We start from the raw sequence: 123,332 nt of genomic DNA, 5'->3' as shown, positions 1-123,332 counted from the left end.
CTACCACCAAAAATATCTCACCCTAACAACTCAAAATCAAAAAGAACAATATCTTAAATACAACAGAAAAAATATAAAGATTGCTACACAAATAAAAACAAATTATTATATTTATGTAGAGCTTTAAAAGCTATAACAAAAAAATCTTAAAACAATAAGGGAAGCAAAGAACTGTACTGTGAGTAATTACAAAAATAAAACTGAGGGCAACAGGAAACCAAAACCAAACCAAACGTGAAAACGGCAGCAAAATCCAAAAAATTAGATAAATTCAATACATTAAGAATAAAATTTAAATTCTAAAAACATAAGCAAATTATAATACGAAAAAGCACAAAATTTTATATAAAAAAGAAAAATCTTGGAACAATAGAAAAAAATATAAATAAAAAACTATGAAGTCCATAATATACAAAACTTAATTAAATTTTTTTTATAGGGGCTACCGTCAAAACCAATAAAACAAAATTTTTTTCGCGATTTCAATTATAAATAAGAGCTTTTTCAAACACAAAAATTTTATTTTTTCAATTGAACAAAAATTAACTTAAATAACAAACAAAACAACTCAAGTAAAGTTTACTTACTTACACAAGTTTGCTTAACAAGAACGGCAACAATAGAATCTAGCAATAATTGACTATTCCTAATGCTTCTAAGTAAACCTAACCTAACAAATTTGTAAGAATTTAAAGACAGCACAACATACATATACGTACGTCCTCTATTATGCATATTGTTTTTGTTTATAATAAAACTATAAAAAAACAACAATAATACTTTTGTGAAACACTACCACAAATATAAAGAAGAAAACATTTAGAAAATTTTTAGAAGAACAATAAATGCAAGTCTTAATATGATAACAATTGTAAGACGAGCTAACAAAAATTAATAAAAATTAAAATTCATGTTATATAGCTATGTATGAAAAACAAATTAATAAATCATGTTGTGAACTGAAAGAATTGTAAAAAGTTGAATTAAAAATAAATCTTGCTGAAATGACTTCGACAACTACAGCTTTGAAATTTTAAATAAGGAACAATAATAAAACGAATGAAAATGTTATGAAGCATCAAGCAAGTACATAATAAAATTTTAAGAAAAAACACTGATGTCGAAAAACAAAACAGGAACAAAAAACACTCAAAGATACACAAAAGAATATAAAATAATAAAATATTAAATTTAATGGAAGCAAAGAAAAGTATGTTTTATTTCTCGGAAGCACGCACGTTTTTGTTCTCGTTATTTAGAGATAAATTTTGAGGGAGATGCAGTCCCTAACTTGACACTAAGGGACTTGCTTTATAATATATGATTTTCTTTGAGGCAATGTAGTGTTCCAACGGCAGAACTAAGGTTATTTCGCCAAACTCTGCGGTACCCACTTCCCTGTTACCGTCAGTGTAATACTAGGCCTTTCAAGGTAAGGAAGGAAGGTAGTCTTCTTCAGCCATTGTAACTGCTGTAAACAGTTGGGTGGCTGATTATTCCATTTGTTAGTTATAAGGAAGCGTTGGCGTACTTCTCGATAAAGGGAAAGACTTTGAATCAATTATATAAGTGGTCAACAAATTTAAACCGAGTGCCAGATCATTACTTGTATTTCTATATCATGTTCATAACCTCAATTAATTCTAAACTGGTTTGTTAAAGCAAGCCGCGATTTCCTTACCTTTACTAATATCGAATAGGTGCTCAGGTAAGTAGCTGACAATGTGACAGCTGGTAATTGGATAAGAATGATTAACGTACAAGCAGGATTTTGATGTGCGTATATGCCGCTTGGTCTCAAATAAAAAGAAATGTGGGCTCAACCAAGGTCACAGTACCAACACTCACAATTTGATGATGTGATCTTAGACCAAATAGAAATTACCTCGGTTCTACAGTTTATATTTCTTTACTTGGGATCTTTTACATTTAATGGTATTAAACTTTTTTTAAATATGCCCGATCAAGGATGCCCACCTAACGGCTGTCTTGGATCTCTGTAGTTTTCAAATATATTGTTTTCGATACATATATGGGCAGTAATAACAGCATGCTTTGAATTGCGTTGGCAACCCTTAGGGGCACACACAAAGCAAACGGTACAACAATCGATGGACGTTTATTCACTGCTGGTCGAGGAATTACTGTCAATGCGTAGTTTTTTTAAGGAGGTAAGCCGATGGGCATTTGAAAGATTGTTTAGATATGTATGTCAGTGATGCTCTGTTCTTTAGAAGCAGAATACTGTTTGGGGTGAAAAATTGCGTTTTAATTCCAGGAAGACAGTTTTGGTAATTTTTATCACCCTTGAGTAGTAACCCCTGTACTTTAAAAATAAGTATCGTAAATTAAAAATGCCGGCTCCATATATTTTATGCAATTTTTCTTATTTAATATTTCTTTGATTTCTTTTCTAGATTATTAACATTTTTCACATTATTTAATCTATAATTGTGTGTTAATTTTGTATTATTTGTTACATTCTTGTATCATAAAATTTTTTGTTATATAAAATAAAAATACACATGTCATATACACTAAAAAAAATAAAAAAGCTGCCTAAAATGCATTTTTTTTTCTTGAACTGCTGTTTTTAAACAGGCGCTTTTTTATTATACAACAATTTTGTTAAAAAGAATTTTTTTTGTTATTAAAAAATTTCAGAGAAATATCAGCAGAAATTTCAATGGTTAAAAATCAAACCTTATTTTCTTTTGAAAGTTTCAATCTATTTTAAAACAAATGTGCTTGAGTTTAAACATTACACAAAAAAGCGGATATTTTTTTGTAAGAAATTTTAGAATTAGTTTATTTTAATTTTTATTATATATCATGTTTAAATCTTTGCTTTCTATTAATTTTTTTTAGTTAATTAACGGTTGTTCTACAATTTTATTTTTAAATTTTTTTTTCAAATTATTGCCCTTTTAAACGTTTAGGTGGAATTTTTTTTGTTGTTGTTCTCTACTGCAACACTATATTAATTTCATCAATAATAATCATTTCTTAAATACAATAATTTAAAATATTTCTAGCAACGAGTTTTCTTCTGTTTACGACAACTAAATACTTTAATTCGATCTTCAAGAATTTATTGTTTTTTAAATTTATAAATTCTTTTTTATTTTTATTTTCCATGTGCAACGCAGCTTCTTTAGAGCACACACAGTTATATTATTAGATTATTTTTGCTTGATTTTTTATTTTTGAATTTTTTTCTTTCTATGTTTTTTTTTTTGCCAATTAACACATCACTTTTTTTATTCTACATTAAAACATTTTTTAAATGAGCACTATCTGTAGCTTTCTTTTCTTGTATAATTTTTGGTGTAATTTCGGCTAGTTTATTTGCCGAATGTTGTTGTTGTTCTGTTTTAAACTATGTATAAACATAAACCTGGGTCGATTTGTATGGACGAAAGTCAACCGATATCGCGCCATCGTGTTTTCGATAGGATTTGGGCTCAGAAAAAAAAGTTCCACTACGCATACCCAAAAAAATAATTTTCGAGCCTGCAAAAAAAAAATGGGGAAAGGGTAAATTTTTCGACCAAAACACTCCCCAAAACCCAAAAAATATTTTTTTTTTTTCAAAAAACTGTTGTAAAAACGCGCCGATAACAGTTAAAAAAATATTTTTTGGTTTTGGGGAATGCTTTTGCCGAAAAATTTACCCTTTCCCCATTTTTTTCCAGGCTCGAAAATTATTTTTTTGGTCGAAAAATTTACCCTTTCGCCATTTTTTTTTTTTCGCAGGCTAGAAGATTATTTTTTTGGGTATGCGTAGTGGAACTTTTTTTCCTGAGCCCAAATCCTATCGAAAAATCGATGGCGGATATCGGTTAATAAACCCAGTCTAATAAACATAGTTGGGGTGTCTAATGTGAAACTTTTTGCCTGATCTATTGAATAGCGAGAAGATATGTACATATGTATGCATTTTTTTTTAATTTTGCCAGAATTGTATTCATTCGATTCTCCAACAAAATATATATGTATATAATGTAAGAAACTCTATTTTATAACAGCAGCATGTTTATTATAACATTTCAACCGATTAATTCTTAAAAATAGCGCCAATTGCAAGCTTTAAGAGAGTACTGAATATGCGGTGAAATATGGTTGGTGCGGCCTAACGGGATAATCCAGTTTTGAAGTGAACTTTGAGAACAGTATAGTTCCCAGCGTTAGTAGAATGAAAAATTTAGTTACTACAGTTTGTATTTTTTTACTCAGCGTGCTTTGCACACAGAGTATATTAACTTTGATTGGATAACGGTTGGTTGTACAGGTATAAAGGAATCGAGATAGATATAGACTTCCATATGTCAAAATCATCAGTATCGAAAAAAAATTTGATTGAGCCATGTCCGTAACCTTAAATTGAAAAACACTAAAATTTTTGAAAATAGATGTGGCACAGCCCCTTTTATTGCTAAGCAATTTTCTTTGTTTCGGGAGTCATAACTCGAAGAAAAATTAACGGTTCATAATAAAATTGGGTAGACAAATGTAATCTATAGCAGGAAATATTTCTAGAAAAATGGACGAGATCGGTTAAAGACCACGCCCACTTCTATATAAAAGATTTTTAAAAGGGTCGCGGACGAAAATAATAAGCTATATCTTAGAGAAAAAGAGCTTTGTATCAATAGAATTTTACTTTCTAAATTGAACTATAACATTAAATTGGAAAACACTAAAATTTTTAAAAATGGGTGTGGCACGGCCACTTTTATGACTAAGCAATTTTTTATGTTTCGGTAGCCATAACTCGAAGAAAAATTAACGGATCGTAATGAAATTGTGTACACGTATTTTCCTTATAGCAGAAAATATTTCAAGTAAAAATGGACGGGATCGGATTAATACCACGGCAACTTATATAGAAAACAAGTTTAAAAGGGTCGTAACTAGATTGATAAGTTATAACTTAGCAAAGCGTAGTTTTGAATCAATAATATTTCACTTATCAAGTTTTAATGTAAGAGGAAATGGGAAGACATTTTACTTTTAAACGGGTGGTGCCACGTGTTATGTAGAAAAGTAATTTTTCTGAAATGAAATGTACAATTAAAGCTCACGCTGAGTAATAATGATTGGTTACACCCGGACTTAGACACCTTTACTTGTTTATTATAGCTTGACTATCATTTGGTTTGTTAGTGTTACATTTAAATTGTTTTTTTCCGTTCTCAGTTGAATTTATTTAGTTGTGCAATACCTAACTTGTTTTCGTTTTTTTGCTAATCTAACAACATTAGATTTGTACGAACATAGTGAGTTATATTTACTTAAGTTTCTAATTCTGTGGATGTTATATAGCTAAAGTTATAGAGTCGTTTTCTAGAATTATGAGGCCGCAGTTTAAAACTTTAGAGACCAAATTTATTGTTTGTATTTTTAATGTTACTTTTTCTTTGAATAGGTTTGGTTGTGCTCTAAACAGGTAAACTTTACCTTAATTACAATTTTTATATTTTTTTATTCCCATTATTTTTGCTAGAAAAGTATTTTATTATTTTTAAGATTTACTTAAAATAGATAACCAATTTTATTTTTGATGAATATGGGGTTTAGTTTCTACTGTCAGTGTGGTAATTGGGCGGGTGAAGGCTAAGAGATTATCTGTCTGAAAGGCACCGTGACCTTGCCAAAGGAGAAAGATTAATTTTGAAATCAAGTTTTTGGAACACAAGTGATGCATTTACGTAAAAAATTCCCCGAAGATGGCTCAACGCCGAAATCGATTTGTTTCGAAAATAAATTTGAGCAAGGATGACAAAAATTTCTTTCAATGTACATCATCTATCCGCAATTTTGGACAATGAACAAAAGAAAACTCATATACTAATAAGGGTACGTTCATACTTACCACAAAATAAATGAAATGAAAAACGGTTAGCTCGTTTACGCTCTCTATGCTAGAGTCTTGGCTATTGCATCAAGCATGATATCGAATCAAAGAAAGATGCTGTTCAATCAGTAAACCCTGGTTTGCTCTGCCTTCTAATTATTACATAAATTTTTATATGAAATTGCAGATGAAGTATTCGGGTAATCCGACAGCTGAGTAAAATACTTTTGGAAAATGCTGAAAACAAATTGAATTTATGCTGAGATGAGACCTTTTCAAACGAATTCTGAAATAGGGTGGTTGAAAATACAATTCTAGGCTAGAGCATATCCGCAAAAATTTTGAGATAGTGTTTTCTTACCAATTAGGCGTATGTGAACTGGCATCCGAGATATTCCATTCACCGAACGATTTTTAATAGCTCCAATCAGGAAAAATACGCAAAAGTTATTTCTAAGTTTAACCAAAAAAGAAGTCCATCAAGTGTCCTGCATTAATTTTCATAATATTCTGGTGTTCCATGGAGTAAATATTGCAATTAACGTTTACACTTCCTTCGATGGCTCTTTTTCCAAATTGTTACGTTGGTCACGTAATAGGCTGTCAAACTGCAATATAGTATTTATATGCCTAATCATTTAACGGAAACACTCAATATCGGCGAGTCCGTCCTAGATGAATTACTATCGACTTAAAAAAATTAGTTGCATTTTTAAAAGTTTGCATCACAGTGAGGTTATTATAAGAAAATCCAGCTTCGCAGAACAGGTCAGCGGCATATTTAGGTTATATGGCAGCACTCCACACGCAGGCAATATACTGGATATCGTCGGTCCAATGCCAAAGTCACGAATGTGCATATTTGATGTTTTGAGGAAAACGCGTAAGACATTGTTAAAAATAGAGATTTAATTAATAAAGATTTAATTTTGTATTCTTCAACCACAATTGGAAGGTTTACTTTTGTAAACCACTAAGTAATGTTAATTGAAAAATTATTTTTTATTTTTTTTTTAACAAAAATGCATATTTGTTGTTTTGGCTTTGCAAAATTTGACATATATATTTCGCTAAAAAATGGCACATTCGTTACTTTGGCATTGTACCGACGATATGTCAAAGTGGCCGGCGTGGAGTGCGGTAGCATTCTCGCCTACTACACCCAAAGCTTTGAGAACAAGGCCTGGAAAACCCAACATCAAAATCTTTATAAACAAGTTTTTCAATTAGAAAAAAGTTTTTCCAGCCGGGGTCGCCCTTTGGCAGTGATTTGGCAAACACTACGAGTGTACCTCTGCTGTGAAACTCCTCTGTGAAAATTCATCCGCCTTGCAGGTGCCGTTCGGAATCGGAATTATATGTTCCACCAATTCCGTGTTTTTGTATATTGTTTTATTTTTTTATACTTAAAAAATTGAACAGCAGCAACCCTTGGGATGTTTGTCGTCATCGCCCGGCGGCGACGATAGAAATAAATCTATCGTCGCAAAATGATTTTGCGTAAATTTCGCTCTTGGCGTTCATTGTGTTCAACTTCATGTAATTATGGGGATTCGTCGCGTGTATTTCGCGGCGTCAGGGCATTGTGTTTCAAACTTAACACCACGAAAATAAATCGATAACTTTTCGAGGGCGATTCCTAACATATTGATAACTTTTCGATAAACAATAGACAAATTTTCAATAGTAACTTGATAACTTTTCTTTAACAAACCCATAACTCGTCGATAAAAACTCTGCAGTTTACTTTTGCTATCTATAGCAAGCTTACAACACTGCTCAGAGATAACAAATTGATAATATACCGATAACAAACCGACAGCTCGTCAATACGAAATGGATAACAAGTCCAGAATCCGTCGTTTACAAACCGCTAACACTATGATAACATGCCGGAAAAAATAAAAGTGTGTATGAAGCAAATTTGAAGTGGAAGGCGGCTCAAATATTTTTTAAGGCTAATCGCGCTAAGCATTTTTTAAAGTCAAGGTATATTCTGTTGAGGTACGATTTCAACCTATTACACACGTGTGTTAGGTAGTAGCGTTCTTTCCTGCTGTAAAAGGTACTTCAGCTTTGATAACGTACGATAATTGGTAAAAAATTTAACGATCAATGCGATGTATTAACTTTGGCCATACGAGGACTATTGAAAGGAATTGAATAGGTTGTGTAGCGAAATCTTTTCAAATTGATGCCGGCGCAAGCTTCCCACGGGGGGAGTTGGATGACATGGGACTTTCAGCGTAGTCTTATTATGAATTCGTTACCGCGATGGAGAGGCCTTAGTGGTGCTATTTTCCGGAACGTGCCAGATTAATATCCAGCAAAGCACCATCAACATCGATAAAACTCCCCCCAATCCTCGAAGTCTTCTTATCGCTTCAAAAAGAGGACGACGAAGCACTTTTGGAGCTATTTTCAAATGTTGGCGAATGCAGCACGAACGAAAATTTGTTAGGCAATGTGCTTGTTAAAAATCCTACACACGCTCATCCAACTGTTTAGAAAATCATATCATATTTATTTTTACTATATTATTCTACATACTCTACAGTTTATTGAGTATGTCCCTGTACCCTATTTCCACTTCTGAATTTGGTCTCAATTTCCATTCCCATAAATCAATCCTGTAGCGGCAAACTCACTTCCGTAACAGTATATCTTCTTAATGATGATGAGGAGGTATTCTTAGTTAAGCTAAGGCATGCTTTACGCCAGAACCGTTGACTAGTAAATTTCCCGCCTTTCAGGGATTGCAGAAACCTTAGAAAATGCTCTCATTTTGTTGCTTGCCACCTATGGATTCCGATGCTTTCTAGAAATTGATAAGTAAAGGATGCCCAGATTCATCCAGTGGTTCCACAACTCAAGCCAAATATTGTTAGTCTTCAATGGGGATTGAAACGTATTAGTCGTCCATGGGACCGACGAAATTATCCGTATCGAGTGACAGAAATAAAGAAATCTCAGCGCTAAGGAACTTAAAATGCAATCCAACAATTAACTGAGCGAATAGGAAAATAAAATAAAAACAAAACAATTCATGATTTTTTGTTTATTTTCTCTTTAAAGGAAATAGTGAAACGTTAGAATTTATTTACACACATAACTAATCTCGTACACACTTTTTGTTGTTTATTTATTCATTTGTTTGTATTTTTTTTTTCTAAATTAAATCAATTTTTCATTTAATACTAATAAAAATTGCATATATATTTAGAGCTCTTTTTCCATTAAAAGTTTAAATTTGTTTCATTTCTTTGTTGTTTGTTGTTTTTGCATAAGTATTAACACTACTAACTAATGCATAATTGTCATTAAATTAAATTATATAATTAAATAATAGAACTTCATTATAGTGCTATAGTTACATAAATATATATGTACGTACATAAATGGGGCGGTGAGGTTTTTGTATAATTTTTGTTTTTTTGTTGTATGATTGCAGAGATAGTTTCATCATTGACATTTCAATATAATAATTTTGTTTTTGTTTTCTTTGACTCTTTTAACTATACAAAAAAAAATTTGTTCCAATAAATTTTAGATTTGTATATATATAAATAAATTTAACTTTTGTGAAACTTTTAACGAAGAGCACAGCGCGCGCAAAATAAAACGATTTTTTGTTTTTAAGTGCAGTTAATAACATAATTTTTAAAAAAATTTTTTGTTCAAAGAATAGTAAATTAAAAATAATAATTGTTGAAGGAAATAAGCAAAAAAAAAAAATGAAAAAATAAGGAACTTTTTATTCTTTGTATTACTTTAGTTTATTATTTTAAAACTAAATAAACTAATTCAAGTCTAAAAAAAGAGGAAGAACATAACTACATACATAAATAATAGCATAATTTGTGAGAGCAGGTGAACAATTTTTTTGTTTTGTTTTATTTTATCTTTTCCTATTTCTTTTGTCAGCTATTTTAAAGCATTCTTCTTGTTTTCGAACATCTAAATTATTTAAATACACATATTATTATTTATTTTTCACATAAACATACATACATATGTATGTATTTACGTATGTATGTATCTAAACATTTAAAGAATTAGTATTTAGCACTAAGGGTGGTGTGAGGATTGAGGCTACTTTGAGTGAAGTGTTCGATTTGGTGCTACATTTCATACATGCACCTGCGAGTAAACAAATAGCAGCAAAAATTATTTACTAATTATTTACTAATATTCGTTAGTTTAATTTAAAAAAATCTTGTTTGAAACTTTCGAACTTTTTCAAAATCCTTTTAGACAGTTTTCGTTATACAATACATTCAACCAAAAAAAGGAAAAATTTAATAACTTAAACAATAGTTTTCTTGCAGTTTTCTTACTCGCAGGTGTATATACATGCATAATATGAAAAGGTGGCTTATGACTAAAAAAAAGAAGAGCACAAACGTCCTGAAGAAATACATTGTCTATCTTTAACAGCTGTTTCTCGCAATTTCTTTTTGAGTCATTAGCCACATTTTCATAGACCGGATCACATATATTAACATACAACAGCGTGCACAAAAATAGCACTTTTTTACAACATCGCAACAAGCAACTAAATCCTTCTTTTTTTCGATAATTTAAGAAAAAACTTCTATGAGTTCTGTAACTTAAGATATAAAAGTCAATCTGAAACCCGTTTTTGAAAAAACTTGAAAATTTGAGAAAATGCTACGAAAATTTCAAACTTTTTACTTAAAGTTTTCAAAGTTTTTTTAATTTGCAGGATTCTAGCCATATCATGTTTAGCCTAACAAATTATAAGTTATAAAAAATAAATAAATGTAAGGCGCGATAATCTCCGAAGAGATCTAAGGCCGAGCTTCTCTTCCAATTTGCGTCGTGCTCCTCTTGATTTTCCCTACAAATTGGCCGGACGGGACCTACATGTTTTATGCCGACTCCGAACGGCGTCTGCAAGGCAGATGAGTTTTCACTGAGAGCTTTTCATGGCAGAAATACACCCGGAGCGCTTGCCAAATACTGCCGAGGGGCGACCCCGCTTAGAAAAATTTTCTTCTAATTGAAAAATCTTATTTCTAAAATTTTGTTGTTGCTTTGCCCGGGGTGCGAACCCAGGGTATACGGTGTGATAGGCGGAGCACGCTACCATCACACCACGGTGGCCGCTATAAGTTATAGGTCTCTCAAAATTAAAACTGGGTTATTCACAATATTTTTTCCGAAGAGTGTTTTTTTATATGATCCTCCATACGAAGGCACACCTTTATTTTTTATATAAAAGACAATGGCAGAAAAAAACTGGTTAAAAATCAATGCAACTTTGAGAGATCTTCAACTTGCACTTTGTTAGGCTTACATTTTTAACAGACTAAAAAAGTGGATACTCACAAAATTCCAAAAACTATAATAAAAAGTTCGAAAATTTCGTAAATTTTTTTCGAATTTAAGAAAGTTTTTAAAAAGTTTTGGAGATATGCAATTTCAGTTATCAAATTCGTCGAAATTTTTTCTTAAATTATCGAAAATTAAAAAGGATTTATTTGACAAATTTTATAAAAATTGTAAGTGCTATTTTCGTGTTCGTTGCTGTACATATGTGAAACCTGAGTTTGTGAGTTTGTGGCAACGTTCAGGGCAGAAAAGTGAAATAGTGTAGTAAATATGAATGAGCGAGAAAATATGAAGAAGTTAGATGAGAAAAATATAACATGATTTGTAACTGAATCTCTTTTTTGAAGAGATCCCAATTTACTGTTGTATAAAAGGTATTTAAATTGTTACTTTAGTACATACAGACTTTCAGCTTGCAAAAGTAAACTGAGGTCTTATCAAAAAAAAACAAAATATTTATTATACTTTTCTTTTAGATATTTCCTTTTTTGTTTTTAGTTTAAGTTACCACCAATTTTTAATATAAACTTATAAAAAATTCACAGCGCTATTTCGGAAAGATATAAATACATACAAAAAAGTAAGCTTCAATTTAAAGTTAAAAGTTAGTTGTCACTTATGCAATCAGTTACACTTGATAAGCACTAACTGCAATCGGGTTTGTCATTCTATTAGAAAAAATTCACCACACTATGATAGCTTTAACGGTTTCAATACCAATCAAGCGTGGGACAAGATATACTCATGGCTCACAGAATAATCGAATATGTTTTAAATTTGTTTGTGATATAGATAATAGAACCCAACTAGCTTTAAGATTTTCGTGCCCATGCTTCATATGAAGCCCTAACTGCGATTTTGGTGAAACCAACAAAAGTAAAATTCCGATTCGGTGTACCAAAAAGACTTTTAGAAAAGTCGATCGTTGAAAGGCGCCATTTTACGACTTCCATCTTTCATGTCAGTTCCGAATAAAGCGTTTCAAAAATGTCAAAAATAAAAAAATATATAACAAAATTTCGAATCGAACTACAGAGTTATGGATCCCTATAAAAGGTCGGAATTGTGAAGTTATCGTAAGTCAGCCGAAAGGTGAAAAATCGAGATGATGGTTCAGTACTGATCGAAAATGTCGCATGGCCAAACCTTGACGAGAACATGCATGGTCGGGTAGAAGAAACCCACCATACTAACGGTGCTTATATGCACTAGAGGCCGTCACAATTCCCCAAATAACAAACGACAGATGACAAAAAAAAAATCAAAATTTTGCAACGCTCTGAGTTTTTTTTTTTTTTCTGAAAAACACGTCAGCTCGTTATCAACTTATCTGCCTAAAAACTATTTCTCTAAAATGTATTTTGTAATTGGAAACTATTAGAAACATAAGCACATATGCAGACAAGCTGGTAGCCAGGGTCACGTGAATACCCCATTTGAATATCACTTTTAAGTTGTGGATATAAGATTTCAAAACTTATTGAATTTTTCTCACACATTTTTCATAGCTCACTGGATCTCTCTCATACCAAATAAATAGTACATCTTTGTGTCTAAAATAGCTTTCAAATTAAAATAATTTTAAAAATTAAAACAACTTCGAGTACTACATGATTTAAAAAGAAAACCAAAATTTTGCGGTTTCGACAGAATTTTTTCAAATCGCCCAAAATGAAAAACTATCCAAATCTGAGTTGAATAATTTTGAAAAAGTGTTCTGCAAACACTTTCACATAAACCGCAAACCAAGGTAAGCAAAATACCAGAAAATAAGATAGTTTAGATTCGTATTTCTAAAAATATTTATAACTTTTGGTATTTCTAATTTTTAATTTAATATAAATCTATGAATAATTGGTTGCCAATTAACCAAATGATCCCAACAAATACACTTATTTTTGTATCAAAATAACAAAAAAGTCACTTGGCCAATTCGAAAGCGATACCGCCCACAACAATATAAACGATAATTCAATTTTACATGATGATTCACAAAAATTTATTAAAGGGAGTTTGGCTAATTTAAAGGTGTGTGAATGGGTGTAAGAGTGTATGTGAAAGTGGCTGGTGAAATTTTAATATATTTCCATTTTTTACTTGTATTTTTGTGATTTGTATCTGATTTGCTTGCACAGTGCATAATTTTAGCTTATTGTTTACCTCTTTTTTTTATAAATATTTTTTTTTGTTTTACTTGCTGTGTATTCCTTTTCGCTTTCAAACATGTTTTTGAGTTTTATTTATTTATTTAAATAAGATGTTTTTGTTTTATTTGCATTTTGTTTGTTGGTGTCACACCAGATACAGACTCAATTACAATCATATACTTTCTTTCTTTTCCAATTTTATTTGCATTTTATACGTTTGTTATAATTACTTTCATCTTTTAGCTTTTTGTTACAATTTTTTTTCTTTTGTTGTTGTAATCTTAATTTCAATTAACACTACTCTATATATTGTAAATATAAAGCAATAAGCGTCATACATCCTTTGCGGCCGCAACGGCAACACTTTTAACATCATTTACATTATCATAATCATCTTTTTTTTGTAGTATTTAGCTTTGTTTTCAATTTCTACCTCATCATCAACATCTCCTTTCTCTTTCTTCATATTTAAGCAAGCACTTTCATACTCAACATCGTTATGAATTGATTCTACATAGGCAACAGCAACGGCAATGGATGCGGCAACAACGGCGTCGACGGTGGTGGAATTGGCAGCAGCGGCGGCGGCGTTTTCATTAACAACAGCACTTGCTTTAGCACTAACAACTACAGCAACTACGGCGTCAAAAACAGCAACAGCTGTCACTTGTCTAAGATAATCAACCACGTCCACCTCAGAACTCTTACATGCAACATTTGTTGTTATGGTTTTTGGCAACTATGCTGTGGTTGTAGTTGTTGCTGCTGTGTTGGCATTCGTTGCTGATGCGCCTGCTATGCTATTCACATTCGGCGCATTATTCGCATTGCACTGTATGAGGCCACTGTGCTGTTGGTGTTGTTGCTGTGTATGATGGTGCGCATGCGCATGCTGGTGATGATGATGGTGGTGATGATGATGATTATTATTGAAATTCAAGTGCAAAGCGCCCGCGCCGCCATTATTACAATTTACCGCAACAGCTCCCGCACCTCCTACACCTGCCTCAGAATTATGTTGTTGTGGTAGCGCTGAGGTGCAGTAGCGTGTTGCCGTATCGCCAAATTCACCGCTACTCAAATCACCTAGTATACCACCAATAAGGCCACCACCACCGCCAAATACTGCCGCAGCTGTAGACGCATGCGCGTTATTCGTATGTTTCGCTTGCTTCGCCTCTGGCTGCGTACAAATAGGCGGCGCTGCAGCATCACCATCGATGAGTATTGTGCCACCCGTCGTTGATGACGCAGACTGCTGATGCTGCATTAAATTGACATCTTCTAATCCAACATGTTGCTGCTGCTGCAAGTGACCATGTATTGTCGTGCCACCGCTGCTGCTGCCGCTACTATTCGCTATACCACTATCAGTTGTTGAATTACTATTGCCACCACAGCCACCGCCGCCGCTACTGCTGCCACCATCCGTCGTTGCAGTTATTGTGGAGGATGCGAGCGAGCTTTGTCCATCATCGGTTAGACGTAACGCCACCTCTAAATCACGTAGCACATCCGTCTCCTTTTCGTCAATCAGCGTGAAACGTCGATGTAAAGCGGTTAGGTGTGCAAAGGTCAAATTTAAGTGGGTGTGCAATCCTAATAGCGCAATTTCTCGGAAATGCGCCGCATAGAGATGAGCTATCACATGAAATTGCAAGCGTAGTATTTTGCGGGCAATCGATTCAAACGAACTAGGGAATTCGTTGGCATATTTGGTTGGGAATATCAACTCATCGCTGACTGTTTTTTGTGTGAACGTCATTACATAGTCAATATATTGGGGAGCAGCGACGCGTGTCTTCTTGCCTTTCTCATCGAACCATAAGTACGTTCTGTGGGACAAATAACAAAAACGTTTATAAGTGAATAGAAGAAGTATACAAATTTATTTAAATACCTGTTGCCGGGACCAGTCATATCTGAGCAACCAGACGGCGTACAAAATTCACTAATAGTTCCATAAACCAAGTTTACATGCTCAAAGAGGGCCAGTGCTACAATAAAGATACAAAATAATTAAAATAAATTTTAGTCACAGCGCTGTAATTTTAAAATGAATTATGTAAGTATGCCTGAAAAAACGAAAATCTCCGTAAACTTCGTCATCTAATTTTCATAATATCCACATATTTTCGACCTAAGCGGGCCTAACTTTCCTAGAACTCGTTTGCTTCAAAGTGACCTCAAAGCTTGCCTAAATATTCCGCTTTCGAGTTCGCGTTATTCTCCGTCTTTGCCACGATGATCACCACCATTATCAATATAATCTTCTCTTTCTTTTCTATTACCGCTCACAACTTTTTTCGCAACCTTTTTCTTTATCGTCTTAATTCTTCGTTTCTACTGCTCTGATGTAGTTCATGTAGACCCACTGAGTTTTTTTCTATGATCTTCTTTTGGATAGGCTACCTAATTTTTATGTAGACTTTTGCCACTAACAAGTTTTGGCCTAAATTAACAGATGTATGAATTTTGGAAAGAATACTCAAACAAAAGTGGAGTCTTAACACCGAACGAAACGAATGCATTTTCGGCAATGGACTATACCTCTCTCTCTTTTGGTAGAACCTCATAAAGTACTTATGTGGTGATTGGTCAGAGGTAGAAGAAGAGGTAGATATAGAGATATTCATAGAGACGGTGGTGTCCAACGGACGGTATCCAACGATGCAATTCTTTTTTTATCTCGTAAATCCGATTAGATCCGTTGTCAAGTGAAATAGCCGAACTGTATGACTTTGGAATTATGTGATCATTTCAAGACGCCGCGAAAGCCGCAATGTCACGAACGATAGTGAATTGGCAAGAGTGGCGGAAGGAATCGAGGGAAGGGCGCTGGACATTCACGTAAATGAGGAGTATAGCGAAATGGGATGGGTGTAAGCATGATAGACTCAACTACCACCCCACGCATAGATTGAGTGAACACGGCGGTTTCAAAGAGTGCTTAAACAAAGCATAGCATAGAGAAAGATCCTCTCTGTTCACTCTCCCATCGAATTCGAAAATGCAGAACACGTGTGTCATTGTCCCCGTTTTTTGGAGACGGACTAACTGTGTTTTGTCAAGAGAGGACTTTTGAATTGAGTACTCAGTCCGAAAGAGCATTTATTAACTAAAATGATTCTTGGCTGAAATTGTTACTCTCTGTTATGACTGGTTCTCCAATTTTATATCCTTTATAGTCTCGAATTTATATTCTTTACAGACTTGAAATTATATCAGTTTACATTGACCGCAAAATCCACTATCTTTTCTCTTAATCTAGGCTAAAGAAGGCAAACCCTAACACATTTTGAAAGCCAACGCTATCAACATCATCAGCATGCGCTAGCTATTGTGCGCTTTTATGTTGATCGTTAAGATCTGCTGCTAGAATTATCTTTTACAGCATCAATTTAAAGATATCGCACGAAAGGCAGTAGCCAGGTCTGAGACAAGTTTGGTTTCGAATAGGTGTTTCTAAATATAATTTGACAAAGCTGTACAATTATAAGATTAGCTCTTTACCCACGGGAACCATACCGTATCTGGTTTTTTCATTTATATCGGCTTTGAGGTCATCGCTCAAGGCTTATTACTGAATTTGTTTCTTGCATGAAAACATATCCAACTAACTACAAAAATCAGTTCAATTCATCATAGCGACGATACCGTACATCGAGTCATAGGGCTTTCCAAGGGCTAACGAATCAAATGTAAATTGCAATTAAGTAGCAAGAAAGTATTCAAATTCGCAATTGTCTCATCTATGACATCGTCATACGATCAGAATATCACACGATGTTTGAAAGAAAAATTCATTGCAAATAATTAAAGTAGATAATGAATAATTAATGGGTACTATAAAACTGTAAAATGACGATTAAATTGTTTCTTACTACACTAATTTAATGAGATTTATCTTGAATTATAATTTGACTTAATGAAGCGATTAAGTTCCATATAAAACTAAAATTTTTTCAACGAAAAAATTGTGTATGGTCTGTTTTTGGCTAATTTGATTACTCTGCCAAATACTATATACTATAGATCATTCACATTTTTATACCCTCTCATCAACTAAGATCGCGCTACAAAACGATCATGACATCATGCTAACAAATTATACTAAAAATTGTAATGTTATGTAAGTCGAAAACTTATTTCCCCCAATTATTCACATCAGTAACTAAGTATGTGCACAAACATATGTAAAACTTTAAACAAAAGACCTAAAAACGAGCATGATGTAAAAGATAATGAATTATGTTTTAAAAAATATATATAAATAAACGTTTTTATTAATTTGTTTTTAAATTTTGTATGATGTAACCAATTTGCGTTTGTGTTAGAACCCAAACGCAAAAAAACAATTTTTTTTTTGCATTGAATATTTGAATAAATATAAATTTAAATTAAACGCATAAATCAACTCACTAATTCTGACATGTATGCCATTATTGCTAATGTGAATTTAATATCGATAATTTATTTAGTATGAAAATATTAACATAAAATTTTAGTTTTAGTATTATTTGACCAAACTTTTTTTAAGCAGATACCAAATTACGCCACTCATTAAAAAGAAGTTTTATAAAATCAATATGTGAAAACAAATGTAAGGATTTTGTTTCACTAATAATGCTATTCGTGCAATTACAGAATTAAAATTTCATTTCTAATTTCATCCGAAAAACACGCACAAAAGTTGAGCCATAACAATCAATTTCGTTTTGCCTTTGCCGATTGTGCCCTTTCTTAGCTTACTAAGCCCATCATAAATATAAATAAATTTGTATTTGTATAACAACTTACTATGTGACGCCAGCCATTCGTTATAGTCTAAGCCAGCTGGAAGATCTACTAAGGCTTTGAGATCAGCTTCAGGTAGTTTACGTTCTAGAACGCTCTCCTCCAAATACAATTTCGTATCTGTTGAATTTTGATCACCATCACGCTCTTTACGGCGAGCTTTTCTGTAAAGAAAATAAAAATAAATATTATTATAGATTTGCAGGAAATCGTTAGAGAACTGAGTATTTTTTTTTTTTTTTTTGATTTTCTTTTTTTTTATAATAATCAGAAAAAATAAATAATAACAGAAAGTTGTGCAAAACGCCAGCACTTGGTTTAATAGCAGGAAATCACCCACTTAAGATTAGAAACTTAACTACAAATATGACTTAGCACAGACCGTAATAACGATAGAGATATCGAATTTCGTAAAAAAACACCTAAAATTATACCGAATCACTTTAGTTGATGAGCTAAAGGCTCACGTAAGCAAACTTATTCAACGTGCGCCTTTGTATGAACAGACACTTTGGCTTTAATCATATCATATTAATCATATCTACATTATCAATTTGCCGAAAGTTAATCTATTATTCATTAAAGGTGAGCAGCCTTTCATTTCATTTAAGCAAAACTAAATCCAGAAAGGTAAGAAAAGATTTCGTTTTTTTTTCATAACCAAACACATTACATAACGCTAGAATATTATAGATTTGAAGAGGACCGACTTTATAGTTACTGCAAACAAGAAATCGATAGTTGTTGTGTTTTTCGTATAAAATACAGACTTGCTATGAAGGCGCGAAATTGCGTCGAAACGCGTAGAAGTTAAATTTTTTTTATTCAAAAATCGGCTTAAAGGATCTAAAACCACTCAGTAATAACTTTCGAACTTCCATCAATGAAGAGCATTCATTACATTTTACTCCTTCTGGGAGAACTAAGTTCAATTACTCTTGAAAATATTGTGACGAATATTAGCAACACTAAGGGATACTATCATCCCTAAGCCGATACTAAGCAGTGACTTGTATGCACATAACCAAATTAATCATTATGTCTACACATATGTCCATACAAGCAGCGGGAGCAACGCACAAACACATGCATATATCTGAGATACTCCCAAAAGTAGGCAATAATTTGTGCAAGTATCACTCACATATACACGCGCATATGGGAAGCTATACACGTGCATCTGTAGTTATAATTTTATAGCTGGTAACTAAGTAAATTCTGGAAACGTCTAGAAGTATGGAACGAGGAAATCGAAGAGTATAAAAGAGCGCAATCTGAGCAATTAGAATGAGTTTGATTTAAGCACCCTATCTGTCGAGAAGTAGTAGTATTGTTAAGTAGTTGAATAAAGACCATTTTGCACTATTGAATAGGGGAGTTATTTATTCAACAGTTTAGTGATTCGAACGTTAGTAGAAGGTTGCAAATAAGAGGAATTTCAGTAAATTCGTTACAATATATATATAAATGCATTGCACGGAAAAAGGTTTATCTTACTGAAAAGGTTAAAAAAAATTGCAGAGATAAAAAAATATCTTGAAAAGCATTCCCAATTTTTATCACAGCATAAACGGCTTCAAACAAGGAAGAGATTTCTATCCTTTTGTTTTTCAATGGCAGATATTAAACATTAATCAATTTTCAGAATTTTGTCAGGAGGATGACAAGCAAAAAGCTTTTGCAGTTCACCACCCAAGGTGAAGAGCTTTATTGAACTTTTGCACATTAACCTCACACAGACATTACAAAAGTTCGTTGCACTGCAAATAATATAGCTTTCTTGAATAATATTTAAGCCAACGTTCACCGGCTGAGCCAGAAAAGAGGCTGCTGTGGAAATTTTTTTTAGATATGCGAAAGCAGCGATACGATTGTTAGAGTTAAGTACTCCCGCCTAACTCTAAAATAATTACAAAAAAAGTTTTTAGTTTTTATTATTCAGAAAAGGTTTTCTCCCTCTCTCTCTACGCAAAAACACGATCATTGGTGATAAATAAATACCATCACCACGCGGTCTCAACATTTTATGCAGGAATATTCGTTTTAACGACCTTGCAAAGACTCAATGTGTCAATAGTGATATGTCATAAGCAACTCTGCCTTCTGGTAGTTTTCTAGGACTAATTTTTGTTGTTACTTTGAGAAAGCTATGCCACAATAATAGCCGAAGACTTAGCTAGTTGAGCGCAGAACGTGTTCAGTTGTTTCTTCCTCAGACCTATTTATAAGCAAGCGATGCTAAGCAACAGAAAAACTTTGCTACACATTTTTAGCTTAAATTACCAACTATACCTTATTGTAAACTCCCTGATGAATGTAGTAAATAGTACCGAAACGCGTAGGAGCAAAACGAACTTTGTTTCGCAACTATTTTTAAAGCCTTACCTATTTGCGATATATAACTACTAGCTGGTTATCGATTGCTTTAATAAACAGCAAAAGAGAAATATGTCACAGTGACAACAGAAATACTGAAACCTTCAACCAATTTCTATTGATAATTTATTTACAACCTTTTAAAAGAACCGTAAATTGTCAAACTGTTGGCTGATAAGGGCTCCATAAATGCTGATAAAAAATAATTTATATATTTCTATGGAACCTAAACTACTGTACCCCAAAACCCCCTTTTCTAGACATCATCAAACAACTCACCCAGCTACGCAGAGTATTGTTTCAACCGAATCCTGCGCATATCTATATATGCTACCAAGCGTTTCACCGATTTTTATCGGTATCTCCGTAACCTGCCACATAAAACGCACAGTTTTCAAAAGACATTTTACAACAAAAGTGCCAGCACCATTTGTTGGACTCTTATGTGTAGCAACACCCTTGCGTGGTGTACCCTTCAAAGGCGTCGTCGATGAAGATGAAGGTGGAATCGTTTCTGGCGTCACTGTAGCTGCAGGTGTTGGATATGAAACGGCGGAGGAATAAGTTGAGGAGGAAAATGAGGATTTACAGCTGCTGCAACTACTTTCGCTACTCGAATTATGAGGCAAATGCCCGATAAAAGTAGTGACTGTTGCATCAAATGTTACCGACGAGGGGTGTGTTGGCGCTAAAGAGGCATACGAGTGTGAGCTTGATATAATTGAAATGCTATCGGTTGTTGTAGTTTGTGCAGCAGCAATTGAGGCTGGTTTAGGTGATGTCGCTGAGTGTGCAGCGTGTGTTGTTGTGTTTGTGCTGCTTGTCGATGAAGTAGCAATACCGTGATTTTTGGCTTTAAACGTGTCATGGGTTATTTTAGGGCGGGTCGATGCGTAGCTCATTGGAGTTCAGGTTTTTTTTTTTTGTTTGTTCTTTTTTGTTTTATTTGATGTTTTAGTTGGCACTGGGGTGTTTTTTTATAACAAAGTATTTGTATTTTTTTTTTATTAAATTGGAATTGGAATCATTTTTTATTTTTAAAACTAATTAATACTTTTTTGGTTTCCTGATTTGAACATGAAAATTTTAGTTTAGTTTTATATCACACGCTTTATTTTATTGGTTATATTTTATTTTAGTATATCACAAATCTTTGGTATGTTTAGAGTCCAGCTATGTTGCAGAGTATATGCATATGTTTTGAAAAATTAAAAAAGAACTAAATCTCAACTCAAATAATTGTGCACTAGTTTCAGTAATTTGTACTTCAACGTTACATCATTAAAATTTTACGCGCATTTAATTACATTAGCAATTAGTTTACTTAGCTTCAATTTTGTTTTCTTCCTCTTTTGCTTTTAAGTAAATTTCCAACGCAATTTCTATTTAATTATGTCTCTTCACACTCAGGCAATTAACTCAAACGTTCATATGGCACAATTTAAATGACTAAGTAAAAACATAAGCAAAATCAAGAACAACGTAAATTACTTATCTCAGTCAAAGTCATAAAAACAAACTCTACGCCTCGTCACAAACATAAATATTAAGCGTCAGCGCGTTGTAATGGGTTGATGGCCGATTTTTCATTCCGTTGGGCTTACTTATTTATTAGCTACTACATATTACGTTCAGGTTGGTTGGCAAGTTCGTTGTGTACTGATTGAGTGACAAATGTTGAGCATTCATTTAGACCTACTACAAGCCCTGTATAGGCGTATCGATGGTCGGTTGAACATTTCGCGCATATTATCAGCAACAGCAACCGTTACTATTTAGTAGAAGTACGTACCTACACTGAAAGAAAAAGACTGGTAAAATCAACCGAAATACTGGTCAATTCAACCGAAATGTCTGTCAATTTTTATCCATCGCAATAAGATGTTGAATCAACTGCGCACAAATCATTGATTCGTAATTGACCGTTTTAGTAGTCAAATGAACAAAAAAAGTTGTTGCGACAGCTTTGTACGAAAGTACCTATGTTGCGACATTTGCAAACCAGATTAGTTTTCACTGAGATTTTTCATGGCAGAAATACACTCGGAGTGCTTGCCGAACAGTGCCGAGGGGCGACCCCGCTTAGGACAATTTTCTTCTAATTGAAAAACCGTATTTCTAAAATTTTTATGTTGCTTTGCACGGCGTCTTCGGTGTGGTAGAAGCACGCTACCATCACACCACGGCGGCCGCCATATACATATGTAAATATGTGCATACATATAGTACACAGCATACATAAGTACAAAGTAGAGAGCGCAGTGAGCGTAAAACTCTCTTTGAAATTTGATCATTGACTGTTGATCGCTGTTGAAATGACCAGTGAGATCAGTTGTGTTAACAAAAAAATCTGTTAGATTGATCAGGAATCTGTCAATTTTACAGAATTTTGTTAACTTAAGAGAATTTTGTTAACTTCTGTTGAAATGACTAAACTAATTTGTTTACTTGACAAATAATTCGGTCGAATTAACCATAATTCGATCAATTTCACCGAATCTCCGTTAAGTCAAGAACAACAGAAACGATTTGTTGATTTTACTAGCACAATTTCTTTCAGTGTATGTCAAGAAGCATGTGTGAAAGGCGAGGTATGAGTAGTTAAAGTAAGTGTCAAATGTGGGAAAAGAGCACACTTTTTGGGCTATCAGTAAATATATAAATGTGTACTATGTACATATACACAAACATTGATTTTATCCTCAGACGGCGGGGGAGTTACTTAAGTAGTAGGTAAATGCATAAGACCGTTACAGAGAAAAAAATTCGCCCGAACAGGTTAGAAAGTTTCATTTGAGCGTGAAAAACTGATGATCCTGCCAATGCTGTTTGGCCAACTATTTAGATATTATCCTATTCAAAGCAGAGACATATTCTAATTTGAAGAAGTTTGTAATATTTTCCTACATCGTGTTGAAAAATAGATACTTGAAAAAGTGACAACGTATTTCCAATGTAAAACTATCAGAGCAAAAGTGACGTAATCCTATACTAAAAAAGTTGTGTTTTCGCCACTCTTGGTCTACTACAATGCTATTTTATTCCAAAAATGGTCTACTACAATGCTATTTTATTCCAAACCTCGGCGCCACGCACTACTTTTATATAAATGTTTGCCTTCACAAGGTTATCAACCATCCGTGTGGATACTTTTTCTTCAATAAGGGACCGGATAAGCAAAATGTCGAGGTTATATCCATAGGCATTTACACTTTTGACAAGTTTCATCAAAAAAGGGTTATCATGCAAGATTTTATTGGAATATGTGGCTGGCTCGAAGTTTTTAAGTTTATACCTAGTGTTCGAACTAACACATTTTTGACATTTCCGACGTCGGTATTTTGATGTCATTTCGCAGTAAGAAAATTGTATGAACATTCTTAGGTTCATTCGCTTCCAAAGTAAACCATTTTTTAAGTTTTCGAAATTTTCGATGTGGAAAAATAGGCATTATTACTTCGTAAGCTTTCGAATTAAACCATGTTCGAAATATCTCAACTGTTTGTCATAGTTAAATTTGTAGCTGCCACGTTTAAAGTGATAAAGTATCCATAATCTTCGACACTTTACAGCCCCGCGCTTGGACCCATGTCTTTCTCGCTTGGTCGATCATATGCACTTCTCGCCTTCTCTTAATCTTGTCCAATCTAATGGGGACGTTTATGGGGCCAGCTTCAAGGGATGTGCCCTTATTAGCTAGTTCATCCGCTTTTTTATTCTCATCTATTCCCATATGCCCAGGGGACCAATATAGATGTATGCTTTTTCCCGCCCCGATTCTTTCAAGGGATTCTTATACTCTAACACACTTTTAGATGCTGTGCTATGCGAGATTAATGCATTTATTGCTGCTTAGCTGTCAACACAAAAGTTAAAACGGCTGCAGTTTAAGCTGTTCTCTTCCAGTGCTTCTACTGCTTTGGTTGCGGCTAATACTTCAGCTTGAGCATATTGTATAATATTACTAAAGCACCACTTATTACAGTTTAAGCTTTATATTTATCTTTAGAACCAAGATATTTTCTACGTTTCCGAATTTCCGATGACGAAACGAAAGGGCACTTTGCTGTCATTTTAAAGAGGTCATATATAATTCATATTAACTGAACTATGTTCTGATTTTCGAATGTTTCGAAAAGTTTGTGCGATTTTTGTCGAAATGGGAATGGAGGAACAAATTTCATCACCATATAAATTAAGTACTAGATTCTTCTTCACATATAATTTTTACAAATTCTTTGGAACCTTCAATATGTCCTTGGCCATTATCAGTTGAATAACGATCAGAAGTTTTCTGAGTTACGGTCTTTGTCCGTCCTGCTGAAAAAAAAAATTGGTCATAGCAAAATTTGGTAGCACTGACACAGAACAACCGGCAATACAATTTGGTATAGTACGTAAAGAAGGTTTATCACTTTTATTTCAAATTCTTTTTATTTCTTTCGCTCTGAATTGCAGCACTTGCAAAAATTGGAAAATAGTGAAAGTATAGTTCAATACGAAAAAAAAGAATTATTCTTAGCACTTTTCAGTATCATGTATTTTTGATGCTCTTGTTAAATATTGAAGATGTTGGTTGCACCCTTTCCATGTTGGTCTAACGTTAACTACTAGTAATAGGTACACGGCGTATGCGTGACTTTTTTTTACTAATGAAAGTTTTTTTCTTCGTTGTTATCGTTTTAGTCACTACAGTGCCTGCCATTTAGAACCAGTACGATATTCCCGCTGCTTCCTAACTTGACCGTGAATAAGCATGTACTTTCATACATACGTACTGCTATGTACGTGTGCGTGATGGCGTTTGAATGGTCATAGAAAATGAATGATATTGACACACCGTCAAGATTCAATATTCAACAATAACATAATATTCATTTGCCATAAGTGCTACAATTATTCGATGTGAAAAAAACGACTAAAATGTGGGTAAGTATGTAGATAAGTGGTTTTATATAAACAAGCACACATACAACTGCTTAAAATGGATATGTGAAACAGGCGCTCATAAACCAAATGGCAAAAGCTAAAAAGCAGCGGTAAAGTCTACACAGTTTTTCTTCTATTTTATTTTACTCTGCTGTGGGACTCTTCTTTTTATTTTTTCTTTGTTTTTTTTTTCTTACGTTTCATGCTTGTCATATCAGCACAATTGTCGTTATTTTTTACGTGCATCTGTTTGTATATTTTTATTCCTTTTTTTCCACTTTTTGTTTGTGATAAACCAACGAAATATTGCATGTCATCTACAGCTACATTTTGGCTATTGACGACGAAAGCGAGTTTGTTTATCGCATTTGCGTTTTATAAGTGCTTTGTACGTATGAAGGAAGTAGTGGTAAAAAGTGGAAAAAATAAACAGATAAGCAATTCGGTTTTACTTTTGTGGGCTACACAAAAAAGTTAAACCAACAAATAAATAAAAATAAGAAAAAAAGAAATTTTTATGCAGCAATGAGCCTCATTAAAGCGGCAATAACCCACCGACGTGTGCCGTACGTACGGACGTTTGTCGTACGAAACACGTTTGACCGAACCCTCAAGCCCGTAGAAATCAATGTGTGCGTCTGTGTGCATGTACATAACATATTTGTGTGTGTATTGTTTACAGATAAGCACTGTTGCCATTGACCATTTTGCATGCAGGCTGGAATTAATATTATATAAATATAAATAGATTACATATTTATTATCTGCACTTTTACGAAATTATTTCGAATTATTTTCACAATTTTTCAAACTTCAATTAGGTGTTTTTGCATAAAACTGCAAACGGTCAAAAATTAGCGCACAAAAGTTTACTAGGCAACGCTGTCTAGTGAGAGAGCGATCAGCTGACACGTTCTTACGGAAAAAATCAAAATTGTTTTGATTTCTACGTTCCGGGCTACGTACATACGGGCGTTGCACGTCGGTGAGTTTTCGTTTACATTGCACACTCATAAGATAGGTCGTGTCAGCTGACACGTTTTTGGTACGTGAGTAACTGCCGCATAAGTGAGCGTAATTTACGCAGAACTTTTAGCAGCGCATGTGGTGTGATGGGAAAGAAGCTTGTATCAATATTTTGCAGCTGATTTGGTTTGAATGGGTTTCAATTATTAAAATGCAGCAAAGTACCCAAAAGGCTAACTTGGTTCCTTAATTCTTGCTATCACATCTGCAAAATCCCAAGCAGTACAAGAGTGTTTAAGTTGTACAAGAGTGTTTAAGTTACAATGGACACGTACGTTAAGTATGGAAAAAAAAACAATTGCATTAAACATCCAACATATGTTTGCGTGTTCTATTTGTAATTAAGCCTTCATAAATAATAAAAGCCTATGAATACAAGAAGCATGCATTGGAGTATATCGAAATAAAAGTAGTTTGACGTGGGCTTAGACGGTCATAGTTTCCGCTTCCCAAGGCAGTCGGTTCTATGTACCGGAGCGACTCGGGATTTTTCCCGACCAAGGACTGTCATTTCAGTGTAACCCCATTTAATTTGTTTCGTCCCTCCCATAAATTGTCATCCTCCCAGCAGCTCCTTGCAGCAGGACTGCTCCATATTCTCTTGCTCCGGGAAGGTATCGAATCCAATCCGGGTCCGTCTCCTGACCCCGGTCCTGAGAAATGGTTTTGCTGCATCTGCCGGAAAAGAATCTTTTTAGGACGGTCATACTCTGTTCAGTGTGTCTCGTGTAAGGGATGGTTGCATCGGACAGGTTGTTCTGGGCTTGATCCCAAAACCCGACGTCCACGTAACTTTTATAAATCTTTTGTGGCTCCTTGCTGTTCACGCCCAAGGGCGCCTCGTAGTCTACGTCTAAGCGCCCCCACCCCCCCCCCATTACCTTCCAGCAGCCCCGCTGCTCAGCAAGCCACAACAAGTACCCGCTGCTGCTCGCGCCTTACGGCGCCAACAACTCAAACAGCTGCTACCACTCATAACTACAATCTTCGTAGTAGAGTCGGAAGCAATGCTGAGCAACAGCCCCTGCCCCCGTCTTCTCCCCCCCTCTTTTCCGGCAGCAATCGTGTAAGTCAGGGAACCAGACTCTTAGTCTCTACCTCCGTTTGCACCGTTTGCCAGCACAGAATATATATGTTTGCGACATCCGCCCAATGCAGCTCCTGCCTTGGGTGGTGCCACTTTCCTAGATGTTCTGGTCTCCGCGACGGCAACCCCTCGACGGGTTTCATCGCGCCATGTTGCCAGGTCGCAAACCCAAATCATCCGGGTACCCCAATGCTTGCCCAAGGACGCCCAGTCCCAGGGCCACAACAGCAATTGCGTCCTGGCCTTCCTCAACCCAGGCGTAGTCACCCGTCACTTACCCCCAGAGTGGCGACGTCTCCCCTCATGCACTTCAGAATTCTGCAGTTAAACTGTAATGGACTAACTGGGAAGATTACGGAGATAGTCAATTTCATGAAGCGGCACAACATCCGCATTGCTGCGATTCAAGAGACTAAACTCACAGCACGATCTGCATTGCAGACCTGCTCTGGGTATAATGTCCACAGAAAAGATCGCGAGAGCGGAAATGGAGGCGGCCTCGCGTTTATAATACACCACTCTGTGCAGTATCACATATTTGATCCTGGCATCGACCGCAGGGACAACGTCTTAGAACGTCAAGGCCTATCTGTCCGGTCAGGCGATGCAAACCTAGAAATCATCAACACCTACATCCCCCCTGCCACCTGTTGCCCCGGTGGATACCGCCCTAATATCAGAGCCTTACTCACTGGAAACAATCGCATTATTTTAGGCGACTTCAATGCCCATCATGATCTATGGCATTCAAATTTGCGGGCGGACAGTAGGGGCGAGATGTTGGCGGATCAAATAGAAGAAACGACGTTCTGCACAATAAACGGAGACGCCCCCACACGTATGGTAGGAAGCTGTCACAGTTCGCCAGATATCTCAATCGTGAGCGCAGAACTCGTAAACTGCGTCAACTGGCAGCCGATGGTATCATTGGCATCCGACCACCTGCCTATACTTGTTTCGCTCGAGCGTACCGCCGACTTCATCGTCACAGAAAAACGCACTTTCATAAACTTTAAAAAAGGAAAGTGGGAAGAATATAAATCCTTTACAGACAATCTCTTTGCTGCCCTCCCTATCCCGACTGATGCCCGCCAAGGGGAGCGTGCCTTCCGCAAGGTCATTGAATCCGCCTCGGCACGTTTCATTCCCGCCGGGAGAATTCCCGAAATCCGGCCCCACTTCCCGGCGGAGGCCGCAAACTTAGCGAGAGAACGTGACCTTATAAGGCAGCTTGATCCAGGCGACCCCCAAATAAGGGATATAAACCAACGCATCAGATTGCTTGTGGATGAACACAAGCGGGCGAAATGGGAGGAGCACCTAAGAGGTTGTAACCTCTCTACCGGTGTGGGTAAACTTTGGTCCACCGTAAAGTCCCTATCGAATCCGACTAAGCACAAAGACAAAGTTTCCATCGCCTTTGGCGACAAAGTGCTGTCGGATGCGAAAAAATGCGCGAGCGCTTTCTGCCGACAATATATAATGCATTCTACGGTCGACAAAGTTAGACGGAGGGCCAACAGACACGCACATAAACACAAATTCAGCGCGTCACCAATCACCATCACCGCTAAAGAGGTTGAGGACGCCATTGGTCGCGCTAAACCATCCAAAGCAGTGGGCCCAGACGGCATAGCCATGCCGATGCTTAAAAGCCTAGGGAAAGAGGGTTTCAAATATTTAGCGCAGGTCTTCAACCTGTCTCTTTCCACCTTTGTCATACCCGAGAAATGGAGAATGGCCAAGGTGGTCCCGCTACTAAAGCCTGGTAAACCAGCTAACATAGGAGAGTCGTATCGTCCGATATCTCTCCTATCGCCAGTAGCAAAGACGCTCGAAGCCATTTTGCTCCCTTATTTCCAAGCAAATTTGCAACTAGCCTCCCATCAGCATGGCTTCAGAAAACTCCATAGCACTACCTCCGCGCTAAATGCCATCAGCACACAGATAAATTGCGGTTTAAATCAAAACCCCCACCATAGAACAGTACTCGTAGCGCTAGACCTATCAAAAGCTTTTGATACGGTCAACCATGGCTCGTTACTGCAAGACCTGGAAGGGTCTACCCTTCCCCCATGTCTTAAAAGGTGGACCGCAAATTATCTGGGTGGTCGGCAGGCATCGGTGCTATTTAGAAACGAAACATCAAAGCCAAGGAGAATTAAACAAGGGGTGCCACAGGGTGGTGTCCTATCCCCACTTTTGTTTAATTTCTACATATCTAAGCTACCTTCACCACCGGAAGGAGTCACAATCGTTTCCTACGCCGATGACTGCACAGTAATGGCCACAGGCCCAGGCCCACAGATCGATGAGCTATGCAATAAAATAAACGGCTACCTCCCTGATCTCTCCAGTTTTTTCGCCTCGCGAAACCTGGCATTATCACCGACTAAATCTTCCGCGACCTTATTTACAACATGGACGTCCCAAATGTCGACCATTTTGAACATCCACGTCGATGGCTCTACGCTACCGACTGTCCTACACCCCAAAATCTTGGGTGTGACGTTTGATCAGGATCTACATTTTGGTGAGCACGCAGCCGCAATTGTTCCGAGAATTCAGAGCCGTAACAAAATCCTCAAATCCCTTGCTGGCAGTACCTGGGGAAAAGATAAAGAAACGCTCATGACTACATACAAAGCAATTAGCCAGCCGATTACGTGCTACGCGTCACCCATATGGTCGCCAAGCCTAAAAATTACCCACTGGAAGAATTGCCCGGTGAACCCAGTACTCAAAGTAAAGTATCCAAAACTTGCGGAAGAGGAACGCATACTCCCCAGGGAAACGCGTGTCACTCTGGCTCAACTTCGTTCTGGATACTGTAACAGGTTAAACTCTTACCTATCCAGAATCAACCCCGACATACAAAATGTATGCCCCGCTTGCAATGTGTCCCCACATGACACCAACCATCTCTTTAATTGTAATGTGGAACCAACGCCTCTAACACCCCTTTCCCTATGGTCCACCCCTGTTGAAACAGCAAGTTTCCTTGGACTCCCGTTAGAGGATATTGATGACAGTTTGTGATCGGTCGCGTCTGTTAGGTGGGGCGAAGCACTGCTACAACAACAACAACAACAACACGGTCATAGTTTCCATCATACATTCGTATAAAATAATTTTTTTTTTTTTTTTTTTTTTTTTTTTTTTTGTCGCATGACTAATTTTTTAAGTAGTTGTTATCTTTGGACGGATTCTAGGAATGAAAAACAGCTTTGCGAGTTATGATGATGATTCACCACAATGGGAAACTTAAGTTAAATAAATATAAGTACAGAAGTTTTTAAAATAGTTCAATAAGATGATCAAAATTTTATTGATGTCCAAACATAACAAATCAGGAAATTGACAGATTATGGAAAAGATAAAATAAAAAGGAAAGGAATAGCAAAAAGGAAAAACATACACAAAACAGGGAGAGATATAATAACGACAGTTGCTGTGAAAATTCACAGAGGGCGGCACAACGCAAAAGGCCGTTTGCCTTAAACTCAAATTTGACAAGGGCTGCAGGAAAATCATTCTAATATAGAAGGTAGCCGTGACCAAATTCCGCCAAGAAAACTCTTCTTCTTTCTTGTTTTTGATAATGGAAGAAAAAACGTTTGAAACTGAAGCTTTACAGAAAGAAACCTCACATATATTTACGAAATAGTTCGAAAAATTTCAGAAAGTTACGAATTCTTTATTGGGAGCTTTTTAACTTTTTGGAGAGTGCAGTTTTGTAGCCCAGTCAGTTTTAGTCTAACAAAGTACAAGTAATAGGTCTCTCAAATTTCTTATTGATTTTTAATAATTTTTTCTCGCCTTTGCTTCCATATAAAGGAAGCGTAACTTTATTTGATTTCTGGAAGAATGGAACGAATTCATAGATGAAGGCGTCAGCGAAGACGACATCGAAAACGAAAAAAATGGCTTGCTAAATATCTTAGTAGTTGCAGTCACCGTGAGTACGGTTACAGTTCAGCCTTTTTCTCGTGTTTTTAAAATGTCTCCCAAAACTCTTTTTTTTTTCTTTTGTATTGGGCTATCTACAAAGAACTTGTATTTTTTCTGTACGACCTAATCTATAAACATGCATATGAAGACATAAAGGGAACTTTTGTGAAACGAAACATATGGCAACTTAAAAGTGTGTGAATTTTCTTTCACTTTGTTATGTACATACATATGTAACTAACTCACACTTAATTGCCAGATAATAGCTATTTCTTAGTCATAATTTTCAATTGAATTACAATAACGACGTGTTATTATCACGAAATATTGTCATCTATTACAGTAAAGCTTACACAAATAGTTTGCAACGGTGTGTTACTAATGCATATTCAAAGTAAATGGTACTCATACACTTAGTCGTACCGTTTCATTATAATATGGGTGCGACACTTTTTTGAATTTACAAAAAAAAAGTAAAATATAAATATTTGCCAATTAAACAATAGCCTCAGCTTCTGAAAAATGTTACATTTTAGTATCCAATCCATCCTGGTACCAATGACTTTAGACCGAGACTTAGAGCAATGGACCGAAGACGTTGGAACAAAGGCCCATAGTTTTTTATGGAGAATTTTAGTTAGGGGTAGAATTGTTGTAGATCTCTGTGAATAGGCGCCTTGCCTTAGAACAATGAAGCAAACATAGAAGCAATCAATCATAGCTTATTGGTTTATGAAACTCGCGTGTAATTCATAATCTAAACACAATTCTAAAGTATGAGTACATTTAGCAATAGAAATGTATGTAGATATAACTAAGTGTGCTGTTCCTTTAACTAACAAGTAATATTTTGTAAGCTTATAGTGATTTAATATTAACCTTTTAAAATTTAAGCTAAACCAAGAAACACTGTTTACTCATGCAATCAATTTATACAACAAAGTTAGTAAAATTCTAATTGCATTTGTTACTAATTCATAGTCAGTCATTGCAGTCAAATTATTGTTTAAAACAAAAGTTGCCCAACTGTCAGCAAATATGTAAATAAACAAACCACAAGCAAAAGTAAGCAAACAACGCAGCGAGCAATATCTTTATTCACCAAAAGCAAAGTAAAAAAAAGTAATTCAAGAATAAATATTTACATTAATTTGTATACAAAAATACATGAAGCTTCAAGGGAAGAAGAACGAGTGTGTTTCATAGCAAAATGTCAATTGTTGCGGCTACGTAAACAGCAAAATGTTGTCGAAATCGGCACTGAGTGTGCTGTAGATCCATTCTACTCTTGCTAATAAAAATGGAATAAGAGCAAACAATGCAGCAATTAAATTTTCAATAAATTGTGAAATGGCATTGGTTTCAAAAGCAACAAAATTAAAAATTAAAAAAACTATAACATAAAATTAAAATATGGATTCATATGCGCGGAAAACACGATTGTTTACTCCAGCTTGCGAGTTGTACAAACAAACAAAAATATGGCAAATTATTGCAAAATGTTTTTAAATTGATGTTTATAAATATAATAATCAACAAAGCAATTAAGGGTAGACAAAGAGATAGTGTGAGTTAACAAGATTAAGCGCAAAATAGTTTTTAATAATCAATGTAATGATTATAAACCGTAATGTTAACCATTTAAATTGAGTCATTGCTATATTGTTTTTAATATTTTTACAAGTATTTTCCAATTAAGATTAGAACAAGTTGTGATATGTAGCTGTTATAAAAATGTATGAAAGCAAATCAAATCTGATAATTTCATTGAAATTCCCTTCGTTAGTACTCTTTCAACCTCTTTCATTTTTTACTTATTTCATACACATGATAATGATTATAGTTCAAAATAATGTATTAGTATGTTTGCACTTAGCGGTTAATATTTTATTAGCGACAGTTCAATTCTTTTTTTAATACATTTTAATTAGTATGTTTTAACAATTTTTTTAATTTGCCCTTTTTTTATTATTTCTTTTTAATTTTTAGTTTGTTTTGCTGTACAACCTTTTTTTCATCTTTTCATTGCTGCTCTAACTCTTTTTAATAGTACGGCGTTATATTTTCCTAATCGTCATTTACTTAAACTTTTTAATGTTTTTAATATAACTTTTTATCGTTTATTAAATTTTTTTGTTTTTATGTTTTTCTTAGTTTATTGTTCTGTTTTATAACTCTTTTTTGATTTTTAATTCTCTATTATGTTTGCTTTTCGTTTATTTTGTTTTATTTATATTTTTTGCTTTCTTTTAACGTTTAGTTGTTAGTTTTTTTTTTACTTTTAGTTTTTTAGTTTCGTATTATTTTTTTTTACATTTTTTTATTTTATTTATTTTTTTTTAATGTAGTTTCTTAACAGTGCTGTCTAGAAAGACAGAGATTTACCGAATAACACTCTTACTTCTCTAACTTTTTTCAACCGTGAATACTATTTAGTAATCAACTTAATATGCAATATAATTCCATGCAAAATAGGCATTTTCTGGACATGAGGATCTTCACCAATGACGTATACATATATGCTCTTGTAGTCGAGAACGGTATGATTCCCAACTTGGGATACTTAAAGAAACAATATTGTGACAGTCATGTTGTTTGAATGCCTCACATATGTATGAAGTACGAGTCCCAGGAAAATTGTTAACGACCAATAAAACAAACATTAGTCTTTGGCTGTATACACCTTCAGATAATTGGTCCTTACTCGACAATAAACAAGCATATGATCTAGCTTATCATTTATCTTTGTCGTACCTCGTTTGAAAAAGGTTTTATTTTGTCGTTAGTTTTTGCGTATAATTACATTTACTCTGTTGCCCAATTAGGTCGTAAATATTAAATATTTACTATTTGTCGTATACATATGTATATCCCCTTAACTGTTGTAGGCGGCATTAACAATAGTAGATAATAGGTATAATTGTGTTACTTTGTATCAACAAAAACAACAGATAGTAAGAAGCCAACGATGTATATAAAAACTAGTTACAACATCCTTCGGTACACAGTCAGAGCAAATATTGTATGGAAATACGTTGAACTGGTTGAGAAGAGGTTGGCAAAGGTATTACGCGTCGAAACAACTTCATTTACGACAACAGAACAGATTAATTATTACAAACTGACTAGAGAGATAAGCCATGTAGTAACTCTTCAGACAAATGTTGGAGACGCTGGTCTAACAAAAGATCTACAGTTGCATGCAAATTGCATCTATATGCCGTTAATGCAGATGTGGTAGTTTTTGGGTATACGTACACCTTTGTGGACAAAAATAGCAGCACAAAGCCAAGTGATAAGCTTAAGAGTTCAAAAAACTGAATATATTGCCCACTACCAAGACAAACCTAAGTTTACATTCTGAAAGTCGGGGTTTAACCGGCATTAGGATGTCTTGAATATAAAAAGCTTAACAGTGCGGAGATTTGTTGTAATGTAATTTTTTGGGTCAATAATTACTCTACAAATCGAACAATTTATACAGACTAAATTTTCAATTTTCTTCAGAATAGTATGTTCAATTGGGATAAATTTCAAGAATTATACAATAATATTTTAGCAATGGGATCCGGTGTGAAAAGCGCAAAAAGAAGCTGAAGAAGCTCGTCAGTAGAGGGCTAATGTGAAATACAAAGAAAAAGCCGAAACTAAGTAGGTGACGTGAAGTAATCGGAACCTAACTGACATAAAATTCTCAGAAACAGTCGTCTACACAGTATAGGGCTTACGCAAGGTACCCAGAAAGGAGCTGACAGTAATTGCTAAGAAAGCAGTATACCAAAAAGCGAGCTGACGTGAAATGCTACGAAATCAGCCGTATACCAACAGGTGTCTGACGTGAAGTACTCAGAAAGGAGCGGACATAAACTTCTCAGAAAATAGTCATATACCCAGTATAGTGCTGACGTGAAGTACTCAGGTAGAGGCTGAGAACTGACGTGAAAGACTTAGAAAAGAGCTGAAGCGAAATGCTCAAAAAGGAGCTGATTGGATGTTTCCAAGAGGGTTGATACGTTCAACCTCGATTTTCCTTAAGGTACTATGCATGGTATTTGCTTCTATTTAGAATTTCTATTTGAACTTCATTAAGTTAAGATTCATTAAGAATAGCTAATCCGAGGTATTAGTATGTCTATATTGTTTGCTAAAATCGAGGCACAAATAATGAAAAGCTTCGTGTATTTCAGAGAATTTACTGTTGTATTTCATATAATCCACAGAAGCATTATAATATTGTGACGAATATTAGCAACACTAAGGGATACTATCATCTCTAAGCCAATACTAAGCAGTGACTTGTATGCACATCAACAAATCATTCATTATGTCTATACATAAGCCCATACAAGCAGCGGAGAGCAACGCACAAACACATGCATATATTTGAGATACTCCAAAAAGTAGGCAATCATCTGTGGAAGTATCACTCACATATACACGCGCATGGGCTATGCGAGAAGCATAGTTTATTAATAATCGTACATCTGTAGTTATAGCTGAGAAAGTCTAGAAAATAGTAGAGTAAATTCTAGAAATAGAAACGCCTAGAAGTATGCGAACGAGACATTACAGAGTATAAAAAGAGTTAAAGCTGAGTAATCAGTAATCAGTTTGATTTAAGCACGCTATCTGTTGAGAAGTAAAAGTGTTATTGTGAAAGTAGTCTAATAAAGACCATTTTCCATAATTGAATATTGGAGTTATTTATTCAGCAATTTAGCGATACGAACGTTAGTAGAAGGTGTGAAATAAGCGGAGTTTCACTAAATTCGTTACAATATTGTTATGGACATATATATATATATTTTTTTCTCAACAGTGAAGCTTTTCTTTTATAATCACCAATTTACTACCACCACCCACGTGAGCATTAATCATAATTGAAACAAGCGAAACAATAACACAACGTCGCTCTATAGGGAAATTAATTATTTTTGACTGGTAACAAGATACAAAGGTTTTTAACGTATTTTAATCAGCTCCTCTGCCTACTTTTTGCTTCGCAACGCACGCGTGCCACATTCATTGTAACAAAATGACTTATCAGTAAGACATCGCTTTGCTGATAGAGCTTTTTGTGTCACAAGAATATTGTAGGTAAATAATTCATATTACAAATGAGTGCAAACATATGTACAATTCAAACAAGCAAATATATACATATGCTTATGTTAGTATGTCATGTGTACATACGCATTTGAAAACAACAAATAAAAATATAACTTCAGACAATTCTTATCGTTGCGGCAATGCATGAAATAAAGTTAAGTACATACACATACATATTATAACGTAATTGCAGAAGCGCGTATTTAAGTGGGTATGAGCGTGGTAACGAGTGTAAGTGTATGTGCGAGGCGTAAGTGCGGGTGTTTTGACTTTACTACAAGGCAGCAACGTATTGGTAGCAACATATGAATTGGCATTTCAAGGTCCATGCTTTCAGTCAGTACTTGCGCGCTACAAATAAGCACTTACTTACAGACATACAAACATTTGTAACAATTTGTATCGATACAATTTAGGGAAAATTAATTGCGAAGACTAGCGCTTACAAGGCACAAACGCCATCGAGAGTGCTCATCAATTCATTCATACTTGTCATTGTTTAATTTTATAGCATGCGAGCTTTTTCTTCTTTTTGTTTTTTTTTTTTTGCTGTCTTACACAAGTGGAAAATGCATTTTTGAAATGTTTTACAAACAAACAAATATTACAAAATTGCATGATATTTCGGGCATGCGGCTAAGCGAAGCGAAAAATATAATTAAATATACTTTCTTCATACATACGATGTAAGTACGTCACACATTAATGAAATATCTTTAAAACAAAACAAAAAAGGTTGTTGCTTAGCTGTTTATTATATATTTTATTTTAAAACTGCCAATATTATCTTAAGATGTCTGTTTTATTTTACTGCACTACGCTTATCTTCCTGAAAACCAGTTGCTGGTGCGAAATGTAAATAGCTGTCCAACCGCTCCTCTTGTTTTGCACATGAGGAAAAGCTATAAAAATCGCGTTTTAAATAAAATTTTTATTTAAGTAATGCAGGCTTCTTTAGGTGCTATCGATGAGGTAAGTAACGTCAAACAGGCAAGTGCTTGCGATATGCAAATGTTGCTTTGTACACAACAGGGCGTATGAATGATGTCAATGGGTCAATTGAACGTTTGACGGTGATTGGATCACAAAATTTTTTTTAAATAAATTTGATTGAAATTGTGGTTTGTGAATATAGGGAAATCACTTTGAACAGAGAAAATGGAGTCAACTATTATACAAGTTTCATAATTGGCTCATTTCACTGTAGTCGATAAAGAACGAAATGAAAATAAACTAGAGATTATTAGATCCTGCTCTCAATATTGAAAAAGCACCTGTGATTTTGTTGCAACGACTGTAAGATCACTGTACATCACAGCGACAGATTTACGTGACTGACTGAATGATTGTTACAACAGATGAAAAGCATTGGTTTTCACGCTTTAAAATAATCACAGTCCCAGGTCGAATTACAGCTCTTGTCAATATCAATGTGATTTATGCTGCTGAGCAGTAAACTTCGAATGCGCCATACGGTGCTTATAAGTCACATCACAGATACATTAAATCATATTGTCACAGCCAATTGTTCGGCTTTGACGTGAGCTGTAATTGAGTCTATGATAGTTGTTAAGCGTTATTGTAAACTACGATTTATTCTTCGTCTATCACTGCTCCGTCGAAATCACAGATTTAAAAATTGCGGTATCTGGAAATTCTAATGAAAACGCGTTTTAAAATTGCCAACCTCGTCAGGATGATATTCTACTTATCCGTCGATATACTAATTCCTATATAGAAAATTAGATCACGTTCGTAACACGTCGCAACCATTACAAATCACAGATAGTACTGCTAATCATTTAAATCAAAAGAAAAAACAGCTGTGCACATGTGACAATTACATACTTTGTAACTTATTGAGAAAAAGTATTATTATCTCATAAACTAATACGGTCTTCAACGCGCAGTTAAAAGAAAACTAATTACTTACTGTACGAACGTATTGACATAAAGTTTCATTGCTGTGAATATACAGCAGCGAACACGAAATTAGCAGTTGCAATTTTGATCGAATTTCGACCATTAAACTTTTCTTATTTTAATATGCAACCAATGCAATCTCAGAAACGTTTTCCAAAAAATTCAAAAAATCGGGCCAATTTTTTAGAAAGTTTTGAAGTTTTTATTTGGAATTCGCTGCATTTTTTGATTATGCAGTTTTGCAGCCCAATTAACGTTATTTTAACAAATATAATATAATAGCTGTCTTAAAATTCGCATGTGTTTTTGACAATTTTTTTCCGAAGGGTGTTTTTCACTTTCCTCCATTTGCATTTTTTTGTATGGAAGACATTCTTAACACTCTTCAGAAAAAAGTAAAAAATAATGCACATTTTGAAAGACCCAACTTGTACTTGAAAATTCTAAATAAAAAGTTCTACATCTTCTTATTATCTCTTCTCGCATTTTCGAAAACGCTTTTGAGATTGGTTTGCATAGCTTCAGTTACAAAATTCATGGAAGTTTTTTCTTTAAATATCGAGAATAAAAAAAATAGTTTAATTGACGAAATTCGATAAAAATTGTCGTTGCTATTTTTCTGTTCGCTGCTTTATATAGATGCGTCCTTGACTAGTACTAGATTGCCTTGCTTATAATATTTCTTAATTTATTCGAATTAAATAAAAATCAATATCTATTACGAGAGAGACATCAGAAATAATATTTTTACATCTGTTAGTAAAAGAAGAGCAGCTGAAAAGATTTGCAAAGGGTATCAGCTATTTTTTTAAATTGAAAGATCTTCAGGAAAGTTTCCAATTTTTTTTTTAATTTGTAGTCCATCTCATTTTAATCTCACAAAGTTCAAGTTTTAAGTCTTTAAAAATTGCCATAGATTTTGAGATTTTTTTTATAAAACCTGCTTTTCGTTACAATAAAAGGAACTAGGCTACAAAACTGAATGTTTCCTTAAACCAGCGATGGGCAAAACGGCTCGTATGTGCCTTTTGCTCATACGGGCACGCTTTTAAGTGCTGGGTGGGGGATGATCAAGTGCAGGTATGTGGGGCGAAGAACACAGGAAGAGAATAATATACAAACACACAAAAGATTGATAAAGAGAGAGTATTTGGCCTTATAAATATGTGGAAAATAGAGCTGCCACCGCTCTTATTATGTTCAAATTATTAAGCGTTTTAGGATAAACTAGCCTTTACCGGCGGCTTCGCTCGCACTAAAGGCCACAAATATGTAATGTCGCTTTTGTGATTCACAACTCGAACTGAATTTTCAGTTGTAATTTTAAAAGTTCCTTTAGGATTCAAATCATAAACAAAGCAAGTTTTAAAATTAGGAAAATGATCGCCGTAAATTAAACACACATGCAACACATGCTCCAACAATGTTTGCAGTGTGGATTTAACGATATACTTATGTATGTGAGCTGAAGAAATTTATAAATGAAATCAGTTGTGTTTATAATAAAACTTGCAAAATTAGTCGTTGTGTATGCGATTGGTACCTTTTTTTATTTGTAAACTGATACATTACTTTCTAGGCTCACGGCAACACTGCCAAGAAGTCTGAAAAGGGTTTCGTTTTCCCACGATTGTATACGAAACGTGCATTAGTACGTTTTTCTACTACTGCTTCCTCTAATGCTACTAATTTAAAAATACTTTTTTAAATACTTTTATGTATATATTGCAAAATGAATCGGCTTGCATATAATTAAATGTATGTGAAGGCGAAATGAATGTCAATAATGCGCTGCTTAACATAAAGTCGACTTCCGTCTATGCTTATTCCGTTTTTCGTATTTCTTGCCAAAAATGTATGTTTTTGTTTTCGTACTATTGCAACACAGTTAGGGAATTGGTTTTCGAGTTTAAGAGAGAATATTTTCATTTCAGTTTTTTACTGTTTCCGCAACCTTCTTGCGATAAAATCGTTTCAGACGAAGCGTACGATATTTTTTTTTACTCCCCCAACACCCCAAAACACACAAACGTCTCACCAAGCACTCGCTGGTATTAAAACTGATTTAGGAGCCGAAAATGGGCCCATCCCTGCCTTAAACCTAACTAAAAATTAGAAATTTTTCTTGAATATTTTTAAAAACTTTTAAATTTTTCCGTATTTTCCGAATTGGTTTACACAGTTTTCGCTAAAAATGTTCTTATTTTTTTTTTTAATTAACGTAAATAAAAAAAGAAAAAGCTGATACAATTTGCAATTCATTCTTTATTTTGCTCGCTGGTGTATATAAGTAATGGTTTGTACAATCGTGAAAGTTAATAAAAAATTACTACTCATGCAAACAAACACAGCTAATAATTTCGAACAGTATTATAAAGATAATGAAGGTAAAGTTCTACAAGGTAAAGATGAGTATTCGAGTGATAGATTGTTCGGCATGACCAGTAGTTTACTTTAAAGTATGGGAATGTTAAGATTTCTTAGAAAACTGTTTACATTAAAGAACATTCAAAAATAAAGATCCCATTCTCACAAGTAATTTTAAGTTTTTACCGTTAAAGGTATAGTATAACAATCATTATGAAGTGAGAACACTAGCATAGTGACATTGAATGGCTGAAATATCTTTGTATGAGAGTCTCAAGATTTGGGGTAAATTAAAATTGATAATCAAGCTTTTCTATGTTCTTTCTACGAAGTTTTACATTTTATGGTCGAATTATGTGCGAAAATTTTAAATTTCTTAAAATATATGTAAATATCTATTATTATATTAATTAAATTAATATTATAAAGGAAAGAAATATTCCATGTAAACATTCGCTTAATCAAGAACAGACATCGGCAATCGACGTCGGTAAATATTTAAATGCAAGAAGTGGCCCAGCAGAAACAAATAGACAAATATTCGATGTATGTGTATTAAACAAGCAAACGCTATAAGTGCTAGAGGTAAACACGGACACATTAACAAATCAACGAATTGCAAATAAGAATTATAAAATCTTTATATAATGACACAACCACACGGCAGACACGCCAATACTAAATTCAAATTTGACAGCAGCAACAGAAACAAAAATTTTGCAAACCAATGTACGATGAATTGACAATGTCGGCAATAGCTAAGGTCAAGCGGAGAACAGCAAGTGAGCAATGACTATTTGCAGAGAAAAATAAATAAATTTTAATAGAAAATTGTTGACATTTCAATTGTTAAGCGGCTGATGGATGGTGGAGGTGACGTTGGTTTTTGGTGGAAATGACGTACGAAAGCTTTAATTAATAGCAATTTCGTGGTGTCATAAAAGTGCATCCAATGAAATGGAAAACGGCAGAGCAATGGAGACAGTAAACAGCTGATTAAATGCGGTAATCGTGACTGAGGCGATAAAGACGTATGCAGAGCACGTCGCGCACAGTGGTCCAAGCAAATTAAGCATATCGAATTGAACTAATCAAGCAGTTGAAAGTTTAATTAGTAAGACAATTACATGTGGTGAAATGAGACAAAGAAAAAAGGAAAGGAAAGAAAAAAGAGTCAGCATGAGTAAGAAAAACGAAAAGAAAACTAAAGAGCTATGAACAAAACCCAACGACAAGCGAAAGAAAGAAGGAACCGCGCACTGCAAACGAAAAAAAAACACCCAATAAGCTCGCAATTATTATAGTATACAATAATTATTATTAAGACTTAAGAGCTTTACAAAATTCCGAAGGTTGGTCAAAACAAATGCTCGCCAACGTTAATGGCAACATGTAATTTGCTACAAGAGAATAATGAGCAGGAAATTATTGTCAAACCAAAATGCGTCAGAGGATTGTAAACAAAAAAGCCAAAACAACCAAAGAAAAAAACCGGACTAGAGCACAAAAAAAGAAATTGAGATAAATACGTAACTAACTTTGCTTTGCATAAAATGTGTACGTTTCTATAGGTCGCCTAATTTATGCAAGGCACGTACTACCATGAGTAATACATATAACAGCCTGCTATATTCCTCATATACGATACACAGTTCGCTAAATGCTGCCTAAATTTTTTATAGCCTTACAATATACGCACGGTTATTTGTTTGTGGTTTTCGAATGAGTTCACGAATGCGGAAGACATATGACAAATTTCATAATTTATTTGCAAATAAATGTGCAGTGAAAAACAAATTTTAGGTTCATTTTATTACAACGCAACGATTAACAAAGAAATTTTGATTGACTTTTTTAATAGATTACGCAATCGAATGGATTTGGGTGGCGTGGCCACCAGCCTCTTTTCACTTTCTGAGTTTTTATCTTTTTTACACACTTTTAACAGTAAAAAATTTCAAGTTATTTTTCTTTGATAAATCGCACCACAGTACAATCAGATGTTTTAAATTACAAAATTGCACTTTTCTCGCTTTTACTTCACTTTTACTCTTTCTGCTTGTGTTTGATTTTATTAACCGTTACCAGAATCTGAAAATTTTAGTATCTTCCCAGAAATTTTAAATCCCAGAACACTTAGCAATGCTATTTTGTATAATCACTGTAGTGAATTAGCATTAAATGAAGCACATGACAGCTGAAAAAAACTAATTTTTTATTCAGTTTAGAATAATGAATATTTTATTAGTTTAGATTTAGATTATAATAAATTTGAAAGTGCTAATCATTGGTGCTATGAATTCAGACAGCGTATAGAAATGTATGCATTTCCAGTCAGGTGAGCGTGACACGAGCCATAATCATCTCGTTTGATTGTAGTTTGCCGGGGAACAGTTTCTGGAAATTTGCATCACAGCAGCAAAAAGGTGTGAAGTAATTAGAATTTCAAATATTTATATTTTGTTATTTACATATTGGAACTTTTGAATTAAAATTTGTATTATAACAGGGATGGAAAATAATTATTATTTATTTTCGGAGTCGAAAAAGTCCTGGTCAAAAAATTGTCCTAGGTGAAAATGTTTGAGTTCCCAGGTATCCCTATAGCAATATCATGTCGAATCATGCATCCTTTTTTATTTCGAACTTTTTCCATAAAATCTGTATTTTTATTTTTTGAGTCCGATAGAACTAGTTACACAAATTCAACTTTTTTTTAATTCGGATAAGCCGTGTCTTTGTTATCAAGCGGGACTTTTATTTCGGCCTTAAAAAATAAGTCTTGATTTAACTTTTATTTCGGGACTTTTATTTTAAAAAGTCCGAGTTTAACTAGTTCTATCGGACTCAAAAAATAAAAACCCGAAAATAATTTTTATCTTGATCCAAATATATTTGAAGTCCAAAATTAGTAGTTTTGCAAGGACTTATATTATAAAAGGAACAACAGTTTCAGTCCCTGTATTATAAGCTTTAATTTGGAATTTTTAAAAGCTTTAATTTGCTATTTTCGATTCTTTTATATTTACTTATTTTTGTAATTTTTTAATTTTATCAATAAATATTTTTATAATATTTTTTTTTCATGACATTTTTATACTTTACATTTTTTTAATTATTTTCTTTTAACCAATTTTTTTAATAAAATTTTTGTCTAATTTAGGTTTTTTTATTTTATTATTTAGTAGTTTTATTTTTTTACAATATTTTTCTTCCTTTTCCGCTATATTTCTTTAAATTTTTTTTTTAATTTCTTTGTTCCATACTTTTTTATTTAAATATGTTTTCTTTTCTTATTGTTTATTTACATTTTTATCATTTTTTTTTTTAATATTTCACTCCCTTTTTCGCTATTTTTTCTTCGGTTTTTGGATACTTTCTTCCATTTCTTATTATTTTTTTTTGACTAGCTAATTTTTTAGTCGATTTTCCGCTGTTTATCTATTTTAAATATTTTACATATCTGTTATTTTTTTAAGCGTTTTAATTTTTGTATTTTTTCATTATATATTCACAGCTTGGATAAGGAAAAGTAGTTCTTGTTATTATATTTAACTTTTACGTTTTTGTCTTCTATATATATTTTGTTATTGTTTTATTAAGTAAGGGTTAAACAAACGAACAAGCTCATGTAAACAAGTTTTAATTTATATTTGTTTTCTTTACTTTTAATTAAATTCACATTATTATAGTTTCTTTTTAAGTCTCTGCATAATAAATCTCCGCGTGGCATAAGCATATATGGCAGCCATGCATTTTCTTTCACTATTTTCGCATAAATAAATCTAATTTTGCCTTTGCCTATTGATAGAAATTTCTACATATTTTAAAATGTCAGAAAGGTCAATTAATACCATAGAATGATTCATTTAATTTTTTTTTTCTTCGTCAAAGCGTTGGGCTACGATCAATCAAAACTTCGCAGCATTCTGAAGCAAAATTCAAGCTTGATTGAATTAAAAATTTCTGTATAAGCATTTAACACTTGTAAATCGGCTTCGCTTCACAGCTTGTTGACTTTTAGAACTTTTGTAAATATTTGCAAAACTATAAAGTGTAAAATTGATAGCAGCTTAGGTAGTACCATACATTAGATGTGATGATTAATTGTTGTTTCACGTTAAGCTCTTCAGATTTTTACGTTTACTACAAATTTTATATTACTTAAAACTTATTGAATTTTATTTCTTTCATTGATACACTTTTCATAATTTGAATTTTTTGGTATTCATATTTTTTACATTGGTTTTGTCGCGATCGCCGTAGCTATTACATGGCCGTACGTAACAAATTTCAAACAACTACCCGCTCGATCGACAAACTAACACTAATAGTAGCGTTGACAGTGCTTGCACGGACCGGTGAGCAATAAGCAATTGTTAAAAATTGCACCCCCCCCCCCTTTGCTCCTCTACGGTATGTTGGTTTGACATGGGCGCGTCATTGTACATACAGTCGCGATGGCGCTCACGATCGATTGCAGTGCAAAAATAATGGTTGACTGATGGTGACGCTTATCATAATTATATTTCGCAGAGATTCGTTCGTCTATAAGAAGCAGTTCTTTGTGAGCTAGCAATATTAATTGTGGTTCTATCGCTAATCTTCTTTAACGATTTGCTTACAGTCACAAACTACTGAAATGGGATTGCAAGTAGCACGTTTTTTTCGGTTGAGCGAGTTTTTATACATTGCATTTTTTTTTTTTTTAATTTTTTAATTAATTTCATTCTTCAGGCTTTTAAATTTTTTGTTTGTTTATTTTATATTATTTACTGTTGTTATCATTCACTTAATTTGTTCATTTCATTTGGTTTTATTTTCTTGTAAATACTTTTATTTATTTTTTGTTTTTATTTTGTCTGCATTTCATGTCTCATTTTTAATTTTTAAATTTTTTATTTTTTTCCTCTTTATAACTCCTCCAATTGCTTTTCCTTTTTTGTTTGTTTTTTCATTTGTTGTCATTTTTTCTTTTTTATTTATTTATTTTATGTTTTAAATTTTTTTTTTCATCCATTATAACCAAATTTCAGAAGACCATATCTCAATTGTAAATGCTTTCACTATTTTTTATTAAGAAATTCAATGCGAGTTTAAGTTCCACAATTTTGAAGAAAGTTGGAGCCATAGTAGGCAAGCCGGGAAAAATTATGAAATTTGGCAAACAAAACTTCGAAAATTTGACTTATATAAATTTCAATAAAGACTTAATGAATCTCGGCATAATACAGACAACATTTTTAATATGAACAAAATTTTACGGAAAAAATTTATTCAGACAGAATTTCAAAATTAAGGAATCTTTTTTTGGTAAACAAAATTTTTTATTTTATAGCATTAACCTTTTCTTTTAAATGTTGAGTTTGCTTAAACTTTGTTGTTTGCCGAAAAAATTGTGAAAATTGTGCCACTTTAATTGTAGGCGACTGTTTATATTCATGGTCAAAAAGCTTCGGCCGTCTGGGTTTCGAGCAATTTTGTTGACAAAATCAAAGAAAAAAAAAAGAAAAAAAGAAAAATTCTGCAAAAATGTTTACCTCACTTTATTTGCTTTAACTCATTCATCACATTATTTCTTTAGCAAAATTCTTTTTCACCTAAGTAAACGCATTGTTACTCACTCAATTTATATGCTTTCTTATTGTCAATTATTGGGCTTTGGAGCTTTACAATAACACAAAAACGCACACTGTTGGTTAAAAAGCAACAATACCTTTTATTATTACTTTTGTTGATTATAAAAAAGTCACTAACGGCTAATTCATCATCGCCTGTTACATGCACGTTCACTTAAATACACACGATCACTAGCCAAGCCGCATGATGTATTGTAGCTATGGTGATATGGCGATTTTTGTTTGCATACAACACGCAAAAGGGGGAGGGGGCGTTAGCGGTGTAAACGGGAAAAGCACCGATAAATGTGACAAATATCGTTTTTTTTTACGACAGTGGCATTGTAAGTCAAAAAGCACTTCAAACACACCATAACTGGTCAACGTGCAATGCTGTATTATTGTTGCTGGTGTGAACAAGTTTGGTAACGATCGAGGTAAACGTGCGATCAAACGTCAATTGAGCTACATACATGCTGCTGCCACCACTGTCACCGCCCCTGACAAACCAAGTTCAAATTTGTTAAAACAATTAATTCTAGTAGAGATTTGTAATTTGTTTTTCTATTTTGTTGTAGAAAACTTAATTTTTGTTTGTCATTTTGTTACTTTATGATTTGTTGTGTGTGGTTTAACCAGGTGATCGCTGATGATCGTGCGAGTGAACGTTACAGTAGCAGCAATAAAAATTACAAAGTTAGACAGCATAAAACCGCAGAATCGACATGTGTATCTTTTATAAAATTAAAATGAATACATATACAGACGAGAAGAAGGAAGCAACAATAATTACCGCTGCTCGTTTTCGCGCAGAAAACATATACTACGTAGAAGTAAAATGATTGCAAAGTAAATGCTAAATATCGAAAGCTTTAAATGCGAGTTAAGTGACATCAATTGATGATCACGTTGTATATATCATTTTCGCGTGGTGATTTTTAATGTTGTTTCTATTGCAATTATTTAATTGTTACTACCACTGTTGATTGCCAGTAATAAAAATTGCGAATCATAAATTTCCTCATTTAGGAAAGCACATTGTAGACAAAGTTCTACGAGCGAAAGCATTGCACACTTGAAATTGTACCAAAACTTTATTGAGATTTATGATTTTGAGTATTGTTTTCTTTTTTAATTTTATGTTTTTGTTTTTGTTTACTTATTGGTCACATTGTTTGCAATTAACTCAAAGTTGCTATTTAATACTTAATCTTTAAATGTCGCAGTTCTGTTCGCTATTATATACGACTTTTTTAACTAATACTAATACAAACAATCTAAAGCCTAAACTTACTAATAACATTCACTAATTGTAATTTATGCAACCCGTAATAATTTTTAATTAATATTCCATGTAATTTTGCTATATGCCGCCTCAAAGTGACTCAGTTCACACCTACACTCTTTCAATAGAAAGCTTATAACTACGTAACTTGAGATTAGATTGTATTAAAGTCATTAGTGCCATATTAAATCTGAGCCATATGATTACGGAAATCTTACATTTATTTGTTAGAAGAATTTCATAAGTAGTTCTAAGTAAAACATCACGTGATTGAGAACTTATTAATAAACAATGTGAAACCCAATGGTAAACTCGTTGCATAAATTGTGAGAGTTTTACGGTATATAATAAATAGCTGTCCCTATTCATCTGGAAATTTGTATAAACATTTCCGGCTAATAATTTCTGGACGATGATTTTTCTCTTTTTTTTTCTTAAAAAGTTCTGTCTTTTTTGAGGAAAATTCTGAGGTAGTATGACGTTTTTTCACTTACATCCAAGGCGAATCCATAACAGGTGGTGGCAAAGCGAATTCAACCAATTCGCCGTGCAGAAGAATGTCGAGTCAAAAGATAATTTTCATTGATTCAGATTAACTGACTGTAGTAATTGAAACAATGTTTTTATTTTATTAAAAAAAACTTTAAATTATATTTTTTAAAACGCCTAAATGTATGCGTAAAATTCTTCTTTATTTTTTATTTTTCACAATAAACTAAAATACAAAGTTAAATAAAAACAAGTAAGGAAGGTTAAGTTCGGGTGTAACCGAACATTACATACTCAGTTGAGAGCTATGGTGACAACATAAGGGAAAATAACCATGTAGGAAAATGAACCGAGGGAAACCCTGGAATGTGTTTGTATGACATGTGTATCAAATGAAAGGCATTAAAGAGTATTTTATGAGGGAGTGGGCCATAGTTCTATAGGTGGACGCCATTTAGGGATATAGCCATAAAGGTGGATCAGGGTTGACTCTAGAATGCGTTTGTACGATATGGGTATCAAATGAAAGGTATTAATGAGTATTTTAAAAGGGCGTGGACCTAAGTTCTATAGATGGACGCCTTTTCGAGATATCGCCGTAAAGATGGACCAGGGGTGACTCTAGAATGCGTTTGTACGATATGGGTATCAAATGAAAGGTGTTAATGAGCATTTTAAAAGGGAGTAATCCTTAGTTCCATAGGTGGACGCCGTTTCGAGATATCGCCATAAAGGTGGTCCAGGGGTGACCCTAGAATTTGTTTGCACAATATGGGCATCAAACGAAAGGTGTTAATGAGTGTTTTAAAAGGGAGTGGGCCTTAGTTCTATAGGTGGACGCCGTTTCGAGATATCGCCATAAAGGTGGGCCAGGGGTGACTCTAGAATTCGTTTGTGCAATATGGGTATCAAACGAAAGGAGTTAATGAGTATTTTAAGAGGGAGTGGGCCTTAGTTCTATAGGTGGACGCATTTTCGAGGTATCGCAATAAAGGTGGACCAGGGGTGACTCTAGACTTTGTTTGTACGATATGGGTATCAAATGAAAGGTGTTAATGAGTATTTTTAAAAGGGAATGGGCCTTCGTTTTATAGGTGTTCGCCTTTTCGAGATATCGCCATAAAGGTGGACCAGGGGTGACTTTAGAATTTGTTTGTATGATATGGGTATCAAATGAAAGGTGTTAATGATTATTTTAAAAGGGCGTGGGGCTTAGTTCTATAGGTGGACCCCTTTTCGAGATATCGCCATAAAGATGGACCAGGGGTGACTCTAGAATTCGTTTGTGCAATATGGGTATCAAACGAAAGGAGTTAATGAGTATTTTAAGAGGGAGTGCGCCTTAGTTCTATAGGTGGACGCCTTTTCGAGATATCGCCATAAAGATGGACCAGGTGTGACTCTAGAATGCGCTTGTACGATATGGGTATCAAATGAAAGGTGTTAATGAGTATTTTAAAAGGGAGTAATCCTTAGTTCCATAGGTGGACGCCGTTTCGAGATATCGCCATAAAGGTGGGCCAGGGGTGACTTAGAATTCGTTTGTGCAATATGGGTATCAAACGAAAGGAGTTAATGAGTATTTTAAGAGGGAGTGGGCCTTAGTTCTATAGGTGGACGCATTTTCGAGGTATCGCAATAAAGGTGGACCAGGGGTGACTCTAGACTTTGTTTGTACGATATGGGTATCAAATGAAAGGTGTTAATGAGTATTTTTAAAAGGGAATGGGCCTTCGTTTTATAGGTGTTCGCCTTTTCGAGATATCGCCATAAAGGTGGACCAGGGGTGACTTTAGAATTTGTTTGTATGATATGGGTATCAAATGAAAGGTGTTAATGATTATTTTAAAAGGGCGTGGGGCTTAGTTCTATAGGTGGACCCCTTTTCGAGATATCGCCATAAAGATGGACCAGGGGTGACTCTAGAATTCGTTTGTGCAATATGGGTATCAAACGAAAGGAGTTAATGAGTATTTTAAGAGGGAGTGGGCTTTTCTGGACCAGGGGTGACTCTAGACTTTGTTTGTACGATATGGGTATCAAATGAAAGGTGTTAATGAGTATTTTTAAAAGGGAGTGGGCCTTCGTTCTATAGGTGTTCGCCTTTTCAAAATATCGCCATAAAGGTGGACCAGGGGTGACTCTAGAATGAGTTTGTACGATATGGGTATCAAATTAAAGGTATTAATGAGAGTTTTAAAAGGGAGTGGTGGTAGTTGTACATGTGAAGGCGTTTTCCAGATATCGACCAAAATGTGGACCAGGGTGACCCAGAACATCATCTGTTGGATACCGCTAATTTATTTATATATGTAATACCTGCCAAGATTTTAAGGGTTTTTTATTTCGCCCTGCAGAATTTTTTCATTTTCTTCTACTTAATATGGTAGGTGTCACAACCATTTTATAAAGTTTTTTCTAAAGTTATATTTCGCGTCAATAAAACAATCCAATTACCTTACCATATTTCATCCCTTTTTTCGTATTTGGTATAGAATTATGGCATTTTTTTCATTTTTCGTAATTTTCGATATCGAAAAAGTGGGCGTGGTCATAGTCGGATTTCGTTCATTTTTTATACGAAGATAAAGTGAGTTTAGATAAGTACGTGAACTGAGTTTAGTAAAGATATATCGATTTTTGCTCAAGTTATCGTGTTAACGGCCATGCGGAAGGACAGACGGACGACTGTGTATAAAAACTGGGCGTGACATCAACCGATTTCGCCCATTTTCACAGAAAACAGTTAACGCCATAAAATCTATGCCCCTACCAAATTTCAAAAGGATTGGTTAATTTGTGTTCGACTTATGGCGTTAAAAGTATCCTAGACAAATTAAATGAAAAAGGGCGGAGCCACGCCCATTTTTAAATTTTCTTTTATTTTTGTATTTTGTTCCACCATATCATTACTGCAGTTGAATCTTGACATAATTTACTTATATACTGTAAAGATATTACATTTTTTGTTAAAATTTTACTTTAAAAAAAAATTTTTTTTAAAAGTGGGCGTGGTCCTTCTCCGATTTTGCTAATTTTTATTAAGCGTACATATAGTAATAAGAGTAACGTTCCTGCCAAATTTCATCATGATATCTTCAACGACTGCCAAATTACAGCTTGCAAAAGTTTTAAATTACCTTCTTTTAAAAGTGGGCGGTGCCACGCCCATTGTCCAAAATTTTACTAATTTTCTATTTTGCGTCATAAGTTCAACTCATCTACCAAGTTTCGTCGCTTTATCGGTCTTTTGTAATGAATTATCGCACTTTTTCGGTTTTTCGAAATTTTCGATATCGAAAAAGTGGGCGTGGTTATAGTCCGATATCGTTCATTTTAAATAGCGATCTGAGATGAGTGCTCAGGAACCTACATACCAAATTTCATCAAGATACCTCAAAATTTACTCAAGTTATCGTGTTAACGGACGGACGGACGGACATGGCTCAATCAAATTTTTTTTCGATCCTGATTATTTTGATATATGGAAGTCTATATCTATCTCGATTCCTTTATATATATACAACCAACCGTTATCCAATCAAACTTAATATACTCTGTGAGCTCTGCTCAACTGAGTATAATAAAAAGAACCCTACACTGACATGTTGTAGTAAAAGGCGTTGTATGGAAAATAATCAAGAAGAAGCAATCAGCTGTTGGGATAACAACACCTGGTACTGAATTCGCCTTGCTTACATCCAAAAAAATTTAAAATTGTTCAAAAGTTTTATCACACATTATGAAATGTAACTTGTCCAACCCATCACAACACAAAATTTTCCTAAAAAAATAATTTATTTCTAAAATACATTAGTGTAGCAAACATACAAATTGAATGTCAAGGTCCCATAGGGTACCTACATTCTGAAGGGATATTCATAATTTGTCTGAAATTAGCAAATGAAGTCATTCACTTTCATATCAATGATTTCGTTGTCCTACCTGCCACTTTTGATAAATCTTAAATTCGCGTTACTTAAGTAGGTGCATTTTATGAATCACACGTTTCGCAAAAAAAAGATACCCGCCTCCATGGTAAATTTCAAAATTTCTAAGATTACTGGTTAAAGAGAAATTGTTTAGAATCTGAAAAATAAAAAGTTAACATGCCCCATCCGCCACTTTTCAATACACGTGGCAGCTCACTTTGGCATCATGATGACCCTTTGTGACGCCAATTAGTAGAATTGTCACGCCATCTGTCTGCTTCCGGTATAGATTCAGTCAAAAGTAATTTTAAATTGTCTTTGGGGAAGCCGGGAAGCTCATAGTTGCATAGCTCCTTACTACAAACATGTGCCGCTGATTTCCCTGCAGACAGAAAGCGACAAAGCAGAATTCCGTATGAGTTTTCGGAGCTGTTGTTGTATAACAATGATAATAATTAATGGTGATGAAGACACTAGATCGGGGAGTGATTGTTTTTGGGATGGTTTTCGATGTTTGAAGAATATAGATCTGGTATGTTACCGAAAGCAGCACTATTATGGGACTAATGTCACGACTACCACGGAAAATGCCAACATATGTTACGTCTCACAGGGCAAGAAACTCGGTGCGCCAGCTATTGATTTTTATTCTGAAGTCACAGTAGTCGAGAGGCTATGATAAAATAATTATTGCTAGGCTTTGAGCTCCATTCGAACCCGCGATCTTACAAATCAGTAGGCCGATATAACAACAACAAAAAATATTAAGGCTATCAAAAACTTGTTTTGTAAATTCCCATCTTCTTTCCCTACTATCGGTCCATCTTGCAACCCTTTCATGCAAGAATAAAGGAGGTGAAACCAAGGCTTCAATATATTTTCCGATCATTTTCAAGATTAAATCACGCTCTATAAATAAATCGAAGATATCTTAATGTTCCTAAATTACCGGGAGCTCGTTTCCTGATACATTCGCATCGAGGTTCAGGACGTAGAGTTAGATAACTTCAGAGAATTGTGAGACACAATTTAAGAACTTATTTTGTTTTGTGGATTTTCCGACAGAGTGGATAAATTATGTATATTGGAACGATTTTCCGTCATCCCTTGTCAAATTTGGTTTCGAGAACGAAATTCGACACTGATGATGACACAACACCGAAACCCGTTTGTCTCGAAACCAAATTTGACAACGGATGACGGAAAATCGTTCCAATATACACAATTTAAGAACTTGCCGAACCTATTCACTTGCAACAGTTCAAATCCAGTTGAGTTTTCTTTAATACATTCAAGCATTTAGAAGATGGATTTACTTAGATCCTATTAACGGGGTTTCCAACGAGCAGGTATATTCCTCCGCCTGTAACGTCTAAGCAACCACAGCATCATACAATATAAGAAAATACTTTTTTCCAGATTGGTTCTCGTAAGTACAAACAATTTTGTATTCATTGCTCAGAAGCCGCTTTGTGGAATAACTATGCCAAAGGTTACCTCTAATACTGTATACATAAACCGGTCGTCGCGGATGCGTGGCAAATAGAATTCAATGTTGGTAGGCTACTCTTAACAAATTAAAAAACAGCTTTGTTCAATAGCTAGCGACAATAATGGTCTGTGTCAAAAAACTTAAAGGTTTGTTTACGTCCAAGTTTGTTATTTAAGCCAGCTGTTCAGGTTAGGGATTGCGTTGCCACAGGGCTATTCTTATCTGCACGCGTAAATCTACAATGTTTTTGTAATTCATTTGCGTAATTTCGCATTGACCTTCAAAATTTTCACGACGCAAAACCATAAAAATGGCATGAATCATTTTTCTTTTTTTGTCACAATCAAGCTCACTAAAGTAACTACAAATTGACGATATAAACAGCAGTAATCTAACTTACAGGAATCCAACCCTACATTTTTTCATATTGTCCTTTTGAAGAACAAGAGACAACGGCAAAAGACAAATTTGCATGTTATAACACACTTCACGCGATTATAACACCGATGACCTTTCGTTGAACTGCTTCGTTTCCTTTCTTTTAATGCGCATTATGGTTTATGCTTTTTAAAGCCACTCCCTACTTTCTATAATCTTTTTTACCTTCGATTCCTTTTAGCCAACAAGTATGCCAAAGGCGCACTAGCGGCATTTACTTATTAACGGTATCCTGCTGCCTTTAACGGTATCCTATTTATGTGAATGTCGCTTTTGCAAAGAAATTTCTGTGAAAGTGTGCAAAAATGTGTGATTAAAGTGAAGATGGGTGTTGTGAGTAGGGGAATTGCATTATTTCATTTGCTTTGTTTACTTAATCCTCCCTTTTATTGTCTTTGTTGGTCACAATTCTAGGTAGTCTTTCTCTCAGCATTTCTTTGTTCATTATTTTTAAAGCTTTGTTGATCTTCGAAGCGTTAGCGGTTCAATCATTTCTATGTCTTCCTCAAAAGCAATGCAACTTAAAGTTGGTGTGTGAGTGGGCGTAATTATGTGTTTGTATGTGTGTAGGTCAAGGATGCCTTTGTAATTAATTATTTGATTTACGACTTTGTCATTTCGCTTGGAAGTTTTCAATTTTCATAATTTCTTTCAGTTGCGAGCCATTAAACGAATTACAAATTTTGCTGTTGACAAAGGTGGGTGAGTTTGGTCGTTTATATATAATTAGAAAAATTTATTATATTAAGTTGTTGGAGTGTAGATTGAAGAATGAACTAAGAGGCGACTTTAACAACAAAACCATTGAAATTTTTCAAAAGAATTGAAAAAATTTAAATTTTAAAATTAAAAAAAGATAAAAAATAATACACGAAATTCCAAGATGCTTTTGTCTATATAAAAAAAATTTAGAAAAATGGAAAATTCAAAATAAACCAAAATAAGAAAACGAATATAAAAAAAATAAAAATAAAACAAACAAAAAAAAATACACAAAAAATTAAACAAATAAATTAAAATTTAGTAAAAAATAACTAATAAAAAAATTAAAAGTTAAGAAATCGAATAAACGAAAGCAAATTCAAAAAATTTAGGATAAATTCAACATTTTTTCTTGTTATATCGGCCTACTGATTTGTAAGATCGCGGGTTCGAATCAAGCTCAAGGTCTAGCAATAATTACTTTATCATTATTATTGTTATGATAAATATTTCCTTAAATACAAATCCTTAAAGTAGAATAGAAGAAAGAAAAAATTTAGACAACTGGCAAAATTCGTTGTATAGATCCATTTCGGGAACTGCTAAATACCTTCATCGGTAATGTTTATGGGCCGTTGCTATAAACATTCAGCTATGACAGCGGTTGTTTGTTGGTCTTCAGTATTTATACTTCTATCCTGTTTCACAGCGCTGCGATATCTGTTGCAGGAACGATATGAAAATTGTTGCATGGCAATGATGCCATAGTGTCATATTTCAATATTTATTTCAAAAATTTATAAACTATACTATAATTTATTAAGAATAAACCAAAAGCCACTTAAAAAAACAATGATGTGTTTTTAAAAAATTTAGATTTAAAAATGTTTTAAAACTATACACAAAATTCTGAAATTAAAAAAAAAAAACAGATATTAAAAATTTAAAAAAATATATCCATATTTATCTTAAAAAACAGAAGTGACTCTTCAACAATAAAAGCTTAATATATGAATAAATCTAAAAATCTATATCTAAAAATAGGCAAGAAGGAAGTGATTTTAAGGAAAAAAATATATTTAAAGTATGTACACCGTATATTTTTAAAATTTCCAAAAACAAAGAGGGAAACTTGAAAAGCATCAAAAATTTCAAGGAAAAAAATAAAGGAAAGTATAGTAGAGGTAAAAAAAGTTTTTGATAGTTAACTTTTAAAAATAAATACAAGAACAAAAATAAATAAAAAAACAAAAAAAAAACAAAAAAAAAAAAAAACAAATAATAAAATAAATAAAAAAACAAAAATAAAAAAAAATAAAAATAAAAAAAAAAAAAAAAAAAAAAAAATAAAAAAGCAAAAATAAATAAAAAACAAAAATAAATAAGGAAAAAATTTTAAGTAAAAAAATAACAAGAAAAAAAATTTTATTGAAACAATGAAACCCCAAACATAAATAAAATAAAATAATTTTAAAAAAATTTCTAAAAGCTAGAAAATAATTAGGTAAGTCCTAGGTACTTGCCATCACATTCCTCATCGATCTAGGGCGTTAATCAGACAGTTAAGCAAAAGCGTTGGACGCGTCAAATTTCTATTGATAATCATAAGTAAGACCAACTGAACCTTAATCAGGTTAGGCTACGCCTCACATTTTTAGAAATTTCACGCGCCCATCGCTTTTATTTAATTGTCTGATCAACGCCCTAAATTGATGAGGAGTGTGATGACTATTACCTAGGACCTACCTAATTATTTTCTAGCTTTTAGTATTATTATTACTTCATGTAAGTATTGTTTTCAATAAAACCGTTTAACTTAAATTTTTTTTTTTATTATTTTTTTCAAGTTTTTAGTCTTTATTTAATTGCCTATTATTCTACTTCTATTTAGCTCATTTAGTGACTCATTATTAAAAGGACTCTTTCCTAACAATTTGTTACAATCTAAGTCCTCAATACATAAACCTTACAAAGACTTTACTCGTATGCTTGTCCCTCCTCAAACTGGAAAATATTTTGATGTCACTTCTATCGGACTGTATGTAATATTTGTTCCAAAAATGAGCCAAATCGGACATCATAGTGAATATCTCGATCCTTGCGCCACCTAGCGGCGATTTTTTTCATAGGTCGCTTTCTCTTCTTGTATGTATTATGTTTTCCAAATATGAGCCAAATCGGACCACAAATACGATTTTTGTGAATATCTGGATCCTTGCGCCACCTAGCGGTGATTTTTTTCATAGGTCGCTTACTATTCTTGTATGTATTATGTGTTCCAAATATGAGCCAATTCGGACCATAAATACAATTTTTGAATATCTCGATCCTTGCCCCACCTAGCTGCGATTCTTATTCATAGGTCGCTTTCTATTCTTGTATGTATTATGTGTTTCAAATATGAGCCAAATCGGACCACAAATACGATTTTTGTGAATACCTCGATCCCTGCGCCACCTAGTGGCGATTTTTTTCATAGGTCGCTTTCTATTCTTGTATGTATTATGTGTTCCAAATATGAGCCAAGTCGAACCACAAATACGATTTTTGTGAACATCTCGATCCTTGCGCCACCTAGCGGCGATTTTTTTATTATTGCATTGTCATCGGTCATCATTGTCAGTTTCAAGCTTGTAGCTCATCGGGAAGTTAATTAAATTTCATTACAACATTCGTTCACAATTGCCGTGCAGCCTGCCTGTCAAGTCAATCTAAATAAAATCGTTTAATAAAAAGTGCTGTCCAGCCTGTCAAGTCAACCTAAATAAAACCGTTTAAAAAAGGAAACTAGGCTGGGTACAATAAATTTGGTAAAAAAAATCATATATCTTGTTCCTATTTATAATAATAATAAGTTGATACTTAATACGAATTAGCAAAAAAAATGTTATAAGAACACGAATTTAAGTCTTCAAAAAATTAGAAAGAAACCCCCAAACCAGATTCCTGCGGGTTTTGCAAGTTCACGAGAATGCCAATTACAATTGCTTGCCATTTGTCAATCTGTCCCAATTAAGTTTTTGAAAATTATATGCAACTTCTGTATTTACAGTGAAACAAGCGTTGCAAGGACAATCACTTTAAAATTTTTCCTACAAATTGGTGAGCCTATAGCTTTAATACAGACTGATGTACAGCTTGAATAGTTATCACTGCCTAGGTATGAAACCTTTTTCCTTCATTATTTTGAAGCTGAATGTTGCATACGCTATGATACGAACCACGACCCTTTAGCTTCAAGTTTATAAAAAAAGATTATCCACGTTCCACCAAAAAACGTAATTTAGAGGATTCAAATATTGTAATTTGTTTCAGAAATTATGTTACAGATTTGACGAAGGAAAAATAATCATCCGTCCGCTATGGCAGGTTTCTCTTTACTGTATTCATAAATGATGACAAGCCATTTTCAATTTTTTTTTTCTTTTTTTGCTTCAACTGCGCAATAGGGAGCCACCCAACGAATACGTCCAATTCAATAACGAACAAATTTAGGGCATTTAAATTCGCTTGAACTTGCGCAAAAATAAAAAACTAGTAAAAATAAACAAATTGTACGAAGAAGTAAAAAAAAGAAACAGAGTTCTTGGAAATAAAATAAATTGAGAAATCAATCTAAGACTAAACAAACTAGTGGGCGTTTGAAGCAGTATGGCAGTTCATGGAAATTTGTAAAAAACAACCAAAAAAACATATATGGTGTACATCTCTCAAAATGATGAATAAGGCCATTCAACAAAGTCAATATAATTGTAAAGTTTAATTATGTTCAAATATAAGAAAAGAAATTGAAAACAATTTGTTTTTGATACACAAAACAAATGTTTCGACTAAAACTAAAAACCATTAACATTGCTGTCAATGAGTCATTAACATTAATAAAATGTGCACAAACGTGCATTCGACACAGATATAACAACACAGAAATAAATTTGCAATAAAAGCAAAAAAACATTTTTAATTTTTTGTCAATTTAACGAGTGCGCTACAACAATAAATGAAAAGTCGTTCAAACGCCGTTGGGACAAATAATCAAAGAGCAAAATTAAAATGACTAAATAAAAGAGAAAATTAATTAAACAAAATTATATGCACTGGATTGCACGTACCAAAAATAAAACAGACAAAATCACAACAATATACCAAATAAAAAACGGCACACATGACCTGAACTGTGTTTTTGTAAAGCGCTTAACTCTGGGTACGCCGATGAGTCAGCGCTAGTTTGATGTGGAGACACAAAGGCTTAAAGGCATAAAGTTACTCACATACAAAATGTGACAGAAATCAAATCGCACGGAAAAAAAATAAATCATAAAATACAGTTTTTGATTTGAACTATATTAAATTTATGTACTATTTTAATGGATGTGCGATTAATCATTTAGTCAAATATGGCGATCGAAAACTTATTACTAAATTAATCAGCAAATGAGTAAATAAGAATAATCATAAAAATCGATTTCTTTGTTACTTTTAATCACACTTTCATTAAAAAATCAAATTGATTTATCAAAAAAATTAGTAATCTCCAATAAGTAGTATCAGAAATTTTATTCCAATCAAGAGTAAGGAAAACAGAGACTTCACCTTTTTTTTTTTTTAACTAACAGAAATTACTCTCTATGTGATAAATAAGAATATGATTAATTGATCTTTTTGAATAATCCGAAAATTGACTGATTAAATTTTTAATCGGTTAATCGCATTAACATTTTTGCGCGTTGGTGTTGTAGAATTTAACTGAAATCTATTCAACTGCACCATTCCGAGAGGCGACTTGTTTTGAATAGCTTTTTCGAAATCATTTCCGTTTGTGACTTTACCGACCCCAAGATATTAACTTGGAACCTTCGGTATAGTTTTCAAGCACATTACCCCTCATATGCCGGCGAACGCCAACACCAAGGTAGTACTCCAGAATCGCTGGAAATTCCGCGTAAAAAAATAAAAAAATAAAAATTCAACAAATAAGCCTTCCCATTTTTATTATGAATTACTGTACATATGTAGTTTTGTAAATCACTTGAGGGGTGAGGTGTGAGAGGCCAGATATTTATTTTCTAAAAGAAAGATAATGCTACAAAAAAGAAAAAAAGCAGCCAAACAAATTCCGTTTGACTGCTAGAAAACATACACATCTACTAAGCTTGTTTTGGCTTATCCAGCTGAGCTAATTAGCAATTAAAAAATTTAGAGAAATGTTGCTGTTTGCACTTTTTATTTAACTTCGAAGCAAAATTATATGCCAGCGGCTCTCTCCCCAAGTTCATTCATGTTAAATAGGAACCAGATATACTACGGTGCATCAACCGTAAGGATCGGCAAAGTATCAGCACCCGTGTCAAAAAGCAATAACAAGTAAACACAAAATAAATGTTTACTTTTCTGGAGAACGATTTGAGAACTTCTCGGCCATGTAAATTTGCGTACGAAGAACGCAACGCTAGTTATAACTCAACTTGGTCCTAACTCGACTTTGGCTTTTATTACTGGAATTATTTTCCATTCATTACATTTTCTTTTTTTTCTCAGCTCGATCTTTTCGTTAGCAACTTGCAGTTGATCAGAAAATCATTACCTTGAGAGTGCCACGTTTCCAATGCGCCAGCAAAATAATTAGCACGTTCATCTTGAAATCACTTCTGTATTTCGCAAACGTGCGAAAACTTCATATACCAAGTAAACAGAGACATTGCGGCCAAGGCCAGACTGTTGAGCTTTAAGAAATACTAATGGATGGTGAAATTTTTTGAAATTGATTTTGTATAGCACGTGCAAAGAATCTCATTTGGCGATGCAACGAAGAAGTGTTTGAATTAAAGGATTATACGGAAGTGTTGTGTGTATATAATAGTATTTGTTTGTATGTTACATAAAGGGCCAGAGCTTAAAAATTTTGGTAAAAGGATCATGCTTAAACGGGGATTGCTTATAACTATATCTTATGTTTATGGCTACACCCGTTCCAAAAATTTGATCAAACATCGGAAAGCGCAACATCAACGATATCTACCGTCCTGTGTATATATGTAACTTAAAACAAGGTTGCCCACTCAATGCCACTTTTGGCTCCGTATGGCTCTCAAGAACCTCACTTTGGCACTGGCTGTCTCCCAACAACCAAATCGATTTCGGTAGAATAACACGCAAATTGATCACAGATCAACTGCGTTGGTGCATGCATTTGAAAATGAAATTGATCAGCATTAATTCCCTGCCGGCCGGCCTACACCTACTGCTGTTTATTTGTATTTCGTTGCTTGTTGCTGTTGCTTTCGCAGTGGTCTTGAATTTTACTGTTTTGCTTTGTTGTTTCTTATTTCAATATGAAGGAAGAAAGTTGTTGTGCTTTTTATTGACGCTGTTGTCGTTCGGCTCCATAAGTCAAATCCCTTAAAACAAAAAGATAATAAGTAGACCTAATCAACTTTTAATTAGAAAATTGGTACCTAGAGCAGGAATGTCTAAAGCTATCCGTCAAATTGGAATAAATGTACTTTCACGCTGTCAGAGCTTCCAAGTTTGTATCAGAAAATAATATAAAACCTAAAAGACCAACTTAAAATATGTGTCAAAGTTCATCTCCACAGCAACATTCGCATGGGCTGAGGTACTTTGTATGACTTCTAACAACACCAAAGCTGATAAAAAAAGACAAAAAAAACTAAATTTAATTTTGTATTGGTTGTTAAATTTACTTTTTTTTTAATTTTTAACACAAATAGACGATGCAACGGCATTGCTAAAGAAGTTAATTGGTGTTGTAATTATAGTTGAAGCAGTGGTAAAAGATCTTTTTGGCGTTCCCTGCGGTACTTGACGCCTGCAGCCATAAGAGCAACAATCTTAAAATGGGCCAAAAAGAGCATGCGATTAAAAAAATTCTAAATTAAATGGAGTTATATAGAACACAAAAAGGCGACGTAGGTAAATAGTCAGCACGTTTCTTGGTTAAATGGAAGCAATAAAAAAGTTAGCAAAGAGCGAACAACTAGCAATGAAACAAGATGTTGGGACAGGAAAAAAACACAATAATCTTGGCTTTTTTAATTTAAAAAAAAGTATATATGTAACGAACTTACTGCAAATCCTCTTATTTGCCCTTTTGCTAATGCTACGTTTCCACCAAACCCAAACTCCGTGTTTGCCAACTCTTTTATGCAAAATATCTCTTGGCAGAAATGCAACTTTTGATTTTTGCTTTCGCATTATTGATACCGAAGTTAAAACGCATTTTGCTATAGCTTTCGCGATATTTTTAGACATGTTTTAACAGTCTTATGAAACAGGCAAACACTGAGTTTGGGTTTGGTGGAAACGTAGTATAAGTTCGAATCACTAAACTGTTGAATAAATAACTCCAATATTGAATAAGGGATCAATGGCCTTTATTAAAGTACTTCACAATAACACTTATACTTTGCAACTAGCTGGCTTAATAACCAAACTGACTGATGAAACTAAACTATTGCCCGACAGATTGCGTGCTTAATCAAAAACTGATTATAGCGCCTCTACCGCTGGTGCCTTTATACTCTGTGATTTCCTCGTGGCATTATTATTATAACTACAGATGCACGTATATAGCTTCTCATATGCGTGTATTTGTGAGCGACACTTCAACAATTAAAATTGCATACTTGTGGGAGCATCTCAGATAAGATATCTGCATGTGTTTGTGCATCTCTTCTCTGCTGCGTGTACGTACATATGTGTAGACATAATGTTTTATTCGTTTATGTAGATACAAGTGACTGTCTGCTTTATTGTTGTAGTGACTTCATTTACTTAGCATCAGACTAGGGATGTGAGTATCACTTAGTGTCACTCATATTCGTAACAATATATATAACTGATGCGACCGTTCTAAAAATTCCTGCCATCACTAACGCGTAAGCTTAAAATCAAACTGATATGTCATGCGCGACCATTTTGGATTACAAGCCTAGTCGAAGTCTTTCGGAACAACCCAGTACATAACTAATTGTTTCACAAAACTAACGGAATTGCTCTAATGACTAAATAATTATCCAAAACGGCAATTAAGATCAAAGTTCAAAAGTAATTTAGTAAGTATTTATGAAATCGATCATTTACTAATTTGGCATTATTTTCCCAACAAATAGCATATCGAATAACCTCTTCATGGCTGTAACGCCCATACCGCTCTCTATTGGACGATTTCACATGCAAAAGCAATCAAGCGCTGCACATTTTACCAGAATCAGAAAGGCAACAACAACAACAGAATGTAAGTACTAATGCCATTTAAAACTATGTCTGCTCTTTCTAACCAGTCGTTAGTTAAATGTCGGAATGCCATTCCCATCTAGTCAGTATTTAACTAACAATCGATGTTTAGTAATTGGTATTCATTTATTGGCTAATTCGTGCCTGTTGTTTGTGGTTATGGGAAAAGCTGGCCAATTGGCAGAATATCGATTAGCGACGCGTTAACACTTGTCTGATTACTTGCGCGTGTGGTCTACCGTGTAAACTAAAATTAGGGCTAGTTAAAGAGATACAAATTATGAATTTAAAGGCGTATGGAATAGACAGATAGATAAGCCTTCCTTGCAGTGAAAACAGTTTTTGGAGAGTGTCATAGGATAATCCTGTGAGTTTTGTCTACTTTTTGTAACGAACATTGAGGTTATTCGCCCAAAAGTAAAAAAACAAATTTTATGTAGGTCTTCCTTCTTACTCATTTTCATCGTTGTTGAAGGCTTGACTTCAGAAGCTAATTTATTTTAAAGAATTCAGAAATAACTAATTCAAAGCCTACTATGTCATTATTAAAAAAAAACGTGTAGGAGCTCTAAATTTGCAGAACTTTCTGTACCAGTCCTTATTCGCCATTCAAAATAGCACATGCATCCAGTTTTTTATTTTTTTCTGAAGTAGGGATCCAATCGGAGCCAAAGCGATATTGTGAGTCATAGAGAGCCATAAGAAGCATTGTGTGGGCATATTTGACATATACTACAAAACCTGCAAATTTCTGATAAACATTACATTATTTCTCTACAAAAACAAGTAATAATAATAACTAGTATCGCCTGTGGTCGAAATTCGACCAACGTGTATTTTTTTCAACTCAGTCTATGCATCAAGTGTTGGAAATATAGCAAACTGGTCTAACTTACTTAACTTTTTCTTTAAAATTTTGAATTTGATCTAAGACTTTGTACTTTTTGATTGTATTTTCTTAAATTTTCTACAAACTTTTCACATGTAAAAATAGGAAATAAAATAAATTAGCATAAAAGACGCTACAAATTATTTTGGAATGTAGGTGAAACATTTGTGCTTTCGAATTTAGCGGGGATACATAAAGGTTTAGGTCTTTGAAATTCGCATTAGAACACTTAGATAATTGTTCCCAAAGATGGCGCGCTTGTGCACGAAAATGAATTTCGATATTTGTATGAATTGTTCGAATTTACAAAAAACTTTTTCGATTAATTATAAACAAATAGAGTAATATTTGTTAACAAAAATAGACCTATGCACTGCGGCTGATCCATACGAATCGATTCATATAATGTTTATATGATTTTACGTATGCTAAGTATGCGAAACAGTAATTGATTGTATGGAAATTGTGTTAGCGTATTAATATATAGATAAATGTTTCCATGAATCATAAACGTCCTCGCCACAATTTTAGTTTTTTTTTTTTAATCGCATATGAAATAAAATTATGAAGCACTTTGCCAACAACAAAAGTGTTTACTACATCTTGGCCTTATGCAACCTTCAACTATAATAATATTACAGCAACAACAACAATAGCAAAATATTAAAGTTAGTTTGTATGTAAACGCATTTTGTTGTCGAATAAATTCAATTGCTGGTAGTATTGTACTGCTTATGGCCTTTTCCTGTCTCTCAAGTCCAATACAATCTTTACCTATTGCTGCCTTTGACGCGGATGCTGCTACGCTTCCTTTTTCATTGGTTGTGGCAAGACGTAAACATTTCATGCCTTGGTTGTTGCTACGGCAATCGAATGTTGTATGCTGGTTGCTTTGCACACAAACAACAAGCAACAGAAAGGCAATTCCGGCATGGTTGGGGGGGGGGGGGGGGGGGGGGGGGGGGGGGAGATGTGTAAAATAAAAACTTTGTTCATTTATCTGCGGTTATTAAATAAGTTAAGTTTTGTTGTAACTACAACGCCAACTACAATCAAAAACTAATAAATAACAGTAAAGCAACAGCAGCGATGAAAAAACAAAAACGAAAACAATAAGAAATCAAATGCAAGCAACAACTTGGCAAGAAAAACCTTGCTTACAACACAATAGAAATAATGGCCTGCTTTAGCAATATGCTACTACATTGCTACACATTAGACATTAGGAGGGAGAGTATGTATGTAGGTACATAAATCGGCAGCATGCAGCACCCAGTAACATTGCCTTTTACGCAAGCATGTGTGAGTGCAGATAAGATTGTTGCTTGCAACAGGAAGTTTTGAGCCACTAAACAGTAAAACCAATAACGAAATCAAAGCCCCCATATGTATGCTGTTGTTGTTATTGTTATATTGTTATAACGCCGCACTTTCCATTCATGCAACATGCGAACATCGATAAGTGCATAAAGCGAATATGAGTTGTGGCAAATAGCGGTAGCTTGTGTTGTTGTTGCAGCAATGTACTCATATATTATTTTATCATTTTGCTACTTTTCGCAATTGCATCAGCAGCCTTCACAAACTGACTTTTTTTAGCTTGTTATTGCATTTGTTGCTCCACTTTTTTTCTTTTATTCTTCTTTAAACTCAACTCGTCTATACCCTCTATCAGCGGCAGCAGCTCACAATCCCTTCATGCCGCTCTTCGCTATGGATTTGGGTGCTACTTATCTTGCCTTAGCTCTACTAGGTTGCTGGGTTGATTCACTGACGGTATGGTGTGGCTCAGCGCCATGCAAAGTCATGCGATTTCTTATACATAGACTTTAGCTTGGCTCTTTGAAACTATGGCAATACGCCAATAACGTGACTTATTACTTTCGTAACTCATTTTGCCGGATTTGTTGTGCTACTGTTTTTTGTATTTGTAGTTCCATATTTTTTCGTTTTTGCATTGCGAATGTTGCTTGGATTTTTGTTTGCTGCTATACACAGCTTGTTATTGTTATTGCAACATAGCACAGTTAGCAATACTTGGTAATTACTTTTTCTTTGCCAATATTCTCCCTCAGCCAGCAACGCCAAATGTTTCTTCATCTTTGATTCGTGCTCGAATGCTCTTCATTTTTCTTTTTTGTTTTGTTGTTTGCTGCTGGTTTATGTTGTTGCTTATGATATTTTTATTTTCTACTTTAAAAAGTTTTGCCACTCAAAGTTTTACTTATACATTTCTTCTTGCGTGTTTGCCAACAATTTTTCTAGTTTCCTTTCGTGTTATTTCATTCGACTGCTTTATAGTTAGGTTCTTTTATTTCAGTTGCACGAATTTTTTTTATAAAAACTTTCAAAAGTTCTCCAACGCACTTACATTCTGGTTACGAAATCTGTTAGTTCTTTTAGGTGTTAATAATTGTGTAATCAATATATTTTTACGCTTTTTAGTTCTTGAGTGGAGTGATTAAATAACGGTGATAGTGTTTTGCTAACTTTTCAACGACCTCTGTGTTACCTATATTTTCCGTGTGTGACGTAAGAGTATATATCGGAAGGATATCGTAGTAGAGATAAAAATTACGGCTTTATTTTGTTGTGATTGCTCTGAATCAATATTAGATAAGACACAAATTCGTTTAAGCGTCCCACGACAGTTCAAGCCAAGCATATCAGTACAAATTCAGCAGCAATTACTATAAGCTTCAGAATGGGTTTTTGAGCCTGCGTATAGGAGAACAACCACTTTGGAAATGTTTAAGCATGGACATGTTAATGATGGTACTAATTGATATGAGCCTTCAAGAATTTCAACAGAGCCTATATTATATACAAAGCACATTAAATTACATTTGATCTACTTTCAGTCTAATATATTATATCGGCTCCTTGTACAACCTAAAACTTTCGAATGGTTTGTATGAAGCAGTTTCTACGTTAGGATATATTTTTTTCATAAGTAGCAAATAGCAAACTGTATGGAGTGATTAAGGGATTACCCCGCACAAAATCGAATATTATAAGATACAAAACCCGAAAAACTTTTCAAAACATCTAGTCAAAATTGAGTCCGATGTTTTAGAAAACTTGTTTGATACTCTCAGCATTAATCTGAGCCTATTTGATAGAAAACATAGTGCAGAGAACCTCCACAGATCTGAATATAGATTCAATGATTTTTTTGAAAAAGGCCGCAAGTAAAATAGGTGAAAAACTTGTAAGCTTAAAAAAAAAGCTTTGACACCCACCAATACTTTTTAAAACAATATAGAGCGGTGTTAGTATTTCACGCAACCCACTAACTATGCTGCTTTCAATGCTAATAATGAAACGTGTTGATCTTCCATGGGACCAACGATATGGAACAACCCTGTATTTTTTTGGTAAGAACCTGAGTAACTCTAGAATAAAATAACGCCAGATAACAATGGCATTTCAAATGGTCGAGCTTTAACATAGTATTTTCGGTTAACAAGGTTTAATGTGGTCATACTAAATCGGTCCCAAGATGGTCGGGCTTGTACCTCAATAGTGCTTGTTACGGGAACGTATGGGATCTATATCCCGCAAAAGAACATGAACATCGATACACTTCCCAGAACCTTTGGAAAGTACAACAACATGAGACCTCAGCATACCAAAGCAGCGGTAAGGTCTACAATAAAATGACTTACTTCATAGGCAGGTTGAAATCATTCTCTAAGGTATCGTAGATAATTGGAACAGCTTTTGTAATTATAATGTTACAATGCTGTTATAATGCTTCATTATTTTGAAGGTTTCCAGAAATAAAATAGAACCAGAATACATACAAGAAGTTGCAATAGCTAGTGAAATATATTATCTACTTGGATGCAAAGAATAGGCTTCTCTCCAAATTACTTCAAGAAAATTATCGTTGGAAGTTTTTCAGATTGTATAGTTGAAGGCCAGACTTAAAGACAGGCTTTCTTATACTTCTTTCACATTGCGCCAGTACTGTAAAACTTCAAAATAGGCCACAAATCCGATTTTATGGCGCAATGTGAATGTAATATTGATTTATTTCCTGCCAGAAGAGTAACTTTCAATCCTGTTCCCTGGTGAGACCATGTGAGGAAAATTGTTTCTACAATATATTTATTGCGGTTTTAACTATTTTTTGTGCACAGCGGGGCATTCATATGGCTGAGTGGACTAGTATAAAGTATGAATTTTGGAGATCTCGAGGTTAATACCAACTCTCGAGAAGCTAGCTGGTGAAAAAGTGAAATTCAGAAACATGTCTTCGTAACCATTGATGTTTGTAAATTTTGTAATTTTCTTCAAATATCAATATTTTTTCGCAAGTTTGCGCGAAATATTTGCATTAAAAAGATATGTTAAGGAAAATTACCATAAAATAACTAAATGATATTTTACTACCGTTCAGCGCTAATTAGCAACTTCAAAGCAACTACAAAACAACAAAAACATGACAATAACTTTGGTTTGAAAAATTAATATTAGCTTAGTATTTTGACTTAAGTAAACAAAACATCAAGTTTTTGCATACATTTGGGGAAAAGTACACATATAACAAAAAACAGCCAACACTAAACTTACAAAAAAATTTAACAAATAAAAAAAATTAGCAAACATCTGTTAAATGTACAAAAGTAACAGCTACTGTGATCAGTTCGGTTGGATGCTGTACAAAAAAATTAAATGCGGCATGAACAGATGGCTATAAAAATAGGCAATTATGACAGCAATTAAAATAACGACCAAAAACCCGTGAGCAGCAAATGGTCTAGCCGACCACAACCGACATAAAATTGTTAAATATTTAATTGGCTGAGTCGATGATTGGGTGACTGGTAAGCAGAATGACTGGGTAACTAAGCCAGCGTTTTACGACTACGTACTGCTGACCAACTGCGCTTCACAGTGGCTGCGGAGGGAAGACTTGTTGATGGTAAGGAAAGTCGTCTGCAGAGAAAAAGAAGACACAGCAACCAATGAGTAAACGATTATAAAACAAACTACTTAGCAGAAAGAGCAGCAAACAATTTTCAGAATAGAAAAACCAAGTTGGTTAAAGAACTAAGAGGTTAATAAAATTTAGTGTTAAAAAAAAAGAGCGCCAAAAGAAAAGGACAAGTACTTAAATGGAAAGTGTATGGAGTGGAAGTAAGAAACGGAATTCTCCAAAGTAACTTCACAAAAAAACATACCCGAAAAATTTTAAGTCTGCAAATTCTATAAGATACATACATATATGTACACCTGATACTCATGCCGTAAGCATAGGCAGAGCTTGACGCAATTCAGTTCAAGTACCCTTCTTCACAAAAATTTCGCTTAGAAATCATATGACGCCACTTGTAATGAAAACTACCAATAATATAATTAAATTGAATTGTTGAAAAATCAAAAAAAAAAACGTTACTGATATGCACATCCAGTCAATAGTCAGCTCTATTCATTCAGCAGCATCAACATCATCGCTGGTATCATCACCAGCCCACAGCAGTCAGCCGCCAGCGGCACTTGGGGGCAGTCAACTTTTTAATTGAATTACCAGGCCGCGAGGCGCAATCGACGCAGTTGTCTAGAGAGCATTGCGTTGAGCACTATAAAGGTAAGTAAATACGTTTAATTGTACTATGTTACATGGATTTTAAGTGTCTACATATGTATGTATTATGTAGTTCAATGTCTGCCTTGACTTTGCAATTTAAACGCAGTTAAAAGGTCAACGTTAAATGAATGAATGAACTCACTTTATTCGTTAACCGAGATGACGTCCACTTTTCTTAGAGTGTGTGGAAGAAAAAAAGTAGGACTTAGATGGGTAAATGCTGTTGCAATCAGAGCGGTTCGAGAATAACAATGCGGGGGCAAGGCGAAACTAGACCAACTTCTAGTAAAGTATAACGTAATGAAATGATTTAATCACAGTCAGAAGGTCAAAAAAAAATTTTTTTTTCATGTATTACAAGGCGTAATTCTACAGCATTGAAGTTAAGATTTGAATCTACTAAGGTTTTTTTTTTACGTAATGTTTCAATTTTTTTTTATTTTTTTTTTTTTTTTTAACAAAGTCCAGCCAAAGTTGGAAGTGTTTTGCCACAGCTATGTATTTTCCGCACAGCATTGCAAAAATGTCGATCGATTGTTGTACCGTTTGCCTTTAATGTACCCCATAGCGAAGCCCAAGCAATTCAATTTTTCGGGTTATTCTATCGAAATAAAACTTTTGTTGTTAGGAGCCAAACAGAGTCAAATTGATATTGCTGCGTGCCATCAAGAGCCTTTAAAGCAAGTACGTGGGCAAACGGGTTTAAATCTCTTGAGTATTCAAAGTAAAAATGGTCATAATTTAGTCGTAAAAAGAGGCCAACTGCATTTAAGTTACTAGTTGGCAGATGTGCCTTTCTTGAACTGGACTACCAGGTTAAAGTGGTCTTCCGTCTTAACACGTCAAAAATTTGGTACCTCTAAAATTAAAAAAAAAAAAAACATTTACACTAAGACTGTTGTCTTTGTAGGGTGCTTTAGCTGTGGAAAAGGCGAGAGCGAAATATGAGCAGGTTGCGATGAAACAAGGTCGCGATATTTCGTTTTTTCTTCCTTGAGATTTTTTTGCGATATATATTAACCCAACAAATTTCTACGCACAAAAACAAATATAAGCAGAATATTCAAACTTTGGACTTTTTTGTGATACTGGCAATTGAGCTTCGCTTGCTGCCCAAAGTAAAGCCAAGTATACCTCTAAAAAAATGTATGATCAATTTGTCGGGCAATGGCCTGGAATATTGCCCTGCTTTCAAGACAATTTCACAGGCAAACAATACCACAAAGTTATTAAAATGTAAATATTAGAAAAATAGATAAATAAAAATAAAAGAAATTCAGTAAATATAACTTACGCCACAAGTCCGCCCAGAAAGGCTACCGGACCGCCGCCGATCAAGCGTATCTTCCGATGACACGAATCGAATAATGAGGTTCTCGTCGGTGCTTGCGTTGTTGGCGACATTGTAATGACCGATGCGGACGATGCCACACTTGAAATGGTTGAGTTGGTGCCAGAGGAGATCGCGGTATTTTGTGTATTGCAACTAATATTGTTCGCGTTGCCAAAACTCGCCGCTGAGGCCGAAGCAGAAAGCGGCTGTGCTGAGAATGCAGATTGATTTGAGGAGGCCGTCGAAGAGGCAGTCGACGATGACGAAGCTGATTTCACTACCAGCGGTGTGGTGCTACTAGCCAATGAGTCAATTTCTGCTTTTAAATAATTATTATTATTATTTGTGTGATTGCTACTGCCAAATGGATAGTTTGTGCTGTTGCTAGGGCAAATACCAGCTGACTGACCGTTCACGGTAGCTGCAGCAACGGTTGCGGGTGCATGAACGTGTTCCACAACAGCAGCCGCAATCAGACCGTTGGTTTTTTGACTCGTAGTCGTTGAACTCAATGCTGTATTAGTTTTAGATTTCTTTATACGTTTAAACGAAATAAATGGTGTGGAGGACAAAAGGCTGCGTGCTGCAGATATTGGTGTGTATGCGGTGGTTGTTGGTATTACAGTTGTTGTTGTTTTTGTTGTTTTGGTAGTGCTTCCCAAGTGTTCTTTAGCAGCCTGCGCAGATGATGATGTGGTAATTTTCATGCCCTTTGTTTGAAATCGATATCCAGTTGTTGTTTGTTTTTGTTCTTGCTGACGATTATTACAAAATAAATTAGATGATTGCTTTTGTTTTTGTTGTTGCTGTTGTTCTTGTTGATATTGCACTGTAACTGTTGCCGCCGCTGCTGCTGCTGCTGCCGCACAGCTGCTCGCCTTCAAACCAACGGCACTGGAGCCGTTAACAGCGCCACCAACGTTGGGGCCTGTGCTGACGTGAAACTTTTGTAGTAATGGACTCGTCGTATTCGTACTCAGTTCCACGATGTGTGTGGGCGTTCTCAACATAATTTCAAAGGTTTTGGTGTACCTCAAGAAGAGGTTTAATCAAGTTGTGTTTGGATAGAAGAGGAAGTGATTGTTGAGAGCGTCTGCAAAGTGGGTCCTCCTCTCGACTGGTTGTTGATTTGTAAGTGATCGTCGTTTCAGTAATTGTTTACTTTATTTTATTGTTCTTATTTGTTTGTAGTTTTTTGTTGTTATTGTTTCTATTTCATCTTTTGCTTTAACGTTTTAGGATTTTATTTGATTTTTTTACGTATGTTGTTGCACACAATTTTCATTGTACATCTCACTTTTCCTTACCTTTTACTTTGTGCGGTGCGCTTTTATATTGTTGTTGTGTTTACTCTTTTTTCATTGGTTTTGTATATATTTTTTTTTTTTGTTCTTTGTGAGTGTTTTATATATTTTTTGTTTTCTCATCGAATTGTTTTCCTTTTTTATGTGCTATATTTTGGTTGAGATATTTGAGTAATTTTCCAAAAGTAAGTATACATGGGAAAACTGAAAATGGTTACAAAAAAAAATGTTGGAGTCAGAAGTCAATGTTTTGTTGACTTTTTAAAACGAATATTCTATTCTGCTGGTCATTCACCATCATCATCATATTTTTTAACGTTAAAACAAGAACCGCACTGCTTTCTTCCATAAGTTACGAGTTAAAATTATGAGATTATCCCGATTTTTTTCTGTGTATTCATAACATTACCTGCAAATTGTGAAAGTTTAAAAAATTATAAATCTACTGAAATTCCTACCAGAAAAAAGAAACCTTTTTAGCAAAAAAGAAAATATTTTGCCGCTCTCGAAATTGAAGTTAATCCCTTTTTATAGATAATCATTTAATTTTTTTTAGAAGTGGCTATTCGTTCGATTTTTTGATCGTCCAGAATTAAGCATAATAAGGAAAAACAGCCAAAAATATATGAATTAAAAAAACATGAAAAATAATTTCGGAAGTTTTTATAGTAATTTTTATTTATCATTGAAAATGTATAAAACTTGAATCTTTTATAATGACTATTATTATTATTATTATTAGGCCTCGATGCAATGCAACCTTTATTTAGATCATGGGTCGCCAAAAGACAGAATGCCTGGAATGCAGAATCCTGGTTTAGATTTATTGTGCTGAACCCTACAGCTTTTCACTGTATATAAAGTAGAGCTTACGATTTCTCGAACATGTTCGAGAAGAGATTTTTCGCGAGATTCGAGAATCCAGCTCACAAAAGCGACAGAGTTATGTATTGCGTAGATTTAACTCACTTAAGTGATATTGTAGACTACAATGTCCCGTATAGCACCCAGTGAGAGTTCGTAGGTCCTCTCTTCTTAGATTATTGGCCAGCCAAAGCGACGCAATCGCATGGAATGTGAACCGGAGTTTTATCCTCCAGCTCACCGAAGCGACATACTTGTGTATCGGGTAGATTTTTCTTACTTAGGTGATATCATAGACTAAATTCCCCCTTGAATGCTACTAAAGACCTTTGCTTGGCTAGGTATTTGCCAGTTCATTACCTTCACGTACCTCATTCCCGGGAAACCACATCTTAAAAAACCCTTATTTTTGGCTCCCAAACCATTTAAGACACCAATGCATTCATTCACTAACTTAGAAACAATTGTGTATGGCTATCTGGCTTTCTGCCTGAAATATAGTGTGGTAGCACATAGTGCTTCAATTTCTTGAAGTTCGGCCTACAGATGCCAGCTCCTGTTTTGTTTTCATTAAATTTTGATCCATCTTTGAACCAGATCTTTGAGCCAAGGTCTGTATATACGGGATTTCTTATTTTTTATAAAAAGGGATAAAGTCTTCGAAAATGAAATTTCCTTAGAACTTCCAATTATAAGAGCAACCTATTTTATTTTTATTGAAAGGGGGTTAGTTTATTTCTTATCAGTAAGGCCCACTTGCAGAACGGAAAATTATCTTTTTAACTCAGAGTAAACTTAACATGAGGGGTTAACCTCATACATGTTTGGCCATTCTTTTAAATTAACTCTGAGCTAAAACAATTAACTTCCCGTTGTGACAGTGAACCTAAGGGGGTAAAAATTTAAAGGGCTTTCAAAGCAAACCTTTTTTAATTGTAAATTTCTTTTTTTTTATTTTGTTTTAATTAGTAATACATTTTTCTTTTGCAATTTTTTTACATTCCGTTTTCCCCACCATTTCCAGTCAGTGTCTGACAAATCAAAAATTTCCATTTGTCAGCAGGCCTACTACCAAAATATCGAAATTTTCTGCTAACTTGGATTTTTTTATTATCATTTTGCAGACCTGTCTGTTTCAACAAAGTTGTTTTTAACTTTGAGAAACATCATCAATCATCGTTAATTGCTGGCAGCTAAACTATTCCCCTTAAGTCGCTAGGAACACATAATTTGGCAGAGTGCAAAAGCATTATTAAATAAAAAGCTGGTAGAACAAATTTTCAAGATCAGCAAATATGTACATATAACTCACGGTTCTGACTAAAACTTGGAAGGCACAAAGCTTTGAAATCCCAAGCACAGCTGTCACTATTTGTTTGACTATAAACTGACTTCATAAAAGAATTACCGCATTTTCAGCAAATATTATTAATATTTTATGCATAAAATTTCGGCCTTCAGTAATACTCGATTTACCTACTCAAATTATACAATTTCACATACATTATTTACCGCGAGCCCTTGAATTGATTTATTTGACCGAATTCATATCGCGTGTGAGCGCGTGAAGGGAACACAAAAACAAAACATGTGAACAACAAAATAATTTAGAAAATTGTTGAGAAAAACACAAACAATTGTGAAAAAAAAAATATTATAATAACAATAAAATAGCATACAAATGACAGTAACAACAATAACGTGTGGTTTAACCGCATAAATCCGCTTATTTCCTAATGGGATTTAATACATAGTTACCAGGGTTTACTTGCAACGCCTACTTAAGTATTTTTTAATTTATTTATTTTGCTTCTCTTGCTTCTAATAGCTACTTTGCCAAATGCAAGTTCCACTTTGATATTTTGGCGATTAACCTAACTACAAAAAAGCAAGCAAACAAATCACGGAACGGAACTAAAACTTATCTGACTTGTGTGACTAAACATGTAAACTGATTGGCTGGCTGCCTGCTCCGAATGCGTGCCTGCTGCGTCTTACGCAAAACACGTTCGCGCCACTAATTTAATGTGAGTTTGCACACTTATTTATTGTTTTAAGTTTTTATTTATTTTTTGTTAATTCCATTTACACACACATTTACACGACAGCATTAACGTCAAACCAAATAAAAACGCACCATATTGGCGAAATTCGATTAGTAATTCTCATTCAAAATGATTAATTTTTCACACACAACAAACGCCGCACGCAACTCACGTCAATTGCTACCGTTTATGGTATGGAAAATTTTCGTTCATCAGAAAACCGCATAACGACCAACAACCAACCAGTCGATCGACGAAATAAAAATAACTAAAATATATCGTTCATATAAATCAGCAACAAACGCGGCGCAATAAGGCAAAGCTAACCAAAAGCAAAAAAACAAAAACAAAAAACAGAAAAAACATATTTGTGGAACAGCTGTTGTCCGATCTCTGACCACCACCGATCAGAGCTTTGGCCTCAACGTCAGCTTACATACCTACATGCATTTGCGGTTTAAGTCTCTCGTCCGTGCTGCTGATAAGGGAAGAACCATAGCTGTCGTACAAACTACAAACATATGTTAATTTATAATCTATAAACTCAATTCCATCCATATTGGTTTGATTAAGTTTTATTTTGTATATGAAATTATCTACAGTAGCGAATGAAAGTATTCGTATAAGTTATATACAAAAATTTTAATTGTTCCTGATTTTCAGCCAGGAAATAACTTCATGTTTTTCTTTGTAAAGCTTTTCGCCCGATATTTTTGAGACCAAAACTTCATCAGGGGTCATGTATTTCCTTTATGCAACATATCAGAGAATATTACGGATACCTGTGTCTATGTGCACTCCAAGGCATCTCAAAGACCTTTGGATATATAGAAACGACTTGGATATTTCATATTTCATATTCATATTTCATATTTCTTTATTCAGTCTATGATTTACAAGAATCTTACAGACTATATTAAACATTATTAAACATAAGGTTTATTTACAGTAAACTTAATTTAAAATGGAAAATAACATATTTTTAAAACTTCGACGAGATATCGCAAAATCAATACAATAATTATTATTGATTGAGTTAATAGCAATTAGAGCGCGAGTGATCGGGCCATTAAGTGCGTAATTAGATCTAAACTGGTCAATTACAAACATATTATATTGGCGCAAAGTCCGTGATGGAACATAAAAGTTCAAAGACTCTAACAGTATCGGGCAATCAATATTGCCATTGGAAATATCATAAATAAACATTATAGATGTAATTAATCTTCTACTTTCTAATGTGTGAAGATTAATTAGCTTACACCTAGAGATATATGGAGGGAGAGGCAGATCGAAGTTTAAATCGTATAAACAGTACTTCATGAATATTTTTTGCACACGTTCGACTCTCTTATTGTGTACCTCATAATAAGGACTCCATATTATGGAACCATACTCAAGCCTTGACCGCACAAAGGCATTATATAATAGTTTTTTAGTATATGGGTCCTTAAACTCGGATCCATTTCTTTTAATAAAGGCCAGTAAGGAATATGCTTTGGGGATAATAAAATTTAAGTGCTCGGTGAATGTAAAAGACGAATCAAATACAACACCTAAATCCCGAATTTTATTCACCCTAAGTAACGGCTTATTAGAGACATAGTAAGACGAAATCAATTTATTACATAATTTGGAATAAGTTATGTAATAACATTTGTTGGCATTCAGCGCAAGCTTATTTTTACAGCACCACTCATTAAAATTATTTAACTCAGATTGTAGTATGAGAGTATCAGACTCGTTCTTGATTCTGAAAAAAATTTTCAAATCATCAGCGTAAAGGAGATAATTGCATTGCTTGAAACAAGCACTTACATCATTGATAAAGAGAATAAAGAAAAGTGGGCCAAGGATACTACCTTGGGGCACACCTGAGGTTGCTACATAAGGCGATGACTTTACGTTGTCAATAACAACAAAATTTATCCTATTGGATAAGTATGAATAAATCCATTGTAAAAATGTTGAGTGGAAACCCATTTTTCGCAATTTAGCCAAGAGAGCTGTGTGCGAAACTCTGTCAAAAGCTTTGGATATGTCCGTATATATGCAGTCAACTTGACAACCATGAGTAAAAGACGAGATGCAGTAATTCGAAAAAACGACCAGATTAGTTACTGTTGAACGCCCCGGAACAAAGCCATGCTGACATGGGCAAATATAACGCTTAACTGCGGACGATAATTTAAACATCACCGTTTTCTCAAAAAGTTTTGAAATCACGGGAATCTTCGATATTGGCCGATAGTTTGTAACGTCAATTTTACTACCACTTTTATGAATAGGTTGAATAAAAGTAGTTTTCCATTCATCCAAAAAGATACCAGACTTTAATGATAAATTAAATATATGCAACAAGGGCTCTGCAACGGAAGCTACACATTGCTTCAGGAAAAAAGATAAAAATTCTTGATAATCACATTGCTTGGAGCTCTTGATCGTCTGAATACTTAAGATAATATCATCAATATCTAGAACTAATGAGGAGACGTCGAAACAGGACGTTATCTCATTCAACATATCCCCGTCGTCATTCCATAGATCATCAGTAGCAAAGTTTTCTTTAAAAAATTCTGCAAACAAATTGGCTTAATCACTAGACGATGATGAATTCTTGCCCTTGTAAGACACAGACAACGGTATTGTTGAAACCGATTGTTTGGAGCGAATGAAATTCCAAAACGATTTAGGATTCGATTTGATATTATTTTCGAAATTGAGAATATATCTATTGTACAGAAACTTATCAAGACAATTAAACTCCTTCGCGTAATTCAGATATTGTTGCTTGAGTTCGGGACTTCCTGATTTTTTAAAAAGTTTATGATATTTATTACGCAAATTTTTTAGAGTCTTTAAGCTTTTGGTATACCACGGCAACTTGTAAACCCTTGCCGGGAAACGAGGAATATTAATATTCATTATTTCCGAGATATTACTTTTGAATAAGTCAAAGCAGTCTGAAAGATTGCGATTATTAAAAAGAGACTGCAAGTCAATATTTGAAATCAAATTATTGATCAAGGCAAAATCACATCGGCTATAATTGAAACCAACTTCATTATTGAGTTTAATATTTCCAAATTCATAAAACTTAATCTCCAATATCAATGATACGTGATGTTTATCAGTATTAGATAACGGGCAGAGAGAACGAATTAAATTATAATTAAGATCATTACTAACAAATATAAGATCGAGGATTTTACCTAGCGTATTTTCAAAATCATTTATTTGAACTAACTGTAAACTATATTATTGTATATATTATATTATATATTATAGTCACTATTAACATATTTTATCTGCTCATCGTTCAAGTGAATTTCAGGGTAATCTAGACAGTATGTTGTGGATGTCACCACACCCCAATATAAAGCTCATAATAAAACTCTCCTTTCTGCATTTATGCTTTATAAAACATATCTGATCTCGATATTGGTTAATATTTCTGAACTTTCATTTATTTCAATTAACTGACGTATTTTTGTACAATTCATTTTATTGAAAATAATCAAGAACAAGCAAACAGCTGTTGGGATAACTACACCTAGTACGGAATTCGCCTGGACCCTATCTAAGCTGCTTTTGATTTTGAAAAAAAATCTCAGTCTCAAAAAGTCTCAGAGTTTCCCTTAGAACTTTATTTCTAAAAAACCTATATAAGCTGCAAAGTATATTGAATTTATGCCAAGTTGATGTGGTTTTGAAACAAATTCTAGAACAGTGCATTCTGCAACCAAATTTTTAAAACGGGTGGTTATTCAATAAGAGTTCGATATGGGGTGTTGGCCGTTCTTTAGACATATTTGATATAAGGCATTTTTTTTTTTGTCAAACGTTTCCTGAGATAGGTCAATGCTCCACTCAGCAGTCTATATATAAAATCAATTCTGTGGCATCACCCAATTCCGGAAAGAGGGCCAAGAATTGACCTTTCCTACAATAAACTTATTATTTAACGACTAATTTTGAAGGTGCTTCAACGAACTTTTAGTTACGATCTCTTTCAAACTCTTCTGAATTTCTCTAAAAAGTTATTGTATTTTAAAAATTTTCTTGGTATTAGAATTTTTGACCAAACTGTGTCTGCTTAAGAAGTTATAGCTCAGATAGTATTAATGTCACCGAAATGTTGGGTGAATCTGAAAAATCTTTGAAAAATGCTGAAGAAGACTGAACTTTTGATTAAACGTCCATCTAAGAGCGCGTAATTAACTTGGAATGAGATATTCGCCCATGTTCAAGAATAAAATACTGCACTCTTTTAATCAACTGTTCCAATACTTTTGTCAGGTACTGTTAGTGCATATGCAAATAAAAAAGTATAATATTACATGTTACCATATGTGCTTATGAAAGTACTTATAAATGTGCATATTCAAGTAAACTGACCGGCTGTTGACTTCGTCTGACGCATCGACTTTGCGTGCGAAATCAGTGCCATAGCAACAATGAACGAAGCGCTACATTCCAACAAACATACCTAGTGGAACGGTGGCACTACGGTAATATGATTAATAAAGGGCCTTGATGTAGTCATGCTCAGCCAGATGAACCACTCGTAAGCTTTTGATAAAAGTAAGTTGAACTTTCAAGGCCAAAAAGTAATATACATGCTTAATTATACTTAAAATATTTATTTGAAGGTCATGTTTATTAGCTGCTTTTGGAAAATTAGCACTCGAAATTAGAATAGTAACAATCCGTAGGTCGTATGTGCATACTTAATGAAGTGCATAGTGAACTTGGCGCCTATGTGAGGCATAACGTAAAATCAATATTAACTATATACGCTAGTTTGTTTAATAGAATGGAATATAAAGTTATAAGTACTTCGTTCTAATTATTCCGTTGCATAAGTTACTACAGTTTGAGTTCACAAAAAAAAAAACAAGAATCACCCAGTTTTCTGAACCCACGCTTTTTCCATAGTCTATCGAATATAGGAGAAGCTGATCTTTTACTTCTCTTGACAGGCGGAATCAATGCGCTGTTTCTCCTGCTCCGTTACGTCAATATCTTCTTCGAGTTCTTTTATTGTTGTTGTTGTTGAGACTTTTTTAAATAAGATAAGTACTGCCAGTGATTACCCCGTAGCAAGAGATACTCGAAGAACTTTCCAATATAATGACGGTATATTCGGGTTCTGGGATCTATACCCTATCCTTTGCTATCGACACTTATCCACCACCTCGAATCACGCGTTTGTGCGTTGCCTTTGATGGTCTGAAACATCTCGTTCAAACCATTTTAAGGACATTATATTATTGAGCCCTATCAACTTAACCAGATATGTAGTACCACCCCGCTTAATCGAGGGTTAGTAGCGGTTTACTCGCATCGTCTGACAGGACCATAATCATTAAAAATATGTCTTTCTTATGACACCCACCTCTCGTAAACATCTGTCTAAAGGTATTGCTAAAAATAATTAGCGTCAGTCATGAACTACTTCGCCACGTTATTCATCCTTTCGGGCACGTTAGGTCCTTTTGGTTTCTACAATAAATCCGTAGTATTTGGCTTGTCAACCGTTATGCCTTCTATTGTTGGCAAAATGAAGTTACTCCCTTCGTAACTGCCACTTGCAGTTGCCTCCTCTCATGGGGTCCCTCTGCCATTTATCTTAAGACCTACATGTCTTGTCGTTGCGCATAGCGCCTGCCTTACTCCCCAGGGATAGCGTCCTTTCTGACTCCTAAAAGCACGCTTATTGCTCTAACCGGTCGCGGCTTCTTCATTGCGTTGAGGCATTATCCTCCTAATGCCAGTTGCAGAATCATGGGCTTCTATCGTACTGTAAGTTTGAATCAATGCACAGTTTTTGACCTGCTTATTCGGCCTCGTGGGACCATGCCAAGAACTCACCCACAACTTCGGTTGTTCGACCAAACGCTCGACAATTCAAAATGCTGTCAGATACTAATAAGAAATCTACGACGTGTTTGGTATGAGAAATAAGTATTTGGCGATATGTTTCAATCTCTCGCCACTTTCTTAACATTACCATAATTTGTTCCCACGACAGTCGGTATGCAGTTCTGTTGATCGAACTAAAAAGTATTCACTATTATTCGTGTTAACAAAGAAAAAAGTACAAGCTTCAGAGAAATGTTAGGGAATGTTACAAATGTTAAGGAAAATCAAATTAAACAATCGATTAAAGAACAACGGGACAGAAGAATTGGTGATTCAGAAACATGACCTAGCCAACATCGCCGTGTAATAGTTATGTAATATTTCTCTAGTGTCAATTACTGGAAAATGGTTTATTTGCCTTTTTTGGACGCTTTCAAACATCCCAAATTTAAACGGAGTGCCCGTGTTGCTGGTTCGTATCTTCACTATTTGCGTCAACGTTAATTCAATTTCCCAACAAATTTTATAAAAGGGTTTGCGCAATGAATCATTTCGACAATCCGTATGGTAATTTGATGCGTCCTCACAGCATGCAACGGTAAGTCATGAGTCAATGCATAAATTTTCAGCAATTTTTTCTGAGCAATAAATCACTAAGAGATGCAATTGGTTTACACTTATTTTGACAAAAACACCACAATTCCTTCAAAAAACTGTGACTCAGCTCAAAAGCTATTGAGAATATGAAAAAAAAAATTAAAAGCGTTTGTAATACATTTTCAAGATTACTGCCTTGAGTAATTTGGACGTTAAAGCCCTTTTCTACCACACAAAACAGTCACGAACAATTGGAAAAAAATCAGTCACACACAACAACACAATGCCTAGTAAATTAACGACAAAAGCGCCAAAGCGCCTTAAAGAAAGCCTTGAGGTTTTAAAATTATCATCATGAATGAAGGTGAAGATAATGTAGCCCCATAAGACAAACAGCGAGAAGCAAGAATCAGCAGCAGGCAAATCGAGCGCACGTTTCTTCTTTTCGTGGGCATTTTTGAGTAATTTGATTTGAAAACTTTCGCAACCTTCAAAGAATTCCAAAAAAACGAAAAATAAATAATAATGCAAAATGCAATAGAAGATGGAATGGAGGTCAAATTCACAAAGAATATGTAAGAACAACGCGCAAGGGGCGGTGGAGAAAGTGTAGAGTAACAGGGTTTTATTACTTTGTATGTACATATATATTTGCAGTAATACAAAGTTCAAGTGCAAGTGGAATTTTCTAATAAAACATTCAACATTCAAGTTTCCATGACTGCCAAATTTGGCAAAGATTCAAGTAAAAAAATTCGAAAAAAAAGCTGAAAATCCAATAAAACAAAATTTAATATGAAAGTGTTGCGCTATAGCAACCGCTGCAACCAACCAACAGCTGCATTGTTGTGCAGGTACAAATATTTGCTAAAAATATAATCTAAATAAGCGCTTAATAAATCAAGTGCAGCTACGTAAAATACACTTTTATTAATTTGCTTGTAACTTTGTTTTGCAATCGTGCGCAGGTAGAATGCATAAAAGTGCTTCGCTCTTCTTGAAAGCTGACACGCGCGTGATTTTATTACGAACAAAAAAATTTGTTGGCGTTGCATTTGTATCAAGTCGGAATACCAGAAACAGATTGAAACTATAAGCATTTATTTTATATTATTTTTTAATGATAGCTTCGCGGCGTTTAGTTTAATTATAGCAGCGTTAGTTTAGAAATTCCGCAAACAATCGCAAGCGCACTGATGTACAAATGAATAACAAAATTCACCTGAGGCTATTGCTGTTGAATTTGATCTTAGTTTTATGTTTCTTATTCAAAAGAAATGATAGTCAGTGAAAGGCAAAAAGGAACAACTTCTGATATCTAGCAACTGGAATTAATATTTTAGTTTCTCTTAGAAAAACATAATAATTGAATATTCAATTATTATAAGCCGGTGTTAAGCTCATGAATTCTTAATAATAAGTATAAATTGAACACACACCATTAAAACAAACAAACAATATTTTATTTATTTTTTTTAATTTTCTTTAATATTAATTTAATAACCTTTTTTAGCCTTACTTGATTGTAAAAAGAAACAATATTTTTAACTAAGATTTTTTACTATTTTTTTCTATCAAAAAATTAAAAAAAAGGAATTATAAAAACTCAAAGAAAAAGCGTTATACTATGTACAAACACACATCAAATTGGCAATTTATACCATTTGGGCAATTTATTACGCAATTTATCATATAATAATAAATTGTAATAATAAATTGCCATTTTAAAAAAAGATTGCGTAATAAATTGTTTCAGACTGCAAATGCAACCTTGTAAAGTGTGTTTATTGAGTAGATTTAAACGTCAGTTACGCATGGCTCAACTATATGGTTGGCTCATCTCATCAGCTGATTTGATCTTTTCATTTCACTAGAGTAGGGATTGTCAAAATAAGATGGCAAACTCAAAATTAAACCAAAACATTGAACACATTTTCTTACAACACACAAAAATTTCAAAGTTTTATGTTTTCTTTTCATTCTATTCGCCTAATACCAACACGCACATTTTGACAGTTTGGACAAAGGTATGTTGTTGCTGTAGAGATGAGCCAACCAGCTATCAAATTACTATTGTGTAAGCTAAATTGAGTTGTATGAACACCACTCAATTTAAATTGAAATTGCCTCAATTTATTTTTCTGTTTGAACATAGTATTAGGTCCATTTTTTTATAGCAATTATCTTAAAAAAAATATATAAATAAATGTAAGGCGCGATAACTTCCGAAGAGATTTTAGGCCGAGCTTCTCTTCCAATTTGCGTCGTACTCTTAATTTTCCCTACAAATTGGCCGGACGGAACCTACATGTTTTATGCCGACTCCGAACGGCATCTGCAACGCAGATGAGTTTTCACTGAGAACTTTTCATGGCAGAAATACACTCGGAGCGCTTGCCAAACACTGCCGAGGGGCGACCCCGCTTAGAAAAATTGTCTTCTAAATGAAAAACCTTATTTCTAAAATTTTGCGTTGATTTGCCCGGGGTGTGAACCCAGGGCATACGGTGTGGTAGGCAGAGCACGCTACCATCACACCACGGTGGCCGATGCAATTATCTTAAACATGTTTGAAATTCGGCAACTTTTTCTCAAAATTTCATTGTTTTGTTATATCATTAAAATGCTATTAAATATCTTTTTCGAAACTTTAGAAAAATATTTATATAGTTTATAGAGAAAACCAAATTACTATTTGAAAAGTTAAAACAAAAATTCACTAACTAAAAAATTATAAAAACTTTAGATTTTTAAAGAATAGAGTTCAAACTAAAAGAAATAACAAAATGTATAAGTAGTTAATGAAATTCGGTTAAAAATTATAAACGAGAAATATACATCCTTCAAATTTTTATGAAAAAAAAATATATTTCGAACTATTTTGAATTTTCAAACAAAAAAATGTTAGAAGTAGTTAATCGTTCGAAAAAAATTTGTTCTCCAAAATGAAGTAAAGCAGCAAAAAATAGATACATAAAAAAATTGTTTGTAAATAAATGGCAAATTTAATTTTTCTTCATTGAAATAGAATATAAATGAAAAAATAATTAGAAAAAATGCAAAAAAAAAAAAAATCGTTAAAATATTTCCAAATTCAAAGCATTTTCCAAACTATAAAAAACTTCAAAAAAAAAAATTTAGATTAAAGGTTTAAGAAAGAACATCAACAAAATGTCATGAAACTTTGAAGCAAATTAAATTGGAATTTTTTTAGGAGCAAAATACAAACTAATTGAAATAGGCTGATGTTAAAAATTTGCGTATGAAATAAAATTTATATATAAGTATCAAAACTTTTTTATTAGAAATTATTAAATAAATAACAAAAAAAAAAATCAAACAAATTTTGACAACTCTGAACTGAAAACATGCTCTCTGCAAATTTAGAAATAATCAATAAAAAAAATTTGTTTTCAAATTTACAAAATATTAAAATTAAAAAATAATAGTAGTTCGACTGCTTTCAGCATTGATTTCAAAAACCTAAGAAAACTTTTTGATGTTAGGTAGGCGTTTAGAGATGAAGAGACTGAGACCAAAAGAAAACTAATTTCCGGGACAAAACAAACTTCTGAAATAGAGCGTTTTTAAAAAGTCCAAACCTCAGTTGATATGCACTTAGAAATTGTTACAAACAAGTAAACAACTTAACTTAAAATAAATTGAAAGTCAGTATTACAAAGATAAAATACACTCCAAAGTAAATAATAATTATTAATTTTCAAGAACATTGTATCAAAATTTTGTTATGTTATGTTGTATACAAATCAATATTGTGTTTTAAATTGAAACAAAACATTAATAATTTCATTTAAAAACCCTTCTTCAGTCAGTTTACTTTAAAAAATTAATTAAATTCAACGAAATTTCATATGAATTAAAAAAAAAAATTATATTTTTATAAACTTAAGTTAATTTGCTGCCAGCAAATTTTATGTGCATTCCTTATTAAAACCATTGCTTCCTCACATTGATTTGAGAGAAAAGTTGTAAATGGAAAATGATGTTAGAATAAAGTCTGTGCTAGATCTTTAAACCCCGTATCAGGTGCTCGAACTTCACAAATTCAATTCCCTTTTCCTTGGGGCTCATTTTGCAACGCCAACCTGAATGCAGGAATGCAGATTTGGAGTATTCCTAACTTAGTAGGTGTTTCTATTTCATTGCGCAACACTGTATGTACATATTAATTTTTGCTTTTGCCAAATGCGTTTGTAGCCGCGCAAATATTTTCTTCTGCCCTTTCTTTGTCTTTTAATTATACAAAAACAATTATATTCTAATGAAAAGCAACTTATTTAATATTTTAAATGCATATACTATGTAAATAATTATGTACATTGTTTCAGTGTAATACCTCGCTGCCTCCACCATACTCATACTCCTCATACCTTCAAATAAACGTACAAGAAACAAAGAGTTTTCAATTTTCTTTAGACAGAAAGGCAAATAGACGAAATAGACGCGCATAAGATTAACATGAAATTTGTACAAAGATGAGGAGAAAGAAGAAAATAAAAAGCTTAAAACATATGTGTCTAACACATGTTTGCTGATGAATATGTTTGATTGTATGCTACGCTATGCTATGTTGCGCAAGCTTAATTAGCTGTGACAAATGTACTCTGGAAAAGCAGACTGTTTCTTTTTTTTTTAACGAGATGATTTTACAGATCCCGATAAATTTAAACAGCGGTTTTTTCTATTTACTGTTATGCATTCTAAAATGATTCATTTACGCTTAATCGTGATTTGTATCACAAAAAAGCTTAGGAAGTAAACAAAAAAATAATAAACAAGAAAAAATTAAATGAATAAGGAAACGCCTGGAATAAAGCGTTTGATATGAAAGCAACATTTAAAAAAAAATGTACAGGTCGTAGTAATCTCATCGAAGAATCAGCAGTCTTTCACAATGATACCAAAAACTTTTATAATTATTCCAAAACAATGGCTTAATAAGTATTCACCATAGTTTCATTCTAGTTCAAGATTGTTCAGGAGGCCAACTCTATCTCCAGCACTTCAGAAAATATTTAAAAGTATTTGAAACGCTGTTGAAAAATAAAAAAAGGTTTACCTACTTTGCGTTTTAAAATTTCAAGAAGTCATGATGCATATTAAATGAGATAAACTGCGCTAGCAAACGTCTGTTAGACTCAGACAACTGGTAGGTAGGGTCACACGCAAGCAAACTTTTATAAACATACATAAGTGACAGACAGAGCAGTTTAAAGCTCGTTTGAGAAACGAATTCAATTGCGCTTAAGACCGAGGTGGCGACAACTTAATATCTTGTTGACGTTAATGTTGCCATCACCGCCCATTGCAACACCTTCTCAACACCACCAACCAACATCCATATCCTATCACATGCAAATGTAGAAGTTATCTCAACAACTGTCTGCTTAGTCAAACGCCTGACAGTATACCTAAAAACGAACTGACTGATTGCGAGGCAGAGTTGTTGTTTGACATCTTCTCAAGTTGAGTTTACCTATAAGACTGTCGTCATCTTCTTTACTCGATTAATGCTAATGGGCATGTAAAAGTATGTATGTAAGTAGGTATAGGGAAATGGGCTAGGTAGGCACATGATAATGAAGCTTGAAACTAATTTCTTGTTGTATTACTAAGATATTTACAAGCTACTACCATAAAACTTCCGCAGCTATTTACACAAATCAAGTGACTTAACAAAGACGGTCGAAGGGTATGCGAGAACCGCCATCATGTTGTACTTGGTGTTTCAGAAAGTGTGCGGCTGGGGAAGACATCGGTAGACAGATGTGTAAATTTGTTATTAAAAGTTTGTTAGCTATGTCGCCGGCGGGGTTAATGAATTTTACACACACGTAATTTGATGATACATCAATAATGTAGAGAATATCGATTGAAGTAGGGCATTGTACGGTAAATTTGTATACATACGGGTATATAACAAGCGTAGAGCTAAGAAATTAATGACAAAAAGGTTGATTTAATTACGACAGAAAAGTGTACCTGTCGCAATCATTTGGAAAATTACAGTTAATTGATAGAGAGTTTTTGGTAACTTTTTTAAGGAAGAGCAACAATTACGGCTAAAGACTAAATCTAAATGCAGAGTAGGTGACTATAGAGTTGTTGAAGGCCGGCACGTGTCGGTAATTTGCAGACACTTAAAAGCTCAAAAGATAATGTGTGAAACCAGAAAGGGTAAACTATAGAGAATTGCACAGTGACGCGCAAAATGATAGCAGCGTGTAGTATTGACATAAGGGGAACATTATTTGCTTCGCTTTTAACTGCGTAACCTTTTTAAAAAATCTATGCTAGAAATTTAAACAATACAGCATGCAGTATTGAACTCTTAAATTTTTGGGTTAAAGTGAGGAAGCTTAAAGTTGGGCACTTTTTTTTCATTTCCTTTGTCTAGGAATATCTTATTCAAAATTATATGAAATGGAGCTAAGCACGTGCCACTTATTAGGCCTCTGTTCTTCGGGCCAAAAACTACGAATAAAAATTCTTATTAATCGGTGTATTGCACGATTTCTCACAAAATTACAATGGAAAATGTTATTATTTTATTATTTTCCTTTCCTTCTTATTTTTTACTTTCTATTCCAATCCTTATTTTCAGACGGTTTCTTTTTTTCTCATGCACATCCTAGAGTTTTTTTCTTTTCGTCTTATCTTTTTATTTTTCTTCCACTCTCTCTTCATTTTACTCAATGCAGCAGATCTCTTAATGAGATGGTCCAGCACTTCAATATCAGCCTTAGATGGGTACCTAGATACAGGGATATTATATATGTATGGCCTCTTTAAAATTCCGTGCGAGCACAGACACTATAAGTAGTGCAAATATGCTCTTGCCGGCGCTTCCTACATGTGAGTCATCGAGGTTGGTTTAGCCTTCCCCTTTATAAAAGACGCACTAACACTATTTTGACCCTGAATAAGTCAGGGCTTTCTCTCCTGTTAAGGGTTATCACTGGTCACCCTTTAATAGGTATTCACGCCGCTAGGATGGACATCGAATCTTACTACTACTGCCGCGTTTGCATATATATTAAGGGGGAGCGTGTTCTGTGCCACTTTCTGCATTAAGTAGAAGAAGGTTGGCTGCTCTCGGTCAATCGTTTTGATATTATATAGCGGAGGTTTTGAAATATCAGTTATTTACTCCACGAAATGGTTCGATTTGCAGTAGCTGAAGCAATAAGGGTTATTACCCCTAAGAACGTAACAATGCGCCCATTGGCTGCCTAAGTGTCGAGCTGCGAGGCAAACTCTCGCCCAAGTTTTTTTAACCCTTTCTCCGTTTCTTTATCTCCTTGTCACCCATTTCTTTTCTTTGTATTACTTATGTTCTATTTTTCCTGTATTTGTATCTTTTTTCTCCTTTTTTTCCATATTCCTACTTTCTTTATCTTCTACTTTTGTTGTACTCATTATTTTCTTCTTATTTTTTTCGTCTAACTTTTTCTTTTTCCTCGTTTTAATTTTTCTTCTTTTTTCCTCTTGCTCCTCTACTTCATTGTACTATCAATTTCTGACAACTTCCACCAAAAATCTAAAAGTTCTATAACAGAATTTTCTACCGCCTACGTTCAATAAGGGAACACTCTCCAAAAGGACCCCTTTTTATTTATATTGTAGCGATAAGGCCTGTGTCGGTCTCTTAGCGGGCCACAAAGTCTAACTATAACGACTATGTGTAGCACTCCACCAACAATATCAGATCCCGAGAAGTTTAAAAAACAATATCAAATTGCTGTGCAGCCCAAAATCTTTACATTAACCACCATTTCAGCACGTGCCTACCACTCCTCAAGAAAAAAAGCAACACAATCCTACTCCATTAATTATTCATTCCTTGTGGGCCATAACAAAAATAGAGCAAGTCAATTCACAACTTCCTAGAAAAGTTGTTTACTACCATTGGGTTTACAACTTTTTTGCAGGAAAAAGGGGAAAAAGTACATAAAAGTGGCATTTCACTTTTGTTGACCCATTTAATGGACATTACTCAAATCCATAAATCCAATTAGCCGCACCAACTAACTATCGTAGAGTTAATTAAATTCACCAACTGCTCAAACAATCTTTGGCACTCTAACACCAACCAGAGTCAACCAAGCAAGTTTAGCAGGCGCCAAAAACATTGTTCTTTTACTCACCGCCTCAGACTAAGGACCATCCTACTTGAAGTAATTGATTGAGGTCCCTGCATACAAAATATGCAAGAGTAACAACAAAAAATAAAGTGTCATAAAGAACTCAGTGAGGAAGCTATATTATCGTCGTCAACGTACGAGTTGTTGTCGTCGTCCGGAATTTATTACTTTAATTAATCTGCAGTTTATAGTTACCACATTCAGGGCAGTGATGACTCATAAAGTCCTTTATTGGGGCAGCCATCAAACAACACATGGAGAGCAAAATTAAAAAAAATAAAAATAAAAAAACAAAATGACATAGAAAGCAAGAAACGTTTTACAAGTGAAACAAGAGAACTTTTTTTTAATTTTTTTATTTCACAAAACGATGTAAAGCCAGCAGCTGAGCAGTAGAGAAGAGAAGATAGGATAAGGTGAATAATTTGTTAGCAAGTTCGTGTGCGGCTAATAAGTGGAACTTTTGCGCAAAAGGTATGATGCAAAGTAAATTAAAGGTACAAGACGCAGTAGCAGCATCACAGTCATACATATACATACATATACACAGAACACAGCACAGACAGAAACACAAGTAAAATTACCCTTTCACTGCTGTCATTTGGACAGTCCATTCATTGGGTTGGGCATATTTGGTCTGTCTGCAATTTCATTTGAGATTTACGACTGTCATTGAACGCAAGGACGCGCGGCGACAGCAACAACAAGACGAAATTTTGTTAGCGGGAACAAAAAATATACACAGGCACTCACATAGCACAGCAAGCGCAAGTGCGTAAAAGTGTAAGTTGACTTTAGTAAATTTTTATGTTACATAGGCGACATCGCAGAACAGCTGGGAGTCAATAGAACGAAATTTGCTCAGCTGGTTTCAGTTTTTTTTTCATTAACTTTTGTTTTGCTGTTGCGCTATAATGATGTTCGCAACGGCGATTTGTACTTGCATAAAGTCCCAGCAAAATTATTTTGTGAGGTTAGAGGTAAACGGACCAAATTTGACCCAACGGAACAACGTGGTATGCGTCTATATCCTTTCAGTCGCAGCGATTTTTATATGTGGCTGTGACGGAACAGTTTACAATCACATTTACCAATAATGGTAGTCACAGATCCAATTACAGCTCTCATTACATCACATCAATGAGATTGGATAGCAGAATAAATGATTAATATTTTTTCAGGTAAGCTGTTAGCTAGGGCGTTTGCATAGCCGCCTATGTAGCACTTCGCTAAGCCCTATAGTGCTTCTTGATCGCCGCAGCACAAACCACCTTTTAATCTTACCTCCTTATTTCTGCGATGACAACTGTAATTGGGTAGGTGTGATTGCGAAAGAGACTCAGATGCCGTCATAATTATTCACAGTCACGGTGATTTTTAGAAGTACAAATAAGTTTCAGACGCACCTGAGAGCTTGTTTTAAAATCTCAGATTTACTGCATCAAGCAAATAAAATGAAGTAAAACTAACAAAAACAACAAACGGGAAAACTGAGGTTAAGCTAATGGTAGGCCTGCGGTGTTAGAAAATTGAGGACTCGAGTTCGAATCTCACTCGGGGAGAATATAATTTATAAATACAAAGAAATCTGAAGCGATCTTTGACAGAGTTGGAATAGCTATAATATCAGGCAGTATGTTTAATTCCTTTCAGTTTTTCCATCATGATAAAATTATAATAACTTAATAAGAGAGATTGTTGTGAATACGTCTCAAACTCATTAAAATTTACGAAACCTCGAATTTAGTATTCCAGTAATCAGAGTTCTTCACGGTTAGGGCTACAGGTATTTACGGTTTCGCCACCTAAAAAGTGCTGTTTTCATAGGGCCTGCTTGAAAAGCATTTGAAAAAGTAAGTAATTTTTCACAGCATATATATATGGTTCACCGTTAAATTGAGGGATGTTATTTCACTCTAAAAATAGACTTTTCGTTTACCAGAGAGGATATTCTGTATTGAGCAAGTGCCTGTCGGGAAGATTTGTGGTCAGTTTTCTCATTGGCAGAATACTAGTTTCGCTATGCGATTCCGATGCAGTTTTGTAGGCTTGATCAACTTCAAGTCCATTGCATTCCTTAAGTTTCATGGGTCCAAATCAGCGCACATAATTCAAAATCTGGTTGCCTTGTCACCAACTATTGCATTATTATGAATTAGAAACCAGATGATTACATACAGCAGTGGTCCAAGAAAGGGAAGTATAAGTTTTTAGCAGAAGGCCAAACGTGGTCATTTTCATCGTTCGCATAACAACCGGGCTAGTACCAGAAGATGGCTCTGAAAATATTTTACTAGACTTTCCGAGACAAGCTTATCTAAATTCTTTGCTTAAACCTCGATTTTAATCGAACTTATGCCCTTGAGTTTCAAAATGCTTTTTTGTTTAGCCACATTTTTTTTAAATCATTACTCATTTTCAAACATTTTTTTTGCACCCTGACCTAATTACCCTCCCTCATATTGTTTGAACTAAACAAACAACCTGTTGTTTTTTGATCACCTTCAAGCTTTTGCTGTTTTTCACAACTGTGAAAATTTTCACTTCCCCTACATATTTTTGCCTCTTTAGCATATGACATTTGCACTTCAATTAGCACTTTTGTTAAGATTTCTTTTTTTGTTTTGTTTAGCTTTTTTATCATTACGTTAAGCACCTAGCTAAAGCCAAAGGCAAAATTATTAGTAGATGTAAAAACGGTGAACATAGTAATAATCTAAAAGCTGCTTTAAAGCAAAGAAAATAACTGATGAGCAAATTTCTGTAGCAAATAAGTAGCACAAACCTATTTTTTTCTTCTTACACAATTAATGTTTCACTGTGAGATGGTAATATGTAGCGGCGTGTGAAAATTTCGCAAGAGTTTCACTATTAACCACATGCAGCCGCCTACTCTAACCCACCAGCAACCAACAACCATCATCGGCCGACACGCACACAACTATATATGGGGTATTCCATCCCATTTCGACCAATTTTGAACCCGACCCCTTTAGAATTGGCTGAAAGTTTTTCTTTTTTTTTCTAGCTTACGAAAGACGTTTTTCAGAATTTTTCAAATTTTTTCATCCAACTCAAAAAAGTTATGAATTTAAAAAAAAAAAACATCGTTTTTGTTTTCAAAATGCTATAACTTTTTCAAAAATTGACCGTTTGGGATCTTTTTTTTTTTTAAATTTGTTTTTAAATGTACTTTTCGGAAAAAATACAAAAAAATTTTTAAAGTTTTTTTTTTGGTAATTTTTCAGTTTTCGAGATTTTTCGAATTTCTGCAATCATCTCCACTAATCCCGGAGTGGGCCGATATTTTATTTTTTTATTTAATTGAAAAAAAAAAAACTTGAAAAATTTGTTTGTATTTTTTCCGAAAAGTACATTTAAAAACAAATTTAAAAAAATAGATCCCAAACGGTCAATTTTTGAAAAAGTTATAGCATTTTGAAAAAACACCGTTTTTTTTAAATTCATAACTTACTTTGAGTTGGACACCGTTTTTGTTTTCAAAATGCTATAACTTTTTCAAAAATTGACCGTTTGGGATCTTTTTTTTTTAATTTGTTTTTAAATGTACTTTTCGGTAAAAATACAAAAAAATTAAAAATTTTTTTTTTCAATTAAATAAAAAAAAATATCGGCCCACTCCGGGATTAGTGGGGATGATTGCAGAATTGATTGAAGTTTTTTATGAGAAAAATCTCGAAAAACTGAAAAATTAAAAAAAAAACTTTAAAATTTTTTTTGTATTTTTTCCGAAAAGTACATTTAAAACAAATTTAAAAAAAAAGATCCCAAACGGTCAATTTTTGAAAAAGTTATAGCATTTTGAAAAGAAAAACGGTGTTTTTTTTTTAATTCATAACTTTTTTTGAGTTGGATGAAAAAATTTGAAAAAATTCTGAAAAACGTCTTTCGTAAGCTAGAAAAAGAAGAAAAACTTTCAGTCAATTCTAAAGGGGTCGGGTTCAAAATTGGTCGAAATGGGATGGAATACCCCATATACATATATGCATCTCACACACACACATTCACGCTACTGTAAATTGTTGTATAATTTATACCTAATATTGCGAAGCTACTGATTTGCTTTGTTAAGCATCAAGCCTCTATCTGTACACATGCTCGACACCCTCGAAGCCCCCTTTTTGGGTACTTGGCAGCGGCAAATTTATTTCTGTTTTAGCATGAATTTTTCGCCAATATGTGCTCCTATTGTCTATTGTTTTATTAAATCTTAATTTTAATATTTTTCACATATCTACACATTTTCTCACTTTTAGCTTTTAGCAAATTTTCATTTGTTAATTTACGCAGTGAAAATAATTCGTAGTTTTCTCTTCTGTCGGTTCTTTTCGAGAAATTGCATATTAAATAGTACCGCAAGCGTTTTGAGTTTTCTTCCGCTTGTGTGGTTGTGTTTTGCGCACACAGTGGGCGGGGCACAGTGGGATGTATTGAAAATATTTCTTAGCAAATTGAATGCGAAGTTATCGAAAATTTGTCTTGAAAATGCTGTCCGCATATTTTTATTTCTTTACCCCATATTATCAGAATATTAGTGGATTCCGCATACGTTATCCCGCTCTATAATTTTTTGGGCTATTTGAAAAGGGTTTAGGTCCTAGGTTGCCACTGATCTTGATGTTGTTTGACAGCTACGTTAAAAACAAGCTGGTGGATTGAAAGGTGCAACCCCACTACAGAGGAAAATTTAAAAGAAACAAATAGATTCAGGCTTTTTGAGAAGAGCTTCAGGTAGTTTTAGGTTACATACGATACCGACAATTTGTTGTATTATTAGCGGCTTATCATTGATGGCGAATTATTATCGGCTTGTTATCGATGGGTTACAGATTTTTCATAGATCGGTTTTATCGGTATCAGATCCATAACAAACCGATGAGGACTCGTTAACAAATCCATTAACAAATTAGTAACACTACGGTAAGAAATCGATAACTTATTACATATCGGTACCATTTCGATAAATAATAGATAACTTATTAACTGATTTATTCATAAAAAACCGATAATACGCCAAGAACAAATTGGTAACACTCCGACAACAAACCAATAACTTCTCGATAACAAATCAATAACAAATCGATTCTATGAAAACCGATTTCTTTCGATAAAACGATACCTCAATCGATAACAAATGTATAACACTTCTGTAGCAAATCGATAACTCGTCTGTATTTCGTCTATAACACATCTTTAGGAAACCTTTACTTTCCTATAATTTCCTTCCCAATTCCATTCCCTTTCTTCCTTTCCTTTTCTCTCCATCACGTTCTCTTCTCTCCTAAAAAGAAAAAATTTCAACTTAAACCTGTATACCTATTATTTTGTCGTGTGATACGGCTTCTATGAATAGACATAGGCGTTCTTCAACCGAATTCTAAGATAAGGCGTTCTGGAAACAAACCCTGAGATAAGGCATCTTTGAAAAATACTCTGAAATAGGGCGATTTCAAACTCACAGCCGAGATAGGGTGATACACCACTCAGCGATAAATAGATAACTGTCGAAAATTTACATTTATAGCTGCAAAATTGAGATAGTGAGGAAAATAGCTGATACGAATATAAAAATATTTAAGGATCATAAAAATTTATTCACAAACAAAACTTCATTCAAGCTCAGATTATAGAAGACGAACAAGCAGAAAAAATTCGGAAATATCATCCGTTGTTCTGATCATTGCGTTACATGTATGTAGATACTCTTAAATGAGACAAAAATCATATAACGATGTAGTTTTCACGAAAAATTGTGGTCTTATGACGGAACAACAGTCTGGAAGAAGGTTCTCCTGCAGTTGCATAAGTATTTGTTTTGCTGTAATTTTATCCGGTCATACATCGGACTTCTATTTTGTCTACGAAAACTTCCCCTGCCATCTTCAGCAAGATTTCTCGTTTGCCCTATGCAAACAAACTAGCATTTGAAGTGAATCTAGAAACACAAAATTTTTTTATGGACTTTTTTCAAATTTTTCCAGAAATTCATGAAGTAAGGCGATTTTCAAAATCGTTCTAAACCGAAGTCTTTTTGACTCACTGTTGTCACTCTATTCGTTGTTAGATTTCATTTTCGTTTTTTACAAATATTTTCAAATCACGCCACTGTTAGCTGGTGGAGCCATTTGATGGCATTTTCTTATGGTTTCCACACTTTACATCCATTTTATTCGTTTGCGGTCTGCATGATTTTCCGCTCGCTTTTTAAATACATATTTATTTAATAGTACTTCGTGATCCACTCATAAAAGTCATTTATTCGCATTTTGTCGTAATTTTCTTTTTGGCTTCATGTTGTTGTTGGCCATAAGATAAACCGCAATTTTGCTGTAAGCTTTTTTGAATCGTTTGATTTCTTTTTGTTTTTTTTTTTTTTTTGTTTTTGCTTCCTTTTTTCTTTTCGAAAAATTTCTGCGGTTTTCCACCCGCTCTAGCTCATATGTTATTATATGAAAAAATACACGCTCGTTTATTCTGTGAATTGTGCAAATATGCAAGATTTTATTTTTCCGCTTTAGTATATTGTATATATATTTTCTGCTTCTTCTTCGTCTTTATTTTGCGCTATTTGTGGCTCACACTCTATCGTATTTGTTGCTGTTGCCTTTTGTAATTCTCGCCACGCTTTTCTTTTACTCTGTTAGTAGCTACTCTGCTCTGATGGGTTTCCACCGGAAAGCTTAAAACGCTACTAATTTTTTTTTTTTTTTTTTTTAAGAAAAAAAATGTCTTGATTTGTTTCTCTTATTTTACTATTATTTCATTTGTTATTACATTAGTGTTGTGTTTTGTTTTATTTTCGCTGTAATTTACTATTTCCCTGTAATTGTCGTAATTTGTGGGAAATTTAATGTGTCAATTTTTTGTTATTGTGAAGCGTCGAGGTTACTCATTCACGGAGTGCCGTAATCATGAATGTGTTTGTATAAAATCGACAACCTTGCTGTTGTAAGTTTTTAACCTTTTATTTGCGCCAACTCAGCGAGTTCACATCTTGGATTTCGTTTGTGCTTTGTGCAAGATTATTTATGTAGATCCAACAGCGCTTGTGTCAAGAGATCCATTTATGCTAATTTTCTTCAAAAATTAAGCTCTGTTAGATATTTTACAGTTTAATTTCATTGGTGGTGGATAACAATTATCATTTTCGCTTTCGTTGCCGTTACGCTTGTGACATTTGCTCAATTAGCCCGAATTCACCCACAAAAGATCAGAACGCTTGAACGTCGCAGACAGTCAATTTCGCGCATCTAGTTTTCTCACGTTGCGGGTAAAATATGACCCATTTTCATTTAACTCACGTACAGTGATTTTTCATCTTGAATAAAGATAAAACAAAAGAAAACAGCTACATATTATGATTCAAACCGCTGTCATGTCGAGGGATGCTATGTGTAGCTTGTCCTCAATCTTCTTCTAGTGATAAGGAGACCTCTCGGAGGATTAGAGGAGTTTTATTCATATTTTATTCATATTTATGGAGTTTTATTCATATTATTGATCCGATATGTTCTGGAAAATAACACCATTAAGATACTAGGCCATCTCGGAAACGATTTGAAAATTCTTGGTCATCCAAACTCCTAATTTCAAGAGGAACTTGGAGTTGCTTGAAGCTCGCCTACTAAATATAAAGGATTCGCCACTGGTAAGTTGAGGTTTGCAATTGGGTTGGAGCCGATATATATTAAGCTGGCAACCTCCTGAAAGGGTTACGCCTCATAAGCTCTTAAAGCCCTTCGCAGTAGCACCGAACTACTTTTTGTTACAAATTATCCAATCTCTTGGCCCTAATGGGCAGTTACATTACATTACAGTTGGCTACCAGTAAAGACTTTACGATTCAGCTGGTCACTTAAATCTGCTTCTGCATAGCCTAGCCTCGAATCAGTTTAACTAGCTTATGGCTGGTATTAGTTTTGGCAGCTGTAAGGGGTTCTTCTGTCCAGTTTTGGTTAGCTGGTTGCTGTGCTGCTCGAACACTGAAGACATGAGCCCAAGTAGCGCGAGGGTCGCCATTTTTATGCACTTTCACCTGGTAAAAATGGCTGGATTTTTGGTAGGGCTAGTCGGTGCTTCGTTTAAGCCATTTGATTCAGTCAATGATCCTGCTGATACCTTTAACGGAGCATTTAGGAACTCCTGAAACTGCCACAGTAGGTATATAACTGCCCATACTTTGAAACATAGTGTATGCTAAAACTGGAGATTCCCACAAAAAATGTCGAAAAACGTTGCCATTATTTATAGAACTGCTGAGGTTTCATAACTAAAGTTGATTACTTTTTTCAATTCAAACACAACATTTTTTTTTAAGAACGAGGCTTTAGATCTTCGCAGATACTAGCAGCATCTTCATTGTAACTTTTCCAAGTTCTATGCAATTACATAAGTAAGTTTTTTAGCCAACATTCAACCCGCAACGCGAATCCATTTGTATTCGGCACATAATGGCAATTCAGTATTTTTCCACTTCGCCATGAATAAATAAATGAATCATTTTTACGCAGAATCCTCTTCCTCTCGCCTACTTATATTCACCGCCTATACGGCTCATGCTCAATTTCGTCACCTTATCTTCTCGTTGGCTTTTGTCATCAAACACAGGCTTATCTTTTACCACAAAATACTTGCCTCGTGCCCTTTCGTCCTGTCAACTCCTGCCATCAAGTAACTACATTAGTATTGACACATTTTTTCCTAATTATAGCTGTTTCTTTGTTAAAAGCGGTACTTAAGTATTGACACGCTTCCTTTTTTCCTTTTCATATATATTTTCCTTTTTACAAAAAAGAATAAAAGACAACAAAAGAGCGGAAGGATATTTTTTGGATAAAAAAGCACAAGTGAGAAAAATGATACATTGAATGCTATTATGAGGCAGCTGCTTAATTCGCAAACGAGCCAGCTAAATGGTATCGATATGAGGGCAGACTATTCTTGGCAAACAAAGCCTACCGACAATACAAAAAAAGAAGAGAAAACACAACAAAAAAAGTATGAAAAAATTTAAGATAAACACGTGTGTTGTATAGCAAGTGTCCTTTTGGCACAAATATCGAACAGGAAGAGCATGATAAATATTATATAATGGCAGTAAAAAGGAAGGCATGCAATTGCATAAAATAAAACCTTATTTCCAGTTTGGTGTATTCTCATGTTATTATTTTGTTTTTTATTGCATTATTTTTTGTTTCCTTTGCCGTTGCATTGGATTTTTGCAATTGGCAAGTGGCAACTTCCTGCGGTGTGCGCTCATAGCATTTCCTGCATTGACCTTCCTTTGCATTTAGCCAATGTTAAATGTGTTGCTGTGTCTGTGTCAGTCAGCCAAAAAGGAAGGCAAATAAAATATCGCAAACACAGGAATTCAAGAAAAAAATTTTAGGTCTTTGTCAAGTTACCAAAGCAACTAACCTGCTGATAAAGCCAGTTGTTCGGCTGTTTTTTTTTTTTTTGTAATTCACATAACCAATTTCCTTTTCCTACGTATTGCCTTCCATTTGGGGGACAGATCGGTAAAGAACGTTGGTGTCGTCGACTACCGAGCTGAAGCTGGAAACGAATTGCTTTCATATGAAGATCTGACGTCGATAATGAAGTTATTTCAATCATTTGATAAATTGAGATCAATTAAAATAGGCTAAATATATTGGTCGTCACTGGTGACCACTGTTCGTGAGGTCGGTCGAAGCATGAAGGTGTAGTTTGGTAAATATTTCTTGAAATGAAAAAGGAAACATACGAGATGAAGCTAAGCCCAAGCAAGACAAAACAGTTGCTTTCATCAAAGAAAGGACCGGTTTGTTTCACTATTGGCATATACAAATTCAAAACTGGGAAAGACCTCGCCTTTTTAGAAACCAGTGTAAACAGTAAACTGAGATAATCCTCTCTCGAAAAGCATTATAACTGTTCGAATGTATGGACGCTATCATAATTAGATGAGATGACCTTTAGGAGCTCTAGAGAGGGGGAATGTTGAACTACTCGGTAGAGCACCATCTTTCCACATTACCTCTGCCTCGTGGCATGAGACTGAACTATCGCTTTCTATTCCCAAACCGGCAGCTTCAACAGTACCATTGGGTACGACTTTGGAACTTTTTCGGAACCGTATGAACAATGTTGTGACGAATACTAGCGACACTGAAGGGTACTATCATCTCTAAGCCGATACTAAGCAGTGACTCGTATGCACATCAACAAATCAATAATTATGTCTACCCATATGTCCATGCGAGAGGCGGATAAGAGGCGCACAAACACATGCATATATCTTATCTGAGATGCTCACAAAAGAAGGCAATAATATTACTGACAATCAGTTTGATTTAAGACGCTATCTGGCGAGCAACAGAAGTGTTATTTTGAAAGTAGTCTAATAAAGGCCATTTCGCATTATTGAATAGTGGAGTTATTTATTCAACAGTTTAACGATTCGAACGTTAGCAGAAGGTTGCAAATAAGAGGAATTGTACCAAATTCGTTACAATATTTTCGGGTCACTTGTGTTATTTCAGGCCTATTGGCTATATATCGGCTATAACCGGTATTGCCGATATAATGGTTTGTGATCGGATTGTTATAGGTTAGGTTAGGTTATGTTGAAATGGGTAGTCCATGAGTACCGGATTGTTATAGAAGTGTAATGGGTTTTTTATCGGTTAGTTATCGATTGCAACGTTATCGACGAGTAAATGGATTGTCATCGATTATTATAGACGCGTTAGCGATTTGTTATCTATATTAACAATTAGCGACGCGGAAATCATACCGATAATGTACCGACAAAAAACCTCTAACTAATATAAAACAAACCATTTGATAACAAGCTGAAAGCTCTTCGAAAACAAATCGATAACACACAGAGAGCTCCTCCCTAACCCGCCGATTACTTGTCGATTAGGGTTTCTAACGAAAAACTCTATAAAAATCGATTATGCGCGAATGACTCGTCGATAATAAACCGATAACTCATAGGCAACGGTTTTACCCGATAACAAACCATTATTCGATAAAAACGCGATATCGCGCGAATGAAATCGATATCGATAACATTAGATAACTTGTACATAATAAGTCTATAACACACCTTTACCTGAACAAGCTAGGGCATCTCTGAATGATATTTCCAAGGTTTTCAAAGTATTTTGAAACAATTAGATATCTAAGAGGCAAGAACTGTTTCAAAATACAGTCCTTACTTACCTCTCATCTATTTTTGGCTCACGCGTGTGTTGTTCCTCTCCCATCTTCGCACGCTTACCTTCGCATAATTCGCATCTCATTTAATGTAATTTTTTAACTTTCGTATTGCATGTGTGTGGCCAACACTACCCGGTTAATGGTGATCTAGGTAGTTGGCAAGCTGGCTCGAAACAATTTGCAATATAATGCAAAATGCGTCAGCAATGGAAGCATGTATGGGTTTATAACTCGCAGATGCCTTCACACATAGCTTTTATTTGCACATCCCAAACAAGCAAACTCGCTTTTTCACACAATCAACTGCACATTTCCCAGATTCCTTTCGCTGGACGTCAATTGTTTGCGCGCATGTTTGTTTGTTTGCCCAGTTATCTGTCGCTCAGCTGTCTGTATGGTTGTATACTGCTAATGTGAGTATGACAGTCTTTGTTCGTCATTTTGGCCTATTTCGTCCCCCTTGGCATATTTTTAACATTTGCGCGTTCCTGGCATTCCGGTGCGAGGTGCTGCTATTGCTGCTGGTGTAAGCTGACATCGCCACTGTCATTAGTGTCAACGTCAACAATACCGCTGGGTGTTATGTACTCTTTGTTTTTTTACATAATTTTTTTCAGCGCTCTTATCTATTTTTTGTTGCTGTGAAGTTCCTTGCAAACAAACAGGCGCGCAGCCAAGCTGAACAGCAGCAGCTTATCGAGTATATTCGTATCGGTTCTTCCCATGACGGCAGCAAAATGTCAACAACAGCAGCAAGCAGCAACAATCAAATACTTGGAGAAAATATTTATATGATTGTTTTCTTTTTGCGTTTTATAATCCCGCTTCGCAACAGCGTTGTATTCTTGTCAGTCAGTCCCACGAACGTACGAACTGTATAAAGCGACAATTGACAGACGGACTGTCAGCGTTTTTGGCATTTTCACTACCCCTCTTTGATATTTATTTAACTCGTTTTTGTTGTTGTCAATTTGCTGTGCCATCATCATTACGTTTTTCTTTTTCTTTTCGTTGTTGTAACACAAATTAAAAAAAATCAAGTCGAACAGATGACACCACAGCACCACTTTCGCTTAAATATTAATGTTGAAGCGTTTTTTATATTTATACCTTTAGATTAAGTCGCTTTCATGTTTGTCCCCTCATTTCCATACGAACTTTTGACCCACGGAAGTCTTTTTCTATAACTTCCCGTTGAGCTAGACACTTGATACTTAGAACATAATTCAGATCTGGGAGACATTACAATGCAAGTGAAAAAAATCCGCTAGGTGGCGCACGGATCGGGATATACAGAAAATTTATTTTAAAATGGAAATTTTGCGATCGTCTTTTAACTAACTTATCGGTGATCCAGAAACTTGAAGCTTAGCACATAGTTTGCGAGTAGATGGCACTAAAATTCGTGGAAAACAAAATGCCGCAGATGGCAGAAGAATCGAGATAAACGAAAATTCCTGAAAAAACGCAGGGAATCTTGCGATCGATTTTTAAGTAACTTCCCCGTGAGCTAGAGACCTGAAACTTGGGCCGTGAGTCAGATCCCGATAACAATGCAAAATTTGATCAAAAAAATTTCGCCAGGTGGCGCATGGATCGAGATATTAAGAAAATTAATTTTGATTTGGGAATTTTTCAATCCATTTTTAACTAACTTTCCGGTGACCTAGAGACTTGAAACGTGGCACACGGTTCGACGCTTGGTGACAATACAATTTACAGAAAACCAAATTCCGCTAGGTGGCGCGCTAAGTGAGATAACTACAAATCCTTGAAAAACGAGGGGAATCTTGCAATCGATTTTTTAGTAACTTCCCGGTTAGCTGGAGATATGAAACTTGAGCCGTGAATCAGAACCCGGTGACAATGCAATATTTTATTTAAAAAACTTCGCTAGGTGGCGCATGGAGCGAGATATTAGGAAAATGAATTTTAATTTGGGAATCTTTCAAACCATTTTTAAATAACTTCCCGTTACCTAGAGACTTCTAACTTAGCACATATTTTGCGAGTCGATGGCACTACAATTCGCGGAAAACAAAATGCCGCCAGGTGGCAGACGAATCGAGATAAACGAAAATCCCTTGATCAAAAAATGTTCGCTAGGTGGCGCATGGAGCGAGATATTAAGAAAATTAATTTTAATTTGGGAATTTTTCAATCCATTTTTAACTAACTTCCCGGTGACCTAGAGACTTGAAACTTGGCACACAGTTCGAGGCTTGGTGACAATACAATTTATAGAAAACAAAGTTCCGCTAGATGGCGTGCTAATTGAGATAACTACAAATCCCTGAAAAACGAGGGGAATTTTGCGATCGATTTTTGAGTAACTTGCCGATGAGCTAGAGACTTGGAGCTTGGCCCGTGGGTCGGAACCCGGTGACAATGCAAAATTTGATCAAAAAAAATTCGCTAGGTGGCGCACGCGGATTGGTAAGAAAACCAATTTTAATTTGGGAATCCTTCAATCCACTTTTAACTAACTTCCCGGTTACCTAGAGACTTGAAGCTTGCAGTTAGTTAGAGGCCTGGTGACAATACCACTTATAGAAAACAAAGTTCCGTTAAGTGGCGCGCTAGTCAAGATAACTGCAAATCCTTTAAAAACGGGGAGAATCTTGCAATCGATTTTCGAGTAACTTCCCGATGAGCTAGAGACATGAAATTTGGGCCGTAAGTCAGAACCCGGTGACAATGCAATATTTTATCAAAAAAAGTGGAGCATGGATCCAGATATTGAGAAAACTAGTTTTAAATTGGGAATCTTGCAATCGAACCTTAGGCCATACCTTCATGGCTAGCCTCCTGAGTGTTGCAGGCGTTGTAGAATTCCATCTCGTTGAATGCCCAACTCAATGCACGTCCTTGCATACTTTTAGGTGTACGCGACCCTCACCACGATTTTCAGCTATGCAAATTAAGTAGCTGACAAACGAGGTGGAATTCTGTTGTTTTCGCCAGTCTTGTCAGCGAAAATTCCACTAATTCTATTAAATCTTGCTATTTTGAACAAATAAATAAAGATAAGAATTTTCACTTAGGAATTACTTAAATTACTAATCAAAATTGCAATTACCTTTTTGTAGGCAGTACTAAAAAATTTAAAATAAAAAGATGATAAACAAATTTTAAGGACTACCTTTATATAAATGGACCAAAAAATAGAAGAAAATTTTTCCTTTACTACAGACATAGTCTTGTTGAATTTTGACTAAAAACTTTAACAATAGCTCTTGTAAAAGAATTGTGGGATTTAAAATTATAAAGGTAGAATGCGTGTTTAAATTTTAAATAATCAATTAGTTAATCCCAAGTACATGGTTTGCCTTAAATTGAATGATTGCGTTCCACCTTTATAATTTTAAATCCCAAAATTTTTTTACAAGAGCTATTGTTAAAGTTTTTTAGTCAAAATTCAACAAGACTATGTCTGTATTAAAGGAAAAATTGTCTTCTATTTTTTGGTCCATTTATATAAAGGTAGTCCTTAAAATTTTTTTATCATCTTTTTATTTTTAATTAATTTTTTATTTAATTTTTTACAAGTTCCATTTCAACATTTGTTTTTTTTTTTTTTGGCAACAATTTAGTGATTGAGCTTGTACCTTTATTTCTTTTGCTCTTTTTAAATTTTCTCACTACTTGAACAAACGTGTAGTATATTTAACGCCTACCAACTCCAACAACAAAAAAGTCAAAAGTATGCACAAGGAAAAACAGCCAAAATATGTGGAAAAATTAAAGCGCAAAAAACACGGTGAATACTACTAGCACAAATACAGCTACAACTACATAAGTTTTACGTAGAAAAAATCGCTGAGAAATATGTGACAAGTGCATGAACAACTTGTATGTTTCGGCAGCTGAACGGCTAGGGAGTCAAGGAACATGCCAACAACAAATTAAATGCGAAGAAAAAACATACAAATAAAACGGTTAAGAAACATATGACTTTTGCTTATTTATGTAATTGTAATTAAACAAACATATATGTATTATGTATAGTTTATAAGTATTTATTAAGCCTGTAAAAACACTAAAGTCCTTTAACTAAATTTATGTTGAATATTACGACTTGAATTGTGCATACAAACAGGGTGGACTACAAATCGTTTTTCATACAGGGACGCTCTTTTTACTGCAAAACTTTTCACAGTGATCGCTTGGTAAGCGAGAGAGCGACTAGAACGGCAACAACGTCACCCGTACTCAGCCCCTTCTAGTGCCTTTTATACATGGCGTCGAACAAAGAGTCTTCTAAGGGAACAGCGTATGAAAGTACATCGAAAGCTGAGGGACCTTTCTATCTCAGCGAAGGATTCAAAAATTGTTATCTTAAAATTTTTCTCAAAAGCTCATCTCTGAAATGATGAATCATCACATAAATGTCACTACAGTTTTTTAAATGAATGATCTATTTGCATAGGCAGATAATCGTCGAAACTATTTTTATTTCGTGTAGGAACCATTTTCTGTACATTTTGAGAATGTTCGGTAAGTACTTTGAAACATGTTTAAGAATATATCACCGACTGAGTGCAATATTAGCTCATAGTTCAGAAACGGTTTGTCTGAGTATATTTTTCAAAACCATCTTATTTCAGAGTTTGTTTCAAAAACGTCCTATCTCAGATTTGTTTCCATAACGCCTCAGCTAATGGGAAAATGTGTTGAACTTAAGCTCAGATAAGGCGTCTTTGAAACAAATTCTGAGATAGGGTGTTCTTCAACTAAATACCGAGATTGGGCGATTTTGAAACAAGTTCTAAAATATGACGTTATTAAAAGTTTTCTGAGATATTTTTTTGCAACGGCATCCAAGGTAAGGTGAAATTTCGCTTAGCAGTCAATATTCACAATAACATATGCTCGTATTATAGGTGACAAAGTATATTGGCTAATGACAGTTTCAAACTAGGTTAAATAAAAATAGTTTTGACAGATTTAATAACTAATAATACTCAGGATATTACCAAATAAAACTATCAATAGTTTTAACTGGTCTTTTATACTTTTGTTTTCATTAAGATAATGAAAAGATCTCGACACATAATAAAGAGGAGATCCCGATGCATCAGCGAAATTGTGAAGAATGTGATACGCGACTAATCTAGGCGCGTGTAGACGCAACCATATAAGGAGACTCAAGCACTGAGTATAATGACTTGGAAAAATAAGATTTTATAATAATAATTAAAAAATTTAGGCAGTTCACATTAGTGTTGTATAACTACGTTGTAAAGTTGTATATGTCATGCTGTTTCCAAGGTTGCCCAGCTCTTTTCGAAGTAATACTTACTACTACTACTATTGAAATAATGCAAACAGTTGTAAGCTTTAATTAAATTAGAAAAAGAGGTAAGAATTAATTTCCTCAGTTCTACTGCTCACGGATATGTAAATTTGTTTAAAAAAATGCTGGTAACCGCATTATTCCCACTTCCATAAACACAAATATCTTTCGCTATTAAAACTTCACTACCTTTTTATTGTTTTCTAAGTTGGCAAAGCCTTTCACCATAAAATGAAACATACCCAAATACCAGCAGTGTTGATATAAAAAAAAAAAAAACAAAAAACAAAAACCAACTGCGTTTGTAAATGAGACATAAAATCAGCAAGTCATTTGCATATTTGCCACCCTGTATAACACATTAATACATAAATAACACAACACAATGCCACTCCTAATAAAACAAGAAAAACAATAGCAAAAAATAGAATAATAAATTTGTTGTTTTGTTTTCATTAGTATTTGCCGTTTTTAAATTGTGCGTGCTTCTAATGCCCATTTGCCCATTTAAAGTTTTTATGCATTTGGTATTTTTTATTTCGCTACGCAGCTTTTTTATTTGCATTTATTGACTGAGCGAATATTTAGCCAAAGATCAACACGAAGTTCATTTCATTAAATTAGCTACAATTTTATTTACGCGTCTGCCTAAAAAACATCAATCGTGTTTCCATTTATTTATTTATTTTATTTGTTTTTTTTTTTTTTTGTGGTTTCGAAAATGCGCATAAAAAGTCTTAATTATAATTTTGATATTAAACAATTTGCTTTTTTTACTTTTACGCCGCCGGATTAGGAATCATGTATAGTGACAAATTATTTGATTGCCGAATCAAGCGTGTCGTTTGTCGGATATTTAACCAACATTTATCCCTCTGCAATAACCTTCAGCAAGTTCAACAACACCCTCCATCACCGGAAGGCGTCACTGGTGCTCACAGAGATTGGCTATAGTCCAAAACAAAAGTTAAAAATTCAGCCAAAATATACAAAAAATGAAAGCTGGTTTAAAGCGGAGGCCACTCACTCAGTTCATCAACAAAGTGAGTCAGCAAAAGGCTCGGCGTTTTTGATTTAAAATGAAATTTTTTTATCTGTTTTGTATGTTTAATATCACTGGTTTACAGCCAAAATGCATCAGAGACGCCATTATGAAATTCCTATGTAAAATCACCCCCTGGTAACGTTTTTGAGATATTTAAGAATAACGGTTTTTTCAAAAAAAAAAAAATAAAATTCGGTCAACTTAATTAAGAATTGAGCAATTCCAAAACGGTTCGAAGCTTTTAAAAGGTAATAAAATTTTCTATAAACTGTGCATACAACAAAATTGTACTTTGCGAGGCAGGATCTCGAAAACTTTTTATTTTTTTGCAGATTTGTTTTTTTCTCTCTAAGCTCTTGTTTTATTACAAAAAAAATATGCTTTCATTCAACAAAATCGATGGACTAATACAAAAGTTATAAGCATTCATGTAAATATTCCCATTTAATACTTAAGTACCCTACTGGTACATATGTGTGAGTATTCGTATATCAGTTAGTTTTTGCAGATTTTTTTGTTTCCCTCTAAGCTCTGGTTTATTAAAAAAAAATAAGCTTTCATTCAACAAAATCGATGGACTAATACAAAAGTTATAAGCATTCAAGTAAATATATCCATTTAATGCTAAAGTACCCTACTGGTACATATGTGTTACTTACTTACTTACTTAATTGGCGCTTAACCGTCTAAACGGTTATGGCCGTCCAACAAGGCGCGCCAGTAGCTCCTTCGCTCCACCGAACCGGCGCCAATTGGTCATACCAAGGGAGTATATCCGTTAGTTAGCGAATATTAACACATATGTACCAGTAGGGTACTTAAGTATTAAATGGATATATTTACTTCAATGCTAATAACTTTTGTATTAGTCCAACGATTTTGTTGAATGGAAGCTTATTTTTTTAGTAATAAAACAGAGCTTAGAGAGAAAAAAACAAATCTGCAAAAAAATAAAAACTTTTCGAGATCATTCCTCGCAAAGTATAATTTTTTTTATAGTTTTACAAAAAAAATGGAAAAAATCCGTAATGATTGTTTTTTATCTTTGAATCTGAAGAGCCTAGCAAAAAGTGTTGCATGCGCAGTTTATAGCAAATTTTATTACCTTTTAAAAGCTTCGAACCGTTTTGCTCAATTCGATCTTGAGATATATATGATTAAGTGGACCCAATTTTTTTTTTTGGAAAAAACCGTTATTCGTAAATATCTCAAAAACGTTACCATAGAATTAAAAATAACCTTGATTTTCGAAATCAGGGGGTGATTTTACATAGGAATTTCATAATGGCGTCTCTGGTGCACAAAAAAAATTGGAATTTGTGATCCAGTGTATTCATTTTGCACAAAATTTATCTGTATTTGTTCGAATGCAATTTATTTTGATTGTATGAAATTTTGTTTGACCTGCTATCGTATTAAACATTAATTTGTTAGTTAAGCAAATTTTTGCACAAGAAAATTATTTTTGACCGAAAAATCTGTGTAAATTAATATTTGAGCTCAATTCATTTAAAATCAAATATATTGCAAATGTAAGATGGCGGCTACCTAGTTAAGTCTTCAAGTACTCTAGTACCTAGATATATACATACATGTACTCCGGCCACTAATAGTGAAAAGACGTTGCTAAAACAATAACAACGTAAGCATAAGAAGGATAACGAAAGCAACACATAACAACATGCAACAACGTGTGCAGAAAGAAAGAGAACGGCGATATTAGCCGTGTTTTTTAACACGCGTATATCCGTTTACGCTTAAACTTTATATTGACTGATAAGAGACAAACTATAAATACACCTCTGAAATTGCTGCGCATAAATTTTGTCCTACTAAATTTCAATACGCATTATACTCAGATGTAACTGAAATATGTGTCTTTGTTTCACCCTGTACACTAATTCTATGTATTATATGTGTGTCCACAATTCATCGCAACTGATTCAGCTATATGTTATATATACCCTATGGCCATCAGAGCGTTGCGTCTCCGCTTTTCGGTACACCCTGTTGCTGTAGCTAGTTGTTTTACCACAGCCGCTAGATGGGTCTCCTAAGCATTATCTAAGCGAAGATAGGCGTTTTTTAACACGCGCAAACGAAACGTATACGCGCGTGTTAAAAAACACGGCTAATGTCAATGTGTTTAAGATAATAGGGAATACCGATACACCAGCTAAAGATTCTAGAATGTAATACGCGAATAAGCCAGAACCATCTAACATTTGAAACTCTCGCTCTGCCAAGCCATAAAATTTGACGTAAAAACAAGTGATGACAAACAGTTTGATTTTAATACGTTGTAAGTGAATTTTGTGGAATAGAAAGGATTATACAACTTCCTCAATATGATGGACTTTGCAGAACCACAATTTTCGCTCTCAAAACTGAATTATTTAGTCAGGCTCTGGGATATCTTGTGGAGAATATTTCAGACGGCAGTAATAATAATCATGGCTGCTATGTCAAATGTCAATTGCTCTTATGAATCAATTAGGGAAGCACTAGTTTCCGATATTTTCAGAGTAATATTGGCAAAGACTACTTGATCAATAGAAGTGTTTCTGCGTTTAGCACAATGGAGATACACTTAATTATCCTCTTCTAAGAAGACAGATTTAAATACTTTTTATTGAAACTGGTGATAATTTTCATTCACACATCTGGCTGCCTTGAAGTCACTTCACGTGGTATAAATTTATGACTGGGCAGCGATAGTCCCCCGTAGATTGCAGCTTTGAAGAATATATCATCGTTGTAAAGTTGAGTGAGCTTGGGCCAGTCTACAGATTATATTACTATAAAATAATTTACGTAAAGTCGTCAGTTTGTCAAATAAACTCATTCCCATTTAATTAGAAACAATTCAGCTCCTAAAAACGCACTCAATTTTGCAAGAATTCTCAAAAGAGCTGGAAACAATTGTTTCAAAAGTTATTCAAGGTCAACCGTAACTGTAGTGACCTTGATACGATTCTACATTTTTACACAACAATTTTTTTAAGATTTGTGTTGTTTGTCAGCCCGTTAACTTACACGTTTTTTGGTACAAATTCGAGCTCAGGTTCTTAGCAATAATGGTTTGTAATAATTTTTGATCTGATTATTTTTATTTCATTTCATTTTTCTTAATAACTATACTACAAAAAATTATTGGTTCCCTTTCGATTCCTTCTATTGATCCTAATGCCGAACGAAAAAAAAAATCCAAAAGAATTTTTACTTAACATTTTTTATTTAAAGATGCAATCCTCGTTCTATTTAAAAATCTTGATTTCATTTCTGCAATTAATTTTCTATTTTGCACTTCGTAATTTCTTGCAAAACTAGCTACACTTGCTGCGTTAAGTTTTATAAAAATATCACGCTTATGTTCATTGTATTTGTGTTTTTTTTTTTTTTTGGCCTATCATTGGAACCGATCGCCACTTTTGCGTTGAACACACATTCACACGGCAAATAGAAATAAAATCAACAGCTATAAATGTAAAAAACATGTCGTCAACTAACCAGTTAGTTAGTCATTTTACGCACTAATAAAATATTAATAAGAATAGTTAAACATAGATAAAATACTATAACTAAGAAGCATTCAAGTAAAAGAAATACAAAAGAAAGAAAAAGACTAACAACATCCCTCTATAATCATATATTCGAAACCTGTTTTTGTTTTTGCTACCGGCTGTGTAAGGTCAAACAACAAAACTAAAGCTAGAGGAGCGGCTAAGCAACAGCACACTCCTCATTGAGTTTCAATTTTATTTTTCTTTTTCTTAATACCATTCTATTTTGTGAATGTGTATAGATCAAATGTATACGATCATAAGATCAGGTTCGACTTGCTAGGCGCCCGTGGGCCGGTCTATTTCGTTGACACGGCGTTGACGTTAGCTGCGCAGAACAGCACTCAAAAGCAAAAAAGCCACCGGCAGCGTAGAGAACTGAAAATGGAATATGAAATGGCATTCAATACTGTGATCGACTAGTTAGCTGTCCATTTGATGATTGTTGAATAAGAAATAGAAAAAATACGATATTGTCTGGTGTGAACAAGTAACAGTTTAGCTGGATCGATACAAGCTTCCACAATAGATGCAGTTTCAGTATGTGATGCGGGGCGCAGCAGGAGTGTTATTTTATTGTTTGGACAGTAACCCAGTGAGAGCACAAAAGATTCTATCATAAATTTATTGATGGGATTTGCATATTTATACCATCGATTTAACAACAAAACTTGTCTAGTTGATGATCTCACATAATAATTTTAAAGCTGTGATATCATATCACAGTCACCAGGTGAAGTTTAGGAATCCAAGATGTCATCGCTTTTTCTCTTTTGTCACCAAATTTACCGTTTGGTTTTTTTGGAATATAGGCACCATGCGGAGAGATGTTCATTAGATGTGTCAAGATAATTGAATAAGTAAAAAACTGGATAAAAATAACTGTGCGATACCGTAATGTGTCAGCTTAATCTGAAGATTGTATTTATGTGATATGGTTTCACTGCCTACATAGAAACGACTAACTAAGTCAAACAGATCAGGAATCTTATAGAACAAACAGACAAACACCGAGAGCGAAAGCCAATCTAGGATCTCAGTTTTGAGCAAGATTGTTCTATTGTCTTTCAAAGTTTTAGTCTAAACGAAAAAATTTTTAACAATCCTAAACTAAAGTTTACTTAATCCAATTCGTAGGAATTAGAAGAAAGCTCTTCTACAAAAATACTATTGTATACTAAGAACACAACAAATCTTTTAATTTACTTATGCACTTATTGTTAGTTGTTTTTTTGTATGTCCGGTAGCGGAAAGATAAAACACGAAAGATATCACGCTAATGACACAACAGTGCCGCAAGTAATAACAAGAAGGAAATGCCAATAGAAAGAGAGCAAATACTGAATACAAAAAGCGGAAAAAACAAGCCGTCAGGAAGATCAAAAGAAAAAAGCGCCGCAGAATCAGAGCTCAAGACGAAACCACAGCCATAGTCTAAGTCAGAGCACGTAGAATGACAAAAGTGCAATGCAAACGAAACCCTAGCGGCTAGATATAGCAAAAAGATATGAACGAAATGCACAGCGCCAAACAAAAATCAAACATGGCAGGTGGGACTGTGTGTGAGATGGGAGTGGAGTTGAATGATGCAAGTCATGGTGTGGATCACAGATGATCGTGCAGCGCGTGAATAGTAAACAAACGAGAGAATAATGTAAAGCGAGTAAAATGAGTTTTAGGGTTTATGGAGTGGATGACTTGACTGCTTGACAGACAAACTGAGTGACTTTTATATAGGCGGTGGGATCAACAAACCTGACAGTTATGAAAGAACGTAAACAAATAGGCAAATATTTAAAACTCTACACTTGCACTTAGTATTCTTCACGTTTATATTAAATAGCGGCACCAATTAACGGCCTAATACTTTGTGTTGAACAATAAACTTCATCAGCAACCGTGTTGAGCCATCCGCTAGTGAGTTGAGCTCTGCAAATCTTGGGCGCGTATAAAGGGAATTTTATTTGGCGCCAATTTTAGTTGCTGCCTCTAATCACTCACCAATTGAGTTGCTGACTGATCGACAAACCGATACGAGTTGGTGACTTGGCGTGTGTAAATGACTGCGAATCACTGAGCGTGTGTAACTCGAGGCTCCCACACACGGCAACAGCTATAAAAAATTACAATAAAAAGCGTTGAAAAATCACGCGGTTCAATTAAGTAAACAACAGCAACGTTTTTTTTATATAAAAAATTACTTGTTGGTAGGTAAAGCTAATGTTGTTGTTGTCGCTAAGTGTAACAGCATTATTTAAGTTGTTTTTGTTGTTTTGTCATGCTGCCTTGGTTATTATCGCGTTACTAGCCGTCAACTTAGCAATTATAGCCGCTCGACGCTGTGCTAGTATTCCAATTCTAATTGTCAGTCAAACAGTTAGTCAGCGTGTCGAGTCAGTTAGTTGTAGTGTATTTTTCTCATATTTTTTTATAACCAGTTGCGCATATAAGCAAGGTTCGTTTACTTTAAAATGGCACATCAAAGAGTAATCGAGCTATTTGTGGGCCCTCTTATGGGTATGAAAAGATATTCGGAATTAGATGATTATACATAGAAAGGATTTAAATGGAAAATGAGGCTGGTCTAGAACCCTACCGATCCGAATTCATATCCGGTCAAGAAATTTTACTTCAGCAGCTTTTCCATTAAAATCTTATACATTAAAATGGATCTGGCTGAAACTTTCACAGTAGGTGCTCGTGGTCACTCGGTATATTTCTGGCTATACAAATTTTTTGAAAAGTGTGCCGGGCCACGCCCTAGGCAATTCAAATTTCATTTGGCTAAAAATGCGATTCTGACTCAAGCTATTGGTATTTGAGTATTTGTACTTTGTCTAGAGTTTTGGAAAAGTGAGCGCTGTCACGCCTCTACCAGGAAAAACTTTAGGTTCGCCATATGTATCTGAAATTATTTAAAGTAGATTTCCAATATTCGGTATAGAGGTTACAATTAAAGAAAATTAAGGCGGGTGAGGTAGAGATGACGGAAGTGAATGTTAAGTGGAAATGGGATTTGAGGTGGAAGTGAGATTGGGAGTGAGAGTGGGAGTTTGAGTAGGAGTCGGATAATGTTTGCCGGGAACGTTAGTTCTATTTAAATAGCGACTAAGTTTTGACAAAGAGTTAAGAGACTGAAGTAAGATTCTTGGGAAAGTTGCGACCGGAACAACTTATCTATCATAAGACGGTATCAAATATGGGAATATTTAAAACATTTCTTTAAAATAGCTCATCTTAATTCGAGCTCAACCGTTTATCAAGCATGCGGGGGACCTAAAAGGTGTAACTTGGTCAAATCTACTCCATACCGAGAAGATTGGTTGGATGCCGGAACGTGCCGAATGAATTTCCGGCAAAGAACCAAAGAGTGTCTTTACTGTTTGGAAGACAAAGAGAACCCTAGGAGTATTCAAGAGAGAAATTCATGTAGGAACCACTTTTAATGCTGGTCGCCTCTATTAAAAAATTGCATCCGGAGACTCGAGCATGTACAAATGCTCCTGATGGGTACACATACAACATTTGCGAATTTGTGTAAGTAAGCGTTTTGAGTTTACACAGAGTGTTTTCCTCGAAAGTGAAAAATTGGCGGAAACAATATTTTATACAACAGGTGTCGATGAAGTTGCAAAAGTAGTAAAAACTTGATAAATAAAGTGGAATTGTTGATATTCACAATTTAGTTGTGTTCTTGCGAACCCACAGCTGGGTATATAATACGCGATTCCACCAGAATTTCAATTGTTAACTCAATATTACATTTTCGTTTTTTGAAGCGCTGCCGCTGGCCGCAACGTTTTGCTTGGTCGCACAAAAATGAAATCAACAAATATGCTAACGATTGCTAACCAAGCGCAGCAGAATTCACAGTAACAGAGCAACAATAATTATTGTAGAAAAATACATAGGAATAAAAGTTATAAAAGCAGTAACTTCAAGTTAGAAATAGAAACTTTACTAAATAAAAACAACAGCAAAAAAAAATCGATGTTAACTGACTGAACATTTTATTCGCTTGGCAACCGGCAACACAAAATCCATAATGCAACATTCAAAATGAAGAGAATGTAGAAAATGTGGTTTGCTATGTTGAAAATATTGATTAAATATAGTATTTGTATGAAAAGTACGGAAAGTACGGAAAGCTAACTAAATAGGCTGTGGAATAGTAAAACGCAACGTTAAAAATCTCAGTCATGCCTGCCACGGGCAGTCACTTACTAACTTACTGAGGCAACCAACCAGCAGGTAGCCAGTGGAAAACTAACTGAGCGACCAAGCGGGAAATCAGTTAACATAAAAATAAAATAAAAATTAGTTCAATGCAGTCAAATGCGGTTTTATGTTGTGCAATAAATACGAAAGCTAACAAATAAAAAATGTTTAAATAGTGGGTAGAATCGTGTGGTGATGAGCAATCGCTATTTTTGTCTTAAATACAATTGAAATCATTTATAGGCGCAGAAATGTCGGAAAAAAATGTGCTAAATGACCATCTGTTATACAAAGTTTAAATCTTGTCTTTGTATGAAGAAAACAGTTGTGTGTCCAATGCGCCAATATGAAATCAATCTCCCATAACTTCTTTCAAAGCCGAAGTTTGCGTTTACCAGCGTGATCTCAATAATCCATAAATTAAAGTTCGTTTATAAAGTATTCATTACTTTATTTATTAAAATTGAATAAATTACTTGCGTGTGGTGTTACTCTACACTTTTGAAATGTTTATCTATATAATCAATGTTTATATGCCATAATAATAAAATAAACAAATTTATCGAGACTTCTTAATTCATATCACATATTGTTTCTTTGTGTAGTTTTGGTTTTTTGGGTCACTTCAATTTCAAACTCAATTAAATACGTGAAAAGGTGTTAAAGCGGAAAGTTAAACGATTTATGGAGAAAATCTTTGTCGATACAAATTTCAAACCTTTCAACGAATTCGGGCATAATTGACACGTAACTTTTTCTTATTTTTAACAATTTTTGGTATTCAGTTGGAAATAATTATACTTAAAGTTGAAAATAGTTCTCATTATAAATTACTAAGTCCAGAAAATATTTTGGAACGATTTTCAGTCAACCTTTGTCAACAAGGGATGACAGAAAATAGTTCCAATATACATCATTTATCCACCCTGTCGGAAAATCAACAAAACAAAATAAGCCCAGAAAATATCTTGAAAGTGGTGAAAAGGATTTCAGATAGTTGCCATACAGTGAGGTGTCCCTTAAGCTAGCCAGCAGTATCCCTCCAGAAATCGAGCTACGAACTATAAAAGACGGTAAAACTACTGGACCACATTTTGGTTTTCGAATAAGGCACCGGTCATATCAGCAAAAAAATTGTTCTCACTTCTCAGTTTCTATGCAACTAGAATGGTAAAAAGGGTATTATGCACCAGCGCCATTATTTCAAATTCTTATGCTTATTTGATAATCGTAAATATTTCTCTTTATAAGGAGCAATTCACTTGGAATCGTTAAGATGAAGTTTTATCCTTAATGGGGTAGCTACTAGCTTTCCTGTTAGGTTAGGTTGGAGACACTTTTCGTTATCGTGAAAGCGCTGACGAAGGCCAGGTCGAGGCAAATTCGTTTAACCAATCATCACTCATCCACATGCTTTTCATATGAACTTACATAAGTAGAAGCGAAAGAACTACCTTGTTTACATTCTTCAGACCGTCGAGATACCGTGCGCCCAGAAAAATTAGTCCTGGACATCGGCATGGAAAAAGATGAATAGAAAACTCTCCCTGACAGCTTTTTTAGAGGTGGTGTGTAGCTATACGCCAAGGTCGTAGAAACGGTGCTATAGCACTGTGACCTGTGATGAAATCGGAAAGTACTTTCACAGCAGATTTGGTCTATTTGGGAAGGAAGCTCTAACCTTCTGGGTCAAAACATGGGCATTGACATCTCACAATCACATAGTTGGTCCACAGCAAGCTATTTTCTTTAATGGTGCATTCCATGAGAAAGACCAGAGGTCTGCGCCATCAGCAAATACGTCCCTTCAATGGAGAGTTTGATAAACTCTATGAACTCGACTGCTCCGCAATATATCCGGCTTTACAAATATTTTGATATCTGAGACTTTACTACCATGCAACTGTATGGCTGTTCTCTTAATCACATAAATATATGCATGGATGACACTGCAAGAGGCAGGAAGCTAATAAGACTGAGTATAGCCCAGACGGTGCCACTATCTTATGCAGGACTCTACTTTCCAAAGCACAATTATGCTCGCAATGCGTATGCGAGATAGCAAAGACTTCCAGTTTTTGGAGACCTATGATCAAACCCTCCTCCCATTCCACCTTAGAAGAAAATAAGTACTGGTTTCGCTTTTAAGTACGTTATCTACCTGACTTGTTATTGTGGTTATGAAAACTGCAAATACAGTCCCAAGAAGTTTTGAGGTCGATCGCGCTTATATATGTCTTCCGTGGTTATAACTTTTCACATGACGGTCCAATCGGTTCAAGGCTCATATTCCACACCTTTAAAACCAGCTAACGATCGAAGTTTAACAAATAAAAAAATTATCTTTAGCAAAATCTTAAAGTTCAGGAAAGTCAAATACTTCGTTATTAGTTCGTTCGACCTCTCGCCCAAGGTCGCCCGGGAGTATACTTCCCGTTCTTTTCTTTTAAGATGGTCCTCGATAGTATGGAAGAGTTATTTGTCTTAATAGTCGCCCTCATTAGGCTAAAAGTAGACAGATTTATCTAACAAAACAAGCAATATCAATTAACAGTACTTAAAGCTTATACCGGCCTATACGGACTCCAAGGAGCACGGCTATTATTCGGTCCGTATGAAAATTTTGAGATCGGCTTTGGCTTAAATTACTTCGGTTCTGTTCGAGCTTGATTGTTCTTTAAAAAATCCTGTCACATCTACCCAGCGACCGACTTGCTTATCATAAAGACTCCCTAAAACTGTTTTGGTACTGGCTTCCCGGCCATGGAACGGCGGAGACATGCGGAGAAATAATTGTGAAGATAGAAGCTATATAATATTTTATTGTAGTCTTATCAGGTGAAAGAGTCTTTGCTTTTTTCGAACAAGGGCTGTTCCTTTGAAAATCTAACCTACACTTACTACGCTCTCACCCCTCCCTTATACACACACACACACATATATATATATATATATATATATATGGGGTATTCCTTCCCATTTCGACCAATTTTGAACCCGACCCCTTAAGAATTGGCTGAAAGTTTTTCTTCTCTTTCTATCTTACGAAAGACGTTTTTCAGAATTTTTTCAAATTTTTTCATCCAACTCAAAAAAAGTTATGAATTAAAAAAACACCGTTTTTGTTTTCAAAATGCTCTAACTTTTTCAAAAATTGACCGTTTGGGATCTTTTTTTTTAATTTGTTTTTTGAAATGTACTTTTCGGAAAAAATACAAAAAAATTTTTAAAGTTTTTTTTTAATTTTTCAGTTTTTCGAGATTTTTCGAATTTCGCCATTTTTTTTCTCATAAAAAACTTCAATCAATTCTGCAATCATCCCCACTAATCCCGGAGTGGGCCGATTTTTTTTTTATATTTTTTTTATTTAATTGAAAAAAAAATTTTCAAAAATAAAAATTTTTTTTTATCAATTTTATTTATATAACAAAAAATGTAAGAAAATGATTTTTAAGTATTCTTTTCTTTATATATTATGGTAATCTACGATTAAACTTACATGTTACTGTGTCAGTCATTAATCCTGGTTATTTTAATCGTAGATTAATTTTATTAATTAAATAAAAAAAATATAAAAAAAATCGGCCCACTCCGGGATTAGTGGGGATGATTGCAGAATTGATTGAAGTTTTTTATGAGAAAAAAAATGGCGAAATTCGAAAAATCTCGAAAAACTGAAAAATTAAAAAAAAAACTTTAAAAATTTGTTTGTATTTTTTCCGAAAAGTACATTTAAAAACAAATTTAAAAATAAATAAATAAATAAAATTGATAAAAAAAAATTTTTTATTTTTGAAAATTTTTTTTCAATTAAATAAAAAAAAATATAAAAAAAAATCGGCCACTCCGGGATTAGTGGGGATGATTGCAGAATTGATTGAAGTTTTTTATGAGAAAAAAAAATGGCGAAATTCGAAAAATCTCGAAAAACTGAAAAATTAAAAAAAAAACTTTAAACATTTTTTTGTATTTTTTCCGAAAAGTACATTTCAAAAAACAAATTAAAAAAAAAGATCCCAAACGGTCAATTTTTGAGAAAGTTATAGCATTTTGAAAACAAAAACGGTGTTTTTTTTTAAATTCATAACTTTTTTTGAGTTGGATGAAAAAATTTGAAAAAATTCTGAAAAACGTCTTTCGTAAGCTAGAAAAAGAAGAAAAACTTTCAGCCAATTCTAAAGGGGTCGGGTTCAAAATTGGTCGAAATGGGATGGAATACCCCATATATATATCCATCTCTAACAAAGTTAATATCACTGAATAAGTACCGTTGGCATACCAATGCATATAAAAACTGTTACCCTAATTACCATCACCGTTCAACGCTTATCCAATCACTTTATTTCACGTCACCCACTTGAGGCTACATTCCATCATTTTTTATCCTTCAAATACTCGCTTCAATCACGGTTTATGACACTTCATTGACATGCATTCGATTTTCCTTACCCTAACGCCCCCAACAATTCGTCTAATCTCAACCAATACATCCGCTCATACATAAATACAATTCTTCAATTCAATGAAAAATCCATTTTTGCAGAGTGGAATAAAAAACCGTTTCCTTGACAGGCAGGCATTATGGTACAAGCATGAAGAGAGATGAAGAAGAGAAAATGGCTGGCACAAACTGGTAGTCCATATGCAAAACTTGCCTTACCGTTTTTGCATGGCTGGTGGTGGTTGGAAGATGGCAGACTTGAAGAAATAACGTCAAAAGGGACGTTATTTAATATCTGTGCAATTCAATCAATTTTTGAGTAGCAAAAAAGTTTAGAGGTATGAAGTAGACTCGCAAGCAAAATAGCTAAAGTCTGCTAAGCATAAGGTGGGCATAGAAGTATAAAATCATACAACAGGCGGATGTGGCGTGTGATGTCTGCTGTTGTGTTCGTTATTAGTTAAAATTTATTTCATTTCCGATGAATATTTATTCCTTACTTCCTATCCCATAACAAGGCAATGATGTAAGACCAAAGGAGGATCTTTTTTTTTTTTTGTTGCATTAAACTACGTCATATTAAATGCTGCTATTTATTGTACAATGCAGAATCTTGATGTGCTCACTGGATTTTACTGCTTTTTAAGCTTGGCACAGCAGCCAAGATAGCACCAGGCACCAGCAGGCATATCCTAAGTAAGCTTCGTTGTATACATAAATTTGCGTTTTTCTTTCATTTCCTACTGTTCTGGTGAATATCTAATTTCCTGAAAACTCCACCACCGCCATAGCTACATAGCCGGCTTGACTTCCTCGTCCACTAGAACTACAAAACATACGAGGGTGGATATTTAAGTTGTGAGGTACTGCAGCGCAATGAAATATTTATTAACAGGTTTTTGCGTCCATGTTCCCACGCCTCCACTTGAGGACATTGCCAGGCGGCGGTATATTCGTCTTATCTGATATTTCCAATTAATCTCTAATTAAGTAATTTATCATTTCAGCTTAAGCAGGGGCGAAAGATCCACATCTCTTACCTCCGTCAGACTCTCTAAAAAATTGTGGTTCTAACAGCTTCTGCAGTGGAAGCTTGTTGGTATAGCCGATTGTCGAAGCATCGGTGCGATAGCAAAAGTACTATCCGTTGTAGATTTATTTAGTCTGAGAATCTTGTTCCTTTTCTACGCAAACATAGTCATAGGAAACTTGAGACCACGGTTTGTTCATAGCAAGTTCATTGCCCTTATAGTGTTTGCCTCAGATTTCCTCAATAGATAACCCAGTGGTGTTCATATGGAGCTACCCGCCGCGTTCTTATAAGATGGAATTAGAGAATCCCTGCTATCCGTCACACTTCACCTAGGCCAAGCTGCACAGAATTTCTGCGGATGCAGGTTATAACGTTTCTTTAGTCGCATTCCATTTGATTACCGGAGTCGGCTTTGGAGCGGGGCTCATATTTCCCTTAGCTTTGGCTTATACTTAGTTGAGGACAGAAAACATTGAGATAGCTGCATGAATCTCAATGTGCCTTCAATCTACGAAGGCTTTGATCGATTTCTTATGATATAGTAAATAATTTTCGTTACAGGGCTCAAGGCATAAATGGGAACTCAATACGCCATTTTCATCATCAAGGAATTGCCGAGAGCTTTATTCCATCAAATTGCATCGTGTATCTTATGAGATAATTTAGTTCCTATTGACGTTGTACTTTATGGCATTTCAGTCAACTACTTCAACGAAGACCGTACCACTCTGGTCGATAGTTTCTATACGATAAGAGTCCGTGAGCAGCATATAAGAGTAGATGATTTTCATGGGTGGATCCATGATTTTCGGACGGTCAATCGTTTTGACCACTATGGTTTCTCGAATAAATCTTTCCAGAAATTATCGAACACATGCATCCATTTTGTAATGAAATGTTTTCTTTGTGGAACTAACAGCATTTTAATGATCAGTTTATTGAACCAGAAAAGTACACTGAAGATGGCGCAGCGACGAAACCAGTTTGCCTAAAACCAAAATTGATAAGGGATGACGAGTAATCGTTCCAAGATAATTCAAACTTTTACCCTAACGGAGCCAACAACACCAAGAACAATGAAACTTACGTACCAACCCTTGTACAACGATAATGGCTAAGTTTCTGACTACACCAATCGTTCCAACATGCAAAAGGCTGTTGAATGATGAATGTCTTTGGTGACCGAGTGCCTTACAATTGCTAACACAACGAGACAGGCAGCCAACAGCATTCGAGTCTAGTCCAGACTGGATTCATTGCAGTTTCCTATTGCGCGACTGGCTCTAGTGGATATACATATGTATATAGTATATACACGCACATACGCAACCTCAACCGTGTGTCTGTGTTTGTTTGTCCATTTCCTTGTATTTTCAAGTGCGTTTTCTTTTGCATTTTCAGTGTTGGTGGCTCCTGCTTTCCTAACTGGCCTCATTGACTTTTACAGCCAGCTATCCAGCCAGGCGAACCGCTTGAACGCCTGCGGCTGACACAATTACGCCAACTTGAGTTCATCATATCTAAAAACGTACTTTGAGCTCGAAATTCGAGAGCCGTGTTTGTTTGTGGTCACAACAAAATGTAATAAATTAAAAATCAAAAATTTATAATAAAACAAAAGTTAATCTAAATATTTGTACCAAAGAAGGAAGCAGTCGGTACAAGGCAAGTTCTCAAATGACTTGCATGATGATGATTTGAATGTTGTTGTTTTTGGTGATGATGATGATGTTTTTTTTTTCGCAGGGCAGAATCTTAAACACACCATACACGATAAAAACTACACCACTTGACTTACTCACTCTTTTTTTTTTTCTTTTTTTTCAAAGTTGTCGAATTTCACAAAATTTCATAACTGTTTCGAATACAAAAAATTTTATAAATTCAGCAAATTTTTGCACAATCAACATCTGTTTTGCACTTTATTCACACTAACTTTTGTAGAACGTATTGTCAGAAAACAAAAGCGTTCAACAAATTGCACTTAGTCGTAGGCATTTTGTCGCTCTGTTGTTTTGTCACACTCGATATTTATGCACCCCGCTCAGACCCCGCTCTTCACGTGTTTAACGTTCACTAAAAATAGTATTTTTGTGCGTTCGAAAGGCACAACAGCGTGAAACAGGTCAGGCCTGTAATGTAAGACGACGATACAACTGTCTGTTCGACCGACCGAACAAATTACATAAAGCGTGTGCGCACTTCTACCGGAATCATCCAGTTCGTCCAAAAGAAAATTTCATACTGAAGCAATCTGTAAAACGTTTTTGCTGTGAATAACTTAAAGTGAACTGTGTTGACGACGATGATGGCAATGACGATGGTGATGGCAACGGCTGTGGGAATCAACACAATCAGCCGCTAGTAAGCCAAAACAATCATCCGACATGCCGTTCGTATGCGCCGGTGTAGTTGCCGTGGTATTGGTTTTTGACATCGTACGTTCCCGTCTAAACAACACAAACATAAATGGCAATAATGACTGCGACTGAGACGACGCTGTTGACGGCACTGTATATGGTAACGTCTACTTGAACAGCTTTACTAATGACGTTGAAACGACAATGTACAGTGGCACAAGATGACAAAGTAGCTGACAAAAAGTTTGAGGTTTAGGCAAAGACGTTCTTCAGATCATATCTCTTAATAACTCATTGATTACTAGACGACTTTTTACATGCTAAGATGGGCCTTATCATTCTTGGGGGTCTTATAC

General features: G+C 34.5%; 1 protein-coding gene across 10 annotated transcripts; it reads right to left on the bottom strand.

Annotated features, from left to right (window-relative positions):
* Positions 1-9,145: 9,145 nt before the first annotated feature.
* Positions 9,146-122,967, bottom strand: Mob2 (MOB kinase activator 2). Of its 10 annotated transcripts, none has more exons than XM_067791092.1 (5): positions 122,415-122,967; positions 70,913-72,459; positions 18,160-18,320; positions 15,260-15,356; positions 9,146-15,194 (listed from the first exon to the last, which is right to left on the bottom strand). In XM_067791092.1, the coding sequence occupies exons 2-5, from the start codon at positions 71,959-71,961 to the stop codon at positions 14,099-14,101; spliced, it is 2,403 nt and encodes an 800-aa protein (XP_067647193.1). In that variant the 5' UTR covers positions 71,962-72,459; positions 122,415-122,967; the 3' UTR covers positions 9,146-14,098. The 10 variants fall into 10 exon arrangements, with proteins under 10 accessions (XP_067647193.1, XP_067647195.1, XP_067647192.1 ...); XM_067791094.1 differs by having other exon boundaries at positions 70,913-72,402; XM_067791091.1 differs by having other exon boundaries at positions 122,419-122,967.
* Positions 122,968-123,332: the final 365 nt, after the last annotated feature.

Source organism: Eurosta solidaginis, chromosome 5 (genome assembly GCF_040869045.1).
Source record: "Eurosta solidaginis isolate ZX-2024a chromosome 5, ASM4086904v1, whole genome shotgun sequence".
Taxonomy (NCBI): Eukaryota; Metazoa; Arthropoda; class Insecta; order Diptera; family Tephritidae; genus Eurosta; species Eurosta solidaginis.
Note: the sequence above shows the minus strand (reverse complement) of the source record. Positions and strands in the feature narration are given on the sequence as shown.

What these genes read in the sequence shown, in the direction of transcription:
- Mob2 (XM_067791092.1), bottom strand. Translation starts at nt 71,961, where the DNA reads ATGTTGAGAACGCCCACACACATCGTGGAACTGAGTACGAATACGACG. An exon ending in CGAATGGCTGGCGTCACATA is followed by an intron (nt 15,357 to 18,159) that starts GTAAGTTGTTAT and finishes TCTTTATTGTAG; the next exon opens with CACTGGCCCTCTTTGAGCAT. An exon ending in ATGACTGGTCCCGGCAACAG is followed by an intron (nt 15,195 to 15,259) that starts GTATTTAAATAA and finishes TTTGTCCCACAG; the next exon opens with AACGTACTTATGGTTCGATG.